The following is a 144,179-nucleotide window of genomic DNA, read 5'->3' as shown; positions in this document are numbered from 1 at the left end:
GATCTTGTCCCATACTCACACATCTAAGGAATATCACCTTCAAGAAATCTACACTCAATGATCCTGAGTGATTTCCTATTCCCTTCTACTTCTTGATGCAGCAGGCATTATCACTTTGTGGAGAAGAGTTAAAATGCAGGCCATTTCCAAGTTGAACATCCTCCAGAGTAAGGAAAGCCCACTAATTTTGCATTAACATTACTCCAAAAACAGTTATAGATTAATTATTCTCAAAGTGAAATGATAACATCTTGCTGATATCTCCAGATAGCTTTAATTTATAATAAATAATGCTGCCTGTTATTTTTCATCCCTGTGCCTTCCATTGGGCCCATCTACCCTCCACACTGAAATTGCTTCAGGAGAGAGGGGCCTGCTCCACATCAACTAACCCAGAACCTTTCTAAGAGAAGCACAGCACTTCATCTTTCTTAGGTTTTGATCCTTATGTATATAAATGTTGGAGAATGCCTATTATAAATTCCCTAATCTACTTTGAACCAGGTCACCAGGGAGTCCTAGGCTTCTGGTCCATCACATTGGCCCCACTAACTCTTCTTTCCCTTGATTGCACTTTGGCCAGATGCCAGGAGCCGATGCTGTGGCGCATTGCATGAAACTCCTCTATACAACTTGTGTCTGTGTTTACCATTGCGATGATGTTTGTGACATTATGTTACATGCTGTTTTTCCTACATAAAGACTTATGGGAGCAAATTCTGATCTCAGAATCAGATAGCATTGTTCATTTCTTGAGCAACTAGATAGTTTTAACATTATAAATAGTGTGAATCACCCACCTATAAAGTTTCCTTTTTCCTGGCCAGCACAAACTTAAAATCAAGTTGTTGGCACACCTCTAGCAAATATGCATGACTTCATAGTGTGATTTTTGCGTCCTGACTCATCCTTGCTTCCACTGGGCTACCCTGACTCATTTCTCTCATTTATTTATGATTTCAGATGGATCTTTATAAGTTGCTTTAAATCCTTTCTGGGACAAGGCTAGTATTAATAAACGTATTCCAATTATTAACAAGTAGACAGATCTTTGACAAAGCCAACAAATCAGTGAACTCTCTTAACAGCAAACAGTCTCTTCTGCCAATGTATTCTAAGTGCTTTTGCACAGATTGCTATGTGAAGTAATTCTAGTAATGTTGTAACCCATTAATTGGATAGAATTTCAACTTTTGACACCAAGAACTGGTCTAACAACGTTCTGTGACTTGGCACATCTGCGGGCATAGTAGAATATAATAGGCCCTGTGCATTCCCAAAGAATTATTGAGGAAAGAATTTAGAAAATGTCCTACAATTTCAAATCTCTTTGCTTTGCCCTTAATCTTGTTTGCTTATGCATGCTCAGGCATAAAAATAATATAAAGGTTACAGAACCCCAAGATTCGATTAAAATATTTCTGGCTCTCTGAGCACAGACACAGAGAGAATTCCCTCTTTTCACGTAGTTGGAATGCATGGGTTACACTTGACTGTAGGATGAGGAAATTCCTACGTAACGTTGGTCGCCATGATTGAGTTCACCTAAAAACAGTAAAAGTTAACAGAAAATATCTAGAAGCTTGTAGATAATACACTATAGATGAGTTTGCATTTCATGACAGGCATTAAGTATGAAAGTGCATTATAATTAGTGCTGAATGTTTCCTAGAAAAATGTATAATATCCAAGTGAACCAGAAATGAGCTCATACTTCTAATGACTTAGGAATTAATGAATGAATCATGAAACAGTCCCTCTTCCCCCACTTTTACTGAGGTGATCTTAGGGAAGATGGAACAGCACAGGCCTCTGCTTCTGATATGAGAAGTTCATGAGAAGGCAAAAGGGAGCCCTGGAAAATCTTTGGGGCTCTTAGAATCAGCCTCCCATAGCACTGGTGGGGGACATATCGCATTGCAGTTAAGCAGTCTCTCACATTAGGTTACTTAGAATTAAACCCTGGCCCTAATATACATTAATAGGCAACACTAGGAAATTCAGCTTGTCTCTCTGTGCCTCAGTCTCTCTCTTATAAAGTAGGGATAATAGTACTATTTTACATAGTTATTTTGAGGATTAAACGAGTTAATCTACAGAAAGCTCTTGGAGCTAGATAATAGTACAAGTTTAATAAATGTTAGCCTTGATTTTTTATTTACCTGAATTATTTATGAGATTTCACAGAATGTTCAACCTAGGAGTCATTATCACCATAATTGCCACTGAATCCATCCATAAAAGGTAAGATGCCAGGGGTCAGTATCGTGGACAAGGTCACAATGAATCAGTTTTATGCTTCATTAAGGATTTGGGACTTTATCCTAAAGACAAATAAGAATCAATGAAGGGTTGACATGGAAAGAAAGAAAATGATCAAATTTGTTTTTTAGAAAGGTTTTCTATGGCTAGAAATTGTTGAAGTGAGTTAGGAAAAAAAAAAAACCCACAAAGTAAGAGTGGCTTAAATAAGATAGAAGTGTGTGTGTGTGTGTGTGTGTATGTGTGTGTGTGTTTTGGAATGTGTGTACATTTCCTTCTCTTTTATCTTCTTCCTCTTTCTTCTTTTTCTGTAAAGGAAATACATTTATGCCCAGTCCCAGCCTGCAACTTGATAGGGCAAATTCCCAAATTTTTCCATGACTAAGACTCCTCCATCCCGCTGCTTCTCCATCCTCAAAAATGTGGATTCCACTTCAAGATCCAGGATGGCTCTTCAAGATGCAGGCATCATATCTCCATTCCAGACATCAGGAAAGAGAGAGGGAAAAAAAGGGAAAAAATGGAAAAAAAGGGCTGTTCATCCTTTCTTTAAGAATACACTCTGGAAGTCATACATGAGACTTCTGCTTGTCTCTCCTTATCTGAGTTTAGTAACACAGTTACTCCTAGCTGCAAATGAATCTGGAAAAATGTGGTCTTTATTCCAAGTAAACATGTTAATTAAAATGATCTAATTATTAAGTAAAAATGAGAAAGGTGATTTTAGAGGACAACCATTTGAAACCACTTGGAAATAGTTATTGGAGAGGCCAGAAAGCTAGATCTTACAGGACCAGCATCAGGCCAAGAGAAGAGTTAAGGAGTGCCCCAAATTTCTGGTTTTGATGAAAGGATAGAAAGTAGTTTCATTCACCAATCTAAAGAAAAACTAGTTTGTAAGGAAGGTCATGAGTTCATCCCTGAACATATTAAGCTTAAGATACTTGTGGAGTAACCAAGTGGAAAATGTATTTTAATATTTATTTATTTATTATTTTGTTTATTTATTCATAGAGACAAAGAGAGAGGCAGAGACACAGGCAGAGGGAGAAGCAGGCTCCATGCAGGGAGCCCGACGTGGGACTCGATTCCGGGTCTCCAGGATCACACCCTAGGCTGCAGGCGGCGCCAAACCGCTGTGCCACTGGGGCTGCCCCTTAACAGTTATATTTAAATGTATGGAGCTCAGAAGTTTCTAGCTAGTGATGCATACTCGAGAGTCACCTGTATAGTAACTGGTTAAAGACAAAAGAGTAAATGAATAGTGTCAGCTCTGCTTTTTTTTTTCTTTCTTTCTTTCTCTTTGTTATGGCCTAGAGATAATGCAGTAAAGGCAATATATATCCCAGACATGCTGGCTGTGATAATTCCCATGTGGCCACTCTGAGGGCTAAGGTTAGGGATAACTCTATATCCTCATAGAAGCTGGAAAGGGCCAGTATGGAAATAGGAAGCATATTAAAGGCAGAACTATAGAAGAGGACTTTTGTGGAGAGTCTGTGGATGAAGGAGAGTTTATTTACAATGGAATGAGGTTCCACAGAACACAACAGAAAGCTGAGGAGGAAGTCAGATGATTATGAAGGAAACACACCGTGAAAGTATATGAGAGGAGAGCTGACCTCCTTATTAAGGAGGTGCCCACCTTATTATGGATGGTGGATGTTGGACATATGAGTTGTCATGGTAGGATTCCCTGTCCCTGAGTCTCAGAAACTGCTAATATTTTAGGAAAAAGGTTTTCTCAAATGATTTGCTAGAGAAAGATGATTTTTTTGGTATAGGTAAACCAGTGTCCTAAATCCAAGTGGTAGCAGAGACCTGATAACCCCACAGACTATGGTCCTGGACTACAATCTTAAACCTATGCTCAGTGCCCCAGTGGGGAGCCCCGATGAGGAGTAATGCTGAGACTCCCAAAGATCTGGAACCACAGACTATTTTCAGAGGTAGACCCTACCTATCCAGGTGGTAGAGGTAAAGATTTTTCTCATTTTTTCCATTGCATTAGCAGCAAGCTCCAATGACCTAGAGGCATGTCCTTAGTAGGTAGCCATAAGTTATGAGAATTCATTTAGATCAAGGGTTGATGAATCAGAGCCCAAAGGACCAAATTAGGTTCAATGTCTGTCTTTGTTAATGAAGCTTCACTGAAACACAGCCATGACTTGGGGTACCGGGGTGGTGGGGTTTCTTGAGTGACTCTTGGTTTTGGCTCAGATTGTGATCTCAGGATTACAGGATTGAGCCTGCAGGATTCCATGCTCAGTGCTTAGTGCAGAGACTGCCTGAGATTCTCCTTCTCTCCCTCTGTCTTTCCCATTCATGCTCTCTCTTTCTCCCCCACTCTCTCTCTCAAACAAATCTAGAAAAGAAAGAAAGAAAGAAAGAAAGAAAGAAGAAAGAAAGAAAGAAAGAAAGAAAGAAAGAAAGAAAGAAAGAAAGAAAGAAAGAGCAAGCCACTACTATGTTCAGTATCATCTCTGGCTGATATAGTTATAGTTCAGTACTATAATGACAGAGCTGAGTAGTTGTGACAAAGACTGTATGACCCCTGCAGTCTAAGACCCTGTAGCCTTCCTTACAGAGGAAGTTTGCCAACTCCTGATTTGATAATCTGAATAAAGCACTCAATACAGTATCTAGCATATGGTACGTGCTAATAAATTATAGGTGTTTTTAGTTTTACCTTTAAAACCAAATCTTGATGCTAATGTCTTTGTTATTGGCAATTTGATATTAGATGCTCTGGAAAAGAGATCCATCCTTGCTAATTTACATGCCGTTGGTGGTAAAACTTTCATATCTCTCCATTTTATCTAAAATGTATATATAATTTCAGCCATATGGATCTTTATGAGTGTAGAGATCATGCCTAATTCAGCCATATGGAAATGATTTTTCAACTTAAAAGCATTTAAAACCAACAGATGATTTCATCTCTTCTATGTGCAATTATTAGGAGAGCTGAAATGTCCTATTTTTGGATGCCAGGACAAATGAATTCAAAGGATTTTTTTTAAATCACTAATACTGAGCATAAAAAGGGAAGTAAAAGTGAGATTCATTTAAAGTATAATATTAATGGTTGTCATATATGAAAATTAAGAATGTGCTAGAATGGCAAAACAAAACAAAATTAGATTCATGTATCCTATGACCCATTTTCCGTTTACTTTAAGCACATGATTAAAACATTTCAGCATTAAAACTAAAATGTTGTGACGTGGTGATACACCAAATGTTAATCCAAATGATGTTTGGTGGGAAAAAAAATTTCTTCTGGGATATATGAGAAATATACATATTTACTTTGATTGAATTTAGTGGGGATCAGTTGCAGAATATAAATCAAGAATAGGTGAACTGAATTGACACCTCATGAAGAAATACCAAAAAGTGACTTGTTAAATGAAAGGTAGTAATAACACAGCACCATAGCAAGGAGGCTATAGTGTTGAACTCAGGTAGTGATGGAAAAGCGAGTGACTAATCCTGGGAAGTCTGGCTATGTTGTGTTCAATCCCTAGTATCCTGAAGGGGCAGAGAAGTTTATGTCTTATAAAATCTCAGAGTTCAGCCAAGGTCACATCAGAAGTAGTCACAGGATGCTTTTGATGCCTCTTGTCTGGCACTTATTTGCTCCTTCATGAACTTCTTTCCTTTACCCACAATGCTGGTGCTGCATGATGGAAATGTTTTAGACCTGCACTACCTAGGTAGTAACCCCTGTGACCATACTGGAAATCACAGGTTCCAGACCCAATAGGTTTCAGTAGAGCAAAGGAAAATGCTGGGGATTTTTTCCCATAAATGTCATTGATGGATTATTGCTGTAGGTGTCTCCTAGCTATATGGAAGACCCACTAGATTTGACCCACTATACTCTGTACCTCCAACCACCTCCCATCCATCAAGATGTATTTATCTCATGTCCCAGTTCTAAAATGCTTTCCTTCCACTCATTTATCTGACTAATTAACTCAGTAAAAGGCAGCCAATGAAAGAGCAGAAAGTATCAAGAAATAGGGCCTTCCCACCAAAGACATTTTTAGTCAGTCTGGTTGAAGGGTAAATATCACAAGGGGTTTTTTTTTAATTAATTTTTTTTAAATTTTAATTCCAGTATAGTTAACATACAGTGTTATATTAGTTTCAGGTGTACAAAATAGTGATTCAACAACTCTATACATTACTCAGTGCTCATCAAAAGTGTTGTTTTTTTTGTTTTTGTTTGAGAGAGAGAGAGAGAGAGAATGCTAGGTTGGGGCACAACAGAGAGAGAGGAGAAAGAGAAAATTGAGCAGGCTCCATGCTCAGACTGGAGACTTCTATTGGGCTCAATCTCACACCACTGAGATCATCACCTGATCCAAAGTCAAGATTCAAACGCTTAACTGACTGAGCCACCCAGGCATCCCATGATAAGTGTATTCTTAATCCCCTTCACTTATTTCACCCATTCCCCCTCCTGCCTTCCCTCTGATAACCATAGTTTTGGTCTCTATAGTTAAGATTCTGTTTCTTGGTTTCTCTTTCCTTCTCTCTCCCTCTCTCTTTATTTTTCCTTTGCTCATTTGTATTGTTTCTTAAATTCCACATATAAATGAAATCATTATGGTATTTGTCTTTCTCTGACTAGTATCACAAGTTTTAAGAAAAAAAATAAATCATTCAGATTAAGATGGTAAAATTCATTTAGAAATTGTGAGAAATCCTCACAACATTCTGTTTGTAGGAACAAATAGATTCAGCAGGATTCCAACTTTGTTTATGTATGTATATAATCCTCAGGTATACCGATTTCTGGACGTGAAGAAAGTATTACAATTTTATAAAAGTAGACAAAAGAGCAGCAGGACAAAATAGATTCTCTAATGAAAGAAATTTTAGAAAATCTATAAAATGGAAAGATTTATATATATCCCTGGATTTATTTACTTTTCTGAAGTAGAGGCTTGTGTCTGTCTATCATGATAGTACAATAAAAATTGTATAACTCCATCTAGAATTATAGTGAATGTATCCCACAAATCTGCCACCAATATCTAATCTTTTCTTTGAGCTTTCTGACTAGCAGATGAGGAAATCATCTTCTTTATTTTCAGAGTTTCAGTTTCCTCTTCTCAAATGAAGATCAGACACCTGTGTGACCTCTCAATGATTTAGAACTCAGGGGACACACTGCCCACTGTCACAGGGCAATTGTGAGAGGGAAGGATGATTTTATCTTAAACATAGTTATAAAGACTAGAATGTACTGTCGACCACATGGCACTGATTTGTACCTAGTTATCTCATTTATAGTTTAGAGAAATTGCCATAGTTCCACAAGTCATTGGAAAGAACTAACCCAAATTCCTTGGCTCACTTCTTAGCCATGTCACCACTGCCCTTCCAGGTGGATCTTACAGAGCCATATCAATCCGACAGTGGAAAGTGATTTTTCCAGGCACCAAATGTGGCCTGAAGAGAGAAAATGCTTCGTGGTTTTGTAAAACAATAAGAATTTATTCTATTGGGTTTCTACAAAATCCGGCTTAATTCCCACTGATGGTTATCTCAGATATCTTGCCACTATTTGTTTGTGGTCATGTTATCCTTTTAGTTGTTGATATTCTAAATTCCTTTCAAATTTATGGGCTTAAAATTTTTAAATAAAATTCTTGGGGTTAATGGAAAATAAATTAATATTTGACATATATATATACACACATGAAAGGTATTTTAATTTTTTTTTAGGATTCAAGGGACACTAATAGTGATGATTAAAATGAAGGTGGTTTAAGAAAATGAAGGCAGGTTTTGATAAGCAATACTAACAGAGAAATAAATTTTGACCTAAGTTGCCGACTTAGTTATGTTGAGGTGACATAATAAGATCGAGTGCAATAAAATATTTCTAAACTGGCATCGCAAGAAAGATGAACAGGAAAAGTTACATAGGCAGGGTAAAATAGAAAATAATTATGTCAAAAAAGTAAAGTACTCAAAATATGGCAAATCATAGGCCAAAATTTTCCATTTTTAAAATTAAATTTGTTTATTCTGACCAGAACTTAACAGAACAATCTACCCTTCGGCCTTCCACCTCATTCTAAGGAAACTTAGAGAAACAACATGTTCGAGCCCAGAATTCAGGAGGAGATAGCCTGCTGGCACCCAAGTTAACCTGAGTTGTCCAAAGACGTTTCTCTTGTTTGAGGTGGGCCCTCGGCAGAGCAGGTGAGACTTATAAACCAGATATTTGTTTGCCCAATAATAAACCAAAAGATTTCTGCTAGTAAGAAGTGAAAAAGGCATTATTATGAGCTGAATGATGTCCCTGCAAATTTGTATGTTGAAGCCCTAGTCCCCAAAATCTCAGAATGTGACTGTATTTGGAATATGACTAGTGTCCTTATAAGAGGAGAGAATTAGGACATAGACACATAGAGGTAAGACCATGTGAAGACACAGAGAAGATGACCACCGATAAGCCCTGAGCCAAGGAAAGGGACCTCAGAGGAAACCAAACCTACCAACACCTTGATCTTGGACTTCCAGCCTCTAGACTATGAAAAAATAAATTTCTGCTTTTTAAACCAGCCAGTCTGTGGTACTTTGTTATGGCAGCCCTGGCAAACTAAAATAGGCACCTCTCCAATATTTCTAAATCCAGTTGGTCCCTAGATTAAATCACACATGGGAGACTGGTTACAATGTGCCCTCATTACCATGGAAAGAAGAAATATCATCAACTCATGATCTGACTTCTATAGGTCTCCTGGGGCTGATCACAAGACTTTCTCATTCCAGTTCTAAACACAAGACCTTACACAGCTCAGACCTGAAGCTGCTTTCTCACTTTTCTGTTTTTAAAATGCCTAGCAAATGGAACTACTAAGTAATTAATAACAGATGGTGAACAGAGACATAGAATAAAAGAAAAAGCTCCCTCCCGGTGGTGTGGTTATCAAGACTTTTTTCCCCAGATGGGTTTGTAGCAGAGGAACTACTCCAAAGAAGCAAGTGAGGAGAACTTGAAAATGTGAGCTCTATGAAACAATCAACCTCACTTCCCGGCACTGGTGTCTTTGTCAAGCAACAGGAACACCAGAATCGCCCTAATGGAACGGAACAATAACCTATTTATTCTGATATCCTGTCTCCTACTGAGATTTATGCCAGGTTCTTTTAAGGAAGGGCTAAACACCACATAAGCACCCTATTGTGTACCACTTGATGGAGTATGGAGTGGGGGCCCTTTGGAGAGTATGGGAAGGGTGGTTTTCTTCCTGAAGCATGTGGGATGTATAAACAATATCCAATCATTTGTCCTCTATTTGGAATTCTCGGGACCTTGATTAGCAGGATTTTCTGAGCTGAGAAAAATATGCTATAAACGGTGACAACTCACTACGTGCTTGACTCGTTTCAACCACCCTTTGGTTTCTCTGTGCCTTGCCTTCTCTACTCCCTAAGCCGATCACACTACCACCTTTCCTAAGCTTTTTATTTTGACCTTGGGTGAATGTTATGTATTCAATTTTCCATGCTTGCATGTGGAATACTAATAATTTCTAATAGTCTATATTGATTAAACCTATAAAAATTTATGATCTCTAAGTTTACCTGGAGAATCAAGAAGTTTCTTTTATTTATCTCTACTTGATATTTACTTTTCTGCACAACTGTTTAAAAAAAGCCGTTTTTACCCTGGAATGCTTTGAAAACCTCAAATGCAACCATGCATTTCCCACCACTTGCATTTTTCTGGTTAGAATCTAATGTTGACTCAATGAATTTTTTTATTACACAATATTTTATATCTATCCATGAGGTTTCTTTTTTTTATATATTTTTAAATTTTATTTATTTATGATAGAGAGAGAGAGAGAGAGAGACAGACACAGGCAGAGGGAGAAGCAGGCTCCATGCACCGGGAGCCCGACGTGGGATTCGATCCCGGGTCTCCAGGATCGCGCCCTGGGCCAAAGGCAGGCGCCAAACCCCTGCGCCACCCAGGGATCCCCTATCCATGAGGTTTCAAAACATACCAAGAATATCCATTTCTTAACCATTTCTTTCTAGCTTATAGAAAGAAATTTAAAAGTTTCACATGTTCTCATTGTATCTGGGTCCCTGGTTATCTCTATTGTTTGTAGCACTAGTGGTATGAGGCTCTTCAACTATAAAATTTGAAATCTTTTACATGGTTAAGAGCTACAAGAAGATGGATGAAAAAGCTCATGAAAAATTATTCCAAAGCAATTTTATCTGAAAGGAATGCCCTCACTGATGTGACAATAGAGTTCCCATGGAAAAATGTTCCATTAGAAGCACTTGGAAACTGGGGCATATTCACAGTGCTCTGTAGAGCAGCCTGCAGAAATTGGATAAAAATTAGAAGAGAATAAAGTAGTAAGAGCCATTCTTATTTCATTTCAGCTTTCACTGATTCTGGCCAATCTCCCATTGTTTGGTTCTGTAAATTTGTAAAAGAACAAACTTCTATTATTTTCATTTTATGGGAGTAGTTTTATTAAACTCAATGCATGCACTGATTACAAATGCATAAAACACGAAGCAGTATCTATAACCTGAATTTTAAAATTACTCAAACTACTAAGGGAAATATCTGGAAAAGGAAATAATATATGAGATAAACAAGAAAGGGAAAAGACCAATGGATAATCCTATTTGACTTAATCATTCATGCCAGAATCAGTAGTCCTGGCCCCGGCATACTTTGCAGAAATAAATGGTGAAATAGAGTTTGTATTTAGTGATGTCAGGGAAGAAAAACCTCTTCTCCTCTACTGGTGAGGAAAAGTTTTCCTCTGCCCTTCAGAGATTCTTCTGGCTGGCTGGAGTAAGAATTAAATTGACATGAGAGAAATTAACAGGAGAAAATCAAATTTGATTTCGTATGCGTTGGAACCCCATATGCCCAGAAGTTTCAAAGACAGAAAAGTATAAATAAGTATATATGCCACCTTGAGCTAAGGATTGGGCTAGGGCCCTGGGGTTTCAAATGGGAGGGAGGCAATTCCCAGAGCAATAAGAACAGATGTTGGGGAACCTGGGTGGCTCAGTGGCTGAGGGTCTGTCTTTGGCTCAGGTCATGATCCTGGGGTCCTGAGATCAAGTCCCACATCAGGCTTCCTTCAGGGAGCCTGCTTCTCCCTCTGCCTGTATCTGTGTCTCTGCCTCTCTCTCTCTCTCTCTCCCTCCCTCTCTCTCTCTCTCTCTGGCTCTCGTGAATGAATAAAATCAAATCTAAAAAAAAAAGTAGAAGAACAGATGTTTGCTCTGTCATGCAGATGGGGCACTCAGCTAAAACTGATTTCTGCTAATAACTCTAATTCTGGGAAAGACTCCTCCACTCAGATTGTTCTAGATAGTTAAGGCTAGAGGCAAAGTTCCTCTTGGCTCCACAGCATCTCAGTTGCCTTTAGCTCAAAACAGTCCACATGGCAATGTGGCACATTCTGGGGAGACTTGCCTTGAACCCCTTCATTTCTACCTTTCTAGGTTCAATGACTGGGGCCTGCAAATCAAACTAATAAAAGACAGATTAGCAAAAGAGAGAGATAAAAAATAATAATAAATAGTTGTAATTATGTACATATGCTCCAGACGTCACAAAGGAAAATGTGGCTCCAGGAGGCAGCCAGGAGACTAAGGCTTCCATTTCATATTAGGCTTCTGCGCAGGAGAGGCAAGTTCTGGGAAGAGGAGGGGAAGAAATATATGGTAAATAAGAGTTGTCTTGCTATGCAGATTAGAGGTGGTAAGAGTTGTCTCTCTTCCTGGTACAGACACATCTCTACAAATGGAAGTTTCCTTTAGAAATGTAAATTTCCTTGCAAAGGGGAAATTTATACTTTATTTTTAGGCAGTTAGTAGGAGGTAAAGAGCTTTTCCTGTGTCTGTTGGCTCTAAATTGCCTGTAGCTCAAAATACTGTTATGCCAAAGTGACCTAATTTCGAGTGGCATATTCTGGTACCTTCAGTGATGTGTGCCATAAATAATGAATAATAATGAATAATAGTTAACAAAAGTTAGATCCATCATTTCCCACTCTTCTTGTCCATTGGAGAATGAAAAGTCTTCATCTCATCCCAGGAAAACTAAATAATTTATGAATATAATCTGCTACAACGCCTTTTATTTTATAGCAGGGTTTATAAGAACTTTTTTATAGAGAGCCAGAGAGTAAATACAGAACCAGGATTAGGGTAAGGCAAGGGAGGTATCTAAGTTGCAAAATTTAAAGTTCTCTCAGAGTCATGTAGATACCCTGGAGCATGAGTGTCATGTAGATACCCTAAATTTGCACTGTAGATACTTCCCTCGTCTCACCCTAGTCCTGACCCTGAGTAAATCTGTTAGGGTTTGTAGATTAGAAGGTCTCCTGTAAGTACCCAAGTCTGCCATTGTAGCACCATACATTATAAACAAATGGGTGTGGCTACATTCCAGTTCAACTTTATTTATAAACACAGGCAATGGGTCAGATTTGGCCCAAGGATTATAGTTTGCTGACTCCAGTTTTATGGGAATACTTAAAATGAATATGTGTTACATTATTTGATCTGCCTATTAAGTTTCATCAGTATGCAGAAAATGTGTTATGCCAGCAAATGACACATCTATTAAAAAACAAATTTCTGGGACAATGCTTAGGCTTACATAATACTGGAAAGAAGATTTGATTTCTGGGTATATTTTCACACATTTTAAAATTTCTTGCTTAATTGTTTGCTTCTTCTTTTTTTCTTTCTTTTTTTTTTTTTTCCTTTTTTTGTTTTTTGGCTTTTACCCACCCACATCCTAGTCCACCTGTCAAAATGCTACTCATTTTTTAAAAGCTATATTTAAAAACTGCTTCCTCTATGAAACTGTCTCTCCTTGCCTCATCTCCCCAAATTCAAATTATTCATACCCTCTGTGATGATACAGCCTTTGTTTTGGAATTCTATACTAAAAAAGTCTTCAAACTTGGGTTATAATTAGCTATATATGTGTCTAACCTTCACTAAAGACAATCCATTTTGAATTCACCTATTTTCTTAACTATGAAAGCATATTGTATACTTGGTGGTCTTTAAATATATACTGAAGTAAAGTGAATTGATGTTTTGCATTAATTTGTTCTTAAGCTTTTATAAAGTGCCATTCTTCAAAATCTGTCTCATGCCAGTGCACTCCAAAAGGAAGTGCCCTGAAGCCATGTGGGAAGCATGTGTGGCAGTCTCTTGGCTCCAGACCATGATCACAGCCTACACTTTATATTTTAACAAGCTGATATGCCACCCACCAGCTAATTATTACATTCTAATTTTCTAATGCTACGTAACTCATAATGAGAATACTCTAAGAGTCCAAACATGCAATCTTTTATTAGAAAAAGATAATTGTAAATGATTTTTCAAAGTTATTCAACCAAATGCTATAACATCTGGGATTTGGCTTCATAATCTAGCGGGGCAGAGGGAGAGAAGGCCTAGATGAAACAAGAGTGATCTTTGTGGATGAATACTATACTTAGGAGCTAGATGCATGAGAGTTCTGTACATTTCTCTCTAGTTTTGTGTAGGATTCAAATTTTCCAATTTAACAAAATAGCAAATCAGCTAAAAATCAAAACCAGTTTAAAGTCTGCCTTTGTCTTTGGTAAATGCATTTTTTCTTTAGAGACCAATTCACAGAGAAACAGAAAGGAAGATAGATAGATGATAGATAGATAGACAGATAGATAGGACATTTTTCAATGGTTTTGATTTTCTGGCTTTCATTTGTTTTGCCCTAAATTTTTTCTAGATCTTTATCCATTGGTCAGTGCTCATGTTCACAGCTCTGGTAGTTTTCTTACTGTCTTAGTCAAAAGCAGAGTAAAGTGGCATAATGGAAAAAAGAAACCCACTCATACTAATAGTAGCTAACAATTGAGTACACAGTATAGACAAAACACTATTTGAAGTGCTAGTACATTTAATTTTCCTTGTATACAAACCAGTGAGTTAAATCCTGTTTATTACCCTATTTTAGAGAAAACATTATGTAACTTGACCAAGGGTACACAATTAGCAAATGGAAAATCTGGGATTCAAATACATGCAACTGGCTTCAGAGCCCCTGCTTATAACCGTTATGTCATATAATAAAAAAGGAAATGTTTGGCGGAATTTAGAGAATTTACTAAACTGAGCTAAAGTTCCCATTCTTCAGTGCCTGACCCCATTTTCCAGCTTCTAATCACAATCTCCTCCTTAAATTATAGCTTTTGCACTTTTGCAGGTACCTCCATGGATGGCTTCTTGTTAAAGACTTGAAGGTTCCTCTCAGTACTAGTCAACTTTGCTGCAGTGACAAAAACTCTAATCTTCACAGCTTACAATAGCAAATATCTATTCCTCATGTTATATCTCAACTGCAGTTTGACTGCAGTCAGGATGTACGTATGCTGTGTGTGTGTATGTGTGTTCGTGTGTTTTCATTCAGCATGCTAGAAAGGAATAGAAACTATTATGTGAGCCATGGCTATGTTCATAGCATAGAAGAGCAAGAACTCTGAAGAAAATGTATGGTGCCTCTGAAAGTTTGTTGTGAACATGAGATACATCAAATCTTCTCATATTCCACAGTCAAACCATATCATATGGCCAAGCCCAAAGTCAGTGAGACAACATGTTTATTCTTCTTCCAGGAAGCCCAGAGATATTTATGAGAATAGGCAGGAGTGATTATTCTCTCACAAAGGAAAGAAGTATAAGTAATTATGGAAAGTGATTAAATCTGCCTCCCTTCTCCCAATATCAATTTATTTCTCCCCTTATTTACTCTACCAATACTTTGTGATTACTGGGTACTGATTTAACATATCCCTAGATTCCATCATTTTCCATTTCCTGGTTCAAGGTTTTTCTTTAATTATACAAACAAGATCTTTCAGTGTTAAGTCCAACTCTCATCTTAGAGAAAATGGGCTTCTCTTCCAAATACCAATAGGTCATGAATAGGTTGCTACAAGAACACAGGACTCCTACACTGTTCTCCAGGGCATTTTTCTTTTCCTTTCTTTTTTAAAAAGATTTTATTTAGTCATTCATGAGAGACAGAGAGAGAGAGAGACATAGGCAAGAGGGAGAACCAGGCTCCCTGTGGGGAGCCTGATGCAGGACTCCATCCCAGGATCCCAGGATCATGACCTGAGCCAAAGGCAGATGCTCAACCACTGAGTCACCCACGTGCCCCTGTCCAAAGCATTTTTCAAAGTTCTCCTCAGGATGATGAAATAAAAGTCTATTGGCACCCAATTTGGTGACCATGGTTACATACAAAAAGAAGGTATTATTTAAGATTACATGCAACATCAAAAAACATAAAACAGTCTTAAACACAAAGGGCTATATTTTTCTCACATGATACAAAACCCCAAAGTAGGCTGTTCTGGGATAGTAGAGTCAAAGGAACCAAGTTCCTTCTAATTTTCTACTGTATCTACATATGCAAGCTTTCTGCTTCATACTTACATATCTAGCCCCATATGTGTGTTTTATGCAGGAAGAAGGATAAAAAAAAGGTGAAAATATAAGCAGTACTATGCCCCCCCCTTAAATATGATAAAATAGCCTACCCAGGACCACTATCTGTGTAATTCTGCTTTTTCTCATTGGTCAAAGTTGGGTCACTGGGTCATTCTTATTTGTAAAGAAGTCTCCATCAATAGCTTTATCTTTAAGTTTCTATTTGAAAATAACTATAGAACCATGAGAAGTTGCAGAAATACTGAGAGGTCCCAGTTAACCATGCTTCCTTCCATGGTAACATCTTCCATAACTGTAGCACATTATCAAAACTAAGAAATTGACAGATTACATTTGACTAAACACCCAACCCTATTAAGATTTCACCAGCTTTTTTCATGAACTCTGTTTTCATTTTTTTTTATGTCTGTGTATATGGTTCTGTGACATTTTATCACAGATTCATATAACTATGGTCAAAATCAAGACACAGAACAGATCCATAACACAAAGGAACTCTAGGAGATGGGTCTTTTTAACTACATACATTGCAGCCCTCCACAAAATCAGGGATCCTGCTAGGAAGGAAGAAGGGAAATGGATTTGGGGTAGGCAACAAGCGGTACCTGCCACAAAGGGTAGCTATTTTAAGGAGAGGGAGTTTTCCATGATCTTGGAGATATGAATAGATTCTATCCACCCCCATCCTTCCTCCCGACACATACACTCCTTTTGTTCTTTAGAAATCTTTCAAACAAATGCCATACAATTTGATTTATCTCATGCTAGAGAACTGTAATGATCCCATTGAGATGTGAAATTCATGGTTTCAAGAAACAGCAAATATATGTCTAAGTTCAATACCACTAAAACTACCCAAGAGACCACTGAAAGAACAAAGGGTTTTTGTTGTTATTGTTCTAATGAGAATAATTCCTTGACACAAGACCAAAAAGCAAGACGTATAGGAAAATGAAAAACTCAGAGGGTCTCAAATTGCATTGTGTTTGGACAGCGGGCTAAGAGTAAGGGTGACCTTTAAACTAGAGAGCCAACCATGATTTGTGGTTCAAGTCCAGAATTTCCTGAATGAAACACAGCAATTTGCTTACTCTGAGACCTGTGGAACATTCCAACTTGTTGGCTAACCTGAAAGTTCTTGAAGTGTCAGCAATGAGGAGAAATTAATATGAAGAAACATGTAGAGAATATGTATGTGCATAGTGGGAAAAATATATCTTCTAGAAAGTAAAAATATATATGACAAAATAGATTCATTTATTAAGTGCACTCTGAATTTGCTTTGTCAAAACAAGGGCAAGCTTGATCTGATGTGGTTGATTTGTGATTAATAAAGGCCATCTCATAACGTTCTAATGACTTGTCTAAGAGTTGTTCTCCCTACAAATATTAGATATTGAGAAATCTGCTGTAAGAGTTTGCTCAGACTCTGGGCAAAATGACCATAGCCCAAGTAATAAAATAACGATATGGAAAACAGTTTACCCTGCTGATAGTGTGAAGGACGAATTCAGTCTGGGATCCTCCACTAAGAGACTTCTACCAAGTAAACGACAAACATGAGACCAGTTGTCTTCTTCCAAAACTCTGCACTTTCTTTTATTATACAGCTTACTTAAGTCCAAATTTCTGTCTTTCTCATGGTTTCTTCTGTTTGTTGGCATTTTTTTCATTTGTAGGCATTTTTGCAATGGGTTCCACCATAATATTTTATTATAAGATTCTAACACAGGTGATACACTTTTCTCTTGACCTACAAAAGACTTGACCTACAAAGTCTGAAAACTGGCACACTGATTAGTATTGAATTTTGGATATTGAGCTGTGATCTCTGGTGGCATCAAATACCTTCATGTAGGTAATAGATGTCTAAGCGCTTAATTGCCAAGTTTTGAAAGCTTGAATTCTCTTGTGCCCCAGTCTATTGAAGAGAAAGTAGAGATAGCCAATCTTGAAATCAGGAAATCCTGGATTTGTTTGATGGTACAAATTAGGTTATATTGATACTCAGAAAATACTCAGTGATTAGTACTCAATGATTTCTTGGTCAAAGTCCTCAAATACAAATCTTCTCCTAAAAATGTTTAAGCTTATTAATTCATCCAGCAGCACTTGTGAACTAAAGAAGGAATGTGGTCACATGCAATGATGCAGTGGTACATATCCCAGACTGAACCAGAAGGGTGTATACTTGGTATGATCGATCAGAGATGACAGCAAGGATGTGAAGTCTGATCCCTTTCCCCTTGAAACTACACAGACCTCTGTGTTTGCTTGAACAATAGAATGCGGGGAAGTTATATTTTGGAACTTCTAAGGTTAGGTCTTAAGATATGACATCTGGCTGTTCCTGAGTTCTATTCTTTTAAAGTGAGCTGGTAATCTAGTAGGTAAATACTTCTCTGAGTTTTGTTAGCTGCTCTAGCAAATTAATTGAACCCAAGAAAGGGTCATAAGAACTTCCATCTATAGCTAACGGTCAGTCAGAGCAAAGGGAACAAACTGGACTTGGTGTCAGAAGCTGCTCTTATTGGGGGAGGGGGAGGAGTCAGGACTGTATCCTGAATCTGTAGGATCTGACATTACCTCCAGACAGTTGGTGTCAACATCGAGTTAATTTGTGGGACACCCAGGGATCCCTGGGTGGCGCAGAGGTTTGGCGCCTGCCTTTGGCCCAGGGCGCGATCCTGGAGACCCGGGATCAAATCCCACGTCGGGCTCCCGGTGCATGGAGCCTGCTTCTCCCTCTGCCTGTGTCTCTGCCTCTCTCTCTCTCTCTGTGTAACTATCATAAATAAATACATAAATAAATAAATAAATAAGTAAATAAATAATAATAAATAAATAAATAAATAATAAATAAAATTAGAAAAAAAATTTGTGGGACACCCAGCTGGTGCCCAAGAACTGCTTCATGTGCTCCCTTGTCCACATTGGAATTGGGTATAGAACATTTTACATGGGTTAGTTCAAAGCCTGAAATAGGGCAATAACTAATATTTGCATAGTATTTACTATTGCCAGGCACTGTAACACATGCATTTCTCCCAAAAATCTATGAACTAAGTATTAGTATTACCATCCTATAGAAAAATTATGTCACTAATAGGAAGAAAATCTAGGATTCAAAGCCAGGCAACACGGCTTCAGAGTCTATGCTCTTAACACACTAAAATCACAGCACTGTTTTTAAAAAGAACTAGATTCCCTTTCTTCATATTATGTCAGGGTTATCCTAGTATGCTCCATCAATATTTTTTAGGTAGTCTATTTAGGCGGATTATTTGCTCTCCTCTGCTTCACTTTGGGCCGTGCTGATGAACTTCGCAGAGGACCACACAGTCTGGTGGGATGCCATAGGTGAATGTTGAGGGATTCCACAACACATAACCTGATTAGATTACACAATGCTCTATTTATAAGGATCCCCAGAAAAAAATGCCCTTCCTGATATGAGGGTCAGGAATAGTTACAATTGTTCTGAACAATTGGTTGGCTTTGAATAACTACTATTTGGTTGAAAAACAAATGTATGGCCCTATTACAGAGGACCTGAGATTATACATTTTTCTATCTTCCCCTCTTCAGGCTTTATTTTAGGTCCTAATCTTTGTTCCCTTTTAGATTCTGTCCTAATTCCTTAATTTAATGTGCCTATAATTTGTGAATACTAGTATGTTTTCCTAAATACATTTTAGAGTGAGAGACAACTATCAATCAATTAATAAAATCATGAGTACAAAGACAGTTTTGAGTTCTTGTGCAAATTACAGAATTTAACCTTAAGTATACTGATCTTAATCTGAAGTATGTGTGTGTGTACAAATTATACCATCAGTCACCCCGTTGGAAATTCCAGAATATTACTAAAAGGCAGGACCTGGGAAAATATCCCACTAAGAGAAGAGGGTCCAGAAAAGAAGAAAGAGATTTGTTGGAGACATCAGTGAGAATGCTCTCAGGTAAAAGAAACAAAAATACTAAACCACAAGGAGACCTGTAATTTAAGCACAGAAGCCCAAAGGCGGTCCCATATAGCTCTGCTATAATGGTGTGGAGGACTGGGGTCTGACATCCTCTTGGACTCTGCCCTGGTGGTAAGGTGGCTGCTGCCACTTCCACTTCATGTGATGACTTCCAAAGGCAGAAAATGGAGGGTAGCCGGGATGGCAAGAAAGGTCTCCTTAGATACTCTTCTGCTTTCGTCAAGGAGGAAAAGTCCTTCTTAGAAGGACTCCAGAAGATTGTCCTTCCATCTCCTTGTTCAAAACTATGTGACGGGGCTATTCCTGGCTGCAGGGAAAGCTTAGAAAGGCAACTGTGACTTTTGAACCTTTATAGTAGAAAGCAGAAAAGCAAAATGAGGCTAGGAACAGTTGTTAAGCAGCTAGATATCGCTGCCTGCCACAAGAATTCAATAAAACAAAAAACACTGGGGATATGAAATATTTAACTGTGTTGATGGCCTGCGTAATAACCAATCAGAATAGAGGATGGCCTTGAACAGCTGGTTAGACTGTCGCCGGGGCTGCCTGGTACATATTAGTCTTGATTACATACAAATCCCCAAAAACATTAGTGAAATTCTCACAAGAATGTTCATGTCAACTTTGTACTTCTTCCCAGGAAGGAAGGAAATAAAAGAGCTTTGTTGAATCTGGCTTTGAGGAGAAAGGTGTACTGGTTCTCAACAGTCCATGGGGACACTTTCTGATTAACTTCTTCAGGTTGGAGGGCAGGTCAAGGCCACAGGTCCCTAGAATGACCATGTGCCCTTGCCAGAGCAACTCTGTATTTGTTCTCTTTCTATACTGAGTTTAAAAAGCAGTTAGCTGCTAGCAACATGTCTGATAAACATGGGTAATTTGTTGCAGCTGTAGTGTAGGGTTTCCCAAAATGTGATCTGCATCAGAATCGCCTAGGCATGCTTGTCCAAAATTCATTTTCCTAGATCTTATTCCAGACCCATAAATTAGATATTCTGATTCATTGATTTGGGGTAGGGCCCCCAGTTTCTGCATTTTAAGCAAGACCTAAAACTGGAAACCTACCCAGATCCTGTATAACCAATACTGCCCTAAAAAGACACCTACTTCAGTAATTAAGTATGTGAGCAAAGATTAAGTTACAAGGATGATTATCCCTGGTTGTCTTTAATGATGATTTTTTTTTTCTCTCCTAAATTCTTGTTTGACATTCAGCTCTGAAATGCTCATACAGGTTCTGAAATTACATTTCTAGTTTCTCTTGGCTTGTGTCTCTGTATGCAGTATTCATTGAAAGTGAAATATTCATTGAAAGTGTTATATATAAATCACTCCTTGGTCCCTGCCAGGAATGCTTTGTTCCTTTCATCAATGAGGCAATATTTTAGAATAATTGTTTCAAATGACTGATGTAAGCTTTCTTTTTTTTTCCAGGAGTTAAATAAAAACAGGCAAGTACAGACAAATGCAAGAATTACTTTGCAAATGGTTGAAATTCAGGTACTCTGGTATTAGATACAGCAGTGTGAGAGATTAAATTTCAAGCACAGAGACTTTCATTTCAGTATTGTTCCTGTGATTGCAAAGCATCCACAGGCATTCCTTTGCAGTAATAATTAGCCTTTCAATTCATGCAATTGTTCCTAAAACTTCAACAGAAAGGTCCCAAGAAAATTACAGTTTCTTTTTGTTTATCACAATACGAAAGGATAAACTGTAGATTAATTAAATGCTTTGCTTCTCTTTCTACGTGGCATTGATTTTTCAATTCAAAGTTAAAGCTTATGCCCTCGCACTAAAAAGCCTGTTTATGAGATCATTTTTAATCCTCTTCTGAAAAGGTTTAATTTGTAATTGAGTATGCTCTCTCTTCTCCTTTCATTGTTCACAACAAACAATGCAAATGAAAATGTCTTTTATGGCATGGAAAATTGGGGATGAGAGAATTCGCACACATTAACTTTCAATGTTTTTTATAATTTCTCCAGAAATGCTATTATATTTGAATAAGTCCCCTCTCCTGTTACAATGGAAACATTGAACAAAAGAATGAGAGCACAGGTTTCTGTGGCAGAGGTAAGCCCACCAGGACTCAACATGATAATACAGAGCAATGGTTTTGATTAATGACTACAATGAGTAATAATTCTGTTTAGGCTCTATTTCCCCTGCCTTGCTTTCTCTTGGTCCCCTGCTTCCCTTTCTTCCTTCTTAATTTCAGTGACTTCTTGTCTCTTTCAATCTTTAAGAGTCATCTGTAGAAATTCTTCAAAATAATATTTTGTATATTTTTAGAAAAATATCAAAGCAAGAAAAGAAGATGAAGAACGGAAACAGGCAATGAGCTGCAGTAAATTGTAAGTTAAAAAAAAAGAAAAAAGAAAGAAGATTCTCTAATAATGAGGTGTTCAAAGAATAAGCTGGAAATATTAGTGTGCATGCGCCCATGCACACAGACATGCACACAGAGTGCGTAAAAAGTAAACTGTAAAGATAGATCTTACTTAATTTACCTTTTCCAAAAGGGTATAACCTCACCTTTCACCACAAAAATAAAGAGGCTTCTTAGTATGAAAAGATTTTATACCTTCATTTTGTCTGTCTGGTTTGGGAGTTTCGATTTACTTCATTTCCATTTTGATTTGTATTTATATCTTAATAGAAAAAGTCAACCTGGTCCCCAATGGACCTCAAAGCCATGCTGTAGAATGGAGACCATTGATAAAAGGTAATCCCCTTTTCTCCCAGCCTGGTGGATGAGATCTGGATGGATTAAATAGATTTGGACCAAACCAACAATGCAGTCATTGATTTATGAAAGTCCCAGCTGTGAACTTGGCATCAGACCAGAAACCGCTTTTTGGATGCCCTACCCAGGAAAGACAGCCAAGCCTCTTCTTTTCCAGCAAGGTAGAATCACGAAAGAGTCCCAAGGATCTAAAAGCTCTCGAAGTTTGGAGTTCATAAACTGGCTTGCAGATAAATGTTGTTTGCTTCATTAAGGTTTTAAATGCTTTTAAGCAATTTCTAATATTAAAAATATGTGATTTAAGGGTGCCTGGGTGGCTCAATCGGTTAAATGTCTTCCTTGGGCTCAGGTTGGGATCCTGGGATGCTGAGAGCGAGCCCCTTCTCAGCAGGGAGTCTGCTTCTCCCTCTCCCCTGACCCCTCTTCCCCCCTGTTCTCACACAGACACTCCCTCTCAAAAAAATAAAATCTTAAAAATATATATGTGATCTAACATAGAAGAGCAAGATAACTAATCTTTTGGGGAAACTTTAAATATCCCATAACACTATACCTGCATGTGTCAGTGAATGGCAAGAACCAAGTAGGTGCTCCTCCCCTTTGAACAGAATGTGGGTGCTCTGGTTTGCACAGTGAGTGCCCTGCCGTCTTTACTCACACTCTTGCCTGCCTGGCCATCTAAGTGTGTGTCTCTGGATGCAGTCCAACATCTGCACACTTCCAGATGCGGACATGCAGTGGTAAGAATTAAAGGCCTTGACTGAACTTGCAAGCCGCCCATGGATGTCAGCATACCCCTCCGTGGGGTGACGATGAGCAGAACTCTGAGGGTCAGACTCCCCTGTGCTGAGAAGGTGATGTGGTGTCATTCCAGACACAGGTGAGGGAGAGTCCCAGAAGGCAGGATGTATGAGCAGGATTCCTTACCTGGCATGCCTCTGCTGTCTCCCAGTAAACTGTGAGTCTCATACCAGGGATTAGAGGCTTACTGTTACTGTTATTAACTACATGGTTAGTCTTACGGGAAAGTCCAGGCCCAATTCCCAGGGCCTGATTAGACATGCTACAGCTCTACCATCTAACAAAGTTTGCCCACGAGCAGTAGCATACCACAGGCAGGCCAGGGAGCAGCTGGCCCCTGTTGCAGTCAATAAAACGGATGCAGTGCCTGTAAACAATGCTAAGACAGTAATAAAATTGATTAAAAGTCAGCTTACGTTGTATTCATGCACATGCACTAGCAAATCTAAATAATGTCAGTTACCTAGAGATGTTCCTCTCTAAAAAATGTATGCTGTTAAGTTCTAAACAATTGCTGTGGTTGTAACTGAATTTTTAAAATAACATACGTAAGCAGAAATTTAGCGTATTTTTATTATTTCTACATGAATCTCACAGAGTCCTCAGTTAGACAGCCTGACCCAGAACACCTAGATCCAGGTATATATGAATTCACTTTGAGAATAAGTTAGTAACAGTTTGAAATCCTTTGAGCTGGTTTCGGGCTAAGTTCCTATGTCCAACTTCTGCTATACTATGTATTCTCATATTTAAACAGTAACTTGGAAATAAATAACGATGGTCTAGTGATTGCAAAGACAAGAAACAGAACTTGAGTGACTAGTTCTGTCATTTATTGGTGTTTTAGTTTCTGTTTATAATTCTTCAACTGCAGAGACATTTGTTTAAAGCCCCTAGAATCAGTCACATTATCTTGAAGAAATGAATATATGGCTAGTTGTATTTTGGGGGATTTATTATAAAATTGAATTTTTATAATTTCTGCAAAACTTATCCTTCCGTTTAAGGTATTTCATAATTATTTCCATGCCTATTGTTTAATGTAAAAACAACCTTTGGAAATTGAAATTAATGAAGTATGTATTGTAATCAACTGTGAATGAAATCGATCGAAAACTCTAAGTACACTCTTTTTTCCAGGAATGTGTGAAGATTAATTTTGATGAAGCCATGGACAAATTTTCAGAAATTAAGTCTCAAAAATGAACTGTAATGTTGTTATTCATAACTGTGAGTGAACGATATAATGGTATACATTATCTTCTTTGTTCAAAGAGTACATTAATGTGATTAAAAAGTATTAATCCATTACTCTGTGTTTCTTTTCAAACCATTGTTGTTATGAATCCTTTTCCTTCAGAATATACTGAAAATAATTTTATCTAGTAAAGAAAGGTTAAATAGGATAAAGCTCCAAATCCTGTTAAATTAGGATAAGCTCCAGGTGACAATTATGCTTGATCTTTCTTTCACCTTGTGAAGTACCATGTTCTGCCTTTATCCCAAACTAGATTCTCAGAATTTATCAGATATAGGTAGCAGATTTTCACCTGGCCCACATCTTGACAAATTTAGTGGCAACTTATTATTGATAATAGAATTCTCTGCACTGTGATATTTTCCCAGAGGTCCCACTCCTGGAGAGTTAGAGTTATTTGCTCCTCAGCTAATCCCATAGCACTTTGCCCACAAATAAATATGTCATAAATAAATGTTTACAGCACTGTCTCCCCCAATAGGCATGAGTTCCTATAATACAGGGAATGTTCATTACTATTAGTATATATTATATATATTATTTATATTATATTACATATTAGTATTCCTACTATATTTCAGGTGCCTATAAATACCACTGGATGGTTGGATGGTTGGATGGATGGATGGATGGATGGATGAGTGGATAGGTGAATGGACGGTGCTCTCATCTGAGAACAACGCTTTGTGATTACATGAGATATACATTTCTACTAAATTAAGCAGATATATTTTAAGGAAGCCATACATTTTCTTTAAGAGCATACTCTATCCTTAATATAAGATAGACTTTAAAACTACACCTCACTGTGTTAAGTATCAGTAGATCTGAATGAAATCCTTGGAATCCTTCAATAGACAATAGCCATCAATGATATCATGACAGTATAGTGTAATAGTTTCTCAAACTTCAACTTCACTACACACCACTTCATATTTTTGCCTAAGCCATTTTATTCATCTGATTATTTTCTAAATATTTTAATTTTATATGCTTTTTAAAATGTAAATAAATACCTTAACATTATAAGAAATAACATCTGTGAATATTCGAAGTTAATGTGTTTATATTATTTTTCTAATGTGCACTAAAATCAATACATAAATATTGCAATGTATTATGTCTATCCTAGAACTCTCTAAAATCATTTTGTAAATACCATAGGAAACACTGACACAGTGGCATTAACATAGACTTGGGGAGAAGATAAATGGGCACTCAAGCCAGAGCTTTGCCATTGTCAAGGTAACTTAACCTCCTTAAAAGTCAATTCTTCATGTAAATATAAAGATATGGAAACTGACTTCAGGGAATTGTATGAAATGAAATAACATATGCAAAGCCCCTAACTGGAGCCTTCCATAGATAATTTAGATACTCAATCATAGCTGTTCAATCACATGGCCCCACAGAACTAAAGTGGCCCAATTTTATGCAAAGTAAACATCAGTCATAACAATCCCATTGAATAAAAATAAATAGGAACAATATAAAAATAAAGCTGGTGACTCTTTGGGAGCAAGCATATGGAATAGAGAATTCACAGGCACTGCTTCTATTGGCTACCCACCATCTCAGCAACACCACATGGCTCTCTGGGCCCTTATTTAATAAAATTGAGGGAGTAAATTCTTTTTCCATCTAAAAAAATAGTAGATGAAATGCTCACGGTTTCACACACTATCCCTTTGCTTTCTTGTTCTCTCTCATAACTGTTTATATTCTTATTGTGGGACCCTATGTAGAGCAAAGTGCACTGTGAAAGTATAAAGACCTTCCACTGGGGTTTCAAGAACGCATTTTTCAAGTTCAAACAAGTTTTGACTTCAGGTCCCTTAACCCCTCTCCTATGGAACCATCAACCCAGGCCCTTATCAGGGCCTTCTTTTCTCCCCCTCCCTCTTTCACACTGGTACACCAACTTGCTTTTATTTATTCTTATCTTGTTGAGGGACTTGCACTCTTAGAGAGAAAGTAGGTTCAAATCAAGAGCAGAAATCAATAGCTTGAAGAGTGGACAGGAATTTTAGTTTACATTTTTTTTCCCAGGGAGAGAAAAGTGCTTAGAGTTTTGATTGTATGGTACAGGCTTCCAAAGCATTTAATTAAGATGTCTGAGGCAGATAATAACAAATGTGAGGGATTCAGCTCCCCAAATGAGCATCTTGCAGACAGCCTGGAAACAAATAAGCACTGAAGCAGGAGTACATGTTTCTCCTTCTGATGCTTCACCCTGTGGACTCAGCAGGCTGGCCACACACACATGTGCCCTCCCTCAGAGGTAAGCTTGGTGGTGGTTAGAAACAACAAAGGTTCTGTCTACCCTGAGTTCCAATCCTAGATCTACCATTATCAATGGTAGGACTAACATTTACTGATGTTCTTTCTTAGTTGCCATCTATAAAAAATGGGCTTATATATATAGTTATAGGAGTTCGTGGAAACCAAATGAGAAACTGTTCTGATTATCTGTTACTACATAACACACCACTCCAGAACGCAGTGGTGTATCAATGACTATGTTATTTTGCTTATGAATTGTATGATCAGGAAACAGGGTATGGCCAATATGGCTTGTCTGTGCTGCACTGTCTGGAACCTCAGCTGGGAAGGCTCAAATGGCTAGAGTTGACTTGAATGGATGGGACTGTAACTACCTAAAGAGCTCTTCACTTACATGTCTGGTGCCAGAGCTGAGATGACTCAAATGACTAGGCTCACTGGCATCCCTCTTGATGTAGCCTTGAAGCCTCTCCCTGTGATTTCTTCTCAAGACTTTACCATCATGGTAACCACAGGGTGATCAGATTTCTTACATGATAGCCCAGAATTCCAACAGCAAATGTCCCAGCAAACAAGGTGGAAGCTAAATGGAAGCTAAACCTAGCACACATAGGTCCTATATTTGGTACTTAAATGTCTACACTTAAAAGTATCAGGCTCAGTGCCTGAAACATTATTGGAGCCATAGAAATGTTCTAGAACAGAAGGCCGCCAAATCAATTTCCTATTGAAATAAAGAGATCATAAAATATGTGAGCATATTCTTCACAGGACTTTTATATTCATTAGTTCATTAAGTCATATTATCTCTATCTAAGGAGGAAAAATGTATACATATTTTTTATTATGGAAATAAAGTGAAATTCAGAGAAGTCAGTTCCCCAGGATCACACAACTAGTAAACAGGATAGGTGGGAACAAAACCCAAGATATCTAATTCATGTTGTAATCTGTTTTACTCTGTAGAGTGAATGGGAATAAATGTACTCAAACACATAAGTGTACAGTTATACAGTTTATTTACATGATAGAGATCTGGTAATCATTGACAATTTCAGTTCATCTACAGTTTAACTATAACTATATATATATTATATATATACACACACAGGTACATATATACATAATAATATATTAATATAATTACAATAATAATGTATAATATTACATTGTATAAGTTTTCCTTTCTATCTATTTCTTTTACTAACTTGTTAGGAACATAAGTTGCAATGGCTCCCATTTGTGCCATGTGACACTAAGTTCTGTGAAAATATTCTTGGTTGAATCCTCTCCTTTTTGTGTCATAAGAGAGAAATGTCCCTGAAAAGACCACTTTCCTAGAAGCCATTAACAGTTACTTACATTTTAACAGAAACCAATCTCTCAGGCTTTCTCTCAGAGGGAGTTGTATACCAGGAGGCTGCTGCACCATCATCTATCTATTCCACTTTTCCTTGGGTGGGCAGTGACCGCAGATCAGGTGTAAATCCGATTGGTCTCAATGTAATATTCCACTCTTTTTGCTAATGAAAGAGTCAGGAATGATCCTGTGATTATATTTTGGCCAATAAACAATAAGCGAAAATCGCTGGGTGCTTCTGGGACTCTTCCTAACTCCTTTGTGAGGTTCATACAGATTCTAGTGCTCTGACTCCTCAGGAATATGAATTGAAAAGTGGGTTTCCCCAGGAGTTGCTAGCAGCCATCATGAGACAATGAGACAAATACTGAAGACAAAATCCATACATAGAAGAGAATATAACCAAGAGAAGCAGAGAAAAATCAACCAGTTGTTGCTGTGGGTACCCTGCCCTTGCCCTGTACTTTACCCTACTGACATATGCCACTGCCAGGAGTGTTGGCTGCAAAGAGCTAACAGCTACTCTTTTCTCCTGAGAATTACTCTCTAGGGATGAGATGCCCAACTGTCCCCTCCCAAAAGTCATGCACCCCTTCCATCCTTAAAATAACCTACAGCAAATGACTGACTAGCACAGGGATACAAAAGGGTACCTTCTTAACTCACAGTAAGACTAGCTTTGTGGTACAATCCCTGCTCCGGAGAGAGCTCCCTTAACAACCAGGCAGAAGCCAATCCAGCTGATATCATGTCTCTGCTTAGCTCCTTTCCCTGCCTCTTTATTAACTCACCCCCTTTTCTCCTGGGAGTTCTTTCCATAAACCACATGGACTCAAATGGTTGTTTCACATTCTCTTCCCTTGGAATCCAACCCAAGACAGTGCCTGGAAGCATGATGAAACCATCCCAGGCACCTACCCTTTCTCTGTTCTTTCAATGGTGTGAACCAGTGTAAGTCCTTGTATTTGAAGATGGTATGAATAAGGTCTTTCTGCCACTTGTAGCTGAAACTTCCTGAGTTCTGACATGGAGGTGGATGGACTTTACTGGGAAATCTGGGTCAGGAAGACACACAGCAAGAGCTGCTACTTAAAGATCAGGTTTTAATGGCTGCTAGAAGACCTAGAGCAAAGTGGTCTTGGACTCAGGAAATGACAAGGATGTTTCTGGGATAATAGTTATTGAGGGTGTGCTGAATATATGAGGTCTTATTTGTATATGCTAGGAAGTTAAGCCAGATCTGTGAGATTCATTTCCACCAATGAAATTTTATGACCATTGAGACACATTGCGGGGGTAGGGGGAGCGGGAGAACAGTTGGGTCAAATAGCCAAATATCTTCACCACCACCTTACATTACAATAGAGAAACAACTTAATCCTAAAGGGGATTTTCTGAGAAATGTATCCTTGGAATTGACCTTGATTTTAGAAAACCACAAGACCCTTGTCCCCATCTCCAGGATATAACTAGGCATATATCTCCCAGATTATAGGCTTGTGCTGACCTATAGTAGCCATTTGTTACATGTGACTATTGAACACTTAACATGTGGTTTAAACTGACATGTATGATAAACGTAAAATACATAATTAAAATCAAAGACTTAGTGCAAAAAATATATAAAGTATCCCATTAATTTTTATTGTTATGTGTTGAAATTATAATAGTTTAGATCTATTAGGTTAAACAATGCATATTATTAAGATGAATCTTACCTGTTTCTTTTTATATTTATTATTGTGGCTACTAGAAATATTAAAGTACAAACATGGCTTATATCAAATCTCTGGTAGTACTTATCTGAACAGTTTAAGTCACAGGGCTATGTCATACTAACAACATAGAAGCTAGGCCTACAGCGACATGCCAAAAATTCCTTAAGGGAAGCAGCTTGAATTTATAGCTAATATTAGTATGAAAACATGACTAACAAGACAACTTAAAACTAAACATCCAGGATATCCAGTGAAGTTTAAGTCACCATATGCTCAAGCCAGGGTTTTACAAAATGTCATTCAACAATTATAACTGCTTAATTTTTCTTTCCAGAATAAAAATGGCTAAAATGACATTACAGCAAAATGTGGAACCAAACTAAAGGACTTTTGCTGACAAACTTACGGGAAATTCCCAGAAGACATTGATGGAGATGTGAAAGAGGCAAATTTACAACAAATGACAATGTGGGAAGATGTGTAGTTGCAGAAAAATACTTGTCTCCACTTACACTATTTAGTAAATTCTTCTGTGATACGGAGATTCATGAAAAGATACATTTTGGGAAACTGGTAAGGGACAGATGTACAACAGATGATGCATTATTTAAATATTTTAGAGAGGAACTGTGGCTGTTTTGACTAGAAAAAAATAAAATTCTAAATCCAATTGGCAGGAATAGGATTTTTTCCTTCTGTAGTATCTTTTGGTGTGGTAGTGTATACAGCTAAAGAACTACATTTCCCAGCCTCCTTTGCAACTACATATCTAGTGTAGGTCAAGGGCCTACACTCTGGATAATTAGATGAAGGTGTTGGATGGAACTTCTGAGAAGTTTCCTTGAAAGTGAGAACAGAATGCTAGAATACAACCCTTTTGAGCTTGTCCTTCCTTTTATTCCTTCTTTGGTTCCAATCTGGTGGCTAGAGCCCCAGTTGCCATCTTGTCACTATGAAGATAGAAGCCATAAAAGGGATATGGGAGCAGAAAGACAGAAAAAGCATAAGACACTGTAGAGCCACCTTGCTAGCCCTGGAAGGGCAGCCTTAGGGCATATTCTGTGTGAAAGAAAATTAGTTTTTTTTTTTTCACATTTTTTCTAACTGATAAAGGTAACTAAAATTTTTTAGAGGTTGTTGGCCTATGAAAGAAGATAGTATGTTCCAGATTGGTGGTGGGTAATGAATAGCAGATGGAAAGTAAACCAGGCCATGGAACGATAGGAGAGGGCTTGGGAGGAAGGAGGACTCTCTTTTAGAACTGCATCAATATCCATTAAGGGAATAATCAAATCTGACCACACAGAGGGGCTCTTCCTTATATAAGTTCCTTGGGGACACCCTAGAGCTGTCTTGATAAAATAAAACTCCTTCATCATAAGGCCAGGCTTTACCTCTCTGGTCTCATTACCTGCCATTCACTTTATTTATTTATTTATTTATTTATTTATTTATTTATTTATTATATATATTTCTCTATATATCTCTGTCGTTCCTTTTGAAGACTTGCTCAAACATTAATTCTTTTTTTTTAGATATTTATTTATTTATTTATTCATGAGAGACATACAGAGGGGAGAGAGAGAGAGAGAGAGAGAGGCAGAGACATAGGCAGAGGGAGAAGCAGGCTCTGTGCAGGGACCCTGACGAGGGACTCGATTCTGGGTGTCCAGGATCAGGCCCTGGGCTGAAGGCGGCACTAAACCACTGAGCCACCAGGGCTGTCCCTGAAACATTAATTCTTTATCGAGAGCAAAGTCAAGTGGAAGACTCAGAGAGATAAAAGCAGATAAAACTAGACAGTTGGCATTAAAGTCATTTAGCTACTTGTGAGCAAGACCAAGTAGTCATATTACTGGCCCATGGTTAAATTTTGATTGTGAAAGATTATGAAGCTCTCTTAAGAGGAGAGCCAAGTTTTCATAAAGACAAAGAGAAGAGTCCATTTGTTTCACAGCACTGTGCTGCTAACTTCAATAATAGTCCTATGGCTGTTGAACTCTTTCAACCTAACAGCCAAAGAGTGGATTTTGTCCCTTTTAAATAGCTATTCCCCGTCTGCAAGCTTTATATAGGGATTTCACTTTTAGAACAGAATATTCAAGTAGCATCTCCACTGCTTCTCCCAACAAATCTCTATAAATTTTTCCAAAGGCAGATTCCCCAAATAAACAGAATTTCAGGATTCTTAAACTCTTTATAAGCTCTTACCAGAAATTTTTACCAGGTTTCAGTAATTCCTTCAACAAATACAACATCAAGATCTTAAAACTTCAAATTTCTGCCTTCGTCAGGAAAAAAAACCCTCATAATTATAAATGCATGTTTGTGGATATGTTTGTGTGTGTATATACAAATGCGTAGAGGTAAAAGAATAGATTTCCTCACAAGTATTTTATTTCTGAGGAAAGGAATAGAGCTCCCAGGATTATTGGATTTAAGTTTCTGCCATAGGTAGGAGAGTCGTGATTTCTGGATCCCAGCCTTATCTGCAATGAAATGCTAATCTTGTTTCTCTTTATTATGAAGGATTTGTATTTATGCCCAAATCATGATTTGACGGTACCCAAAGGAGAATTAATTGTACAGAGATAAAATTTCATTTTTCTTTTTTTTAGGTTAATATTCACACTTCACTTCCCAAAATTCTTAAATGGTTTATAACTAAGCAATACAAAATTAGATATAGAATTATAATACTTCAATACTGTAACTGAAAAGGAGCACAAGTAATAAATGCTATTATTATAGCTGGGTAATGCAGACTAGAGTCTATATTTACACAATTTGCAATGTGATCTTTTATTTGGAATAAGTTTTAATTTAAAATGTAATTAAGATTATATCAGTAAGGACTCTTTATATTGTAGCAATAGAAAGCCCAACTCAAATATAATGAAAGAATGTATTGACTCACAAGATTGGGAAGTTCAGAATTAAGGCAGGTTTTACATTTGGTTTGACCCAAAGACTCACAGTATCATCAGCTCTCATTTTTTCTGCAATCATTTCAGCTTTTCCCTCCTTTGTGCTTATATCTCATCCTTAGGCTGGCTTCCCTCATGGTAAGAAGATGGCTGCCAGTGGTTTCCCAGAGGCTGCCAGAGCTCCCTCCTCACTTCTTCCCTCCCTTTAACCCCAAACCAAGAGTTAAAAGTGTTACGCTTCACATTGTGTCATCCTTTATCATATTATGATCTTAAAACTGTAAATGCCACAAGGAAGTTAGAATTATCTTGATTGACTGGGCCAATTGGAAGAAAGTTCAGGAAGGAAAAGTTATGTGGAGCTGGAGGTGGAGATGAGCATGGGCCAGATAGATTTGGGAAAACAACCAAAATGCCCACTAAACTAAATTTGGTTAGTGTATGAAAGGAGCTTAATACAGTGTGTAGTATGTGCAAAAGCTCAATAAATAGTTTTTAATGTTGCTATCTACAGAAGACTAGTGTGATTTGGAAAAATTCCCATAGGATGTGCTACTCTGAGTGTTGACGACAGAGGCAATTCAAAATTACCTAGAAGACAAATGACAAAGGAAGGAAAGAGGCCAGAGGTTGTGAGGCAGGAAATGGTAGACAATTAAGAAGATGCTAAGGACTTGGTTTCTAGTTGGATCAGGAGTCCAGAAAGACTGAAATTTCTGGTGTGATATAATCAATATCTGTGGATAGAAGTGTCATTTGCTAGGACAAGAATACAAGGGAAGTGTCTGGTTTGATTGCAGGGGCAGAGGTGCCAAGTTCAGGGATGGGAATTATGAGTTTAAGGGGTCTTCACAACATTCCAATATAGATTTAATTGTAGCATAGTCTGCTACTATTTTAGTAGTATGTCATTCATCTATTCAACAAATGTTTCTTATGCACCTACTGTAGACTTGGGATTAAGCTCCACTCATTAAAATCATTCTGTTATGTAATCTTCCAAACACTGCTGCAAGATAGTCGTCCAGTGATCTCCAGATCTCCAACCATTGTTTTTGAAGCCAATTTTGGAATCCATTCACTGGTGTATCACTGATAGTTAATTACGTAGTTGGCAACAGCATCCTCAAATGCAAAAGCCACATGGTGCATGTTAACTCAGGAGTGAGGTTTTCTCTCGTTATCGTTAGAATCAGACCTGCATACTCATTAACTATTTTTCATTTATATACACTAAAGAGCCTGAAAATTAAATGCTTGAAAATGCATTGAGTGCAATAGACTAAATATCACATTCAAATACCTGCAAAGAAAAGCTTAAAGTTGGTGCTGTTTTGATAATAAATTTTTCATATTTCATACACATCATTACACTTGATTCACAAGGAAACATAGAGAGTGAGACACGACTCTTAATTAAACTTTTATTTTAAGATAATTACAGATGCACATGCAGATATAAGAAATTATACAGAGAGATTCCATGTGTTCTAGATCCAGCTTTCTATCAATGGTAACATTGCAAAAGGATAGTACAATATTTCAATCATGATATTGACACTGATGCAGCCAAGATACAGAATATTTGTATCACTCCCTTCTTTATTAGCCACACCCACTCCCTACTGCCTTATACTCTCCTGAACACCTGGCAACAGCTTAGTCTGTTCTCCATTCTTCTATTTTTGTTATTTTAGGAATGTTCCATGGATGGAGGCATATAGTAGTATATAACTCTTTGCAACAAGCTTTACTTATTGGTGTAATTCTCTAGATATGCATCCTGGTTATTAAATGCACCAGTAGTTCATTCCTTTCTATTGCTGAGTACTAGTCCATGGTATTGATGTATCACAATTGAGTTATTCATTCACCTGTTGAAAGATATCTGTTATTTCCACTTTGGGGCTATTATAAGTAAATCTACTATAAACGTTCTTGTCCATTTTTCTTTGTGAACAAACATCTTCATTTTTATAGGATCAATGCCCAGAAGTGGCATTGCTCAGTGATCCAGTAGTTGCATATTTAGTTATTTAAGAAACTGCCAAATTGTTTTCCAAAGTGATCTTACCATTTCACATCCCCACTGGTAATGTAAGAGTGATCCAATTCCTCTATGTCCACACCAGCATGTGGTGGTGACCTTGTTTATTATTTTAGCTATAGTCATAGGTATATAATGATATCTTATTGTGGCTTTAATCTACAGTTCCCTGATGGCTACGGGTATTGACCATCTTTTTATGCACTTATTTGTCATCTGTAGGTCTTCCTTGGTGAAATGTCTTCTCATTTTGTTTGCCCATGTCCTAAATGCTTTGTACTGTTGAGTTTTGAGAATTCTTTATATATTATAGATAGTTGTTCTTTATCAGGTATGTGGATTGCAAATATTTTTACTCACCTGTAGCTTGTCTGTTCATTTTCTTAATGGGTCTTTCATAAAGTAGCCATTTTATTTATTTATTTATTTTTAATTTTTATTTATTTATGATAGTCACACACACACACACACACACAGAGAGAGAGAGAGAGAGAGAGGCAGAGACACAGGCAGAGGGAGAAGCAGGCTCCATGCCCTGGGAGCCCGACGTGGGATTCGATCCCGGGTATCCAGGATCGCGCCCTGGGCCAAAGGCAGGCGCTAAACCGCTGCGCCACCCAGGGATCCCTAGAGTAGCCATTTTAAATTTAATGAAGCCTAATTTATCCATTATTTTTTTTTATGGCTGTGTCTTTGTTCTCAAGACTAAGAACTCTAGACCAGAGCCAGATCTCAAAGATTTTTCCTCCTATGCTTACTTTTTTAAACTTCTTACAGTTTTAGTTTCTACATGTAAGTCTGTGATCCATTTTGAATTAGTTTTCTATAAGATAAGAGAGTTGGGTTGCAGTTTTTGTTATTTGGTTTGGTTTGTTTTTTTACAAATGGAAGTCTACTTGTTTTAGTATCAAATTTTAAAGTCTTTCTTCCCTCCATTGAATTGCTTTTGTATCTTTGCCAAGCATCACTTGAGCATATTTAATAGGGTTTATTTTGGTTTTGTTTCACTGATTTATGTGTCTCTCTGCCACCACCACACAGTCTTGATTACTTGCTGTAACTTGAACTCAGATAGACTGAGCCCTCTCACTTTATCCTTCTTTTTCAAAATTGGTTTATTTTTTTGTAAAGATTTCATTTATTTATTCATGAGAGATACAGAGAGAGAGGCAGAGACACGGGCAGAGGCAGAAATAGAAGCAGGATCCATTCAGGGAACCCCATGTGGGGCTTGATCCTGGGACTCCAGGATCACACCCTAGGCCGAAGGCAGGCACTAAGCCACTGAGCCACCCAGGCTGTCCCTCAAAATTGGTTTAGCTATTCAAGTTCCTTTGCCTTTCCATGTACATTTTAGAACAATTCTCTTCTTTTAAAATATTTTTCTTAAGTCAACAAAAATCATGTTAGTATTTTGATAGGAATTGATTGAGAATTGTATATCAATTTAAAGAGAATTGACATCTTTACTATTTGCAGTAGACTCAGTGGATCTGGTTATGTCTCTCCATGTATTTTAGGCTCTGCTGATTTTTTTCATTGATGTATGTTTTTCAGCATACAAGTTCTATACATGTTTTGTTAAATTTACACCTATGTGCTTCATTTTTGAGCTATGTAACTGGCATTGTAGTTTTCATTTCAGTGTCCAAATGTTCATTGCTAGTATATAGAAATACAAGTAATGATTATATGTTTACCTTATATCTTGTGATTTGCTGAACTTACTATTTCTAGGGAATATCTTTGTAGATTTGTTGGAATTTTCTTGGAATCATGTCATCTGAAAATAGGGACAGTAGTTTCTATTTTTCTATTCTAATCTACTGATACATTGCTCTGTCATCTTTAATCTGCTGAAGAGCCCATTGAATAAACTTTTTATTTCAGTTTTTATATTTTTGAGTTCTAAATTTCCATTTAATTCTTCTTTAATTTTCTCTTTCTTTGCTGAGTTTTTCTATGTTTTCATTTATTTTTAGGCATATCCCCAGTTGCTCATTAAAGCATTTTTATCATAGCTACTTTAAAATCTTTGATAGATAATTGTGATATTACTATTATTCTGGTATTGGCATTTATTGATTCTCTTTTTTCATTCAGTTTGGGATCTTCCTGGTTCTTGGTATGAGTGACATCCTATGGAAACCAGGACTTTTTAAATCATGTTTCGAAACTCTGGATCTTATTTAAATCTTCTGTTTAGGGTTTTTGGTGTGTGTGTGTGTGTGTGTGTGTGTGTGTGTGTGCACGCATGTACTTTGTTTTCAACACTGCTCCAGTAGCTTGAGGGGCACCATACTGTTACTGACAGCTAGAAGTCAGAGTCCACGCTGCTCAACTGACCTCCCCTGACACCCGATTCTGGGGTGGGGAGATTCTCATTGCTGGGGGCAGGTGGGAGTTCTAGCTCCCATGTGGTATCTATTGACACGATGGTAGAAGTGGCTGTTTTACTCTTGGGTGATAGTTAAAGTCCTGAATCTCCAGGAGTTCTCCTCTGGCACCACCCCAGGGGGGAGGTGTAGAGACACCTTATTACTGCAGGATAAGGTAGAAGCCGAGGCTCTCTATATGGTCTCCACTGACTGCACAGAAGCAGGAAGGAGCAGAATGGGGCTCTCTACACGATGAAGAGAGCCTTCTTGGCCTTCTCGAACACATCTTGGTGGGGGTATTAGGGTCCTTCATTCCAACTTCACAAGCATGGGAATCTAAGTTTCCCATTTGGTTTTTGCTAGCAAGAATGGAGGTGGAGCCATAATATTTTATGTGGTATTTTGCTGGAGTATAGCAGTTACTGTCTAAAATTATTCTGTTTTCATAGATTGCCTCTTTTCTAGTCTTTTGGCTAAAGAAAGGAGGCTTTGGTTGGAGATTTTTGTTTTATTTGTTGTTGTTGTTTGTCTTACCTATTAATGATTCCATGTTGTTGGCTTCTTTAAGCTCCAAGTATGAGCTTTAATGAGGGGGTGGGGTTAGGAGGAGGGGAGGCAGGAATTGTGAAATTCACCACCATGTGATTCCTCAGGTCCAAAATCCCTAGCTGGTCTTACTTCTCTCCACCTTTCATGGTCTTCCTATGTTTTCTTACATATAGTGTCCAAGGTTTTTAGTAGTACTTAGCAAGGAGGAATAGGGAAAAGTGGATCTGTGCCATCTTCTTCAAAGTGGAAGTCTGATGTGATTATCAACTTGACTTTAAACTTAAAATCAATCAGGCTCAGAAATGTTGGATAAACTGCTCAGAGTCTCCCAGTTAGGAGGTGAAAGATCAGCAAATGGGTCAAGAATAAGGACTTGAGAATGAGATGGGTTGGGTCCAGTTCCCATATCTATCACTCATTCTAAATATTATTAGTGCATTTTTTTAAAATCACAAATCCATTTGAAAGTCTGATGAAAGCTATGATCTCCCCTTTTGAAAAACACAATTATATAAATACATAAAAAATTTTGCACATCGTGGAAAATTCCGTGTATTCCAGATTAAGATTTCTGGTTTTGGAGAAAAGTATGCTGTAGGCTTACATATAGAGAAGAGAGAGGCCACATTTATGAAGCAGCAGCAAAAAAAAATCACATTCTAAAAGGTCATTCACTGGTTCAAGAACTGACCTCAGGATCCTAATGATCAGATGTCATGTAGTGAGGAGAGAGCAACCCTGAGGGCATGATGGGAATGCCATGAACAGGAGTTAAGCTGAATGGCATCCCCCTCCCCTCCTCTCACCAGGATTTTTCTGTCTACCCCATACTCCAACTCTTTCAGGGATGACTATTCTGAACAGGCAGTCCCACAGTATGTGTGAAGCTACTGTCCACTGATTTTCATTCACCCTGCTTCATGGGCTTTAGCCATGCTCCCAGGGCACTCTGGCTCCAGGGCACTTCTAGCCCCTTCTGGATAGGAAGCAAGTGACAGTGCTTGGACTTTGAGGGTGGACTTAGGCATATCAGTATATCCTCTACTAGGGGCAGAGGTGAGAGCCCAGTGTAGAGATGTGTAGGTCAGCAAAAAAGAGAGGTTTAAGAAGTCTCTGAGGAAGAGAAGAAAGAAGTCCGGTAGCCAATCTGTGTTTTGGCTTTTACTAGCTATGCAGCCTTGGGCTAGTCACTGATGACTTGGAATGTCACTTTCATCATCTGCAAAATGGAATTAATAATTCCTGCCCTGTCTACATCTCATGGTTTCCATGAGACGCAAATAAGATTGTGTGTGCAGAGACTCTTGTAAATTGGAAAATGCTTCACCAATATTATTTTTAGGTCTGACTAGAGATTGTACACTTCACCCAGAAGTAGAATTCTATGTGCAGAGTTGTTATTTTTCTGTAAAAGACATTTACATTAAGGATATGATTTGAAAACCCATAAAAGTTCTATGGTAAAACCATGATCTAGTTTTCTTTACTTAGAGAAAAATGTCCTAGGGAATATGGGTGTTCTCCATAAAAGAAGCAAATATATTTCATGAGAGCAGATGGCTGAGATGAAAAAAAAAAAAAAAAGTAGAACATAATAAAAGGTGTCTATAAAATCAGTCAAATAAAACATTAAGTGTTGGGAAAATAGCCCAATGTTTTAATTGTCTTTCAAGAGTTTATTTTGTGTAGGGAGGCAAAATGATAATGATAAATTTCAAAGGCAGCCGCTCTGAACTACTTCCTGTGGAATCCTAAAGAACTGGGAACATTCTGATAGCCTTTAGGTGAGGAATGACTGCACGCACGGAGCAGATGGTTTCATGTTATTATGACTTGGAGATAAGCATTTACTACGGCAATTCTAAACAAGAACCAGTACGTCTATTGTCAACTTCAGGAAGGAGGCAACCCTTTGAAAAGCCTGAAGGCACAAGTGGCACATGCTTTTCCAATGATTCAGTGAGTTAATAATTAATAACCTCTCGAGACTTTTGCAAATGATTATGCAAGAACACATATCGCACTGTGAATTCTTCACCCTTGATCCACTAAAGCATAAGTGTTTTGCTACCAAATATTCTTTACAATCATCCTTAGCAGTTAATCTAAAGCTTCTGCATTTATAGAACTGCTGTGAACAGACTCAAGTCATTTTGTCATTGCCAAATATTTGTTTGTGTTTGGTAGAAAGGAGAAGCCAGAGACGGATTGAGAACTTGAGGTCTCCCCAGTTCCTTGCTACCGGTAACAGTTAACAATGGAAGTAAGTCTCAGCTTGAATTCATCTACGCATACATATATTTGTTAAGCAAACCAATGTTGATCTCCTCGGAGGAAAGCTTAAGACTCTGCTCTGTGTCCTTTCACACACCCTGAAAGTATTTTGCAGGAAATAGTCACTCCAGGAAAATGTGACCATTTTTTTTTTAGCAGTAGGGTTCAATTAATCTGAGGTCAAGGGTCAGAATCTCTCCAAAGTGGCCAAATACAGGGTCCTGGGTTAGGCCTAGGGCTCCCTTCTTTCAGTTAATTTACATATGTTGAGCAGCAATCATTTCACCAGTGAAAATTCATTTCTAACCTCCATTATGACACTTAACAAACTTGGAATTGATCTAAGATGGGTGCTGTCTTTTGATAAGAGCTTCCTAGATGCTACCATTACTCTCAAGCTATTTATCTTTGACTAGGGTACAAAAGTTTCACTAGAAAATCTCAAATATTCATTGAATCTAATTAGCACACACGCATATTACATGTTCTAAGATGTGCAATACCACGGGATCAAAGTACAAATTAAATATAGCTCTTAATATGGCTATATCATTATTTTTCTGAAACCAACTAAATAAATCCACCTTAAGGTATAATTTCTTAAGTCAATGAACCAGTGTTGTTAAGTGATTTTGTACTTTTGTGAAATGAACAATTAAAACAGTTTGTTGTAATTAAATCAATAATTTATGTTTGATTAAGTGTCTAACTTTCAAGTCTTATAATTTGGTGAACAGCTACTTATTCAACTGAATGATTTTGGAGCTGAGAAAATAATGTTAAAACGAGACTGAAGTTATCCAGCATTTCTGCAATTTAATTGCGATTTTTTTTTTAAACTTAAAAATTAGCGATGAACACTTACCAGAATGAAACTGATTAATGTAACTATCAAAATAAATCTTCATAAATCTTCTCAGGGTGCCTGGGTGGCTCAGTTGGTTAAGCATCTGCCTTAGGCTCAGATCATGATCCTGGGGTCCTAGGATGGAACCCCCTGTCTGCCTCGCTGCTCAGCGAGGAGTCTGCTTCTCCCTCTCCCTCTGCCCCTCCTCCTGCTTGTGCTGTCTCTCTCTCAAATAAATACATAAATAAAATCTTTTTTTAAAAAATTTATCTTTGGAGATAAAAGTCTATTTTCATTTATTTGTAGCATTTTCACCTATAAGAAGCATTTCTCACTAAGATCTTTAATTTTAAGTTTATGCTGGAGTTTACATTCCATGGTGAGCATTTCTAAACTCCTTGGCTAGCCAGGCACTTAGTGGGTTACAGATTTTATTCTCCAGATCCTTAATCTGGAGCATTTTAGTTCTTGAATATTCTATATTATGGAGTTTATTCATTGAATCATCTTATCATTCGTAGGTATTTATTGAGCAACAAACATGGATCATGCGCAGGAAGCTAATGGTATGAAAAACATAGTCATCACCTCAAGAATGTCACAGTTCAGTTGGGGAAGCTGTAGTGTAGCAAGTGCAATGGCAGCAGATGACAAAGTGTTTTATTATTATTATTATTATTATTATTATTATTATAATAAATGCCTAAAGTCCTCACAGCACTCCTGTCAGGTAGGTAGTATTATCATACCCACTTTATAGGTGGGGATACTGAACCACAGAGAGATTAAGTAACAACAGAGTCAGAATTCCAGCCCAGTGGAGACCAGCTGCTGGATCTACATGCTACAAAGAAGCCACTTTGTGCTTGTAGCACATAATAATAGATGTGCAGGGCAACCCATGTTGGTTTCAGTTATTGAGCATAGATGCTTTAGGACCCCCCTTCTACAAGAATATCTCTCTGCTTCGTCCTATTTGAATTCAGACACCAGTTCCTGCCAAATGGAATTCTTTATTGTCTTTCTTTTCAATTGATTTCCCTCCATTCCCATATTCCTTTGGCTCAGATTTGTTATTTCATACTTGTTTTCCTGCCTTAGTCTTAAGCCCTCAGATGGATCCTTCAGACTTTCTCATTCCTATTTTGAAAATCTTATCTGAATAGCTCTGATCATCTCTCTCCCCTAATCAAAACCTCCTTCAATGTCTTTTATCACTTGAAGTATGAAATACAAACTCTTTAGCCTGACATGAAAAAGAATGGCTTCTCAAACTCAAGCTATCCTGGGCCACTCTTGGGTTCTGAGATTCCACGTTTATGTCTAAAAATGGATAACTACTAAAATAAAATCACAAAAGTTTGGTACATGTTTGCAATGTATAATCACATGTGAATACGTATTTCTTTATGAATACAAATGTAATTGAATGAGTCTCAAGATAGTTGGAGAAATCATGCAGTTCTTAATTCATAATTGACGTGATTCTGTATTTGGTACACAGATTGACAGCCATGTGGTGACTAGAACATCTTCTTCTTTCCAGTTCATTAGTGGACTTCTCCCTGTTAGTTAGAAATAATTTTGACTGGAACTAACGATTTGTATAATATCAGTTTGTGATGTCTCGTGATTCTGCAATCTGGACTGGGATCACCTTGCTGATTCTATTCCCTCTGGCATTTGCTAGGGCTGGAAAGTCCAAGATAGCTTCTTCACTCACATAATTTGGTGCCTCCACCAGGAAGACTGGAATCGTTGATGGTTGGCTAGGGATTTCATTCTCCACGTGGCCTCTCATGTGGCTAACTTGGGCTTCCTCACAGCATGACGGTTACAGGGTATTCAGACTTCTTACCTGGTAACTGATACCTGAGAGACGTCTCTCTTTGAGACTAGTTCTAGATAGAATAGGCACTATCATTTCTACCATGCTCTGTTGGTGAAAGCAAGTTACACAGCTAGACCAGATTCAAGGAGAGAGGAAAGAGAAAAATAAGCTCCATCTCACCTCTTGATGTGAAGAGGAACTGTAAGTCAGTGAAGGAAGGAAGGGAATCACAGCCATTTGTGAAGACTATCTTACCATACTCGGATAATGTCCAAGTTGAGGCGGTTATGTGAATTGGTTCAGTGGTTCTACTGGCCTCCTGTCGTTGTCGAAAGGCGATTATATCACCTCTAACTGTTTTACCCTCCCCCAATCATGTTCAAAGGTAGGAAGCAGGAGTGGGTAGAGTGCCTTTCCTTGGAAAGCAACCTTTCTCACAAGCCCCAGCTTGATTACTTCTTACATTTCTTTGCCCAGAATTGGATTACATACTCACCCTCAAACAAGGATGAGCTCTTTACCTAAGATATGGTTAAATCCACATCCTCAGCAAAATTAGACTTTGAGAGCAAAGTAGAAAGGAGAAAAATAAATTTTGTGCAAGCAAGCAATGGCCTTATTCTGTAACTGCATACATAAATTTGTGGATAATACTAAAAATCTAAATTAGAGCTGTATTGCCCTCCTCGTCTCCCACCCCATGACAAGTCCTGTGATAGTTTTTGCTGGTAAGAATCCTTTGCCTCTAGCAGAAGGAACTCCACACTAACAAGGCAAAATAGCATAAATTCAGCAAGGGGTACAGAATTGGGGCCAAAAAATATAATAAAAAATCCCTTCAAATCTATACCCTGGGCATTCTGAAGTCTTCGTATTTCCCTACCCACTCTATACTCATACTCCCCTTTATCTTTGCACTGCCAATCTGTATGTCTGCAACACCCTTCCTCATGTCTTCACCTGGCCATGTTTCAAGGTTCAGCTCAAAAGGCACATCTGGCAGGCAGCCTTCTCTCACCCTCAGGCCTCTTCATGGCCTCTAGTGCCTGCTCCTGAGGTACCCTGAGCTTATCACCATTGCGACAATCATATTATCAGATTTATTAATATTATTTGTCTCCTTATCTATGTTTCACGTTAGATCATAAGGACAGCCTAATACCCTTCAATTAAGGCCAGGATTACATTTTCATGTTTTCAATGCTTAACACAGTTTTTGGGTCATAGTAGAGGATCAAATGCTGGTGGAATGCATAAAAGTGGATGGATGGCAGGTTGAAATTCTATCCCGAAGGCAACGGGAAATAGTTGGATAATTTTAAATGTGATTGTTATTCTTGTGTTTTTGGAGGGGAATATTTGGTCACAGAGGAGGATGTAGTGGGATGTGGTAAAACTAGAAAGGCAAGCATATGAAGAAACTGAAGAAATCCTCTGTGAAGTACCAAGAGACAGAACTAAAACATGGTGGTGGGATGAGAACAGCACAGACTCAAGAGATATGTAGAAGGTAAACAGATCCCAATACCTACTGAGTTCAGGAAGGTAAAGTAGACGCAAACTCTAACCTGATTTTTAATGTTTCTGGATTGGATTACCCATTGGAGATACAGCTGTTTTTGATATGGGGAATGTACCAAGGGGACTTACATTTTGGAGTCCCAAGTTTAGAATAATGAGTGTTTGTACTGCCAGTGGACCATCCCATGAAGAGTCAAATAGGTGGAATAATGGTAGCTTAGGTGAGAAATTAGAGCTTGATGATTAGATTTGGAAATCATCATATATTAGCAAAGCCATAGAAAGAGATGTGCTACCAGGAGTAATGAGAGGTCCAGAGAACAGGATTGGTAGGGACTAGCATCTGACCCATGAGTAGAAGAAAATAAGCCTGTTAAGCTATTAAGAAGGAACAGCTAGACAAGCAGGAAATGGAGTGTACTAGTCTTCTAGCACTGCCATCACAAAATACCACAGACTGGATGGATTAAACAATGGAAATTTATTTCTCACAGTCCTAGATGCTGGAAGTCTAAGATCAAGGTGTTGGTGGTTTGGTTTCTTGGGAGGCCTCTCTTCTAGGCTTGCAGATAATTGCTTTCCACTGTGTTCATATAGTCTATTCTCTCTTCCTCCAGGTGTCTCTTTCTCTCTCTCTTTTTTTTTTTTAAGGATATCAGCCACCTTGAATTAGAGCCCTAGCCTTATGAGCTCATTTACCATTATTAGTACCTCCTTAAAGTTCCTATCTTCAAATACAGTCATATTGTAGGTTAGGGTTTCAACACATGAATTTTGGGGGGTATTATCCAGTCCCCCAAATGATCTAGGAATGCAAAAGCAACGTGAAAGTCAAAGAAGAGAGAATGCTAAGGAAGAGAGGTGAGCATGTTAGTAGTATCCAAGGCAATAGAGAAAGAAGTCAGGTAAGGGGATCCCTGGGTGGCGCAGCGGTTTGGCACCTGCCTTTGGCCCAGGGCGTGATCCTGGAGACCCGGGATCGAGTCCCACGTCGGGCTCCCGGTGCATGGAGCCTGGTTCTCCCTCTGCCTGTGTCTCTGCCTCTCTCTCTCTTTGTGACTATCATAAATAAATAAAAATTATAAAAAAAAAAAAAGAAGTCAGGTAAGCCACTGAGTGGAATGTGCCCACCAGTAGTACAAGTTGAAAACAAATGTGTGCCAAGCCAAAGAACTTTCCAATGGAGAGGTGACTGCCATGGGTTGATTAAGGAGTAAGAGATGAGGAAGTAATAATAGCAAAGGGGAGGCCCTAATCAGCTTTCAGTCACCCAAAATACTGTGATGATCAGGCTGGTCAAGTGGTTAGGATCAACTCCTTTGATCAATTTATTCTAGAGTGCAGACTCTGAAGCTAGACAGGCTTCTGTTTAAACCTGGGCTCTCTCCCTTACTAGCTATGTGACCTTTGCCAACTACTTAATCTCTGTAATCCTCAGTTTCTTCACCCGTAAAGTGAAGCTTAGAAAATACTGCAGCGAGGATGTGCTCCCAAATGTTAACAAGTGATTATCTTTGGGTGAGAGAGGGAAGGATCTTTATTTTCTGCCTTTGGCTTATCTTTATTTCAGATTTTTTTCTATCTGCAGTTACCATATATTATTTTTGTAATTTGAAACAAAGCTATGTTTTTTTTTTTTCAAAAAGCAACTATTCATGCTTTCTCTAAACGTGTGGTATATTTTCAGATTTTATTAATAACTGTGAAGAACTGCAAACAAAGGTTTGGATTAGAAAAACAGATACTCTCACTTTTTCCCCTTTATTGAAGACAGGAAACATACATTAAGTACTATAGGGCACCTAGTGTGGTTCCGAGTTGAAAAGGGAATAATCTATGCTTCCAAGGACTTCACAATTGGTGGGATGGGATTCTAGAAAACAATGGATAATTATAATGCACTCCATGTCAGAATGGGCTAAACATTTTAAAAATAGGTGAAATAAACTAAATGCTCCTCAGGTTTTCTTTGGGAGAGGAGGGATTAGTTTAAGCTGGAGGAGTCACAAACCACTTCCCTGAGGAACTAACCTGTGTATGACTCTGAAAGGGGGAGTGATCCTCACACTTATTACTATTGTCTCAGTGCTCACTGGTCTGCTTCACAATAGAAAGGAAATTGGTCAAGAGCTGAGAATGGAAAATGCTTGATTTATATGGAGAGGAGTCTCCCCATCAACTGCTTTGGTTGCCAGTAACCTCAACAGCTGCATGTCAAGAAGTTCAGGAGAGTAGAAAGTTCTTGCCTCATCACAACTGGAAAATACAGGGCTTAAATTAACTACATTTTGATTCAGTCCAATTGTTTTGTGTGTCTGTGTATGTGTTCAGATTTCGTAAAACTGGAAATATGGAGACGCTCAAGCTGTTTAACTTTGGTTCAACTTGGTTTTTATTGTTTTTCAACTTGGTAAGGGCCTAAAAATTACTCTCTTTGTTTTTTTAAGTCCCGAGTTGAGCTTTTAATTTTTGTTTCTGTCTGCAAATGGCCCAATTTTTGCATATGTATATTAGCTGCAAATTATATTGAGTCAAATATAGAACTCTCTGTGTGAAAACAGTGTTTCAATCCAGAGTACCAGGCTTCTCTTTCAGGGAGAATCCCAAAAGGAAGTTCATATTGACAAATTTTTAAGGTTGTCCAATTGCAATAGGTGTGTTTCCTCTGATTTTACCGTGACAGCTTCTAAAGGAGGAGTTGGCACTGAATGCTGAATTCAGACTCTCAATTTCACAGGAGACGGGGATTAAATCAGAAATGTTAAAGGCAAACAAAATTAAAATCAACATTTGTGATACATTGATGACAAAGACCACCAGTTAAATACTTCACCATGGGATTGAATATCTCACACCTGGCCTCTAGCAGTGTCAAACATCTGTCTTTGCAATAAGTGTAGGAAAGAACGCCTTTGGAATCCCTTGGGCTTTTTTATTTGGCTCTCAGTGTATTTGGGGGAGTAAGGAAGTATATGTGTGCTGCCCAGAGGAACTTGGGCAAATTTAGAAAAAAAGAAAAAAGCTCACACACTTCTCCTTTTTAAAGAAAAGGAAGTAATAGTGACATCACCCTCAGCTAAAATCTAACTTGTTTACATCTCAATTTAGTAGGTAATAGAATGCCTTCTCCAGAGTCGTGAAATAGCGAGGATGATTAAGTCCAACATTCTTCTGAATCTTTATTACCTCATTCTTTCCTTCATCCAACAGATATTTACTGAACACCTGTTATGTGCTAGGTACTAAGGCTGTAATAGTGAGTGGAGGGAAAATATTTAATCCCTGTCCTCAAAAAAAATTTGGACTTGAGTGGAAGAGAGGAATAGAAGTGAATGAATGACACAAAATAATCATAAAACCACAGCTGTAGTAAGGGCTAAAAGTGAGAAGCGAAAGGTGCCAAGAGGACCTATAATAAAAGATCTATTCAGGGAGGTCAGGGAAAGCTTGTCCATCAAGGAAGTCAGGATATACCAAAGCAAGACCAGGAGTTGTCTGCGTGAAGAAGAAAGGAGGGACAGAGAAAAGGAGGGGGTCCTTTTGTGGGGAAGGAAGGCTCTGTGCAGGAGGAATAGTGGGTATGCTGTATGAATTTGGAGAAGGCTATCAGCAGGAGAGGAAGAGAAGCCTAAAGAAAGGTTACCAGAGAGGGACAGCCATTGAGGGATCCGGTTTCTAACCTCCATCTCAAGAGCAGTGGGAAACCATTGAATGAATCTAATCAGAGGGCTGGTATAATTAGGTTTGCATTTTGAAAAATGGACTTTAGTTCTGAGTTGAGAAATTGGGGGACAGGGCCCAGGATGGCCTGGACTGGGGATGGGTGGTTGGGAGACTCCTGTCCGAGGGATGGCAGTGGCACAGGTCGGGTGGCAGTGGAGGAAATGGCAAGGAGGCAGATTCTGAACACAACTTTCCTCCATGGTTAACGTGGCTCCAGCTTTGCAAGGCTGTTTGGTCAACAAGAAGATGCCCAGTGCTTCCGATTCCACTGCACTTCCAGCATCTTGAGCACCAGAGCTGGGAAGTAGCGTTTTCCTAAAAGACATTAAGAGGCAGCCTCAGTGTTGGGGGGGGTGGTGGTGAATGGTGATAGGACGCAAGGTTTCAGGATCAAGGGAATGAACACATAGATCGACAGGGACGTTTTCTGGAGTTGGGTTTCTGGGGAGTGCTATTTGCTTTTCTTCCCAGCGAGCCTGGCCACCTGCCTCTGCAAATACTCTTTGTCTTAGATAAAGGAAGTTGGTTGTGTAACCTGCTGGAAGGTCTCCTGGTGGGCAAACTGTACAGAACCTGAGTCTTTGAGAGTTGGAAGTAAAAACGAGCCTACAATTCCTTGCCCAACCAAGCCCCACGGGAAAGAAGAGAGTGGGCCTATAATAATTAAACTTGAAAGGTGTCCCGCAGGATCTTTCTAGGGCAAAGCTGGTCACCCTCGCAAGAAGGGAGAGTGGAAAGTTGATCCCTGTTTCTCCTTGGGCAGAGGTGACTGAGGACGGTCTGTCTTCAGGGGCAGTGTTGGAATGCAAGCCCTGGCACTGAGCTGACTCCCAGGCCACTTTTCTACGTACATTTTCTACCATACTCGGGACATTCTAAACCTAAGTGCCCTCCCCCCCCCCCACACACACAGCATCACTCCGTGGGGACTGCTTATTCACACTTGACTCCCTGAAGCACCCCCAGGGGGAGGCAACTCAAAAGAGGGGGCAGCTCTCCAGAGGCCGTCAGGAACGCTGCGCACCTCGGGCGGACATCCCGGATCAAAACCCGCATTTTAAACGAGATACTCAGGTGGTGGAGACGCACAGTCAGGCGCGGGGTTGAAAACAAAATAAAACAAAACAAAACAAAACAAAACAAAACAAAACAAAACTTCCGGACTTCGACCTGCAGCTAAGGAGAACGCTCTGCGAAGTGCCGGTGTGTGTACACGCGTAACCGAAACCGAAGTCCGGTGAGGCGGCGCCTCGGCTGCTGGACCCCAAACAAACACACACAAAACGTGCTCACGACTCCGGTTTCAGAACGCACCCGCGAGTCGGGCACTCGGGGGTCTGCAACCGCGACCCCGGGGCACCCGGGGACACGGCGGAGCATGCTCCGTGGGGTGCCCGGAAAAGCGAGCCCCCCTGCGCCCCGCGGCTGTCCGGGGCGAGCCCTCGGAGCCGGGAACTCCCGAGCGCGGGGGTGGGGGTGGGGGGGGGCGGCCGCGAGCTGGCCGAGCCCCTCGGAGGGGCCGGTCTCGGGGACGTGATTGGCAGGCGGGAGAGAGGAGGGCTGGGGGCCGAGCCGCGCGAGCGGGCTGTCGGGCGGCGAGAGGTCCTCCCAGCAGTGGGCGAGGAGTTTCCTGTTTCCCCCGCGGCGCCCGGGGAAGCGGAGTGAGTCAGCCGCGCGCACCGAGCGCGGACACCGCCGCGCGCGCTCGCCGGGCCGGGCGCCCGCCTCCTGCGCAGCTCCCCTCGGCCGCCGGGGGCCTCCGCGCCTCGCCGCGCCCGCCTCAGGGCCCCCGCCCCCGCGCGGCTGCCGAGCGGCGCCACCTCTGGGCCGCGCATCTGCCCGCCCGGCCGCGCGGGGTCCCGCCGGGGCGCGGCGCGGAGGCGCAGCCGGGGCTCCGGGAGGCGCCGTGCGCTGCGCTCGGGGCTCGGTCTATGACGAGCGGCGGGGGCTGCCATGGGTCGGGGGCTGCTCCGGGGCCTGTGGCCGCTGCACATCGTCCTGTGGACGCGCATCGCCAGCACGATCCCGCCGCAGGTCCTGAAGTCGGGTGAGTGCCCCCGGGCGGGCTCGGCGGGGCGCCGGGGGGTCCCCGCTGCGCTTGACAGGCGGCGCCGGCGCCCCGCGCTCGGGCGGAAACGGAGGGTGCCCGCGGCCGACCCGCGCGGGCCGGGACCTTCTCTTTGCCCGGAGCAGGAAAGTCCGCGCGGGGCGCGGGGGCGCGGGGCGCGCGGGGCCCCCTTTGTGCGGCCGGGAACGGCGTCGTGCCGGCCGCGTCCGAGGCGGGCCCCCACCCCCGGAAAGGGAAGTTTGAGAAGTTGCTCGGGGATCCGAGGGAGGCAGGGGAGCCGCGGCCCGGACCCAGCCCGCCGAGGCCGCGGGGCAGCGGGCGCACCTGGGGTCTCCGCGGAGCCGCCCGGCCGCCCCCCGCCCCGCCCCCGCCCCCACCCCCGCCCCCGCCCCCGCCGCCGGGCCCCTGCAGCCCCGGGTCCCCCAGGCCGGCCTCTGGGCCCGGAGTCGCTGTCTGAAAGTTTCAGGGAACGAAGCGGTTTCCGAAGGAAAGTTCCCCGGCTGCTCCGTCGGCTGGGCGCTGGGCGCTGGGCGCTGGGCGCTGGGCGCGGGAGCGGGGCTGTCAGGTGGCGGCGGGGAATTGTGCACTCGGTGCCTGCTGGGTGCTGGGTGCTGGGTGCTCGGGGCTGGGGGCTGCACAGGCCGCCTGCGGCGAGACCGCCCTGCCGTCCCCTCCCGGAGGTGATGGCTCCCCCTCCCCGCAAGTGACCTTTGAGGGAAATGGGAAGCCTGAATCCTAACTGTCCTCCCCGATCTGGAGGGTTTCCAACGTGAAAAATGCAGGAATTGAGTTCTTGTGTGTCAGGGAAAGGACCGAACTCCCCACCCCCTTCCCCGACCTTAGAGGTTACTTATTTTTGATGCAGTGATCCACGTACGTGAGTACCTGCAAGGCCTCAGGCCCTCAGCTTCCTCATCTGTAAAATGGTTCCATCTGGATAAGTTGACATCCCCTTCATCTGTGGCTCTCCTTGCCGCTCTCTTCCCCCTTTGGTGACTTGGAAATGCCCTGTGTGAATTCGGGATGAAGTATAGAGGCTCTGACAGCCCACATCACCCCCAGGCACTCCTTCATCCACGAGGGCCACAGGCAGCCTTGCCTTTTGGGTTGTCTAGAAGAAATTAGCACCAAGTTCTAAATGGTAACCTTTCAGAGTATGGAAGTGGATTGAGATCTTTTTAAAAATGATGTTTCTTATGGAAGGTGGCACGGAGATGGGAGTTCTGAATGGAGTGAGAAAAAAAGGACTGTTGTGAACAAAAAATCCTAACACAAATTTGAATTTCATAAAGTCCTACTGTCTCAGTCTCCGATGTTCTACATTGCAGTACCAGACTGTCCAAGTGTCTCTGATCATACTCCAGGCACTTAAAAACTGACTTATATGTTGCTAATAAAGATTTTAAGTGGCACCCTTAATTTTCTGAGTATGTTACAGATCATTAAAACTTTTGTTTCAGGTTACGAAAGGAGGAAATCAACAGATCCTGATTTTGCTAGATTTTGTTTACAAGGATTAGATTTATGAATTTTCAAATTCCAGGCGCAGTAGTTCATGAGTCAGTTTCATTTCATCTGTATACTTTTTAAACAATTAACCTAAAAGCCCAGGGGCTTTTTATTTGGACTTTGATCAGTTTTTAAAAACCCACAGATTTCATATTTTGATGGAATTAAAGGTGCCAAATTTGAACTAAGGAAGCATTTTGGAATTTTACTCATTGGAAATTAAGTATTCAAAGATAGTTGAAGGTAGAAGGTAGCTATAATGAAAACGAGAAACTTACTTCCAGTTGCATTCTAATTTTCTGTGTAAGTAGGCGGTTTCAGGATTTTTCTAAAATAATTGGTAAACCGTCAAGACATTTTTCAAAGTATCTTACTGTGTGATGATAAGATATGAGATAATTAGATGGCTAACGGAGTCCTATTAGGCCACCTAAAAAAGTCCATCTTCTGTTTAGTGGATTTGATAAGAACAAACTTCACTGAGAAATATGCTTAATTCTTAAAAAAAATATATATATATATATATTTTTTAATTTTGTAGATCCACCCTTCCTAAATGCCCCAAATTAAGTAATTACTCTTTAGGGGAAAACCTTAAATGTCAGAAAACTCTTCAGATCTGAAAAATATGACTGTTACTTTTCAAATACCTAACAAGAAATTTCTGTTGAGGACTCAGTATTGGTAGAGTGTCTTACAGATAAACTTCTTTCCTAAAATTATGTTAATGATGTGCTTCTCTTCGTTAGGGTCAGAGACTAGAGATCTAGGTCCAGAATTTGATCTTTGGTCTATTGCATTTTAGAAAAAAACATTTTTCTGCCACTTCCTTTAATTTTCACCAGTTTTGATCTATACAAAATACTCATCATACTTTGGATTTACTGCCCCTTTTTTTCAAGGTAGCACCCCACCGTGATGAATCCTCATTCTTGTCTGGGGAGCTAGCATAACTGCTACATGGTTTCCATTTTAGTTTACCAACCCTTTGTTATCAACACAACTTTTAAAATTTTTCTTTATTTTTTAACCCCATTTTTCCAATTAAGAATTATGTCTCATTGGTGCCATTGTAATAAACGACCATTACTCATTTTTTCTTTTCAGCAGTATTTATAGAGCATCTCCTTATACCGGGCAGGAGGCTCAGACCTAGAGACACTATCCCAAATGAATAAGACAGTTTAACATATGGGAGGGTTTTAAAGGCAAAGATGAGGATGCGTAGTTTAACCCTATGTATTTGGAGACATTAATGAATACTGGTGGTTTATTTTCCAGGCCCTTTTTTTCAAAAGCCATTTGGTGCTGAATGCACTTGGAGGGGTGTAAACTAGATGTGCTAGGTGTTTTTGTTTTTTTCTCTCAGTCCCTTTGAATGTCTTTTCATTGATCTGTTCCTTTCTATGTCCACCATGTTGCAGGCCCCCACTTGGGTCACCCCAGTCCTCCATTCGGTAGCCACTGTGGTGGGTCCAATGTGCCCACCCAGTCTTTCTCTTGAGGAGTGACTTAGAGATACAGGCTCTTGAATAGAGGCCTCCTGGGTTCCAGACCCACTTTCCATTTACTGGCTGTGTAGCTTGATGGCCGTGTAGTCCCTTTCCCTCCGTAACCCCCCAACCCATTTGTAAAATGGGGATTATGGAGTTATAGTGAGGTTTAAATAAAATAATGCTTTGAAGTGCTTAGCTTAGTGCCTGCAGCATAGTAAGTGCTCAATAAATACCAGCTTTCATTATTATTATTAACTCCTTAATCAGGCCTCACAGGATCCTCCCTGACCTGGTTGCCATTTGATTCTGACACTTCACATCCCACCATGGCTCCTGCTTTCCCAGTATATCCTTGAGTCATCTTGCATACACAAACCCTAGGCAGTTTAGGCTTTTTAGTGCCTTTGCTCAAGCTGCTGCCTGGAACTCCTGCTACCTGAATAGTTTCCCCTAGCCTTTCAGACTTAATTCAAGTGTCATTTGCTTATGGAAATCTGTTTGCCCCAGGTTGAGCTAAACGTCCCTTCCTGGGGCCAGGCCTCTGTCTTAGCTCATAACAATAGCCAAAATTAGATCTTTATGTGACTCCTTTGCCAACCATACCTCTCAGAGGCAAGGGGTGTATCTTATTAATTTATCCATATTCAGGATCTCTGAAAGTACCTGACAAATCATGTAGCACCCAGGAAATGTTGAGCGGAGCTGCTAGTACAATCCAGGTCAAGTATTTTAATAACCAGGCAGGCTCTGTGTACTGGGAATTTACTCTGAATGGTAAAATCTTACTTTTAGGGGATCCCTGGATGGCTCAGCGGTTTAGCGCCTACCTTCGGCCCACAGCATAATCCTGAAGTCCTGGGATCGAGTCCCCACGTAGGGCTCCCTGCATGGAGCCTGCTGCTTTCTCTGCCTCTCTCTCTGAATAAATAAATAAAGTCTTAAAAAAAAAATCTTAGTTAAAATAGTTTTGGCTCTGATCTCAGTGACAGTTTGGCTATTTTTATTGTATGTAATTGTTTTTTGTTTTTTGTTTTAAATTCTGATGAGATATGGAAAAAAAATGCTTCAGCTTCTGACAAACATGATGCAAAGTCCTTATCCAGTCCCTTCAGCTGTACATTTGGAATTGCTGTAAGGCATTCTAAGCCACTCCTAAACTTTAGGGTTTCACCAAAGAAATTTTCCAGTAAATACTGAATTCTCTCTCTCTCTCTCTCTCTCTCTCTCTTTTTTTTCTAGAAGTTTGTCGAAAGGAGACTTTCATTAAAAAAGAAGTGCTGAAATCTAAATTTAGCTTTTAAGTTTCTTTTTTCATCAGGGTTTTATGTTTTGGTTTTTAAGCGGTGAAGCAGAGTTGATCTAAGGGAAGCGTGGGCCTGTAGCAGCTCCAGTATGCCGCAGAGCTGCGTGGATATTATTTAGGTCTGATGCAAACCACCAAAACAGTTTAAAATAGGGTGCAGAGGAAACATACTTCCTCGCTAGAGCATGGCATTATTTAGCCAACTTCCACATAAAAGCATAGCTCTGTCACCTTCTTAGTTTCTGCCCTCCAGCTCTGCAGGTATAGCTTTGGCAGATTTAACGCATGATTTTCAGTGGAAGTGACTTAGCAGATACGCATTAGTAGTGAGAATACTCACCTCTTATTTTGTGCTGCGTCTTTTCCATGTAATATTCTGCTCCCCAGGTACTTGTTGCTTCTGACTGAGGCGATGTGATGATTCCCCTTCCTTGCCTGGCATGTCAGAAGGGTTTAGAACGCTGAGCAGGCACATTGGCTCATCTCAGGGAGAAGTCAGGAGAAGAGAAACTAACATTTGGAAATCTGCTCTGAGCCAGCTGCCTGACATTACTTACCTAATTTCATCTGCAGAAGAAGTCTGCAAGATAAGTTTTATTATCTTTTTTTATAAATGGGGAAGATGGAGTCTGCTCCAGGTCAGTTGAGGTTTGCCTGTGTATGTGTGTGTGTGTGCATCGTTCTCAGCTTGCCCTGCTTGCATTCTGCTCGGCTCTTTTACTTAGTGTATCCATGGGTACATATGCTGAGATGGAAGTTAGGGAGGGGGTAAAGAGTCCACGTGTTTGAGAAAGGGAAAACTTACCATCTGATACCATCAATTCAGTGCTCCTGATTTCACAATTTGCTTTGCTTGCATGGTCGGCCTCCTTCCTATCTTTGCACCATAGAAAATCAACATAAGGCTGTCTCTTTACAAGGAAACTCTACTCTTCCTAGTCTGATCACAGAGTCCTGGTGGCGGGACTGAGTTCATGTGAACCATGGTTCGACCATTTACAGCAATTGGACAAGCACCATTTTCAAAGCTGTGTGTATTGTGCACCAGTTCTAGGCACGAAGCCTCAGCAACTGTTGGTGAGGGCAGAAAGAACAGAATTTATCCAACATAATGGTGGATGATTTGACTTTTGAGGTTCCACTAATTTGAAAACTTGTAGTTGGTTAACAGTCTTCTCCTCATGATAGGATCTGGCCTTTTACTTGCTATGATCAGCTTTTTAGGTCTTGGTACTCAGCATAAAGCACCTGCCTCCTTAGATATACTCAATTCAGGATCTCCCCCTTAGGCTTTTAAGGGTTCCCTAGCATCTTTGTTTTGTTTATAGGACTGAAGCTTAGATCATTAGAATGGGTTTAGCTGCAGAGTCAGTGCCTGTGACTCTTGAGGATGTAGGTGGGAAAGGCTATCTGCTATTAAGACGTGCAGTTTCCTTCCTTCCTTCCTTCCTTCCTTCCTTCCTTCCTTCCTTCCATCCTTCCTTCTTTGCTTCCTTCTTTTTTCTTGATTTTTTTTAAAATTTTTATTTATTTATGGTAGTCACAGAGAGAGAGAGAGAAAGAGGCAGAGACACAGGCAGAGGGAGAAGCAGGCTCCATGCACCGGGAGCCCGACGTGGGATTCGATCCCGGGTCTCCAGGATCGCGCCCTGGGCCAAAGGCAGGCGCCAAACCGCTGCGCCACCCAGGGATCCCTCTTTGCTTCCTTCTTTACTTCTTTCATTTTCTTCTTTTATGATGAGACTTCCCCACCAGTTTTTTTTTTTTCAGCGCAGTTAAAATATAGGCATAGTATATGGGCAAAAGGGGCCTCTGCCCTGACTCTTAGAGGGTACTGTCTTTAGTCTTCTCAAGTCAAACCCCTGTCCATGAGGTGAGAAGACTCTGAACCTCTAAATCCAAACTCCCTTTTTTAGATCACATTTCAAGTACTGGGAACCATAATTCACCTTTCAAATGGCCCTGGGTTTGCTTTTCAGACTATATGGACCTTTGGGTACCTCTTGGTGAGGGCCTTTATAGCCATTAGTCTTTGCACCTAAGGGGTGGCCAAGGGATAGCTGTGTATGTGTGGGGTGTGTGCAGGGATATGTTACAACTTGGGTGCCCATGCATATCTTACAAGGTACCTCTTGATCCAGTATGGAGCAGGCAGTGGAAAGAGGAAGGTATATTAGTGGCCAGACCTAGGACAGTATTTACCCAAAACACCCCATTCCAGAGAGGGACTTGAATAGTTCAAGACTTTTACAATTATACTGGTCTTCCAAAGTATTAGTAAGATATATTTGTTAGTCATGGTAGGACAAAACCTATTTTATTGAACCATTTCTCAGCTTGATTTATAACTTCTGATATTTTGGTCTATGGTATGTGGACCTCTGTTTGTCCTCACCCTGGGTCTTCCAAGGCCAGGGATGCATCTGACATCAATAACATTCCTTTACAGTGGTTTGGGTCACAAAGTTAGTTTTTGTTGATTGTATTATGTTTTCTCCAGAGAGATTGGTCACTAACGAAAAAGCCAAGACTCCATTCTTAATCATAATGTATTTTCATTTGCAAAATTCAGTTTTTCATAGTTTATATCTTCTTGAAGGAAAATACAAACCTTAACCTTAGTTCTATTAATTTGACTATTGTTCTATTTCACTTATGCATTTTTTTTAAAGATTTCCTAGTACTGTAGTTGCATTTCCTCCATGTACTAGGAACACTAGGGCAAGGTGAAGCTTATCTGGATGTTTTCTTCTACTATTGTAAATATTTGTTTGAGTGGTCCATGCCCTTCACAGTGTCTGTCAGGAAAACAAGAACAGTGTTAAGAAGTCAAAAGCCCTTCTAATACTATATAAGGTATAGGATTGTCAAAACTGTGCATTTTAGAGAGTCAGAGAATGGGCAGAGCAAACATGAATGTTTTGAAGGAAAAATATGGGGTCAGGTGCAAACTCTGAGCATATGTCATAGCATGTCTTATCTGTAAAAGCTGTAAATCATTAGAGAGGATTCATAAACTTTGGGGACAACTCACTGCTGCTTTGTGGATGACTACTGGTCATCCTAAACCTCTGTGAAACTTTTCTACATAGCGAAATCGAATTGACCTCATGCTCCCGTGAGTGGTGTCTCTCTCTTGAAGAAGCTTTATTTTATTTATTTATTTATTTATTTATTTATTTATTTATTTATTTATTTATTTATTTATTTTGAAGCTTTATTCATGAGCCTTCATGGACTGGTTTCCCAATAATGTATGTAACCCACTTATGGAGATCTTGCTACTGCCTGGATCATGCTGAGCACTACATTTCTATTATTTAACCTTCAAAACAACTCCATGAGGTAGATTTTATAATGTTCTTATAAGTCCTCTGGAGTTTAGGAAATTTAGCAAAGGCCACCCAGTTAGCAAATAATTATGCTGGGGTTTGAATCAAGATGGTCTGGTTTAGGGACCTGCCCTCTAGTTGTTATATACTATATTGAGACTAGGTCACCTCAGTTGACATAAACTGTTCTCTATTGTAGCATGGGTGGTGGGGAAACATAGGGGTTAAGAAAAAAAATGGTACTATCCAACATATTTCTAATGCTTTAGTGTTTTTCATTTATTATCCCATTTAATTTCTTTAGCTAAATAAAATCGCATTTGATTCATACACCAGGTAATCAAACATCATGACTGTCTTGTGACCTCAATGGGAAAATGAAAAAATATACATCAGTTGATGAATCATGGGATATTTATGCCATCAAGGAGTTTTTAGGTATTCTGAGCAAAACCAGCCCTTTATTTGGAAGGATTGGGGAATTCAATCAAGGGTGCATAAATATGTGGGGGATACATATGGTATGCCAAGGTGGATTCACCATGAGGTGAAAGGAATGTAACCTTCAAGGCTTATCTCTGATATAAGCCCATCTCCTGGCTCTGGAACAGAGACTGGCAGTACGGTTAGTATGTGTCATTCAAGAATATTTAAGAAATCTTGCTGTGCCTGAGTACTAGAGCTCATGCTTAAAAGAAACATGATAGAGGTTTCCCCAAATTTAGAGGCAATTCAGAACATTTACAGGATATCACTTAAAATGAATGATGAAGCTGTGAAACTTTTTCCAAGCTATTCAAACATAAATTATAAATTCTAATCAACAGTTCTAGTGGGAAGACTGAATTATTTTTCTATTCTCTTTATAGAGAATATTGCAAAATATCATTGGAAGAGGGAATCAAAGGGTATGTAATCAAAAAAGATGGTAAACATATTTCAGAGGTCTGTCAGAGAGTTAATAAAAATAAATTTTATATTTGTGGTATTTGTAGCATTTGAAAATTTGCACTTTGTAAGATGACATTTTGAATTCTAAACATTCACTTTCATACCTAAATTTCTATTCTTAATTTTTATATTCTTTTCTTAACGAATGCCCCTGAAATTTAAAAGCTTCAGCTTTCACAAGACCCAACTCTATGATTAGTGGTAGGATTTGCTTGTTGGCCGAGAAAATAATTAAAAATTCCTCTTCCTCCACTCCCCACCCCCATACAGAGACTGAAGTCTGCATCATTACATCACCAAACCCAAACATTTTTTCCCAGGTTTAGCTAAACCCTTCATTATTTTCCTAGTTTAGAGGCTCCATGTCAAGTATAGAAGAAGCTGTAAATATGTAATTATCACAGAACCTTGATTTTGAATGAAACCTAGATCTGACCCTTAGTTTGCGATCAAGACTGCCTAGGAGACAGCTGATGAGGACTAAAGCATGTTATACTGGCAACCAAGGTGTCCAGGTGATCTGTCCAAGTCCCTTGGCCCCACTAGGTGTCATTTTCTTCTAAGTACAGTGGGAAGAATTGGACTAGATGAAATTTTCAGTTTTTTTCTGAAATTTTTCATTTTGCAGTTTAGTGGAGGAAACCATTGAAGTTGACTCAAAAACCTAATCCTTAACTAATTGAAGTAGAAAACTCAAAAGTCATAATAGGTCGTAACAGATACCACAAACATCCACTTGGAGTTTGTTGGAGATGACCACTATTGAAAAAAGAAAAAGAAACCATAGTTATTTTGAAAATTTTCTGGTACAGGTGCCTGAGCATACACCCTGACTAAATAGCATGTTTACTTGAGCTAGTGCTTCTTCCTTGCTGAAGAAAAGTCTTACTTGGTTTTGGTGGTAATACCATTTCTCTTTTGTAATTATGGTGTTCTCATTCTCCCCTTCCTCTGAATGGGTTGAAGTGTCTGTGAAGGTATTTTCTGAGGAAAAGAATTATGAAACACTTTGCTATGTCTAGGAAAAGAAAGTCCTAAAGGAGCTTCTGTGTTTTTTGGGAAGAGGAAGGAAATTCGTCTGAATATAATTAGTCTTCTCTTGCCTTTCAAAGATTTCTCCACCACTTTTCTTAAAATATTCTCAGAAAAGACAGAATTTGCTACAGATTGGCAGGTTGCAGACTGCTTTTTTAGGCAGGGAGTAGCTATGAGCCCCATAATTGCATTCCTGTATGGTCTGCATACAACAGCACAGAGGAGGAATCTTCTAACTATTGCTTTGAATGACTGTCTTGTTACTTCATATCACTTTTATGTTTTGTTCTCTAAAACCCGTTGTATTGGGGGAAAACTATGATAAAATTTTACCTGAAATGTTTTTAAAGGGAAAACAACAACAACCAGTGGTCACATTTTGCATTCACTATTCTGAAATCCCTAAAATTACATTGTTGTACGATAGGTTTCCAACAATCTCAGCCCTTCCTGGGCACTCTTTTATTCTTATAATTTCTATTATAATTATATGATTTGTATTGCCTCTCTTATCACCTATTTATTTTTTTCCAATGAGTCCCAGACCAGCCAGTCTTCTCTTTGTTGTTTTTTTGTTTCCCATCACCTCCATCAAGTCCTGCTAGTTCTACTTTCTCACTCCTTCAGAAACCTTATTTAACATCTAGCTGTCTTGGGTTCTAATATGCATTGAAGTTCAAATCTTGAACTCAAGCATTCTGACCCCAAAACGATGCTTTTTCAGATCATCCCCTGAAGATGTTCTACTACCTTACTACTCAAAGGGCAGTCCAGTGACCAGCAGCATCAGATTAATGAGAAATTTACTGGAAATGCAGAATGTTGATCCCCTCTCCAGACCAAATGCTCAAAACCAGCATTTTAACAAAATCCCCAGGTGATTCATGTACATATGCATTGAAGTTTGAGAAGTACTGCTCCAGTAGCATTAAAACATTTCCCACAGAGGAATCAAAAGATCTGCAGCAATGTTGGTGGATCAGATCAGACTTGTTTCTGTCACTGAAGAAGAGAAGGATTGCAGGAAGAGTAGCTTCTAGTTTTATGAGGGTGTTTTGATTCCTTCCTAGCTACAAGGCCCCTTTTGAACTGTATGTAGCTAACACACTGAGGCTAACTGAAGCAAATGCTCTGACAGCAAGTCAAGTCAATTAGTGAGGCAGTTTTACCCTGTTTACCCAAAACATCTTCCAGGGCTCTCTCCCTTGACCAACAACTGTAGATCCTGAGATCCATTTCTCTGCTGAACTCACAGCATTTATCACGTTTACTCATTAGGCATTTAATCATAGACCACCTTCACATTTGTAGGCCTTAATTAAGAGCTATTATACCTTGGCATTTCTTAAAGTATATAGCACTGTGCTGTATACAAAGTATGTACCCAATAAATTAATGAGTTAATGTCAGGTTTTTCAGGACATGGTTCTACTCTTCAACATTAAAAAAAAAAAATCTTTTGCCTTAAGAAACTTACTTGGTTGTTGCTGAGTGAGAACTCACTAAATTTTTCTTGAATCCATCAGTATTTGCTTTAGACTGTTCTGAGAGTGCCACTATTGGCTTTTTCAGTGAGTGATATCTATATTTTATTCACCATTAGGCCATTTTTTTGCACCTCAATTACTTTTGTCTTTAAGAATCATGGGTCTCTAGGAGTTACAACATTCAGTTCTCACAGCTCTTTCAGATTTTTTTAAACAGTTTTATTTTCCGACTTTTCCACCCCCCCCTTATGATACTGTAACTATACTCAGCAAAAACCAAAACAAATAAAAAAACAGGAAAAAAACCCTTTCCATTAAAACTTGCCTTTTGCCTCAAATATCAACTTATTCATCAGAATAACTGTAAATTTTAATACCCAGAATCGCTCAATCAGACATTTATTTACAACAGGAACTTCGTTACATGAAATGCATAACCATTTGGTTTCAGTTTTACTCTTAAATCATGCTACGACCACGCAAGTCTGAACTCATGTTTTCTGTCCTAAGAAGCTCATTGGTTTCTGCCCATGGACACCCTTTATCCCTTTTCTCTTGAATACCTATACATGGCCATCAGTTAAATCTCCCCAGATGTCATTTTGAATAGGTGGCTCCTGATAGCCTTCCATGGATTTTCTCTGTGGATCCTAGGAGATTGATTACATGGCCCTTACTTTCTCTTTGAGCTCAGGGGCTGTATTAGTATCCTTGGTTCCTAAGACCCATCAATGAGTCACAAGATTGGTTTGATGATTGCATGCAAGAATGAGGCCAGTCCATCCCCCATTTCCCTTTCTGCTCCTGCGCATGCCTCAGGCCCTGGTTCCATTCGACCTGGGGTCCTCACACATACTTTTGCTTTTAGATTTTCTAACTTGTGACTGTTCTGCTCCCTTCAGTTTTCCCATTCTCTGCCCATGCCCTACAATACCTTCCCCATGCTGAAATAATGCCTGATCCAAATCCATTTCCTCTCCTGGGCCTTCAGGTAGTCAACCCAGGCAGATTTCCCATCTTTTTTCTCTTCACAGCCTCACTAACAGGCTGTTACACACTCAGTGTTCCACACTCAGGTGGCTTTGGTCACCAGGCTACCTGCGACTGTATGTGTGCGTCCCTTATTAGAATGAAGATTCTTTGAGGGAGAATCTTCTCTCTTATTCTTCTCTAGCACTCACCATACATTCTCACTGAATGATTGCTGTTGTTTAGAATTCATTACTTTTAGGGATGCCTGGGTAGCTCAGTGGTTGAGCGTCTGCCTTTGGCTTAGGTTGTGATCCTGGGGTCCTAAGGTCCCCCACAGGGAGACTGCTTCTCCCTCTGCCTATGTCTCTGCCTCTGTGTGTCTCTCATGAATAAGTAAATAAAATCTTAAAAAAAAAAAAAAAAGAATTCATTACTTTTAAAGGCCAGGAAAACTGTTTACAAATCCAAGACAGAATGACATTTTATATATATATATATATATATATACACACACACACACACACACACACAGTGTATATGTATGTATATATATAGTATATATATACACACACACTTATATATACTTATATATAACATATTTATATATTTATAGGTGTATATATTAAATTTATACATATTTATGTATTTATTTATATATAAATTTGTATATACTTTTTTCTAGACTGTTTACATTCTCACCACCAAGTGTGTCATCAGTGGGCTTGTCATTTTTAGCCACCTTGAGGGAACCGTGGGCTTGTGGGAAATTTCAAACCATCTAATGTGTGTAAGTTGCTCTTTGCCATGGGGGTTCCATCTGCCTTCAGTCTTTAGTTTCCGTGAATTTGGGGAAGTTGCAGCCTGTGGGTGTTGAAGCCTGTTGCTTTTCCATCTTCACAGACTGCTTTTGTTTCATTTATCCTCTTGTATGTGAATCTTTTGTAGAGGCCCCAACGTGTCACGGCTATAGATGCCAGAAAAAGTCATAAAGTAAATCGTATTATCTGACCCAGAGTAATTTTTTGCCACTCCCGCCTTTCATTTTTTGTGAATTGTAGGTTTTCTCTTATCATTGGGATAGTGGGAGAAGGGACAGTTGAATGAAGGGGTCTTGGTGCAATGGAGAGCATCTGAAGACGCCTTCCAACTGACTGAGGGAAGATAGCCCATATTGCAAAGATGAGTCCTGGCTTTAACAGCACAGCTTCCAGATACAGCTCCTGCCTCTCTTCCAGCTGGATTTGTCACCCATAGAGCCCCTCCTCTGGGGAAATCCAGGAGCTACCCCTGACTTCATAACATTACTTAGGCATGGACTAGCAATACCCTACCTGCTCTATCTAGGGGAAGAAGGAGACAAAATAAGCATTTTATGTCTTTCTTGTTTAAAGATTTTATTTGTTTATATGATAGAGACCAGAGAGCAGGAGCAGAGGGAGTGACAGAGGGATAGGGAGAAGCTGACTTCCCCCACTGAGCAGAGAGCCTGACGTGAGGCTGGATCCTAGGACGTCTGGATCATGACCACCCAAGCCAAAGGCAGATACTTAACTGACTGAGCCACCCAGGCACTCAAAATTTTGTCTTAATGTTCTGTGGCACTAATGGGAAGTGGTTGAGATAAGATACTTTTAATTTGATGTACTCTTGGTTAGCTTTCAAAAGAGAAAACATTTCTCTTTCAAGATTTTGATGGTGATGTAGGTGAGGATGTTTGTGTCCGTTATATAATCACTTAGGCTGACCTGTGCAAAGCATTTTGTCAAACTCAAGAGAGTCTCCTGTTACCAGTGTGTTAATGAAATACTGATGGTACCTTTGGGGACAAGGCAAGAATCTAGTTTCTTAATAGTTCCTTTTTGCTTCATGCATAACTGTTGGAACTCCAGTTAACTCTGCTCCAAGCTTACTGGCCTTGTTCCTCCTCAAGGTGTAACTCCTTTTTGAAAGTAATTGACTGTATGTTAGATGTCTGCGTTACTCGTGTTCTGCTAGTCAAAACAGTTTTGTTCTTATCTCTTTATTTTTTTTCAGATGTTCATCTTTAAGTTCTGGGAAAGGGGTCTTAACCTTGACCTCTGATACCATGTACTGTTTTTTTTTTTTCTCCCCAAGTACTGTTTTTATTACAATCAGGACTTTAATAAAATTTATGTTAAAGCAAGTCATGGTGAGCATTTTATAATGGACATCATTGTCAAATCGCTATGTTGTACACCTGAAACCAATAGACTATTGTATGACAAGTATATTTCAATTAATAATAATAGTGATGATAGAATCTTTAGAGGGAGCCCCTGAAAATCCTGGGAAAATCTGAGTGATCCAGTGTCACTTTCTTAAAACATCTTCCCGTGTTACACAAAGTGACCAGGGAGCCCAGCTTGGTGCTCGTGCTCTCTGAATGGAAATGCCTTGAGGTTAGGAGAAAATGAAAGGGTTGGGGTTGGAGTTGGTAGCTGATGGTTGTGTTGGTTGAAAGCAGCCACTTGTGTGCTCTTTATCAGCAGTGACCAGGGCTGCAGTGGAAGGGCCTGATTTTAGTTGAACATATCTGCCCACAGCCCTCTCTGGCACATATCTCTTGGGAACATATAAAATGTCCTTTGTTGTTAAAATAGCTGTTAAATGAATATGAAAAGCACAACAAACATCATAAAAAGAGTCATTTGCAAACTTGTCCAGGCAGATAAAAAAAACTAATGTCAGGAAAACAGAAAAGAGCAGTGATTTGAATAACTTTATTATTTTTTTGAGGCTTATGGGGGAAAGAACACTAGTGGGAAAAAAATCTACTTTGAAGAAAATATGTTGACCCTGTCTGAATTGTAATAGTTTTTCATAATCCCTTATGGTAATAGAGTGCTTTATGTAAACCTGTTTCACCTGAATGTTGTATTTAATTTTGGAAACAGCCCTCTGAGTGGATATAATTATGCTGTTTTATGGATAATATGGCAAAGGCAGCCCAGGAAGATGAAACCGTCTGAGGCATTATGAAGCATCACACATTTGTGTTTCTGTCATTTTACCTTTTTGGTCCTCGTGCTCTCTTGCCGCTTAATTCTCCATGTAAATACAAAACGAACACTATGGAACAGACATCATGTTTGTATATTTCCGAGTTAACTTGTCGTAGAGGGGATTGTAGGGTTGATGTCAGAAGCCCTGTTCTTGGCTTCAAAAATCAGAAACCATATTTAGGATGAGAGAATTCAGGACAGGACTTCTCTGAGGGTTTTGTCCTCCGGTCTTACTAGAGTTCAAGCGATGTAATGGGTCATTTTTTTCTTTTTTTTTTTTTTCCTTTTCTCTTGAGGCAGTTTTTCTTTTAAACACGAAGCAGTCTGCCTTCTTGAGGCTTATGTCTCTCCTGCTGGTAAACACAGGTTGCCATTTATAACAGGCGGTGGTGGGGCGCCTGAGTGGCTCAGTGGTTGAGCGCCTGCCTTTGGCTCAGATCATGATCCTGGGGTCCTGGGATCGAGTCCTGCATTGGGCTCCCCACAGGGAGCCTGCTTCTTCCTCTGCTTATGTGTCTGCCTCTCTCTGTGCATCTTTCATGAATGAATGAATAAAATCTTAAAAATAAATAAATACATACATACATACATACCATGGCAGTTGCCAAAGTCTTGTAGTTTTGCTCTTCTCCAGAACTTCAGAGTGCCTGGCATAATCAAGAATATTGACATCTTTCCATAGGAAGGGTGTTTCTTCATCATATAGGGCCTAGAGGCCCTAGTCAAGTATTGTCTTTGACTTCCTTCCCTAGAACTTCTTAAAGATGAATGTCTGCATAAAGAAAGATAGGGAGAAGAACAAGATGGTTTTGACGGGCAGAACACAAGAAACACAGACATCTAGTATTTATTTAGATTACTTTTCTGTAAAAGAACTTCTGTCTTGAGGACTAGTAGCAAAGCCTACTTACTCGACTGACATTTTCAAAGGCTATGGTAAAGAATCACCTGTATTAGCAGAAACTGCATTCGATTTGCTAGCCACAAAAGCTCAATGATACTCCCACTGTCCTGCAGTTTGTTCTATAAAATGTCATTTTCCCCAAAACATAAAAAGAGAAGTTGAATCACGTTGTTTTACTTAACTTTGGTGAAAGAAACCCCTTTATATCAGCTCCCACACTATAGTATGGACTTTTTCTTTTCTTTTCCACCATTATTCATCAGGATGATTTTTCCAGAGGACTTGGGACTGAGGATTATTCTGATCCTTCCTCCTCTGTGAAAATTTCCTAGAAGAGATCGACTTCTTTAAGTTATGACTGGGTTCATGAATTTATATTAGAAGTGGAGAGATTGTCTTCATTTTTTTTTTAATTTTTTTATTTATTTATGATAGTCACAGAGAGAGAGAGAGAGGCAGAGACACAGGCAGAGGGAGAAGCAGGCTCCATGCACCGGGAGCCCGATATGGGATTCGATCCCGGGTCTCCAGGATCGCGCCCTGGGCCAAAGGCAGGCACCAAACTGCTGCGCCACCCAGGGATCCCGAGAGATTGTCTTCAAATTAGACTTCAATGTTACCTTTTTGTGTACTTCTTGTGGAAAAGAGATGCCATAGTAAATCTTCTAGAAGACTACCATTTATATAATCCTTTAAAAATGGTAATTTGTACATACTGTTTCCTGTTAAGGCAGATGTAATTATATTTAAGAAAAATATTCAAATTTTGAACATTTCAGAGATGGTCCTTCTTCAGATCTGGTACATAGGTGGTACTCAATATATATCTGTTAAATAGAATAAAAAAAATCACAGAGACTAGGAAGAGAAATTAAATTGTAGGAGTATATTGACTTAAAAGTTAGTTTTTTGCATTATATCTGTTTAGCTACATGATTTTCTGAAGGAAAAGCTTATCTACAGCTGTTAATTCTGATCTAAGGAACTATTTATCTTACTAATTTCATTAGTAGTTTATCTAAAGGGAGATACACTTTCTCACGTTGGACTTTCTGAAGTCATTATTTATTTTGCTTTATGAAATTCAGCTTTCTCAGGAAACCTGCCCCTTAGGTCTTCAAACAGATCTTCCTTCAAACTCACTGTGCCCTTGGTTATTGGCAAAGGATTTCCACCCTTTAAAAAGATAGGAAATTGTAAAACTCCTACTAAAAAAAATCTAAAAATAACCTTCCGGGGAGAATTTGTACAATAGCAACCAAATGCCTTGGCACCAATTATGTTTATGACCCTTGCCTTATCCCAAAACATTAATAGAGTTTGAGTCACATAAGAAAATCACTTGGGTTGGACTTGACCCTACCTGTCTACATGGATAAAAACATTTTGTTAGAATGCCCTTTGTGACTTTCCCAGCAGCCAGGCCAAGTTGAGAAACATGGCTTGTAGGCCTGCGCTCCTCTCTTCTGTACTGCCCCCTATCTCTAACCCCTGAGTCTGTTCCTGTTTGGTTCTTTGCTCCATACAGAATAAATCCTTTCCTGGACTGTATGTATGTATGTATGTATGTATGTATGTATTTATTTATTTATTTTTCACTTCTGGCTGCACCTCTGGGGAGCTTTTAAAGTAACCCCAGTGCCCGAGCCAAGCCCCTGACATTCTGATTCATTTGCCCTGATATAGGGCCCTGGAATCAATATTGTTTTATTTTATTTTTTAAAAATATTTTATTTATTTATTCATGAGAGAGACAGAGAGAAAGGCAGAGACATAGACAGAGGGAGAAGCAGGCTTTCCGTAGAGAACCTGATGCGGGACTCGATCCCAGGATCCTGGGATCATGACCTGAGCCAAAGGCAGACACTCAACCACTGAGCCACTCAGGCGCCCATCAATATTGTTTTAAAAGATCCCCAGAGGATTCTGTTGTGGAACCCACGGTGAGAAACGCTGATTGCTACAAATGGAAAATTTGAACAGAGAAGTCAGGGTATTCACTTAATGTCCTGTAGCAAAGCAGTACCATTTATTAGGTTCAGAACTTCCCATCTTCGGACTCTAAATCCAGTGTCACAAATCAGAGCAAGACTTTATTATAGAACTATGGGAGAATCAAAATCCCTATCCTTCTGGAAACTCATCAGTAGAGTGGGGTTAGATACTCGTCTAAAAGCCTGTCTCATAGCACAGGTGATTAAAAATCAAAACCAGAGGAATTGGAGCACTGTAGGGTGGGTTGCAGGTGGATGACTTTACAAAGGAGCAAACAGTTGACCTGGCTGGGCCCACCTCCATGGTACCATTGTCCACTGGTGCACCTCAAAAGATATATGGGGAAGCTCTTAAGCATGCCAGAACTTCTAATATCTCCACCTACTCTTTAGGTTCTATGTAGATCTCACTGCATGGAAAGTAGTCTGCTGACTCCTCTCGAATGAGATGTGAATGGACTGAACACGGGCATGAATTCATGAATTCCAAGGAGGTGCTTTCTTTTGCCAGGCCTCACTCATAGATGTTTTCTTGACATGTTCACATTCCACGTATGTCCAACATATGCTTCATACTTTTAGAAATCTGAAGAATTTAGAGTTTCATTTGGGTAGAGCCTCAATGGAATATTTTTATTCTATCTAATGCCCTTTTAATGGGCTTGAGACTAGGGAGGCTGGAGTGATTGGACAAATATATAAACCATTGCAAGGAATTTACTAGAGTGGAGAAAGATACGAAGGCCCAGAAATGTTGTATTTAGGGAGCTTTTAACTTCATACTCACCATGACAACATTGGGACAAATTGTGTAACTGTTTTAGAGAGCTGCACTGTTTACTAGAACTTTCTGCAATGGTGACAGTATCTTATATCTGTGCTCTCCACCGTGCTAACCACTAGCCACATGTGGCTTGAAATGTGGCAGGTGCAACTAAGGAAGTGAGTTTTAAATATTATTTTATTTCAGTTACACTTGAGTGTTAACGGCCACATGTGGCTGGTGGCTACCATAATGCACAGAACAATTATAGAAGATCTGTAAAATCCTCATTTTCTTCGAGTCCTCTAAAGGAACACTATCAGGTAATTTCTTAGCACCTATAATCATAGTGGGGCCGATTACCTTACTTATACCTTTCCATCCCTATACTTGGGAATTGTAGGCTGTCTCTGTCCTGAATGTGTGCTGTTCTGATGTTTATGAAAATACTCTTCAGTAGTATACTTTAATTATAATACTTTGTTCTGAGAGGATCCAGCCAGGTCTCTTTTATCATCTGCGTTTTTAGTTTGAATTTTAAAAAGGCTGTACAAATAGTATTGTCTTGCAAGAAAAAAAAATAGGTTTAAAGCCGATGCCCATGGAGCTGTAGAGATTATAAGACATTCAAACTTCTCCTGGAAATATTGGATAAAGAGAAGTTAAAGAGGCAGATAGAAGTCTCCAAGGAGAAAACTTGCACTGGAGGAATGCTTTTAATTAGATTTAGCTTCCCTCAGAAGAGTCTAGCAAAGTGGCTTTCCCTGAGGGCATCAGGATTTTCCCCCGTGAATAAATTCTCTCCTCCATTGGCCACCTCTCTACTGTGTTCTTCTAGAAACTCACCCTTCCTTGACATGCCGTGACTTGGAAAAAAAAGCCAGTATTTTTTTCTAAAATGTTAATTTCCTTGCTTTAGGCTTATGTAGGCTTTGACTGGAAACTTAATCTATGTGCCTCATCACTGCATTATGTTTCAGTCACTGAAATGGGGCTTAATAAGAATTACTTGATACCTTAGGAGTCAGATGAGCCTCACTTTTTTTTTTTTTAACAGTCTTTTATCTTAGGCACAGGGATTTGCATTTTGAGAGGTCATGCCAGCTGACTTGAGCCTCTCACAGGTTTCAGCTTGTTGCACACCAAGTTTGGTCCATTTTTCTTACTTCTGGGTCCTTCTGTTGCTGCCACTCATGGCTCATGGGTTTACTGGGGAACTCTAGTCCTTGTCCCTAACTGTCTTCTGTCCTTATCTCAGCAGTAATACTGTAGACAGCCAGTCATTTCACACATAACATATCCTTTAAGAAATTGGGATGAAACATTAATTGCAAAAGACATCCAAGCCAGTGGGCAAGTCCGTTCCCTGGGGGACTTCTTTTCTGGCTCTGCCCTACTTCTCCTCTGTATCCCTTCTAGCTTCTGATTTCAGAGCTCCCTTCCAGCTTCCAGCTGAGGAGTCCAGTCAGGTCTTTTAGGATTTCTTCAGATCAGTGTTGTCCAATAGAACTTTCCACAGTCACAAAAATGTTCTTAGTCTTTTCTGGTGACATGTGGCTACTAAGCACTTGAAAATGGCCAGTGCTGGGCAGCCCGGGTGGCTCAGCGGTTTGGTGCCGCCTTCAGCCCAGAGCGTGATCCCTGGGTCCCGGGATCGAGTCCCACGTCGGGCTCCCTGCATGGAGCCTGCTTCTCCCTCTGCCTGTGCCTCTGCCTCTCTCTCTGTGTGTGTCTCTTTCTCTCTGTGTCTCTCATGAGTAAATAAATAAAACCTTTTAAAAAATTATAAAACAAAAGAAAATGGCCAGTGCTACTTGAAACTGAATATGTGATTGCCTTAGCTTTAGTTATTTATGTTTATTAATTTAGTCAACTTAAATTTAGAAAGCCATGTGCACTCCTGGCTACCCTGTTACACAGGACAGCACTGGACTGAGCCGTTGGCTTCAGAACTATGTGCCTTGACAGAAGCATCTTCTCTTGGGTGCCACATGGTCCTCTCCCTTTGTGAACCAGCTCTTCCCAGGAAAGAAACTCTCCCAACTTCTGAACTGACGTCTTTGAACTGCTAATTTTGATTAAGGAAAACTTGAGATTTTTATTTTTATTTTGTTAGACGTGCCGCTCAGACTGTTCACATTCTCCACACCTGGGTTCAACGTGCCTTTTTTCTTCTATTGTCCTATTTCCTCTGTGAGCATATCTTTATTCCTTGTCCAACAACTGCAGATATGCTTTTTTTTTTTTTTTTTTGACAAATAAGAGGAATTTGTCAGAAAGGTAGACATTTTCTCTCAGAACCCAAGGGAGGGATATGAAACTTGGCATTGCCAGACAGAGGGAAATGGAAAACCAGAAACAAGTGTTTATTGCATACTAACTACCATGTGCCAGGCAATGTTGAAAATTCTAGAGTACAGCAGTGACCTAAACAAAGTCCAGTATGCTCAAGCTAGCAAACAGGATTCTACTAATATGTTGGGGGGTAAGTGCAGAGAGGGGCAAAAACTGATGGTTAGTGTAATTTTAGAAAGGGTTGTCATATCCCTATCTGAAGAAGGCATCTATCTGGGATAAGAACATTCTAGTTGGAGGGAATAGCAAGTCCAGATGTCCTAAAACCAGCGTGTGCTTACCTCTTGATACCCTCTCTGCATCCGCATGGTCTTTCAACTTTTCTTCTCTTTCTTTTCACATTTATAGATACATGGTTTTACATTGCACTCCTTAAGAAATGGAGCCAGGCTCATCCGCAACCCCATTGGGTTGGTAAAAAGATTAGATTAAAATGGATGAGAGACCATGAAATGTAGTCCACATGTGCTTTCTCAGTCACCACTAGGGCCATGCAGCACTCTATACCTCTCAGCTCTCATTCCAGCAGTAGATAGTTTCCAGCACCAGGTAGGTTTAACGGATAAGATTATTTGAGTGGGGGGCAAATCCAAGGGGCAGAAGTTACCTGCATACAAGAGTTTGTGCAAGAAGTCTTCTGAAGATATAGAAGGTATTGTCATTTAACCTCCCAAAGACAATTCAGAACATTTCAAAGGTTAAGTTACTTATTGCACTTAGCCCCAGTAATAAATGATATTTTAATATGCACATGTGGCTTTTCCCAGAGATGGAAGGAGCCCACAGTACTCCAGTATTCAGTGGCGAAAACAGCGCACCTCAACAGCACTGTGGGTGTGGCTCTCATTTTCTGTATTGAAATGACTACTGGAAGTCTGTCTTGACTCTGCCACAGCCTGTTGACAAGGAAAGCAAAATCCTCATGTACATTCTCTCTTCTCACCAACTTCAGTCGGATTGTTACGGTGTGGAGGGCAGTTGACTTTTTACTCAGTGGAGTATAGCATCATACAAATCACAGCTCCTTTACCTTAGGAGAGCCCGTTATGCTGTTTACTGCAAATAACATTGAGGTCATGACAGCGATGAGTAATGCCCAGGAAAGGCATAAATCCACCTCACACTTTCTCGTCCAACTGCACTGTGAGAAAACAAGCAAAGTTGCCCAGCTTAAGGGCAGATTCTCAGATTTCATTTCAAATTTCCTACCCTTTGTTGTCTCTTCTTGAAGGCTTCACAATGCTTAAAACGTGTTTCTTTTTTATTTCACTTCCTCTGCTTGAAAAACATGAAGGGGAGGTTTCAGAATATTTGGTGTTATCTTAGAAACCAAAGTGAATCTGAATGTGCCTTTTAGTTCTGTCAACTAGTCAAGGGTAGTTTGGCTGCTACTAGTCAATTAGGAGCCTTCTCAAATTCTTTTAGAAGTAGATCACAGTTTTAATATAATGCTAAAACTGTACCAGGAGTGGTTTTTACTTTTATTTTCTTAAAATTGACTGTATTTCTTTGCCTTAATTTTTATTTTAGGGAAAATTAACCTTCAATTGATGGCATTATAGAAGGAGCTTGATTGAATTTTTGGCATTTATTTATTTATTTATTTATTTATTTATTTATTTAGATTTTAATTTATTTATTCATTAGAGACACAGAGAAAGAGGCAGAGACACAAGCAGAGGGAGAGGCAGGTTCCCCAGGGGGAGCCTGATGTGGGACTCCATCCCAGGACCCCAGGATCATGACCTGAGGGAAAGGCAGATGCTCAACCACTGAGCCACCCAGGTGCCCCAAATTTTTGGCTTTTAATTCAACATTTGTTGAACTCCTATTTTGTGATACACCCTGGGCCGAGCCTATACACCTTGAAATAAGACAGATGATGGTCCCTGACCTCATGAAGCTTAAAACCTGCTGTCTGCCAACCTTAGCAAGTTACTTTAAAGATTTCCCTCTTCTGTAAAATGGAAGCAATAATGCTAATCTTCCATAGTCACTTGTCAAACATAAAGTATAGATCAAGTAATAGGATGTTTTTGTACAATCATACATGTTATTGCTTATCATTCCAGCTGAGCCCAGAAATGGATTCAGATTAAACAGACATGTTTCAAATGCTAGAGCTTGTTTTTTTTTAAACTGCTAGAGTGAATGTCTGTGCTCCAAACCAGAATTTCCTCCACATCCCCCATAAAATTAGAGGAAATGCCTACAAGGGCTGAGTGGAAAGTGATCCTTTGTCATTTGACATAATTTTCCTTCCTTCCAACCTCACGATGCACGAATATTTGTTCTTGCAAGATGGATCAGCTGCAGTGATTAGGTTTAAGCCTGAGTGTTAACAGGAGAGGTGGACCTCCCAAAGTTGCAGAGAGTGGGTTTCTCAATGAGCAGAGAAAACAGAGCTTAAATCACACTGTTTGGTAGTCCTGAAGCCCTTTATCTTGTAAGCTGAAACATAGCATCTCATTCTATTTAACCAGGGCTGCCAGGTCAACGCTGGGACATGTTTGAAATATTCAACTTTCTGGATTTTTGGGGGGTTGAACTGTGAATATTTTCCACAATGAAAGGGACTCGAAGATTATCATATTCAGCCCACCTATTTGACTGGTCAAAGGATGGGCACAGAGAGTGGTTGAGTAGTTTCTCAGAGAACTCAAAGCCAGCTCACAGTTTGTCCAGGGCCTTCTCTGATGCAACCTGCTTCTATTCCCAGCATGAATTCTCTGGTAGAAACTGCATAGCAATATGACATAATTAATTTTTACATGAGTAAATGACTTCAAGGAGAAGAGATTGAGGAATATTGCTTTCCACATATCTGAATGGCATAGAACACTTCTTGACCAGGTACTTAACAATCTAGTCAAATTGTTGCTCATACTCTCCTCCAATTTTCTCATCAGCTGCGCATCAAATTGTACTGGTTTTATTTCCTTGAGAAAGGAGGCCAAACATAACTCTATTTCAGCATTTTAGAATCCCGCAACCTTCAAGGCGCCTCGATGCCTCCCCATCTCTGCATGTCAAACTCACTAATTTTATTAGCATGTTGCCAAACAACACACGAAGTGCCTCGAAGTCAAGGCGGATCAGCTCCCCCTGTTGAGTGCTGTGCAAGAGTCAGCAGAGGATTTGAAAATCGAACTTGATGCTCAAGTTACTGCCTATTTGCCAGACCTATGCGGGCTATGAACAATATTTTAAAGCCAGATGATTTGGCTCTAGAAGGGTGTTTAAAAATCTGAGCACTCTTGGGAACTTTATTACAGCAGTGGTTGATTCCATTAGATCTCTTTGAAAGCTTTGAAGCGCGGTGGTCACAGAATGTTACTATATTTCAGTTTGCCTATTCCTTCAAATTTCCTGAAATATTTCGTAGAAGTCATCAAACTGCTGCCTTCTGTTGATGACTAGGAATAGGTTTACCAAACTCTTAATTATCTTGTCATGCCTTTCCCATAATTTTCTCTTGTGAGAGTGTTGCATGCTGTGTTACTTTTCTAACCAGAGTGCTTGTATGGCACTTTTTATTGTCCGGATGATTTTCACATGTACTTGAAGCATATTTTCTCTCCATCCTGACCCCAGAAAGTACTATTTCGTAGATTCAGAAATGGGGGGGTTCCAAGAAGTTAAGTGTTTTGCCTTGGGTCCTGCGGCTCTAGTTAACAGAACCTCAACTCTGAAGTCTTTGACTTGAAAAGTATTGGACTTCACCAAGCTGCCTGTATTATATATGTCTTCTAAAATAAGTAATTACAAAGAATCAAAGCTATTTTATAAGAAATGTACTGCTTCTCTGTCCCTACTCCCACCCCCACCCCCTTCCACCACCCACAACCCCTTCTGGCCCCACTCAGTGCCTTTGCCTTCGGCTGGAAGGAGTATAAAGTTCTGCTCGGGAACCTTTCCACAGGAATAGCTATCACACTGCTAGTATTAGGAGGGCTGAGAGTTTTCTTGTGACCTGTGGCTTTGTTTCTCTTTAGCTATCTCTCATTGACTTTGGATAGTTATTTCACCTCTTTGACCCTTAATTTCCCCCATCCATAAAATAGCGATGACAAAAACACATGAAATAATCATCACAACACTTAGTATTGGACTAGGCATTTGGTCTGCATTCAATAAATGGTGTAGGGATGCCTGGGTGGCTCAGGGCCTGATCATGAGGGGATCCTGCTTCTCCCTCTGCCTATGTCTCTGCCTCTGTGTCTCTCATGAATAAATAAATAAAATATTTAAAATAAATGTGTAGAAATAACTATTATTATTATTATTTATTATTATTATCTAACAGATCCATCTTCTAAAGTAGAAAATGTTCCTTTTCCTTAAACTGAAATGTGAATGTCCATATTAGTGAATCACATACATATTGGAAAATATCTATATTGAAGAATTAGACATGAAATTATGTGTTCCAGTTAAACCTCTAATACTGGAAGAAATGAATGGACATGTTAAAAAAATCATTAAAGTGAAATAAATCAATCAGAGAAAGACAAATATATGATTTCACTCATGCGTAATTTAAGGGAAAAAAACAGGCACATAGCAGAAGGGGGTAAATAAGATGAAATCAGAGAGGGAGATAAACCATCAGAGATCCTTATTTTATTTTATTTTTTTTAGATTTTATTTATTTACTTATGAGAGACACACACACGGAGAGAGAGGGGCAGAGACACAGGCAGAAGGAGAAGCAGGCTCCATGCCGGGAGCCTTGATGTGGGACTCAATCCCAGGTCTCCAAGATCAGGCCCTGGGCTGAAGGTGGCGCTAAACCGCTGAGCCACCCGTGCTGCCCAGAGATTCTTAACCATGGGAAACAAACTGACGGTTGCTGGTGGGAGGATGGGACAACTGGGTGATGGGCATTAAGGAGGGCACTTGAGTAATGAGCCCTGGGTGTTATATAAGACTGATAAATCACTGAACTCTACCTCTGTAACTAAGTAATACACTGTATGTTAATTGAGTTTAAATGAAAAAAGTCATTAATGGTAAAAATTCAGATATAGCCCCAGGGGCCAGACAAGCAGTAGGAGACATGAGCAAGCACCAGGGGTGGCCAACATACGGGTAACTGTGCCACTTCAGGGGGCTATCGCCCCTTCCCAGCTGACTGCTGACTGTTGTCAGGGGAGGGGACCCTGTAGGCCCAATGCTGCCACATCTTTTAATTTTCTTAATTGGAGTTGGAAATCTGGCTTTTCAAGTGAAATATCCTCATTTTAAAACTTGGTTCACATTTTCTTTTCTTTTCTTTTTTTTTTTTTAAGATTTTATTTATTTATTTGAGAGAGACAGAGAGCCTGACCAAGGAGGAAAGGCAGAGGCAGAGAGAGGGAGAGGAGAAGCAGATTCCCCACTGAGAGAGGGGAGCCCAACACGGAGCTCGATCCCAGGACCCTGAGATCATGACCTGAGCGGAAGGCAGATGCTTACCCGACTGAGCCACCCAGGCGCCTCTGGTTCACATTTTCAAAGGAAAAGAGTTTAGGCCGAACAGAGCACATCTGTGGACTGTACGGGGCTCATGCAGTCCCTGCTCCAGTGTCTCCCAGCCTGGTCTGCTCCCAGGTTACTTGGTTGTCAGAAACCAAGCATCTGGGACCTCACCCCTTAAAAAAGTACTTGACCTGAATGCTATCGTATTTCCTGTCCTTTACAGAGCACGAGTATGGGGATCATCTGCTTTGACCAGTATTTTCACATATGTATACAACTGTAATAGAAAAATCTCTCAGGCACCAGGCATGCACCAGGATGCTGCTGCACATGTTAAAGAGAAGGGGAGAAAGCCTCTACAGAGAAATTCTCTAAATGAAAAGTGCGATCTCAGAGGAAATTGATACGCAGGTCAAATTCCTTGCTTAGTTGAAACAAATGGCTCAACTGCCTATTTTTTCTGATTCTCTAATAGTTCCTACCTTAAAAAAAAAAAAAAACTCAGATTTTCTATTAGGTTTTGAATTTGGCATTAGGTTGTATCAGTGCTTCGAGATAAAATATTGTTTAAATCTTAAATGAATAACTTCATTAAGAAGCACATCTCCATGTAGAGTCTTCCCATCTCCAAAGTTCTTTTGATAAAAATCATTTATTTACTTTTTTTTTTTTTTTGGTTCCCTGTAAGAGTGCAAGTATCTTGTCTTGTACTATCATACATCCTTGCTGTAAGGGTTTAAGATGAGAGGGCTCACTGAGCAGATACATAACGCATGTTGGTTTTATGTTGGCTAATTTTTCTAGTAACATATTATTTGAGCTGAATTGGAATGCTGTAGCACTCCATAAATTGTGTGCTCATTTTCTTGCCTCTATCGGGCTATCTACCAATAGTGTTTGTCACCAAGAGAGTTAAGTTAATCACATTTACTTGCAATAATCTCTGGAGCCTTTTGCTTGTTGCCTCAGTATACCATCCAAGCTGTATCAACTCAGGAAGAATTGTCTTTTCAGTTACTATTACTTTACATAAAGTATCAACTTTAAAACATTTCCCAGGGGAAGGCACAGTTACAGTGTTGACAGTTTGTGAAATAGTACCAAATTGTACTCCTTCACTTGGTATAGTATCCATTTGCATCAATGTGGCTTAATTTTTTCATCTGGTTTCCTCTTTTTCTCAGCCCCAGCCCTTGCATGCTCCTGGTATTGGCTAATCTCAAAGTCTCCATAGTTAGGATTTGCCAGATAAAACACACTGTGAAAATCAGCTTTCTCAATGATAAACTAAAATTGCCACGTATGGATGGTGCTATTTGTGGCCAACTACTCACCCCTGCCCAGCTTTTTGAGGGCTGTTTTTCTACTAGATCCCTATTAAAGATGAAGGAAGATGATTGAGAGAGCTAAAAGTTTTTCAGCTCTTTGAATATGGCAAAAATGCAAGGGTTCTGAAATACTGCCTTTGGCAATAATATAGATATTTCCATCTGCAAGAGTCATTTTAAGTGTTTGGGTTTTGTCACCTGATATGTGACCTGATTCTGGGACATATATCCAAAAAAAAAGAAAGCAGATTCAGCAAGTGCTGGGAGAACTCAAGCTGCACATCATCCTCAGCGATCCAAGAAATTCAGGGCTAAGCAAGAAAACAGAGTGTGCATATTGGGAGCTATTTGGAGCGATAGGAGCTGGGGAGTGTTCAATTGAGAAGTTTGCAATTGAAACTCCAGCTCAGTTATTTTATGTTTGTCACTAGAAAATGCCAATTACTTTTTCCATTCAGCTACAGCTTGTTTTATTCTATATATGGCTTTAAAATTTTTCCTTGTAAATCAAATTTTAAAAATCCTCTTTTAAAGACACAGTCAAGTTTTCAACTTAAAGTACCCTATTGGATTAATCCCTTTGAAACATTCCTTTATCCCTTAATTCACTTGTTGGGTGAATACAAATCTCTCTGTTTATGCAGTTTTCCTTAAAGCAACCCATAGTGAACAATTCAACTCATTTTACCAAAAAGGCTAAAAAGTAAAGCAAGAAAAAAAGAAAAAGGAAAGAAAAGAAACCCAAACCTTCAAAGCCAAATTCCTCAGTTGAATTAGTCAAAGAGGGAGGGAACATACACATTCACATACACACATATCCCTCCTCTCTAATTCATTCACAGTTACCTATACTTTTTTTTTTTTTTTTAAGATTTTATATATTCACTCATAAGAGACACACAGAGGAAGGTAGAGACATAGGCAGAGGGAGAAGCAGGCTTCCTGCAAGGGAGCCTGTTGCAGAACTCCATCCCAGGACCCCGGACTGTGATCTGAGCCAAAAGCAGATGCACAACCACTGAGCCACCCAAGTGCCCCGACAGTTACCGGGGTTTTAGTGAAGTTTTATTAGGATGGTTGACAACTGTCCAGATCCATTAGTTTACTTGCCAGCCCCTGACTTCTAAGTCTTTAAACCAGGCCTTGAGTTTATTCAGTTCATGTCTAGCATAGAATGTTTCTATTATGAGAGTAGGTGGACAAAGTCTGAGATTCTGTTTTTGGTCCTGTGCTTCTGCTGGGCCTTTTTCTCTACCTCCTCAACTCTCCTTGCCTTTTCTAAATCTCATTTGGGTCTGGCCAGTTGTATGAACAGCGTACACACCAGAACATACATGTGCCTCTCTGTCTTCCCATCTGTAAAATGCAGGATGCGTATTTGTTGAATGATTCTCTGTCTTCAGAGATCTCATCTCTAGATTGTCTGCATCCCTCATTTTGCTCAACCTTTCCTGGTTTGAGCTATGTTCTCAGCCCAGGGTGCCTTTTTGTCCTCCTACTTCACAAAACCACCCATTCTTCAAAGACAGACTCTAGCAGCTCTTTCTTCTTTTCTGGCATCCTGCTTAAATTTAAAGGCAAGTAGGTTGCATTTGATAATTCTGCTTCTGCCTCTATTTCTCTCCTATCCATACCGTGGTCTCCAAGGTAACTACATGGTGGTTTCTCTCCTACTGATCCTAGTGCTCCAGAGACCAAGTAGGACCATCACTTGAAGGAAAGCCCACCTCCCCTGCTCTCAAGATAGTTATAATAACTTAGAGAGTGAGGGTTCAAGCACTTTTGAAACTAAAAACAGAAGGTATTGCATTGTGTTAGACTTTCCAGGTATGCCGTAGAGAAGAAAAAATATTCCTTGACTTAAAATATCTTTGACTTAATCACAAGGTGTTTTTTGCTTGTTTATAGTAATGGGCCAAAGTATTTTATTCACTTGGAAATGTCTTTCTTTCATGAAGAATCATGAAGGGACTCCTCTGAGGCTGCTTGACTTGCTGCTTTGTTCTAGAGAGGAGGACGTGTGTGACGGACCAATACACTTGTCCCACCTGGTCTCGGGGGCCGTGGGGTGTTTGTTGCCAGCATCACAGACCATGGCGGCTGCCTGCCAGATGGTTGCCTCAGTGTCTGACTCTGAAATGCCAACTGCAATTAAAAACCTTCTTTCAGAGAACAAGTCTTTCAATTCTGGGCCCATATGGTGATCAGAGCCTCTGGGCCTGTGATCGTTTAAGAGGCCAGACTCAAGAGAAAAGCAGATGGAAAGAACTGTAAGATGAGACATGCCTGTAAAAAAAGGTGAGGAATAGTATTTAATTTTGCTGGATCCGGCATGAGTGGAGAAAGGGAAATAATGGCCAGTCAAAAACCCAGTTCACCCTTGCCTTCCCATTCAACATACGAACCAGCAGCATGGGCCTAACCTGAGAACGGTCTCAGCTCCTACCTGTAATGCTCAGTGTGATGAGGGCTTGGTCAGGTTACGGGGCCCAGTTCTTCCATCACACATTAACCTGGGTGTTGCTGTGAAGGTACTTTGCAGATGTGATTAACAACTGCAGTCCCTAGACTTTAAATAAAGGAGATTAACCCCGGCAATGTGACTGAGCCTCTTTCAATACATTAGAAGGCCTTGGGAGCAGAAAAGTTTTCCCAGAGAAGAAATTCTGTTTCAACACTGCCACTTTCATTCCTGCCTGAATTTCCAGCCTGCTGGCCTGCCCTATAAATTTCAGACTTGCTAGCCCCTGAGCCAATACACTACCCCACACCTGTGGGTTAAATGTATTCCCAAAAGCTTTGTGTCCCTCTTAACATCTGAGAAGCACTGCTCAGAAGCATACTAAGTTCTGTTCGCCAGTTGCCATGGATTATTCTTTGAGGTGCTGCAGGTAGTTGTATTAATTTTCGTGGTCCTGCTCTGAAATATATAGCACTTAGCAAGACAGTCACAAGCATTTGTAGAATAAATTAATTCTTAAGTGTCCTACCCCCCAAACACACCACTAAACAATAGGAGATAGATGCATGAATTTAAAGACACATGAATAGTGTTTAAGATTATTTGTGGAGTCTTGATATTTTACCTAATTGTTTAGTTAATAGTTGACACCATTCCCAAGATATGGACTAAGAATTTATATCCAAAATTCCCTATATTTATCTGGAGTAAATCTAAGCCTTATTAGGCTGCTTATGTCTGATCTTCAAAGATAACAGTACTTTTCCAGAAATAGACACAGCTAAGCATTTACTTAATTCATATTCTCAAGACTTGTAACTTGTGTCTCCAGGCAATGAGTTTGGGGAAAATATGCCCCAAAATGAGGAAGGCAGCATGACCCAGACTGAAGATCTTGATATTACTCATGGGTTTGTTTGAAGAGAAGTGAAATATCATGTGCCATGTGACCCCATCATATGCTGAAAGAAGCTGCCCATGCTCACTTCCTTTAGTGAATGACTTTCTAGGTGAGAAATACTCTTAGTGGAACCTCTTTCGGGGGACATTATGAATAACAAATTTGCCTGTTATGGGTTGAAAATTCCCTGAGGATGGTCAGCTGCATGCAGAGGGCCTATAGACCCTAAAATACACTGCCTTCACATGAGAACATATTAACTAAGGACACAGGAGAGTAATTTAACCTGTATTGGAAGTAATTTTGAAGTTGGTTAGGGTTTATTTTGGGGTTTATCAGTTGTGTTTTGTTGTGCTGTTTAGGGTACTATCTTTGTCCCTGGCTATTGACATATATACATTTATTCTCCATTACTTAGGCTTCACAAACATTATTGAACATAAAATGGTTAATATTTGCAATCGCAATTGTAACTTCTTTTCCCTATGATTGGAACGTACAGATGTATTTATGTCTACAGTGAATAAGCCATTGCCTCCTTTCCTGCCCCCAGGAGCCCTCCACCCCACTCCGATGAATGGTGTACTACTTAGGGTGCTATTAGTGACCCTTGAGGACACTGGGCCAGTCCTTGGATTCTTCAGGAGGGGTTTATGGGTCTTCAGGATACCTGTTAGTCAGCCCTCTGCAATGATGAGCAAAACTGTGTGTATGTCTCACCCTTCTCCCCAGACTGACTTTACTAAAGTTTTTAATCAAAATTCGGTGACCTCCAACAAAGCTTAAGGGTAGCTTTACCCTTTATAATTCACCCTATCCCATCAACACATAATTCATAAGGCTTAAAGCAGAGACTGACAGTTATTGACTGGCTGGGGTTGTCAAGGTGGGAGCCTCCTGAAGTCAGTTAGTAGGGAGTGGCTGGCTGGGGAATGGGGAGAAGACGTTATGCATTATAGTGAATATGCCCCTGGTAAAGGCTTTCAAATTAAAAAAAAAAAAAAGAAAAAAAAAGCTGATCAAACTAAAAAGTCTGTTCACCTTAGCCGTGGTCGGCTTTTACAATAATAAATAGAAAAATGAGGCCTCCTCACTGGGTACTTATGACATGATATGTGATAACTTACGTACTTTAAGTGGCACACAGTAGGTACTTCATGTATGAGTTCCCATTGTACGCCATCCCCTCCCCCATAGGCCTGTGTCTCTGAGAACAGAGTGAAATTGGCTGTTTGCATTTTTCCCAGAGTTCATTGCAAAGGTCTTCCCTTCCTGGGTCTTACAGTAGGCAGTGTGCATCATACACCTGTATGTCTCCAGGGGCCCCGTTTGCAGACTGCGGTCTGAGTAACACCTCCAGAGCTATGAAGCTTGGTGACCCTTCTCTTTTCTTTCTTTCTTTCTTTCTTTCTTTCTTTCTTTCTTTCTTTCTTTCTTTCTTTCTTTCTTTCTTTCTTCTCTTTCTTCCTTCCTTCCTTCCTTCCTTCCTTCCTTCCTTCCTTCTTTCTTTCTTTCTTTCTTTCTTTCTTTCTTTCTTTCTTTCTTTCTTCTTTCTTTTTTTTTGATGGCCCTCTTTTGTGTTTTGTGTTTTCACTGTTGATTGTGTTTTGTAGGCATCAGATCTAAACCACTTATACTTGTCAACACGTCTGTGGCCGCCTCTGTGGCTTCCAACAGCAGACTCACTGTTTGCACTTCCCTCCTTTCACTCCTGCCTCCTCTAGCTTTTCTCACACTTCTTAGCTTGTGTTAGAAAATCATTGGCCAGCCCAGCAAAGGACTCCTTTCCATGTGAGGTGTAAAAGAGTTCATCACATAGCTTTAAGAACCTGTTTTTCACAAGAAAACTCCTTCCAGATTATTGAAGGACTGCTCCTTCACTGTCACAGAAGTTGTGTGTGAATGTGTGCATGTGTGTGTGTACGTGTGGTGGTGTGGTGCCTTTTTGTTTTGTGCCAGTCGTGTTGTTTTCAGCTCATTCTAGGTCAGTGTTCTCTGCCTAGGGTGCACATTAGAATATCTAGGCAGCTTCGAAAAATCCTGATGTTCAGGCCACCTTCTAGAATAATTAAATCAGCAAATCTGGAAGTGGGACTCAGGACTTATTATTTTTGAAATTTCCTAGGTGATTGATTCTAACATGCCCTTAAAGTTGATAACTACTAACTAGTACAAGCTGAAATCCTAAAATGCAAAAAGGCTGAATTCCATTTCATGGAGGTTTGATTTTATATTTAAAAACAACAAAGCTAGGGGATCCCTGGGTGGCACAGTGGTTTGGCGCCTGCCTTTGGCCCAGGGCGCGATCCTGGAGACCCGGGATTGAATCCCACGTCGGGCTCCCGGTGCATGGAGCCTGCTTCTCCCTCTGCCTGTGTCTCTGCCTCTCTCTCTCTCTCTCTCTCTCTCTCACTGTATGACTATCATAAATAAATAAAAAGTTAAAAAAAAACAACAACAAAGCTTCCTAACCAGCAAAGACATGTTTGTTTGTGTAAAATATACCCTATACCAAAAACACAAAATCTCATAAACAAAATATGACCCAGGCTTTTGTTGTTTTACCTATTCTTATAGGGAAACCTAGAGGGATAAATTAGTTGTTTCACAGAAAGATCCAAATCTAACTGTTGTAGGAAAATATATATATTTATTGTTGTCTTAATACCAAGTTGAACACAAAGTTCAGAAAGCATTTTGGCCTGTATTTTTAGCTTAGCATACGGCTCTTGGTCTGGGAGACAAATTTCAAAATAGTTTGTTGCCTAAAAATATACTTCCTGAAATGAACTTGAGGCCTGAGAGGGATGAATGAGGTTTTTTTTTTCTTCTATATTTAATGTTACCACAAGAAAGCAAATCTTAAATTTATATATGTTTGTATTTTTAGACACCTAGGAAACAGGTGCTATGCTCAAGTGACAAAAAGGGTTTCGTGGCAAAGTGTGGATGACAGAAATCTAAAATTCACAGGACAAAGAGATACCATGGGAGGACATTGAAGTTGTTTGCCTGGCATTAGGCAGGAGCATGCTTGACAGAGGAAGGAGATGAGGAGGCTCACCTCAGGCCATTCCAACAGAGATCCCTGGGAGAAGCACACCTCCCAGCTTCCTAGTGGCCAGTGCTACAGGTGGTCTAGGCACATAACATTTCTTAGCCTAGCTTGGAAGTGTCTCTAAGTCATGTTTGTTGACCAAATGCCTCATAGCCTTGTCCTACTTCACTTGACTCTCCAAACTTATCCCTTTAACTTCCATTTTTGCCAATAGATAGATCTCTTGGATGAAAAAGATGGGGGCAGCAGTGTTATACCTTTTTTAATGGCCTTTCAACATGTAGCATGGGTTTTTCTCAAAACAGTCTATCTGTAATGTGTTATGGATGACTATGAATGAATATTGCATTTATAATCACAACCCTCCCCATCTGAGTGAAGAATTTCTGTATCCTTTTCTACTTGGTTTATTTTTTTTTTAAAGATTTTATTTATTTATTCATGAGAGACAGACTGAGAGAGAGAGGCAGAGACACAGGCAGAGGGAGAAGCAGGCTCCACGCAGGGAGCCCGATGTGGGGCTCGATCCTGGGACCCCAGGATCACGCCCTGGGTCAAAGGCAGGCACTAAACCGCTGAGCCACCCAGGGATCCCTCTACTTGGTTTAAAGAGCCAAATGTGAACTTGTTATATTCATCCCTTTGTGTATTCACTATTCAGTCACTCATTCAACAGATACTTTTGGATATCTTCTATGTAGCAGGTCCTCCTCTTGGCACTGGAGACCCAGTATGTAAACAAGGCAGACAAAAGCTTGTGGAGCTTGCATTTTAGTGAATAGATGATAAACAAGTAAGTGTGTGAGGTAGTTGTGCAGGACATAAAACAGACTATTGAGGTAGAACTCAGCTTGTCCTCACCTGCAGGACTCCAGTGCTTTGAGCCTCACCAATGTTTGGGATTCTGTCTCAGAGACAGTGTTGATTAATCACCTGATTTCCCTCAAGGCGATGGGGAGAAATTAGAACTAGTCTCTTGCAAGGAAGGCCCTTAGTGCTCTTCCTATGCAGGTCAAGAGAACGAGGGCAGTCTCCTACCTCACCTCCACTGTCTCCTCTGAGTAGGCCAACACCCCTTTGCACCAGCTCTGCTCCATTGTGATCTGTTTCTGCCCATCTGAATGGTGACACATGTCAGGATCCCTTATCCTCCATGCTTCTCTCTAGTTTGGGTTACCCTACCCTCATCTGTTTCCTTGTCTGTCTACTCAACTAAATGATAACTGCCTTTAGGTAGTATTGTCTGTGCTCCTAGCACCCATAACTATGCAGTGGACCAATCAGATCTATGTTTCTTGATTGAATGATTGTGTTTGGAGCTAGAGTGCCTTATGGTAATCACTAACAAAAGCAAGAAGTTACTCGTACCTCCCCTTCTATCCCAGCCACAACACCCTACAATGACTTTCATTACAAAGTGCGTATGTGAAGGAAATTCTAATTGGATGTGAAGGCATTATTTTGGTTCATTTGAAATTGCATAACATCATCAGGAATTCATTGGCAGGCTGCCTAGCAGTGAGATATTCATTTAACATGTCTTTCTTTTCTCTCCCCAGTTAATAATGACATGATGGTCACTGACAGCAATGGTGTCATCAAATTTCCACAATTGTGTAAATTTTGTGATGTGAGATCTTCCACCTGTGACAACCAGAAATCCTGCATGAGCAACTGCAGCATTACATCCATCTGTGAGAAGCCATATGAAGTCTGTCTGGCTGTCTGGTAAGGTGGCCTTTAAAAATCTTCCTTTCCCCCATTTTGTGAGTGATGCACACCGTGGTGCATAGAGTTGAGGGTGTCTCCATGCCTCACATGTGCCTTTCTTTCAGGCCATTTGTCTTTCAAATATTAAATGGAATTTCCAGAGATATTCTGCACATTCTCAGATACGTACACATCTGTGTGTGTGTGTGTGTGTGTGTGTGTGTGTGTGTGTATATATATATATATATATGCACATGCCTGTGACAGTATATAAGATGACCTTTAATATTCACAATAAAATCCAGGGCCCCTTCCTTGTATGAAGGAGAGACATTTGCCACTTGTCATTTTAACTGTCACCCCCTTGGTACCCCAGAGTGACACCAGGAGCTTTGTTCTTCTGAGGCCATTTCAGTCTTGTTCTGGGGAAGGAGAGATGATGAAAGGAGGGCTATTGGAAGAGGAAAGGCTTTGTCAAAAAAAGGGAAGCTTTTTGGAGCACCAGAAAAACAACTCATTCTTTAGTCAGAAACACTGGCCATGTCACTCACAGCACCACCGGCTACATACTACATCTGCCTCTTGGATCGGCACTGTGCATTTATCTTAGATCACATTTCCGCCATAGTTGGTCTCTCTCTCCCCCTCCTCTTTCATTCCCCCCATCTTAATACACACATACACACACATACACAATTCTCACAAATCCTTTGATTCCTTCATAGTTATGGATTGGGAGTATGAGCAAGAGATAAAAGGAGAATAGAGATTAAAAGAGCCCTCATTTTATAAAAAGGTAAAAATTCATTAGTGAAATATAACATTTGCAGGGCACCTGGGTGACTCAGTGGTTGAGTGTCTGCCTTCAGCTCAGGATGTGATTGATCCCAGGGTCCTGGGATCGAGTCCCACATCCAGATCCCCAAGGGAAGCCTGCTTCTCCCTTTACCTATGTTTCTGCCTCTTTCTCTTGTCTCTAATGAACAAATAAATAAAATATTTTTTAAAAAGAAAAAGAAATAAAACATTTGCAGACTTATCCTGATGTTTTTAATTTATTAGCCAAGTTTTTCTTAAGTAACCTAGGCATCTCCCTGCCAGTTGATAAATGAGGATATAAACCCAAATATCTTCCCACCCCCTAGTTTGGGGAACAAGTCTTCTGACCACATACAGTTAGCCTTGATGGTAGATCTGAATAGCTTGCAAATTTCTGTACATGCTGAGGATGAACTAGTTTCTTAAGAACTAAAGGAATGTTAAGAGCAAAGAGCTGTCCTGACAGCTTGCTGTACCTGCCAACTTCATTCAGGTCTGGTTTTGAACAATGTTTTTGCAAAAAGGATTTTGACAAAGATCATGTTGAGACAAAAAGGGACCAGTATGACTGCAGGCTTAGGAAGTTTGCCACGTGAGGAATGCCTGATGAAATCAGACACAGCAAGTCCAGTAGAGAGAAGACATGAATTCTGTTGAGAGATGTGCTGGGTGGGTTCTCAAGTAGAAAATATAATAAACTTGTTCTGGGTAATTCTGAAGGGCAAAAAGAAGATCCATAAAATTTATAAGAGGGCAGGCTTCAGTATAAGTTTAAACATTTTCACAATCGTGGTTTCTTAACAGCAAAACAGGCTTCCTCCTCTGAGGAGTCAAAGTTCAGGAGATGCTGAGGGACCACCCATCAAGTCTAGTGCAGGAAAGATTGGGTGGCTTCAGTGGTTCCTTCTTTGCTTCTGTTCTCAGCTGATCATCCTTACTTACATATGCACTGTGGCAAGACAGCTTACTTCTACTACTCCAGACAGGCTCATCTAATAAAGACATTTTTTTATTGACCCATGGTACAAGACCCAGTGACTGAATGGGAATCAAGTCTCTCTGGGATTCCAATAACTAGAATTGAGGCATTACTTGCTGTCTCAGAAAATATGACCATGTAGAAGAGAGGAAACCTTCCTGTCTCCTCACTGTTCCCACCATCAAGAGTTAATACAGTGAATATTGTTTTTTACCTGTCTAAGCAAAGACAAATACTCCTTGGGGAGTGGAGCTGTCCTTCAGGACAGCTCTGACCCACCATCTGAGCTTCACAGCTTCCAAGGGATCAGAGTCAGTTGCTAAGATCTGCGTTGTGGTTCAGTCCCCACTGTGTGCAGTGCTGCTTCCCTTACAGGTTCCTCTCCAAAAACTCTCTGCACAGAAATCTCACAGCCTTAAGGTCTGTTTCTAGGGAACCCAAACTAACAGCCAGATGTGGAAACTGAAAGGCTCTATCCTGGTAGTATGTTGCAGTGCCTCGATTCATCTTGGTGTTTCTTTCATTCATTCATGGATTCGCTTGTTCATTTAACTGAAGTCAGTTGTGCACCCATACCATGTCAAATGTGTAAGTTCTTTCCAAGATAAAAATCCCCTGGAACTGAAATTAGTTTTATTTTCGTGGTTCTTTTGTGAGTGGATCATGAAAAACCTCTTCAGTGGCTCAGAGCTAATGTTTCAGGACAAGGAAGTCTGTATTTATTTCATTGTATTTTCCCCTCCTATGCTCAGCTGTATCCAAAGATATTTTGCAAAGTTGACTTTGCGTGCCCAGGAGCACTGTTAGAGGAATGAGTGGAGAAAGCAGTTAAGGACTTTCCCCAGGCTCAAGTAGTCTAATTGAATTTCCTCTCTGTGATTTTAATTCTCTAAGCAGCGAGGGAGTGTAAGGCAAGATTCTCTTGAAGAACTGCCCAGTGGTTATAGAGCAGCTTTCCTTCAGGACTCCCAGTTCCTTCCTCATTCCATTCCTTGGCTCTAGAAGCTTCCTAAGGAAAAGACACCATTCTTTTACCTGGGGGCATGGAAGACTGAGCATGCCTTCATTTTGTTACCCAAACCAGGAAACAACCCTCATTGGGCATGCACATGCGCACATACACATACATCTACTCCACTATACTATAAGTATTTGGAGTATACTATAAGTAAATATAGTACAGTATACTATAAGTATTATAAGGTACTATAGTTTCATGGCTGCCATTTTTGCCAAGACTTCCCAGTAGCTTTGGGGTGAAGGATAAATGGATTTAAAAAAAAATATTTTATTTATTTATTCGTGAGAGACAGAGAGAGAGGCAGAGACATAGGCAGAAGGATCCTAGGACCCTGGGATCATGACCTGAGCCAAAGGCAGATGCTCATCCACTGAGCCACCCGGGTGCTCCAGGATAAGAGGATTTTTAAATATACACAGTTCGCTGTGTGATCATGCCAAGTTAAGTTTCACATAGTTCCCTGCTAGCTGCCCTAGAAAAAGGAATCCGATCATGGCCCTTCCTTTACCAGTAGGGACCTACTTAGCAAGGGCTTGCTCCTTTTGTGCCTGCTAGAGTGTTAGTTCCAGAACCAGAACCCTTGAGCTCCTTCACCAAGGCCACGTATGCCTCTGCAGGAGCCACCTCTGGGTTGCATGAATGTCAGACACTTTGGCTCCCATTCCTAGTTAGACTCTTCCAGCTGCATCTTATCCCCTTGTTCACATATTGGTGTTGCACTCTCAGAGGTGGTACCGTCCAGTTCCTCTTTCCCTGTGGAGATGGCCCCACCTGTTCTTCAGGAAAAGGCTGTACTTTAGCTGCTTCTTGCCTCGGCCTGGCTTCTATTGTCCTTGCTGTGAGCAGTGAGCTTGTAGAGGGGAGGCTGGTGCGTGTGAGCAGGCATGTGGGCATGTATAGGCACTCACCTGCACAACTCACAGTCCTTTCCAGGGAAGATTATATCTGCAAAACTGATAGTCATTTGGGCCTGATTGGTGCCCTCCCCTAGACTCCCCCTCTAGATATAGACACTACCATTCAAGACAACAGGTACATTGCATCTGAAAAGGTCAGGGATTGGAGGAAAGAGGTCAGACCAACCTCTGTGTTAGATGTGTTGGATGGAGTCATCCAAATGGCAAGTTAATGAGAGAAGCAGATTGGAGGAGGCAGAGAATAATGTACTTTTCCAAGGATACTGGAGTTTTATTTTGGTTTTGCAATTATACTAGTGGGCATTAGTCATGTCGTTTTTAAATATAATGTACTCATAGAGCCAACTGAGCACTCTCTAGGGCCTCAGCAAAATGCCACATGAGAGATTCTCTGAGCCCTTAGCTGAGTTAGGCTTCAGCTACGTGATGTGAAGGGCTAGTAAACGTAGAAGCAGTTCGTTCATGACAGCATAAAATATTTTACTGAACTGCAAATGAAGAACACCTTGCAGTTCTTTCCCATGTGTTTTCATTTTTTCCCTCTTCTGTTCCTTTCTGTGAGTCAAAGAAACTTCCAGTGCTTCATCGAGGAAGTGTGTTCTGCTCTGTCCACACAGCCAGCTGCTGATACGGAATATGCCCTCACACAGAGCATGCTGGGGCCCAGCAAACAGACCCGGGGAACTGCAACTACTTTCCCAGAATGCTTCTTGAGAACAATTCAGCTGGATGTGACCCCCATTTTGTCAGATAAACTGGGGAGGCAGCATGAGCCTGGCAGTGCTTTCAGGACAGAAGGTTTAACTCCGAGGACCTTGTGGTCTTCAGTTTACCATGCTTTCCTTTCTACTGATGTCCTTAGGACTTAACATGTAGTAAAGTGCCCTAGTCAGACAGCCCCCAAGAAAGGTCTTCATGTTTCCAATCCTAGATGGGTTTCGAGAATACGCAGTAGAGAAACTGAAATGAGTAGAAAAGCACAGGAGGTTGGAGGCCAGCGTGTTACCATTGGAGAACAGGAATCAGCTGCCACTGTTGGAACGACTTTGTGCAGGAAATACAGTGCAGATTGGTCTTCTGTCCAGGCTTTATTCATTCATTCTATCTCTTTTCTCTCCCTGCCATGAACCTCTGCACCCTAGGAGAAAGAATGATGAGAACATAACACTAGAGACACTCTGCCATGACCCCAAGGATACCTACCATGGAATTGTTCTCGAAGATGCTGCCTCTTCGAAGTGCATTATGAAGGAAAAGAAGGTGCTGGGGGAGACTTTCTTTATGTGTTCCTGTAGCTCCGACGAGTGCAACGACTACATCATCTTCTCCGAAGGTGAGTTTTCTTCCTTTGAGAGTCTGGAGCCCAGCTTCTCTGTGTTCATGTCTTGTGTCCCTCGTCCATGGTCTCTGGTCTTCAACTCCGTCTTCTGGGCCCGGAGAGGGAGCTTATACTCTGTGGTTTAGGAACCTAGTCACCGGGCAGGACAAGATGCTTAAGGAGTATGGGGTTGGTCCTGGCCCATAGCCCCTCTTCCTTATAGAGCCCACATTATTGCTCACCTTCAACCTGCAGCGGTGGTTCTTCACCCCTGGAGCAGCAGTAGCAGAATCACCTGAGAAATTGCCAGCAACGTAGAATCTGGGGGCCCTACACCAGACTATGGAAGCAGAAACTCTGGGTGTGGGTGCCACAGTCTGTGTTTGAGCAAGCCCTCCAGGTGATTCTGATGCCACTCAAATGTGAAAACTACTTGTCTGGAGATTGGAGGAAGCTGTTGGATACTGGGGGGAGACTTACCTTGAATTAACTCAAGTGGTTTTGTGTACATGTTCTTAGGATTTGGCTGAAGGATACTTTCTGAGAGAAGAACTGAAATGCAGAGGGCACGTAAGGGATACCCAGGGAGGCAGGGTTTACCCAGGGAGGCAGGGAAAGGCAAGGTTAGATTCGATCCTCCATCTTTGAAGTTCAGGATTCGCTCAGCTTAAAAGGAGAGCACACACAGCTCCTTCGATTTAAGACACTATTCAGTGATTTTAGCTACAAAATAGCGTATGCTCCTTGTCAAAAATTGAAACAGTCCAACAGTATATAAGAATTTTTAAATGGAGGTACATGAACCTCATCCCATATCCTGACCTGACATAATTAGCATGGATAGTCTGTTGGATGCATACTTGCGTCTGTCATTCATTTATATTATCCTTCCTCACCTCCTCTCTTTCCCTATTTCTTCCCTGTCTTCTTCCTCCTGACTCTTCCTCAATCCACGTATCTGTCCATCCACTCATCTATCCATCCATCCATTTTTCCCTCCATCCATCCATCTCATATATTCATCTACTTTTCAATGCAAATAGTTGAGCATACAGTAAATATTATTTGACAATATTTTTTCACCCAACCACTTTTGCTTCTCCTTTTAAACAAAACAATATATATGGATATACCATATGCCTTTTAACTATTTTCTAGAAATTCCATAATATGGATTATCTTCTCTGATTGATTCAGCTATTCCCCTGTTGGTAGATTATTTAGGTGTCTCTGCTTTTCCACTTCACGCTACATTGAATATCTTTGTAAAAATGTCTTGTACATTTGTGCTAATATTTCTGTAAGATAGATTTCTAGAAATGAAATTTTGGGTCAGAAGTTAAACACATTTTAAATCTGGATAACCACTATTAAATTGTTCTCCCCACAAACATATCTAGGTATGCGGATATCCATGTCTCTTTAACACTGGAGATATAAGCCTTTTAATTTTGCCAGTCTGATAATGAAAATAATATTCTCTTGGTTTTAGGAATGTAAATTCAGAGTGGGGAAGGATTATTTTAGCCCCAAATAGGTCTGATTCAATAAAAAAGTTCTAAAGTATTAGAACACAAGTTCTAGGTTTACACACTATCCCTGCTACTATGTATATCCCAACTATGAAAACGATGTCTCATGCTTTGTGTGTGGTACTCAATAGCACTGCTCACCCACCTTTTTCTCTCTCTGTGTCCTTCACCTATTGCCATTTCCCTGCTTTTTTAGTCCAACCCCTTACCGATGCCAACTATTCAGTGTACAAAGTAAGACATAGTCATCTTGTCGGCACCACATTTTCTAAAATCACTTCTCCCTCCTATCTTGTCATCCTGTAAATACTCCTTTTCTTTCATTTCTCTTATGTTTTTGAGTTAGGAGGGAAGATGTAACTGTATTTAATCACACTAAAACATGGTAACACTGGATATCCTGACATAGCATCTTCTTTCCCCAAGTAGTTCACCTTTTCAAAGAACTCCCAGCTTAAGCCAAAGGAATTAATCTCTAATAGCAGAATATCCAAACAAGTTTATTAGCATTCATAAAACTTTTCTGTCCTTTTGTGTACTGGGTTATCTACAATGTAAGAGTTTATTTTGCCCAAAAGGAACAAAAGTTAATAAATGGCCTACAAGTTGGAGATAATAGATATTAGTATAGCTATTAGTATTATAAGCTCTTAAGATATACATGACTTCAGTTTTCAGTGCATTTCAACTCAGGTGATAATCACGGGCCCATGTCTATATTTTCCCTCTTCCTCATTATCAGACTATTTCTTTCCTTATGATGCAAGATAATCAGCATAAAGGCATTTCTCCTTGTACAGCTCAGGAAATCCAGCAGAGCTGATGACTTGGTTGCTTGGATGATTTCAGAGTCTCCTAAAATGCTCCAGGGAATGCTTGCTTTTTAGACATTTCCCATTTCTGCAGTGGGATAGTTCCCCTACCTAAAATACCACATAATTAGCAATATTTAAGGACCCACTTCCACTCTTATTGCCACCATCTCTCCCTTACACTGAGGAATGAAATCTCTTGAAGCAATCTTTATTTCTCCACTCCAAGTCAAATAAAATGTTAAACACAAACACTCTAAAGTGTTTTATGCTCTATTTTTATTATATAGTGCTCTATTCTCATTGCCAGATTTCTGATCTGCAAACACAGTGAATAATAATTACTTACATCTTCCATTTTTTCTTAAACATTCAAGGGAAGGGGCCCCTGGGTGGCTCAGTTGGTTGAGCATGACTCTTGATTTCAGCTCAGGTCATGGTCTCAGGGTCCTGGGGTCGAGCCCTGAATAGAGCTCTGTGCCCAGAAGTGGGGACTCTACTTGAGATTGTCTCTCTCTCTTTCTTCCTCCTCTGCCCCTGCCTCCTACAATCTCAATCTCTCTATATAATAATAAATAATATTAAAAAAAACTTAAGGGAAAAAGATGAGCCACAAGATTTTCTTTTTAAATGTAGTCTTTATTTTCAGTGCTCTTATTCATGATAGCTGACATTCGAGAGAATGGATCCTGTCTCTCTCTGAAAGACCCTTGGCCAAAAGGTGCTATGTAGAATTCTGAGAAGTCAGGGAATGCCCCTTGGACTCACCCAGACCTCAAATTCCAGTGAGAATCCTTATTGATGGGCTTGTGACAGCTGTTAGAGGAGATCTGTCAGGCTTCTAGACTGAGCATAGAATGTGGGAGGAGGGGAATCTGGAGTAAGCAGCTGCTCTATTGACTTGCAGATACCCACTTTGCAAAGACAGTGTGGGTGTGCGGTTATTCAGCTCCCACTGAACCTTTAAGAATCCAACACAACCACTCCGTTTTATTCATTCCATAAACAGTTTCCCAGGGCAGCAAAGATCCTTAATTTGCAGGGCCCTGAGCACGGGGGTGATTTTTGCTGTTTTATGAAAGAGAGAAACCGTGTAGTGTGATTGGTCAAGAGTGAGAGCCTGAGATGGGTTTGCTGGCATTGAAGGCCTATTCAGCTGCTTGCTAGCTTTGCCACCTTGGGCCAGTTCCCTGATATCTCTATGTTGCAGTCCTCTTGTGTGTGAGATGGGAATGAAAGGGCGGGGTGGGAGTGTGGTGGCATTGGCAGAGTTGAATAGATGGGTGCACGCAGAGCATTTACATCTGTGCCCAGTACGGTGGGAGGAGTCACTCTTGGCTGCTAATATTATTTAGGGCTTTGTACAGGATTTGGGACTTTTGCTTGAGATGAGGAGTAGGACCGTGTAGCGTCTAGGTCCTAGGTCTGCACCAGCACTGAGGTTGTAGAGTTGTGGGTTGACCATGGCATGCCAGCAGAGTGTTCAGACCCCTCTGGGTATCACACAGAGGGCGTGTTTTGTCTCATCCTCCACACGCCTTCATGGAGGCAAGGGGAACATGTTGAGTCTAGGATTTCTAATCAAAGCGAACCATATCCCTGACATGGCCGGATGATATTACAAATTAGGCACCTTGTTCCTGTTTTGACTCAGAATCACAGCAGGAGGCAGTTAAATAAAAGTCACAAGTACCTCTCAGATCAGTGACCAGGGCAGTCACACTGTCCTTGCTGAAGGAATCCACTCCCGATTCTTGATCTCAGCAGAAGGCTTGCTTTGGGCCATGTGCCTTCTCATGGAGTGGCTGTGCCACCATTGACCTCCTCGTGCTGAGAGTGGGACCTCTGGCCTGGCATGGCTGGGGCAGGGGTGGTGGCCACAGGAGGTGGGTGATGCTGGGAGATCCCAGCACACTAGCCAGTACAGAGTCTGGCTTACTCTTTCCTTGCTGGAGAAGGGGAACACTGTGCCCACGAGAACAACTCTTCCAAATGGGAGAACCTTTCATACACAAAGTCTTAGTGCACCAGCAGGGGCAGCCTTACCAGGGAGCTCGTCAGACGTACACAGCCTCCTGGACCTCTTGCACCAGCATCTGCTCTATAACAATGTCCTTGGTGATTTATTTGCACACCGAAGTGAAAAGCACTGGTGTGAACTCACCCAGCTGAACATGGTACCAGAGCTGGGCCTTGTGAAGTTCATGCTTGGTAACTTGCTGAGCTAATCAGCCCAAGAGAAATACATTTGGCCTTAAACCTGGTCATTTGGGAATGAGCTAAAGTCATTGTATTCAGTCCATTCATGTATCATGTAGCAGAACTCCCCAGTGAATTGTGGGTGTCTTTCAACAGTGATAGTAAAGGTCATTTTTTTTTTTTTTATAAATACTCCACAAAGTTGGTGCTAACAGCTGCATGTAGATATCAGACACCCTTTAGGTAACATTTCTTTGGTTTCCATGATAGTGTTTATGTTCATCTGTCTGGGGGATTGTCCCCTGATATATCTCAAAGCAGGATGTTTGGGAACACTTTTCGGATGTGGTTCTGAATTGGGTCTACTGAGGAGGGGATTTTGGTAGCCCTGGGGAGCTCTGGCCAAGTAATATAGTAACGTTAAGAAGAATTTGCCTAAATCGGTTTGTTCTTCAGTTGTCTGTTACGATCACTTGCTAGAGTTGGATATGTGGAAAACAAGAAGGTGACTTATAGGAGCTTCCAGCTCCCAGATGACTAGACCCCTGGCCATCCCACCTTTTCCTCTGACTTGTGATCTTCTCATTCTGGAAATTGAGAGACACTACTATGGCTCTGCAAGAAAGGGAATTAGCATTAAACTCAAGTCCTGAATTTTAAAAAGTCTAGTTTCAAGGCCAGAGACCCAGCCCCTTCCTTAACTGAAGAGCTAGCAAGCTGATGCCTTGTTAACACCCACGCTGTGGAAATTCATAGAATAATTAGAACATTAGCAGCAATGATCACTGCGCTTGGTTGGAATGGTCACCTGTGCTAACCACTCTCAGGTATGCTGTCTTGTTTCCTAGAGATACATATATATTTGAATATTCACTTATTTATTTTAGAGGGGTAAAGGGCAGAGGAAGAGAATGAGTGAGAGAGAGAGAGAGAGAGAGAGAGAGAGAAGAGAAAATCCCAAGCAGATTCCCCACCTAGTGTGGAGCCCCACACAGGGCTTGATCCTGTGACCCTGAGATATGACCTGAACTGAAATCAAGATTTGCATGCTCAACCAACTGAGCCACCAAGGCACCCCTAGTGTTTTTTTTCTGACATGTTCAGCATTGTTTCCAGCTTTACTAATGTATAATAGGCAAATAGAATTGTAAGATGTTAAATGTTTACACATTCATTATGAAATCATGAAGGGATTCCTTTCATCCAGTTAATAACCGCCATCACCTCACATATTTATGTGTGTGTGTGAGACATTAGATTCTACTCTTTTAACAAATTTCGATGATACGAGACAGCATTACCAACTATATTCACCATGTTTTACATTAGATCTTCTGATCGTATTCACCTTCTAGCTGAAAGGCTCTACCTTTTTATCAACCTCTATTTCTCTTTCTCTCCAGCCTGTGAAGGCTTTCTACTTTCTGTGAGTTTGACTTTTTTTTTTAAGAGTCCACATAAAAGCGATACCATGCAGTAATTATCTTTCTCTGTCTAGCTTATTTTACTCAGTTAATGCCCTTGGAGGTCCATCCATGTTGTTGTGAATTGCCTTCTTCCCAGGGCTGAATATTACTCCATCGTGTTTGTGTGTGTATATAGTCTACATCTCTAGCCAGTCACCAAATAATGGGCACTTAGGTTGTTTCTGTTTCTCAACCATTGCAGGTAATGCTGCAGTGAATATGGGAGTGCAGATATATATTTAAGATCCTGTTTTCATTTCTTATGGTTTGGTTATTTAATCTGAAGTGGGATTGCTGGATCATACGGTATTTCTACTTTAATTTTTTGAGGAACCACCATATTGTTCCATGGCTGTGCCAATGTACATTCCCACCAACAGTGCAAACAAGTTTCCTTCTCTCCACTTCCTGACATTTGTTATCTCCTGCCTCTTTTGGGGTCATAATCTTTTACACTGAAGCGAGTCCTTTGAAATAAGCTCATCTGAACTTCTCATTTTACTTATTACAAAGAAGTGTGTCTCCAGAGAGTGGCATGAATTTCCCAAGATCTCACAGTTGGTTCTTCACCTTTTGTCCACAGAGAATCAGAGAATCTTGTCTCTTCCTCAGGGAATTCCCTCACTCTTCCACAGTCAGGCCGGGTGTGTAGGGGTGTATGCTTTTTTGTCAGGTGTACCGCCGTGGCAGTTTGCACCCCTCACATAAGAGGCCGCCTCTTCTGTGGATACAGGACCAGTCACTGAACTGCAGTACAGACTCACTATTCAACAAATCCTTGGCAAGATGTACCATCTCAGGCTTACACTGTTCGTGAATCTGTGAGAAATGATGTTTATAATGTAACGGATGGCCAGCAGGATGCTCACCTTTTGAGAAGCTCATGGTTCCCCCCCTTCCCCCAGTAAGATGATGAGTGCAGATGCCCACTACACCACTTATAAACTCTCCCTGAGTGAACTACTTCACCTCTGCTTTCCCCTCTGAAAAATAGGGATAGAAATAACGCTTCTTTGGACAGGATTCTTGTGAAGATAAATGACTTCGTCCATGTAGGGGACTTAGAGTTGTACCTGGCAGAGACAAGTCTTCAATAAAACTTTGACTGTTTGGTGACTACTGCTCCCCTAGATTCAGATATCTTATCGTTGGATGTAGCCAGATGAGCAAGGAGCTTTGAGAAGGGAAATCAGGACTGTATGTTTACTGTAAGGAATACTGCTGGGGAAACTGTTGCATTGCATTGTTCTGTTCAGGAAGAAGCCAGGAGAAATTTCTCTCAGCTGCCCCCCTTAGAAAGAGTGTTTCCCTCATGGGGTCCTGTTTGTTTCTGATCTTAAGGACACTTTGAAGCATATAGAGTAGAGGTCAGCAGACTCCTTTGCTTAAAGGACCACTTAATAAATAGTTTCTAGCTTTGTGGGCCCTCGAGTCTCTCTGTTCCAGCTACGCCGCTCTGCTGTGGAAGCTGCCAGAGACAGCATATAAACAATTGGATGCAGCTGTGTTCCAATAACACTTCATTTACAAAAACAGACCTCAGCTCCTGACGTAGATTGTGGTTTTTTTTTTTTTTTTTCGTATATCCCCGTTCAATACCAACTAAGTTGGGCTTCTAGCAAGTATGTGTCTACTGATAACACCCCTGCTTGCCTGTGTTCCGCATTTGTCTTCTCATTGTCTTCATTCCATCACCCTACTTTTACTTTTCTTGTCTTCCTTCCCTACTCTACCTGAGCTTTTTTTTTGTTAAACAGGATGGAACTGTCAGTGAATACATCAATTATATGCAGTCAATTTAGACACGAGGACTCTAGAAACCACTTCTGACTCAAAGTTCAACCGATGTGGTTAAAAGAGAAGCAGACCATCCGATGTCGCCTGCCACCCAATGTGTGTTCACTGCTGATGTGGCAGCTCCATGCAGACTTTTGCAGTTAGCATGCCCTTGAACTTGAGAGGCTGAGAGAAGAGAGGGGCTCCCAGTAGCAACAGGGTTTCATTCCTTCCTCTCTCATTGTAGAATTTCTTTTACATGAAAACAGCCTCTTTGGTTTGCAGGCCTAACTCTGGCAGGAAGACAAATGATTTTTTTACAGTATCAGACACGCGGTTTCCTGTCTATGTTTAACTTGCCAGCAGAACATCTCAGCCAGCTGGTTCCCCTTAGACCTATTGTGACCTTAATAACATGGCCTCACGCCATCCAGTAAACCCACTCTGTGTATTGATCACATGCCTCATGCACTTTATTGACTCGTATTGGTTCGTGAGTCAGAGAAGACCTGGGAGTGCCGCCCCCTTCATCTTAAATTCCATTTTGTGTCTGTTCTGACCCAGCATCATGGAGCTGGCTTCTTGGAGGAAACTCTTAGTTCTTGCATGGAAGAAATGAGAAGACTAAATGGTGCTTTGGCAGCTCTGGGACTTCTGGGTGTGCTGCCTTTGAACTGTGCAGTCGCTACTCGAAATAGCTGGCTTGCCAGCTGTGCGTTTTTGTTTTAGGAGAAACAAACCAGATTTACTTTCCGGTCTAAATGCAGAAGAAAAAAGTAAGTGTGGAAATATAGTTGTGAAGAGTTGTTAGAAGAGGAAGAAAATTATGGATGAAAGTCACTGGTTTCATTCCTGGGAAGAGAAATCAGTTATTTGAGGTGATGACTCAGTGCTGAAGGAGCCTTTGGTTGTGAATGAGCTAGGTTAGAAAGCATCCTCTGAATCTGTGAATATGGCCCATGTCTCGCCAAGAAAATAATAAAGATCATACATGCCAGAGGGCATTGTGACTCAGTCAAGTGAAGCTTAGAACATATTTGTAGCTTCTCTAGGCAAAGCAACTCGTTTCTGTAGATTCCCCCCCAACCCCCAAACCCCCACCCCCAGCAGCAGAGTAAACAAAGATGCTCTGAGGCTACATGTGGTTGCCAGTTGTGACTATTTCTGCCCTGGAACCTCATTTTGATATGAATCATGGCAGAGTGGAATCCAGTAAGGACACAATCTGTCTCAAATCCCAGCCACTGGGTGTGAGTGACCAGTTAAACAGTTGTTGGTGGTACATCTGCAGTCTCTCATCACCCCAGGACCACCCCCTTGTGTTCTACAAATGACACACGGATGGGTGACAGCAAAAAGGGTCCACGGAAACCCCTTTCTTAATGATTTTATTTATTTATTCATGAGAGACCCAGAGAGAGAGAGAGGCAGAGACACAGACAGAGGGAGAAGCAGGCTCCACGCAGGGAGCCTGATGTGGGACTCGATCCTGGGACTCCAGGATCATGCCCTGGGCTGAAGGCAGGTGCTAAACTGCTGAGCCACCCAGGCGTCCCCACGGAGACCCTTTTGCTGCTGTCCCACCAGTGGAAAAACACTAGCAAGCTAGCTAACCACCATGAAATTGACTTTCATTTCCACTCACCTAAACTCCAGTGGCTGTACTTACCACCAGTTGGACATCTGGCTGACATGCTTTTGTAAAACCTTTTCTGATCCTGAAATCACTCCTGCATGGTGCTAAATACGCAAAATATCAAATTTGCCAGCAATCATTGTACAGTCATTAAGAAGGAACCATTTTGTCTTATCTTTTGCTTTAGTGAACAGCATGAAAACCAGTAAGTGGATGTACAGAAAGGCCACTTTGACTTAAGGTAAAGAATGAATTTTTGAATATCCTAGCATTTAGACCTTATCCTCATAGGTCTAATGCATAGCTAGATGCATAGCTAGATCTTTTGGGAATAGATTATGGGATTATTTACAGAGGAGTAGGCTCTCTCTGTTGTAACATTTCATCATTTCAAGGACCAAATTCATATTTTACTTTAAAAAAATATATACCTTACATTGCTCATTAGGATATAGCTGGTTCCAGTGTCATGAACAATTGGTCCTAAAAGTAGGCATTAAAATTCCTTCCATTCTGGGCAGCCCCGGTGGCCCAGCTGTTTAGTGCCGCCTTCGGCCCAGGGCATGATCCAGGAGACCCAGGATCAAGTCCTGTGTCGGGTTGCCTGCATGGAGCCTGCTTCTCTCCCTCTGCCTGTGTCTCTGCCTCTCTCTCTCTCTCTATCTCTCTCTGTCTCTGTCTGTCATGAATAAATAAATAAAATCTTAAAAAACAAATAGTGCTTAGGAACTGCCATGCTCAAAATTTATTAAAAAAAAAAAATTCCTTCCATTCCTTCTTTCTCCAGGCCCCATCCTATTCAGGATGCCTATTTCTCCCACTCAGTTGAAGTCATTGTTCTCTGCTTTGGCTGCACTTTGGAAACACCTGAGAATCTTTAAAAACTACTCATTAACCGGGTCTTAGCCCTGCAAATTCAGACTTGATTGGTCTGAGGTCTGGTGTCAGGATTAAAAAAATAATAACTCCCCAAGATATTCTAATATGCAGCCAGTTTTGGGAACCACTTAACTCAACACAGTTTGTTCTGCCAAATATTTTTATATTTTTTCAGGTTCCTCATATAACCTAGAAAGGGATGGTAACAATTAGAGAATGATAAGCACCACACAAAGTAGCTGAAATTCAGCCTTCTAGGTTAGAGGAGGAGAAAAACAACCAAACAAAATACCTATATTACCACCTACCTGAGGAATAATAGAAGGTGGAGGCACCTGAGGTTTTAGAACCAATGAAATTATACATTAAGAGCAGACGATATTTTAAACTTCAAAGTGTAACTGGAAGGTTGGATGGCAAATTTTGGGTGCCACTGCCTCGGCGGAGACAAGGCAGCGATGGGAGGTGGTATGCATAGTTGTAGGAGGTGAAGACCATCAGGTAGAAGGAAGTGCAACAAGTGGTGTTTTCCGTGGAAGGCCAGAAGAGAAGCAAGGATTTGTTTCAAGTGGCCAAAGAGGGGTTGCTAGTGTGCAAAACTAATGTGCTCTTCTAAAGTCGTCTGGTCTCCCTGTTGGAGAAGATACTGGAATAACTTACTGTCTCTCTGCTTTCAGGTTTTCTGACTGCATGAAGGGACCCTAGACAGGTTACGAGATGCCCTTCAGACAGGCAATCCCAAAAAAGGATAGAAGAATTAGGGCAGGTGGGGGAGCCTAACAAAACCCAGGCTAAGTGGTCAGAAGATTAACATGAAGAAAAATGCAGCTCCAAAGAACATATGTCAGGCTGCATCTCTGTCAGTGGGGAAATAGGCATTCATAAGACATGTGATCATTTCTTGGGCAAAGCCTGGCATGATTTAGGTTCTCTATTAATGTTGGTTGCCCTCCTAAAGTCACAGCAACAAAAGTAGCAAGAATCTATACCCCAAGGAGGACCATGAAAGATGGTAAGCGCAATGGAAAGAATGCCCACTACAGCAGAAACAGAATTAGGGCTTCAATTGCCTGGAATGCCCAGTCATATGAAACTTAACGGATTCATGTAAAGTCAGGCGTATAGGCTTAAGTGATTGATGGCAGAAGAGAGCTCATCAAAAGCTGGCTTAGCATCTGTTGATGTGATAAAGACCCAGGGGTTTACACGTGAGTTAAGGTCATTTTGAATTCAGGGTGATCTGACCGAGTGTATCGAAACAAAACAATAGAACCAACCAACCAACAGTAGTCTTCAACCGTGCTCATTGGAAGGGGCGCCAAGAGTCCCAATGTAATCTTTGTTACACAGATTACATTCCAAGTATTGTGGCTGGCTCTAGCGAAACATGGAGAATCTGGAGTAGCAAGAATGATTTCAGAGAATTGATCATTTTACACTTCCAAAAGGGACCTGGCATTTAGTGGGTGCCTCAGGCAGACTTGAGAGTCTGACCCATAAATCTTTTGAAGAGTGATTGAAGGAAACAGAGATGTGAAACCTGAAAAAATAAACAGTTTGGGGAAACAGGTGAAATGCTCACCAAGTGTTTAAAAGCTGTCATCCATCCCATAAAAGAAGAATACATTTTGTTGTCTTTTGCTTTAGAGAACAGCATGAAAACCAGTACGTAGATGAGCAGGAGGGCTACGTTTGACTTAATATAAAGAATAAATTCTTAAATATCCCAGTGTTTAGGCTTTATCCTAATAGATCCATAGCTAGATCTATTGAGATTAGATTATGGGATGATTTACAGAGAAGTGTGGTCCTTCTGTCATAACATTCCGAACAAAGGTTTGATCTCTGCATCTCAGGAATATTCCAGAAAAGGTTGTCATGCCAGACTACCTGTAAGGTACTTTTGTTGATAGAGATGGGAAGGAAATAATGTAAGGAAGACAATGGAATATGATTCAAAGCTAGGGAATGGCTTAATTTTGAAATATGTATAATTGGAATAAGACAATCACAAGGGTAGGAGGGAAGACATCTTCCGTTATCCTGGGAAAAATTATCCTCAAAATCTGTCCAGACTGTCAAGCAGTCCTGTCAATATTCTGGAAGCTAAATTTGATCGTATATGCTCAATGAGCTCACTGTCATTCTGTTGTTTAATTAAAATGATTTCTTGTTGTTTGCCTGTATGTAGTTGTTTGCTTTTTGTTGAAATGATGGAGGAGGAATCCTATCTCATTCTGCCCTCCTGCAGCACTGATCTCTCTAGGAAATTCTCACAATCTTCTCACTGGCTAACATTGAATACAATTCTATAGGGCTTCGCAAACAGGTCCACTATTTTTTTTTTTAAAGATTGTATTTATTTTTTCATGAGAGACAGAGAGGCAGAGGCAGAGGGAGAAGCAGGCTCCCCACATAGCAGGGGGCCCGATGTGGAACTGGATCCCAGGACCCCAGGATCACAACCTGAGCTGAAGGCAGACACTTAACTGACTGAGCCATCCAGGCGTCCCAAAGCTACAGATTTTCTAAGTGAAAGGTAAACAACTCTATGGCAGAGTACCAAGGAGCTTGTTTCATGTTTGCCAAAGCCCAGCTTCTCAGACTCTACTATGTAAATTAAGTAACTAGGGATCTTTGTAAAATGCAGATTCTGATTCAGGAATTTAGGACAGGGGTCAGATAGTGCATTTCAAATAAGTGCCCAAGTGATGCCTACTGATGCTGTTAGTCTGGGGAACACATTTTGTTTTTTTTGTGTGTGTGTGTTTTAAAATGTTTCATCTGAGTATAGTTGACCCACAATGTTGTATTAGTTACAGGTGTACAACTGGGGAACACACTTTGAGCAGCAGGGTGTCAAGAGATTCCTTCTGTATCATGCTACCAAAGTTTTTTACAAGACAGTGCTCTAACCCACTGAGGTATGGAGCCTAATCACCACCAATTTTTTTTTAAAATGCGGAAAATGTTGGTAAGATATTAGAACCCCTAAGTTAGGAAGAGTGTGTGTGTGTGTGTGTGTGTGTGTGTGTGTGTGTGTAAAATATGGTGATTTGAGCAAGAACAAAGGAAAGATGATAAGGATATGGGATGTAACAGAATCAAGAGAGACAATTTGTTTTGCTTCTTATAAAATCCTTTATCTTGCTCTCCGGGGATCCCTGCATGTGTGTGCCTGAAGAAGGCTGTGGCTTCATAATACCTTCTTTGCATCTTGAGTGAATACTGAACACATTCAGTAAATGTATAGGAGTTATCAGTATCTTTTGTTCTCTTCTGCCACTTTCTTCATTGTAACGGGGTCCAACTTTGTTAGGCATATGGTTCAACTGAGTTATGTCCCTGGGAGGACAACAACCAAACCAAAAAGTGCATGCTGTCATTTTTCCAATATAGCCAGACTACCTCCTGACTTCCCTAAATAAGCCTTCTACCTTACTGTTGCTATTTCACTTCAAACTCTACAATATACACTATCTTAAACTTATTTCCGACTAGGTGATATTGCTTCACTTTTTCAAGAAAGAGAATGTTGCAGCTCATGTAGTCACAGGGAAAATGGGTTCTCTAAAAGCAGCATTATCATCAGACATGATACAAAAAGAAGCCAAGCAAAACTGCAATCAAATCACATACCTAGTGATATTTTAATGCTTCTTTACCAAAACAGGATTTTTTTTCTGGTTGAAAATCTGTGAAATATGTTATTATTGAGAACTATTTTTTGTTTGGATTTATCACAGAATAATACAAACATATTTATTAAATATTTCCTGCCTTAAAGAGCTTGAGAAATACTTAAGAGCCTGACACACATCTCTTGTAAGTCTTCTAAGAACCCAGTGGGGTTGGTCCTGGGTTGTCTTCATTATGCAAATAAGGAAGGAGAAAGAAACAAAGTTGGATCTAAAATCAGATTCCAAAGTTTTTGAAAACCAAGTTATACTGCTTCTAAATATACAGAATGACTTCTGTAATTTTTTCAATCTCAGGATTTACTTTGGTTTTGAGGCTTCCTATTACCTGATGAAATGTTACTAGTTTGAATCTAGAGCTGTCTTTTTTCTTTCCTCCCTGCAAATTGCCAAAAATTCAGCTTTTCAGTGTGCATTGAAAAAGTCATGGAACTGGATCTTAGCTCAATGTGGTGTCTAGAAATACTGCAGTTGGGGGGTGAAGTAGCATGAAGGATACTTTGTCACTTATTCCTGGAAGAATCAAGAGAACTCTGTCTCCAAGAGTGGCAGGAGCTTCGGGTTTTTATTATTTTTTTAAGATTTTATTTATTCATGAGACACACACATACACACACAGAGAGAGAGAGAGAGAGGCAGAGACACAGGCAGAGGGAGAAGCAGGCTCCATGCAGGGAGCCTGATGTGGGACTCGATCCCTGGACTCCAGGATCATGCCCTGGGCTGAAGGCAGGCACTAAACCGCTAAGCCACCCAGGGATCCCACTTCAGGGTTTTAAATGTAGTGACTGCTACAGAATATACTGCTAAATAGTTTAAGGATAGTAAAGGGACCTTAAATCCCAGGCAGCCAAACAGCATGGCAAAGAAAGATGATTCTGGGTTATATTGAGCGACTTGGGATAAAAATCCTCAAATGAGCTGTTTCAACAAAATGTTCTCCGTGCTAGTTTATTTGCAAATAATAGTTCCTTGGCTGAAAATAAGAGTGCATTTAATAACGTGAACTTCTTGTCCTTCCTGATAACCTATATCATAGTTTACAAATAGATTATTTCATTAGAAAAGAAGCCACGTGTCAGTGAATCTGGTTATATAGCGGGTGAGCTAGCACGGGGATACCTGGAGACCGATAGTCACTGAGACCAGGTACTAAAGCTAGACAAAGCTGTAGATTTATAAAAATTATTTATATTGTAACACAGATTCCTCCATTTCATTTCACTATGCTGGTGTTAAGATCTCCAATTCATGTTCAGCAGAGATAGCTATGGTTGGCATCCTGTTCCTGTTTTTAAAAGAAATGCACCTAGGGGCACCTGGGTGGCTCTGTCAGTTAAGCGTTGAACTCTTGATTTCAGCTCGGGTCATAAGATCGAGCCCCGTGTCAGGCTCCACACTTGGTGTGGAGTGTGCTTCAGATTCTCTCTTTGCCCCTACCATTTCCCCTGTTCATTCTCTCTCTCTCTCCCCCAAATAAATACATCTTTAGGGAAAAAAAAAAAAAGAAATGCATCTAACATTTCTGCATTAAGATTTGTTGAAGGTCATTAGTGTATATTCCTTATCAAGGTGTTTAGAGTCCTCATCTACTTTCTCTGGGTCCACTGAACTGATCATATAGTTTTTTCTCCTTTAATTTATTAATATGGTAAACAATAGTGGGTTGTTCTGTTTGTTTTTAGTGCTAAGACATGCCTCTCTGGTAACCTGGTCTTATCTTTGTTTTGTATCCTCTAATGGATTTGATTTGCCATTTAGTTAGAATTAAGTTTTTTAATCGCTGACAGAGTGAGATTATTCTATAATGTTCTTTTCTCATACTCTTCTTGTCTGCTCTGATTGTATTTATTTACATAAGAGGAATTGAGCCATGGTACACTTCTTTCTATTCTCTGAAAGACTGTGTGAAATTGAAATGACCTGTTTCTTGCAAGTTTGGTAGCACTCAACTTCATCTGGGACTGGTATGTGTTTGGGACTTTGGTGGGGAACACTGTTGCTCAAATGTCTTGTGTTACCTTCTCCCCCACTCTTTATTTTAAAAAAATAGGAGTGCCTTGGTGGCTCAGTTCGTTAAGTGTCTGCCTTCAGCTCAAATCATGATGTTAGGATCCCAGGATCGAGCCCCATACTGGGCTCCCTGCTCAGCGGGGGAGTCTGCTTCTCCCTCTCCTTCGGTCCCTTCCCTTGCTTGTGCTTAAGTGCTCCCTCTATCTCTCAAATAAATAAATAAGATCTTTAAAAAAATTTTAAACTCGTAGAAAAGTTGAAAGGATCATCATGCTGTTTACCCTGTACACTCCATCCCTTTCTCAGTATTTACCCCATTTTACTACATTCTGCTACATCCTCATTTCTCTCTATGTGCCTGCATGTGTGTGCACATGTCTGTGTATATTATTGTCAATATTCATATTTTCCCAAAGCTGTGAGGTTGCTGTTGTTTAAATTCAGGAACCAGTCAAGGACTACCTTTTGCATTTGGTTTTTTGCCTCATGTGTGTGTTTCTTGTTTTTCGTGATGTTGACTTTAAACAGACTAGCTCATTTATTTAATTCTGGAATTGTCTGATGGCCCCTGTTTAATGAGATTCTTTTTGTTTATTGAGATATAATTGACATATAACATTATTTTAGTTTCAGGTGTATAGCATAATGATTCATCGTATGTATAGCAATCACCACAATAAGTCTAGTTAACATTTATCTACATGGTTACAAACATTTTTTTCTTGTGATGAGAACTTCAAGATTTACTCTCTTAGCAACTTTCAAATATGCAATACGGTATTTTTAACTAGGGTCACCAGGCTGTACATTACATCCTCCAGACATGTTTTATTACTGGAAGTTTGTACTTTTGACCACCTTCATGCCCTTCTCCCACCTACCCCCACCTCTAGCAACCACCAATCTGTTCTCTGTATCTATGAGTTTAGTTTTGTTTTTCGTTCTTTTAGATCCCACAAATAACTTAGATGATAAAGTATTAGTCTTTCTCTGTCTGACTTATTTCACCTAGCAATACTGCGCTCGTACGTCTATCCATGTTGTCATAAGTGGTAGGACTTCCTTCTTTTTATGGCTTAATAGTATCCTATTATGTCTGTATTTATATATTTTTATGTATACATTGTATTTTCTTGTCCTTTCATCCATCCATGGACACTTAGGTTGTTTCCATGTCTTGGCTATAGTAAATAATGCTGGAATGAACATAGGGGTGCATCTATCTCTTTGGGATAATGATTTCATTTCCTTCAGATTGATTAGATTCAGACTAAATGTTTCTTTAAAGGATCCCACTCATATTTTTTGGTTTTTTTGTGGGAAAATTTGGGGTGGAAGGTTGACAGTCCTGCAAAAATAAAATTCTGAGATGTATATTCAGACATATTAATACCAAAGACACTAATTTGATGGTAAAAGGGTTAAAAAGAGAGAGAGAGAAAATTATGAAATTAGGAAAATTTTTACTCATTCAATTTCTTTAATATTTATGAGATTATTCAAGTTTCATAGCTTTTCTTGGGTCAGTTTTGGTAAGTTACACATAGAGTATATATTTAGAACTTTAGCCATTATCTAAATTTTTACAGTTATTAGCAAAAAGTTTTCATGGTTCTTTGAATCTTTGCTATACCTGTAATTATGCCTCCTTTATGACTTTGCTTTATTGCCTTAGCAATTTCACAGAAGCTTATATATTGCATTAGTCAGTATGCACAACCAATTTGGGGTGTCGTGTCTTTGTTTCCTGTTTCACCAATTTCAACTTTTATCTTTACTATCTCTTTCATTCTACTCTTCTGTGGCTCTCTAGTCTTGTCCTCTTTCTAGTGCTCTTGTTCTCTTCTTTGTCCTCTTTTCTCTGTTGAACCAATCCCATGCTGGCTGAAGGACCCCATAGCTATCAGAAACATCCCTCTTCAGTGAAATTCCACTCCTTTGTGTGTGCCACTACCTACCACGCAAGGTTCCCCCACTTTGCTCTCAGCTCACTTGGTGTACATTTTCCCAGTTACCATTTCTAGGACATGGGAATAAAGAATACGTATCTAGCAGTGTGGCTACAAAAGCTCAAAATAACCCATGCAAAACAGTGTTTGGCATGAAGTAGGTGCTCAATAAATGAGTACTGTGCTTTTTAGCATTATATGAACAGCATGACTTGAGACAGGAAGTTCTCCCTCCCTGCCCCCCAGCCTATCTCTCTTTAGCACAGTTTCCTTCTTTGGATCTCAGCCAGTTGCATATATATCCTGTTGCTTTAGATGGTATTGGTGGGTAAAGGTTAGTGATTAGATTGTCACTGCCATCTTCAAGAATCTCTGGGCTGGCATGTGGTGTTCATTAGTATACCCACACACCAAAGCTTGCAGAAAACAATCATCCCTACCCCTTTCTATTGCTTGGATAAATCAATATCTTGGTAAATTTGTGCCCAAAACTCCTTCATGAAGTAGAGGAATTGCCGAAACAATTTCAAATACTAAAAGTAGGAGTCCATCTCTCAAATTCACCTGTGGTGATTTGGCTTTTATCAATATGCCTGTGGCTTTTTTACTATGTTGGCCTTCACTTACTATCTTTTTTACTGTCTGATTTTTTTTTTTTTTTGAAACTGTGAATTAGAGAGGTTCAATTTTAAGTTCCTTTTAGCAACCAGTGTTGGATTTGGGCATTAAGAAAGGACTTAGAAGAGGCTGGGAAGAGCCTGTCTTCATGGTCATTTGCATGTGTGTACGTGTGTGTGTGTGTGTGTGTGTGTGTGTGTGTGTTTGTTGTACGGCAATTTGTGTATATATGCGTTACTCGGCAACTTGTTTACTTTAAAATCTCTCAAAAGGCATGTATACCATGAAATTTCCCCTTGAGATTTTTTTGCCAGTTTGTATTTTTTTATGGCATACTAACATTTATCTTTGACGTTTGTCTTTAAAAAAAATATTTATCAAGGCTATGGCATTTGCAAATGGTTCCTTATTTGCAACTAGGTCTGGCTTCTGTATGTGGGGCACATTGGGTTGGAGATTTTCATAATTATTAAATAGAACTCTGAGTTCCTTGCTAGGGAGACAGTTTGATGGCATTGAAAGAACAAAGGCTTTGGAGTCACTCACACGGGGAAACAGGCTCCCCTATTTGCCTAGGAGTAATTCATCTTAAGTCTCAATTTCTCTTCCTTCCTCTCTCCTTCCCTCCCTGCCTCTCTTCCTTCTTTCCCTCCAGATTGCAAGAGTGTTTCTTGCAGCATCAGTCGTACCTTGAAAGGACCAATAGTGGTCCATATATGTTGAAACAGAAACTAATTTCTTAATCCCTAAAATGGGGTGAATACTTGAAGGGGTATTATGAATATCAAATGAGATTACATATTTGAAATTCCTGGTGCTCGCTTCGGCAGCACATATACTAAAATTGGAAATTCCTGGTATATAGTGGGTGCACCAAAATAAAATTAGTTTTGTCTCCCCTTTCTTTTCCCCTCAAGAGCATCCAAAATAACATACTTAGTGCAGGAGCAAGGCATGGCTTCCATAATTATTTTTCTGATTTCTCTCTTTCGAAAAAAAATAGTTTCATTCCAAAATAAAATACAAATAGAGAAAAATCACATAAATAAATGTCCTGCTTAGTGAATAATGCTAACATTCTTATAACCTCTTCCCAGGCCTCAAAAATACAACTTTGCCAGACATCCAGGTTCTTGCATGTTCCTCAACTCAACACAAAACCCTCCTTCCCTCCAAAGTTACTACTATTCTTCTTTTATAATGATCACTTTCTGTATTTTCTTAAATGGCTTTATCATCCAAGTTTGCCTCTGTAGACACTAGCTTAGTCCTATTATTATTATTATTATTATTATTACTATTATTATTATTATGTTGGTAATTTGATAAACCTACAGTTTCTGTTAATCACTGTCTTCCCCAATTCCTTCTTTTTTCCTTTATAGCATATCTGTTGAAGAACCCCTTTAACCTGTACTACTTTACAGTCTGGATGTTGCTAATGCATTCATGGTGCAGTTTGCTGGGTTTCTCTGCCTCCTGTATTGTTTGCAAATTGGCAGTTGGATCTGGAGGCTTTATCAGGCTCCATTTAGATCTTTTTGCCAAGTCTATAAGTCAGGTTATGATGTCTGTCTAGCTCTTGTTTTGTAATATTAGTTGGCATGGATGCTTGCTGCCTAGATCCATTTAATAAATTAAGGGTTAAAAAAGGATAATCTATTTCTATCAATTCATTTTCATTTATTAGCTAGAATAATTTAATAAGGAGTTGCTTTCTTCAACTCTTTGATTACCCAGTACTATGGTTCAGATGAAAAAGGCAGGATGCATGCTTGATGTTTCTTTTCATTTTCTAGTTTTCAATATAATGAGCTGACATCCTGTTATCTTCAGCAGTTGATAAATCTGTTTTTTAATCATTCTGATATCATAAGCTTAAGCATACTTAATGTATCCTAGTGTGTTGCTTTTTAAAAAATCTTCATTAAATTTCTACGTGTGGTATCTTGCAAGGCCAGCAAGAGTCTCTTCAAGGTGGCTCCTGGATTCTTTTGTCATGACCTTAGTAGTCTTTGATTACTTTCTGTTATTCGGTATAACAAAATCTTCCAAACTCATTATTTCCAGCCCCAGACCTAGAATTGGCCATCTTGCCAAGAAACTCTGGTTTCTTCTATTGGAAGCATTCTGTTGATGAGGCTCTTTTTTTTTTTCTTCTCAAGTGGGAACCAAGAACCAGAAGCTTTTATAGGAATTGGAGTCCTACTGAAGTTAAATGACTTGCCTCAGATTTCATGGTGATTATGATAGATTCAGGAATAGGATCTCAGATTCCTGATTTCCAATCTAACGCTCCTTCCTTCACCACATCCCAAGTACTCATGCTTACAGTCCCCACATGCTATATGCAAACTACAGAGGAGACGGAGTGTGATATGAAGCAGGCACTTAAACAGGAGAGCTTGGCTTATCCCTGGAATTTGGCCTTTGGAGGAGAGGGGGTCAATTCTGCAGAATTATTCCTAATCAGATTGATTCATCAAATCTATTCTATTCATCCACTCAACAAATTTGACTTGTCTCCTTAGTTGTGTGCCAAGCTGTGAGCATTATGTTGGTGAGCAAAAACCTATCTCTTTAACCACTATAATTCTACTTTGGCTGTGCCAGAGAAAATTGGCAGGAAAATTGATACAAGGTACAGCTTTTATTTTGTTTCCTAAGTAAACTAAGTAAAGGAGAATGTTGTAGAATCCACCGAGGCTCAGTATCCTTCTCTATAAAACAGGGCTATTCACAGAACCTGACTTAGTGGTTGGAGAAATAAAGTGAGATGATGCTTATAAAGTGAATTGCTCAGTGCCTAGTTCAATAAAGCACATTTTATGTTATCTTTATTGTTTTGAGGATTTCAAAGAAGGGCTTCCCAGCATTTTCCATTGCAGCCCTCTCTTTATGCAGGATAGAAGGGACAGAAGGTCTAACAGAATTCAGAGTTGCCCCTGGGGGACAGAACACGTTATGCCAGGAGGATCTGTCATTGGCACCAGCTTGCTCCCTTAGTAACTTCCCAGAGAAACAGCCAAATCTCAAAATCTCTGCTCTAGGAAATCCTGGCAGAGCCTGGAGCTACAGTGCTTTCCCTCTGCCAAGGGTTCTTCACTTACTCTGTGCATGTGCCATGGACTTCTTGGAAGTCTGGTGAACCCTGTGGACCCCTTCTCAAAGGGATGTTTTGAAATGCATGAAATACAATACACGGGATTTCAAAGAAAATTACTGATACTGAAATATAATTAACAGATATTTTTAAAAAATAAACTTGAGATATAGTAATATGTGCTTCTGTAGTCATGCTTTAAATGACAAGATCCAGCATCAGATCTAAGATATTAAAATATCTAAATGATGACTATAAATGATACACCAAGACACCTGCAGCAAATGTAACATGGTATGGAAATATCTGTGGTTTCCATTAGTGACAGCTGCTAATAGGAAATGTTAAATTTTACCTAATGATTGGAGGAAAATAAAAAGATTTAAGTTTTGCCCATTCACATTCAAAGATCTACTGAATTCTACCCATGGAACTCAGGTTAACTTTTGTTCTTACACTATAGAGCTTTACTTTTTATGAATCTTTAGAGAAATTCTATTCTTATCTTTAATCCTCCCCTCCCAGCATTTTACAGGTGTCTCTTGCTATCCAAAAGTAGAGCGTTCCTACGGAGCTTTTTCACAAGAGGCACCTGGGTGGCTCAGTCAGTTAAGCATCTGCCTTCGGCTCAGGTGATCATCTCAGAGCCCTGGGATGGAGCCCTGCATCAAGCCCCACTTTGGGCTCCCTGCTCAATGGGGTGTCTGTTTCTCCCTCTTCCCCTCACGCCACTTGTGCTCTCTCTCACACACAAATAAATAAATAAAGTTTAAATAAGAAGAAACCTTTTGCCAACCTAAATGGTATGAAGCAAAAAAGCAATTACCATTAATTTATTTGGAAACATTTTTGAGCATTCCCAGACACCCCCCGAAATTACCACTTTCAGGCTTTTCTGATACTTTGGGACACATCTTGCTAACAGATGCACAAAATAAATTGAGATAAAGCACAGATGTTCACAGAGTTCAAAGCTATGGCAGCTGGATGCTGAGATGCTGAGTATGGTTGGTTCTCAAGGAAGGAGGTTGGTGGGGTCACTCTTGCTACTGGGATGTGTGTCACCTCTGTAGCAGCTCACTGCAACACAAACAGTGACTGCTGTTTTCTCTTTTTGCCTTCTTTCATGGAACTGAAAGTCCTCTTTGAATTTCTTGCAATTAGCAAAAACAGGTACTAATATAGGTCTTTTATAAAAGCGAGTGGCTTAATAGGAACTTTTAAAAAGTGGAGAATACCGATGTCTGACTCGATGTTACATAACAAGGGAACATGATGTAAATGTCAAATTCTTAAGGACTAGTTACTGGACATCTAAGATACAGTTTATATAAAAATTTCAGTGGTTCGGGAATTATATATTGAGCATCCTATGTTATAGGCCCTAGGTTAAACTCTGACAAACGAGATTTTAAGAGTCTTTCTTCCTCATGTAAGACTTTTTCTTCCTCAGCAGGGAAAAATATATATATATGCAGAGATACTATTCAACTGTGGTTCTTAGTTAGGAACCAAAGAAAATGGTGTGCACACCTAGAATATGCCCTTTGGAATGCATTATCTAAGAATTACCAGGATTACTTAATTGATGGCTGTAAAACCACTTAGCCTATCCCCCAATGAAGGCAACCAGTTTATCAAGTCAAGAAGTTTTATAGTCAATCTCAATCGACTCTCACCAATGTGAAGTGTAGAGACAACATGACATGGGATTAAGAGCAGGATTAATTGTCTTGTCTCCAAACAGACAGTTCATTTCAAATATTAGCTTTGCCGTTGTCTAAATGTATGATCTTGGGAAATCATTTAATCCATACAACCCTTAGCTTTCCTATCTGTGAAATGGGGCTTACCATAATAGTGATACCTACCTCATAGGGTTTTTCTGTCGATTGATACAAATATTATATAAAACCCTTAGCACATAACCAGGCTCATACTAAATATTTGATTTCTGAGTTTTCGTGTAATTGTGGTTTGGCCCAAAGAAATACCTCCTGCTAGTCTCTGAGTAAAGGAGGTGCCAGCTTGTGCTTATACATAAAGCTGTTGGTTTTCTAGTAGCAGCCCAAGGGTTAATATTAGAAGAGGGTGTGGGTGGCTCCTGTTTAGATAAAACCACATCCCAAAGCTCCCTTTTAACCTGGTTTGCTATTGTTAGGGTTTTTCACCACCTCTTTGAAGTTTCAAGATTGACAGATGTTATTCAGTAATTCCCGCCCCACCAAATTTTTACATGTAGGTTTTCAAAAAGAAATCACAGGAAGTTTGAGGGGAAAGTAAAACTTTGGTGTCTGATACTGAACGGGGGATTTCTAGAATCTTCTTCACACATAAATTTCAGGGGATTTCTGTTTTTATGTCTTCTTTAGCCTGAAAAAGAATAGAAGTTAGCAAGGAATTATAAAATTTCATCTATGGCCAGGAATTATAAAATAAAATTATCAGTGATAAGTGAACAGTTCATTTGAACATTTTGCACTCTTTAGCCAATTGAAGACATAGTCAAGTTATTATGCAATTAGTATCTTATTTTCTAGTTGTGTTGTTGCCCCATATGTGAAAGAGAATATTCACATTGGACCAAAGTGAACTCTCCCCAAATTTTGCCAATGCCTTAGAGATTGTGAAACAAATAACATCTATACAAGAGGGGCCAGTTAGTAAATATTTTAGGCTTTCCAGGCCGGATACCATCTCTGCTGCATGAACTTCTTAGTTTCTTTCTTTTTCTAAACAACTCCTTAAAACACAAACATTTGTAGCCTATGGGGCTATACCAAATAGGCCTTGGGGCCATGGTTTGCCAGCCTTGCTATAGAACATGAAAAGGTGTGAGGGTCACTGTCTCATGTGAATCATCATTCATTCGGCTTCTATAACCAACATTTGCTGACTACTGTAGGTACCCTAACCTGAGCCAGCTGCTGGGTATAGCGTCATGATCAATGAGTAGATTTACCCTGTAGAGCTCACTTTCTCTTGAGGGAAAAAAAGCAACATGGGAATCAAACAGATTTATGATTATAAGGCATCTTCTGTGTTAGAGATGAGTGGGTGCTTCAAGCAGACACATTCATGAGATATTTCAAATAATAGAGGCAGAGTTACTGGGAGGGAACGTTGTTTTCTGCTCTGACACCTCTTTCATCCGCCCCCTTAACCTTGTTCTCCAGGCTTGTACTTTGCTGAACATGGGGACAGTCTATACTTGTCCACTTTTCTTTACTTTTTTTCTTTTGTGACTCCACTGCCCTCTGTCATTGCTTTGTCCCATTGTCAATTCCCCCCTAGTCTCACTCCCTGTTCTGTTGCATTCATGCCTCCCAGCGTGAGAAAAAATTTGGGTTTCCAAGAGTCAATTACCCTATTGTTTCCCATTTCCTTTTTTTTTTTTTTTTAATGCACTGATATATCTTTCCCAAAAATAGTGACTATTTTTCCTCTTGGTTGCTGAAATTCAGATGTTTTGGGGTTACTTTTCCAGTTTTTCAGTCATCAAATAAATTTAAAAGCTAAGGTTTTCCATTAGAACATATAGGCAGTAGAAGTTAGCATTTCCACTTAGAACTGACCTTAGGACAGTTAAACCTGAATACCTCCTCAAAATAAAAACCTGAACACCCCAAACTGGCATAATACAAGCTTCATTTCTTACCGTGCTTTTTTAGGCGATGGTATCAAACATAATTTAGGTAATGGGTTCTCTTCGAGAGGTTCTGGTTCTCTCCCTTGCACCTGAACTATATTCTTATCACCGTATTCTCATCCAACACCCACAGTAGCTGAAAACTGCCAAGGGAACAATTATAGTTACTTTCTCCTCTGGCATGATGTCCACTTTCATGTCACCCACCCAACCTTTTCTTTTCCTTTCTATTCCCTTGTGTGGAGATGTTGGTTTGGGAAAATTGCCCTTCCTCAAATAGATCATATATTCGTATTTTTTAACTTAACATTCCTTCTAGCCAGCATTGACTTTTTCCCATCTTCCATTGACCAACTCAAAGATAGTCCTTGCGATGTGGTTCCCTGTTTCTCTAAGCTTTTCTACATTCCACCAATGTGTCGATTGCAATACCCATTCAGCCCCTGCCCTGGATTGCCCTATGTCAGTATGCATCTGTGTATACACCCTAATCCTCTCCTGGGTTATAACCTTTTTGAGGACAGTGCCATACCCGTAGGAGGCACCCAGCAGTGCTGTGTTTAATGAGTGAATCTAACATCCGATCATGAGGACTGCTTGTTGCCTTTGAGGGAAAATGAATGACATATAAAAGGAATAGAATTCTGGCATTCTTGCACAAAGCTCTCATTGAACCGTAACTGCCTTTCACTATCTCCTGCCACTGACTGTTTCCATCCATGTTTTTCTTCCTAAAAGGAAAACTGTTTAACCAGAGCCGGCCAAGGCTAGCACATGAACCAAAGTTTGACATGTAAGACTTTATATACTGTCAGTTAGCTGATTCTAAGGACTCTCCTCCATTACCCCACGGGTCCAAATTAGAAAACTGGCTGCATTTCCTTCTTTTTACCCTTCTTTTTTTGACCCCTCTTTGTAGTAATATCCCCACTGTTGTTAGTAAGATTTCCTGTTCTAGAAAACTGCAAGTCACATGCACATTGAAAAGAGGGATGTTGAGTGTATATAAGGTAACTGACTTCCAAAGAGACCCTTTTGCATAGACTTGTCTCCCCACCACCTATGTTAAGTGCGGCCTGGGTATTGATCAGAAGAAGACAAGCTGGAGTTTAGAAAAGAACAAAGATGATGCTAGAACTATGACAGTCTCTTCATTTTTACTTAATACATCCACACAAGCTTTTTGGAGGCAGGAGCTATATCATTCTTTCTATATTCCCAAAGCCTCCTGTCATGCCTTGGGCTTAGTCAACACTCAGTAAATGCCTTGTCCATTTATCCAACACTTACTGCAGACCTGATGTGTGTGCTTGGCTCTGTTTACGGTAGTGAAGAAAAAAGACATGCATGGAGTTCTCAATCCATTGAGGGTGGCAACATGAAACCCATAACTGGAGTCATAAGGATATGATTCAAAGCGTGCCAAGTTGTCACATATGAAAAATGGAGAGTGTTATGAGAATATATAAAATAAAACATTTCCCCATGGTTTCCTGGATCATCTTTTTTTTTTTTTTTTAAGATTTTATTTATTCATGAGAGACACAGAGAGAGAGGCAGAGGGAGGAGCAGGCTCACTGTGGGGAGCCTGATATGGGACTTGATCCCAGCACCCCGGGATCAAACCTGAACCAAAGGCAGACACTCAACCACTTAGCCACCCAGGCATCCCTCCTGGATCTCCTTTAGAGAGTGACATTTAAGCTGAACTTTGAGAGAAGAATAGGAGATCTTGAATAGGTGGCCAGAGATAGAGAGGTCTGGACAGGTGCATCCATCCCCAGAATAAAGAGTCAAAATTTATTACCCAAAAAACTATACAGATGTTAAAACCTCCAGATGTCTGTGGTGTGGCCCCACTCCCTGACTGAACCCAACTGAACCCAACTTCTCTCCCTCGTTTTGTTTCCACATCAGAATATGCCACCAACAACCCTGACTTGTTGTTAGTCATATTCCAAGTGACAGGCGTCAGCCTCCTGCCGCCCCTGGGAATCGCCATAGCTGTCATTGTCACCTTCTACTGCTACCGCGTTCATCGGCAGCAGAAGCTGAGCCCGTCATGGGAGACCAGCAAGCCACGGAAGCTCATGGAGTTCAGCGAGCACCTGGCCATCATTCTGGAAGACGACCGGTCTGACATCAGCTCTACCTGCGCCAACAACATCAACCACAACACGGAGCTGCTGCCCATTGAGCTGGACACCCTGGTGGGGAAAGGTCGCTTTGCTGAGGTCTATAAGGCCAAGCTGAAGCAGAACACTTCAGAGCAGTTCGAGACAGTGGCAGTCAAGATCTTCCCTTACGAGGAGTATGCCTCCTGGAAGACGGAGAAGGACATCTTCTCAGACATCAATCTGAAGCACGAGAACATACTGCAGTTCCTGACAGCCGAGGAGCGGAAGACGGAGCTGGGAAAGCAGTATTGGCTGATCACAGCCTTCCATGCCAAGGGCAACCTGCAGGAGTACCTCACTCGGCATGTCATCAGCTGGGAGGACCTGCGAAAGCTGGGCAGCTCCCTCGCCCGGGGCATTGCTCACCTGCACAGTGACCACACCCTGTGTGGGAGGCCCAAGATGCCTATTGTGCACAGGGACCTCAAGAGCTCCAATATCCTGGTGAAGAACGACCTGACCTGCTGCCTGTGTGACTTTGGCCTTTCCCTGCGCCTGGACCCAACTCTGTCTGTGGATGACCTGGCCAACAGTGGGCAAGTAAGTTAGACCTTGATCCCTTACTTGTAGGGAGACTATGCTACCCCTCCATCCATCTCTCAATGTCTTTTGTCCTAAACAGCCTTATACTCTGGATACTTGTCTAGGGAATCTAGCTGAAGTCAGGTGTTGACACTCGTCCCGGCATGCCCCACTCTTTTCTGTCAAGGTGCTTTTCTAGTGAAGGCTATTTCTCCTCTTTCTGCCAACCCCACCTAATTCAGGACAGACGTTCTTCTCCTTGAGCCCATCTTCATTTCTTCTCTCTCATTTGCAAATTACTTTTCATTGCTTCCAACACGCTTCATGCTTTGTCTCTCTTTTTCCTCTTGTATGCTTATGCCAGTTGGAGTTTCCCCACTCTATGTAAGTGGCAAAGAGCATGGACTCTGAGGTCACACTTAGGTTGGCCGGTCCTCCACTGGCAAGTTCTAAGGTCTTGCAGTCGGTTACTTCTCTTCTCTACACCTCCACTTTCCTACTCATAAAATGGAGCCCTTCCTACTCTGAACTATTGGTGGCTACCTTGTTTTCTTTTTACGTTTCTAGAAGGCAGCCTCTTTGTAGCCCAAATCCACATCCATTTGGTCACGTCTAGCACAATGCCTTGAATGAGCGAGAGTGACCAATAAATATTGATTGAGTGAGTTGACGGACGGAGTGAATATATAATTCTACAGTTCTTTTGAAGCATCTCGCAAATGAAAATAGAAACCTTTGTTGGGTAAGGAGATATTGGAAGGTCACTAGAAATTACCAAGCCATCCTTTATGAATGATGGTGCCCCATGTTTTCACACACTGAAATGTTGATGTGGATTACAGTGGAGTCTGGAAAGCACCATTGTTTCCTCTAAGCAGGTGAGGATATGTGCTGCTGAAGCATTTGGTTACTGCTCCGTCTGACCTCTTGGGTCTTTGGCTGCACAGCCAATGTCCAGATAAACATATTGAGTGAAATATGAACAGACTAATATGGCAGCATAATGAGTCATGCAGTGACCTCTTAAGAAGAAAAATTTCTCCTGATACATACCATTAAGAAACATTCCTTAGGATAATAATATCAACTCACCTGAGCTTAGCTTCCTTCCTTAGCTTCTCGAAAAGGTAGGACTTCATTGTTACTGAGTCAAGCTATACATGCTACAAAATCAAACATTTAAAAGTGATTCCTTCCCTTTGAAATATCTTTCTCTTTTTTCCTGTGTATACCAGTGTTTTCACATTATCCGTCATTTTCCAAACAAAACTACATAGCATATCCATCAAAATTATAAAATGATCTAGATTTGGTCTTTTACTGTCGAAATACTTCCGTGCAGTTTAGTTTAATAGAGATTTTATGAAATGATACTACATTCTTGGTACACTAGAATGTACCATGGAGTAAACAAAGAAGATTGAGACAGTCCTTAAGTGACTGAAACAAATGGCAATAATTCTTATTTGCCCCACAAATCTTGGTGTTTTGGGAATGAGAAAGTAGTTAATTTGCAAAAGCAAAAATAAAGACCTAAAGTGTCACAGAGGTTGTCTCCCCAGTTATCTGTGAGGATGTTATTGTATAATATGATGACATATATCATGAAGCTAGATAAAGCAGCTCTGGGGTTTGGCATTTCCTTATTTTGGTATACTTTGTTTAAATATTCTAAAGTGTTTTCAGGGAGAAAAAACCTATTTTTAAAAATAATTTCATAAGCTGTACCTTTCTTTGCCAGTCTCATTATTTAAAAGAGCATTGTGCTTTTCAAAGATCATTTGCATGTGTAGAGAACACTTATCAGTTATATTTTTAAAATAAAAATGCAGCTGGAATTAAATGATGGGCCTCTGTGTCTCTTATTGCTTTAGGTGGGAACTGCAAGATACATGGCTCCCGAAGTCCTAGAGTCCAGGATGAATTTGGAGAACGTTGAATCCTTTAAGCAGACTGATGTCTACTCCATGGCCCTGGTACTCTGGGAAATGACATCTCGCTGTAATGCAGTGGGAGGTATGTATGGACTGCCATCATGGTGCAGGGGTTGATGTGTCTTCAAAATGATGTCATGTTGTTTGCTTCCATCATAATTCCAGGGTACCGAAGAGTGAGCCCCACAGTGAGAGCTAGTTGAGATCTGTTAGTATGTACCCATTCCAGAATGATTGGGAATTGCACTAAAAAAGCCTAGATTTTTAAGCTGAAAGCCATGTTTGGAGCATAAAGTTATTTTTTTTCCCTCAAGGATTTGTATTTTTTAATTTATTTAATCATGAAAGACAGAGAGAGAGAGAGAGAGAGAGAGAGAGATCAGCAGAGACACAGGCAGAGGGAGAAGCAGGCTCCATGAAGGGAGCCCAATGTGGTACTCTATCCTGGGTCTCCAGGATCACACCCTGGGCTGAAAGCAGCACTAAACTGCTGAGCCACCGGGGCTGCCCAACATAATGCTTTTTAATCCCCCTTTTGAAGTATAATTGCTTTTCTCTTACATCTTTCCACAGATATTTAAATATCTGGCAGGAGATGAACACTGATAATATTTATAAGAATTAGTTCTATTTATCAAATGGAAAATATTTTTCAGGAAAATGTCTGATTTTTATTGGTTTTTCTATTTTAAGGTTTTTAAGCCTTAAAAATTATAAGGTCCAGGTGGTGGATTTGGCTCAAAACTTATTTTTATGGAGATGACTTTCCTTTGTTGGAGAAAACAAGCAGCATGATTTGATATATACTTGTTTAGCTTTTTAAAAATCTAACAGAGAGGTGATTAAGGAATGCAGTATTCTTCAAGGATGGGAGGGTGGATGCCCCACCCACCTCCTGCTCCCCGGACATGAGAATGGCTCAGGTCTACATTTTTACCCTTTTCTGATTCTTTTCAGTAGTTTCTATAATGGTCTTAGCTCTCACCTTAAAATGTATGCATCTCAACTTGATCCTGGCTAGCTGCTAAATGAAGCCAAGCCAACTCCAATTTTATTTTTAACTCTTTGTTTTGTAATATTTCTAGACTCTCAGAACAGTTACAGAAATAGTATAGGAAGTTCCCATATACTCTGCACCCAGTTTCCCCTACTGTTAACATCTTAGCTAAACCACAGCACAGCTTTTGAAGACAGGTAAACATTGGCATAGTACTCTTAATTCATCTGTAGAAGTTATTCGTTTTTCCAAGTTCCAGTAATGTCCTTTTCTGGAGCAGAGTCCAGTTCAGGATCCAGTATTACAGTTAACATCCATGCCTCCTTAGTGTCCTCCAACTTGTCACAGCTCTTCAGTCTGTGTCTTTTGTCTTTCGTGACCTTGCAACTCATGAAGAAGTTAGACTAGCTATTTCATAGACGGTCTCTCACTTGGGGTTTTTCCAGTATTTCTCATGGTTGAGTTGAGATTGTGTATTTGGGGAAAGAAGAGCATAGAAATGGCTCTGTGCCCTCCTCGGCAGCTCATAGACGGGGGCACAGGATGTTGAGGTTCAGTTAGGTCCTGGTGTCTGCCAGGTTTCAACCCTGTAAAGATACTATTTTTTTCCATTTGTTATTAATACATATCTTATAAGAAGGTGCCTTGACCTGTTTCTAAAGATAATCAACACCTGTTTTGTAAGGATGCTAGACCTGTTTCATGTCACAACTTTACCTACTGTCAGTCACTCTTTCTGACAACAAATACGATTGCCATGTTTGCCTAACAGTGATTTTCTATTTTTTTTTATTCCTTCTACATGTATTAGTAGATCTTCTACTGTAAGGAAGATCTGTCCTTTCTCTTACCACCCCTGGTATTTATTCTTTTTCTTAAGCATTTATACCAGTATGGAGTTGTGACTATGTATTTTATTCTATGAGTGTCCAATATCAGCAATATTTATTCTGTTGCTCAGATTGCCACAGCTTGGTCACTGGAGCACACTACCCAACATTTTACTCATGGTGGATCTGCTTGACACCACGCTGGCTCTGAGTCTTCATCCTGTTAGAACTTTCTTAGCTGACTTTCCAGGATGGGTCCAGGTCACTCTTTTCCACTGGAAACCTTACCATCCCATCACCTATTTGTCTGGGTCCCTGCAAGGGGCTGGCACTTCCTATCTGGCTGTCTTGCCTGAGTTTCCTCCCACACAGCACTTCCAAAACTAACTTGGTTTTTCCTTGCACAGTGAAATTTGTTTAACCAAGTTTCAGCCACTGAGAATAATTTTCTGCTTGAAAGCTTTGACAGTTCCAAAATGAATCCTCAGACCGGTATGAGTTGTGTAAGAGACAATGCTGTTGTCACTGTCAGAATAAATTTACCTAGATTTCAGTATTTTTTCTCTCCTTTCAAACCCGTTATTCTATAAACATGAGCTAGAGATTGTGTCTCTGTCTTTCCCTCTGTCAGCGCAGCCGCCTTATTAAGGCCCAATGTGAGCTCCCTGCTTTCATTGTTATCAATGACTGAAGCCTTTTCCTGTTGATATTTGCTGAGTGGGGAAGAATTCGGGCTAATGGGGGAAGAAGTGAGTTCACCAACTTTTACAAGGTCTAAAAATGGATACAGTATAAACAAGTTTTCCCAAGGAAGGAACAGGATCTCATTTGCTCAGCTAGTCTCCAAAAACCTTTCATAACCTTTAGGATAAGAACAGACGGCTTTTGGGGAACCGGAAGAAGGCCATCCCGGTTCTCATGTTGTTTGATCTTAAGCCCACAGTCCTGTTTCTCCCATCTCTTCTCAGGCTGCAGAAACCCAAGTTATTTATCTGTGCTCACGTTGGTCCAACTGAAAGCATTTCAGTTGATTTACTGTGTGAACTCACATATTAAGCCCTTTTGTTAACCTTCTTTTGAAAGTATTGTTTTTTGGTTTAGGATTTTTTTTTTTTTTTTGAGGGGGGATGTATCTTAAAAACATGAAAGACAGATTCCTAGCCTTGTCTTAGTTTCAGAGACTTTTCTTCTATATTTCAGGAGTCCCGTGGAAATAGCACAAAGCCCACAGGTCAATGCCTTCCCTCCCAGCTGTTGTAGATACGTGGTAGAAGGACAGGTCTTGCCCTCAGGAAGTTTGTAGCCTACTGATAGAGAGACTTTTATTTTTTATTCTTTACTTTTTAAAAATTTACACATGTGGACACATTTCTTAGAAATAAAATGTCTAATAATTCCCTCCAGTTGATATGTTAGGCTTTAATTTTGAAGGGGTAAGAAAGAGGACAGGATATAAAAAAGCTTTCCTTTTAAGCTTAAACCTTTTCTGTAACCTGAAATACAATGTATGTAATTACTGTTTTTCGAGGACAGTCCCATTTCAAAAAGAAATGTGGAATAGGAAGCTTAACTTCGTATGATGTCGATTGTAGATCGAGATTTTATTTTGCCCCACAGGTCAACTAATATTCCATCTGGTTTTATTCTGGGCAGCAAAGCATCTAGCTGAACTGTGGTAGGATACTAACCATCAGGGGACAGTCTTGCAAGGAATAAGACACCCTAGCTTTCCCACCTTTTTAAAAAATACTTTATTTATTTATTCATAAGAAACACAGAGGCAGAGACATAGGCAGAGGGAGAAGCAGGCTCCTTCGGGGAGCCTGATGCGGTACTCGATCCCAGGACCCCAGGATCAGAACCTGAGCCAAAGACCGATGCTCAACTACTGAGCCACCCAGGTACCCCAGCTTTTCTGCCTTTAAGTGACTTGATTCTGTTCTTGTGGTTGAGCCCAGACTCTTCCCTGGACTCTGAACCTCACCCTTGCTCACCTTTTAGGCTCGTCTCCCCAAGTACTGTTGTTCCCCACTGCACGTCTTCTATGAATGTGAATGTCTTTTAGGTCTCAACACTAGGCTTTGTCTCATGCCATTAGCTGGAACTTAAATAGACTTTTAAACAGGCAAGTGTGGTTCAGTTGTGACCAGCACTGCAGGAAGGTAAGGCAAGGGCATGAGAGGCTGAAAGCCCATGTCAACCGAAGGGAGTGAGACAGTAGGATCAGGCAGGGAGGGTTAGGTCAGCTCTGGAAGGAAGGGAAAGACTCAGGAGTGTCATCTTGAGTTACTTTTTTAGATTTTATTTATTTATTCATGAGAGACACACACACACAGAGAGAGAGAGAGAGAGAGAGAGAGAGAGAGAGAGAGAGAGAGACGAGACAGAGATAGAGACACAGGCAGAGGGAGAAGCAGGCTTCAAGCAGGGAGCCTGATGTGGGACTCGATCCCAGGGGTCCGGGATCATGCTCTGAGCCAAAGGCAGGTGCTCCACCGCTGAGCACCCAGGCATCCCCCTCTTGAGTTACTTCTTCATCAGCCTCTCCTCTGTGCAGAGCGGCTGAGGGGGGGGGACAGAGAAAGAGAGGACACTACGCTGGAGAAGTCTCTTACCAGATGAGAAAATGCAAACAGATGATAATAATCCTCTTTGGAAACCAACTGGTACAGCTCCGTTTGCACCAAAGAGCTCAAGAAATGGTCTGTAATCATCGAAATTGGTGGTCAAAAGGGAAAGGTTTCCTAGTGGAAGCAGGTTTGATCATGAACAAAGCCATGAAGGATGAGTAGTGGCAGTTGCTTCAAGTTGCTGCATCCTGTCTACCAAGGACCACTGTGCTGTGATTGGCTGCATTTCACAGATGGAAAAAGTGAAGTGTCAGGAGGTGGGCAAGCTGTGCAGCCAGGAATCAGAGCCTTGCTGTCTGACTCTAGCCTGCTGGCCCCAACCTTCCTAGGACACCGCTGGCCTGACCAGAGAAGGACATCTTCAAGGACAGCTGCCATCACTATTATTATCATTATGGATCAAGCACCCGGTGCTACTTTGTGCATCCTGGCTTTTAATTAGATGCCTTCCTGGAAGTAGCTGGCAAGATAGTCACACACTTGAGGAAATGTTCAGTGATGGTCTTACTCGTGAAAGTCTCCAAGGGTTGATGTGCCTGTCTCCTCTGGGTGCATCTCTGTTAACAGAATCACAGAGCTGTTCATTTCTGAGCATGTTATAGGCTCAGTGCCTTAAAGTTGGAGTTAATTTTCTTGTCCTTTTTTTCTCTGAAGATCTATTTATTCATTCCTTCCTTCCCTCAGATATTTATTGAGTACCAGTTACATGGCAGGCATGTTCAAAATGCTAAGGACACAGCAGTGAAAAATTAAAAAAAACAGTCTCTGTCCTCAAGGGACAAGGATTCTTTGAAGAGCTAATATTCTAGAAAGATAAACAGTGAACAAATAGATACGTGATACAACACTAGGGGTGGAAGGAGGCAGATATGACGATTTTAGAAAGAAAAATAAAGAGTTAGGGACAGAATGTGACAGAGGGCATTATTTCAGACAGTTGGATCATCTGAAAGAATACAAAAGTCAAGAAAACAGGTCTCTCAGAGCTGTTCGAAGAAGAAGGTGATTGGTCTATTACTGTCTTATAAAGAGGAAGGAAAGTCATGAAATCGTCATTCAGCAAAGACAGACGCAGAGACTGGCTCTGTTTTACAAAGAAATCTCTGTCCGGCTTTCGGTTTGTTTGGTGTTCATGCAAGTGTTTGTGGTGTGTGGGAGGCGGATGGAGGCGGGGACCCTTTCAGGGCCCCTGTTGGCGAGCACAGCAGGCACAACATTCACATCATCCCCAGCCAAAACCCCAGCCAAAACAGGCCCACAAGCAAACCGACTTCCAAATCCCTGGCCATTTAGTCCTTTGAATAGAAGCTGACACACAGCAGCCAGCCGAGCAAGCGTTTAACAAGAGGAGAAACATAGCTCCTGAGCAGACTGTCAGCTTGCCACAGCCTTGTACAACAGACAGAAAGTGCACATGCATCAGAAGGAAGGAAAGACAGAGAAAACAACAACAACAAGGAGCAATAAGGGAGAAGGGCTGAAGGGAGACAGGATAAAAGCGCTTTGTTTTCCTGGGTTTCAGGGGAGAATAATCTGAAAGCAGATATAAAATAATCTGAAAGCAGGGGTGCTGCTTTGGGGAAAACTGTCAACAGTGTTGCTGCTCTGTTAAGTTGGAACTGCATCAAAACAACAGCTGTGTTCCAGATGCTGACTTCCAGAGGAACAGCACTGTGTCCCAGAGACTTGCCCTCTACGTGCACAGAACTGGGGTGAGGGGCAGGAGTGGAAGGGAGAGGCAGGCGTGGTTTTTCTTCAGAGTCTTCGGAGAGAAATTAGAAGAAGCTGCAAGGATCTGGGAGCACAGGGTGGCTTCCATTAGTGAGAAGCCTTGGGGGAAAGGCTGGGGAAGGGGAGCTGGAAAGAAGAGCAAGTTGTTCCCAATAAAGAAGTTTCTTAGAAAAGGTATAATTTGAGGTCGTCAGGGAGATAGTGAGGTGTTGGGTCTTGCTGTGTCTGGCAATGGAGACAGCCCAATGGTGGAAAAGAGACTTGGTTTGACTGAGTGATCCTGTTGTATGGGCACTTGGGTTGGGTGCCTCAGAGCCTGGACCAAGAATTGAGCCTAAGTGATTTATTTGAGAAACGATCTCAGGAATTGCCAGTTAGGGATTGGGGAAGTGAGTTAGGAAGGAGAAGGTAGCCAGGAAGTGGTGTGTTATTGAGCAGGGCACCACTGTGGACAGCTGGAGCCCAGTCCTGCCGGGAACCCTGGATGCAGAATCCAGCACACACCACTTAACTTGCAAGGAAGCTGGATGTCTGCCTTCCAGCCCCCATCCGTATTGAGTCAAAGGTTGCTCCTGAGGCTGTTTGGAGGGGGAACCCAAGCTGCCCAGCCTGTTCCACATGGAGTTGGGCCAGTGGGCCTGGAAAGTTGTGCAGCCAGCTGTCTTCCAGGAGGATACTGAGTAATGGTGCAGGAAGCCCTCTCATCCCTTAACTTGCTTGCTCTGCAGTTCTTCATAGAAGGGAGACCTGAGCCTGGGCCTTGTTGGATCAAATGCTCAAAGAGGAACTCTAGAAAACTAGAAAATCATGCATTAACTCCACTCCCAACCCTTCCCTGATCTAGTGCTCGCAACTTCAGTGGTGACAGGCTCATTTTCCCCACATCCACCACCACCGGTCTCACTTGTTTCACTAAACCCCAAATGGACGAATGTTTGGGTTGAATGTCAGTAAATAATAGTAGGTAAGGAGAGGGCTGCTCTTCGTAATCAGTGACTTTTTGCATAACTTGTTCAGAAATTACAAACTATCCCCATTTGAGAGGCTCCATAAGGTTCCCTTTCTCAGAGTCATGCGGTGCAGAGGGGCCAGCCAAGGCAGGGAGGAACACATTCGTCACATTTGTGACAGGCATGTTCCCACCTGGGGCTGCCCCAGCTGGGCTTGTTCTGGTTGGGGGGAGAAAGAGCTCCCTGAGATGCTTGGTAGAGAGGACAAAGCATGCAGGCTTCCTAAAAAGGCAAAGCCATTTTCAGAGTAACGGTAATATAGTATGCAATTCTGAGTGTTTTTCCTGGAATCCAGCGCACTCTCTGGCCTCTCTTTTCTCAACTGTGAAATGAAGTGTTGGATCATGTCTTTGAAGACTCTTCTTCAACATTCTCTGTCTGACTCATCTGAAATGCTTAAAGTATGTTTAATAACTCGTATTCACTTCCTCTGTCAAGATGCAACTTCTGTGCCTTGCCAAACATTTGCAGCAGTGCTACTCCAAGTGTGGTCTGTGGACGGTGCTGGTCCTCAGATGGGTTGTCCCTTATTTGTGCTATGATGAGGACAGAGTGGGTATTCGGTGACTTTAATAGCGATTTGTTGTTGCCCACAACACCCAAGTAGCGTTCATTTCTCTTGTGATTTGTTTCTGCGGTGTTTTACTCAGGCCTCAGTCCCCAGTGATGGGGGAGGGGGGATGGCAAAGCACCTCATCTTTTATAAAAATATATATATGATTTAGAAGTGCTCCTTGTAAACAATAAAGGGGAAATTTAAATCACCTCTCACCCAGCATTCGATCTAAGCCACTTTGGTGCAATTAATGATGAGGAGTGAGAGAAAGATTTGCTTTTGCCTATATCCATTTGTTTACTAATTTGGAGTTTTCATCACATGCATTTTTCTAAAATAAAAATAATTTAAGCACCAGCATGAAAAATAAATAGATAAGGATAAAAGATAAACAGATCGGGATAAAAGATATGTGATTCGAACTCAGCAGTTTTTCCAGAGTGGATGAAGTGTCTCGGCCTCCAGATGCCGGAAACCACGAGAGACAGTTGGAGCTAACACTAGCCTCTGGTTTGGCCGGTCACGCCCGCTGCTCCATTTCCCAGGACCATCCAGGTGTCAGTACTTGACAATCTGTCCCAGGGAGGACCATTGGTACCCACCTGGCTGACAGAGGCCTCCTGCCCTCAACCACCTGCCCTGGAGTTAAGGCCTCCACCCTGGTGTCTGTGGCCTCCTCCTTCTGTTGAGGCAGAGCAGATGTGCTTCACATCCCGAGGGCCCCTGGGCAGACCTGAGGAGCAGTTAGCACAAGGCCTCCGGGAGGAAAAGGCCTCCAGCATAGTGTCTGGCAGCGGTTATCTTCTGCATCCTGATAGAGGCCTGAGAATGGCCTTGCCGTAACAGTCACAAGAGGAAAAAAAAAAAAGAAAGAAAGAAAGAAAGAAATACCCCAAATAAAGGAAGGCTGCCTGACAGTGGTTTTCATGACGGCCACAATCAGATATTAAAGCTGGTGGCTGGAGAAGTGTTTCCAAGCCTCGGTCATCTTTACATACGTTCTAGGGTATGACTAAAAAAATGGGTGGGAGTAGCATGTTTAAACTGAGGCAAAGAGCAAAGAAAGAGGAATCACGAAAATCTGCAATAAGACAAAAAGCCCACTTAGCTATTTTGGAAAATATTGTCTTATATAAATATGACATCTGCCAGGAGGTGAAGTAAAGGCCAGCTTAAAACGTGCATACTTTATTTTTTATTTTCATTTATTTTTATTTTTATTTTTATTTTTATTTTTATTTTTATTTTTATTTTTTTTTATTTATTTATTTATTTATTTATTTATTTATTTATTTATTTATTTATTTATTTTAGAGAGAAAGCACAAGCAAGGCAGGGGCAGAGGGAGAGAGGAAGAGAGAAAATCTTTAGCAACCACCACCCTCAGCACAGGATCTGGTGCAGGGCTCACTCTCACGACCCTGATATCATGACCTTAGCCGAAATCAGGAGTCAGACTCTTAATCAGCTAAGCCACCCAGGCATCCTTCTTTTTATTTTTATTTTTTTAAGCATTCATGCACTTTAAATCTCCATCACTTGAAAGACTACTTCAGTGTTAAGGGATTAGGGTGTGCCTGTTTGAGTCACATGATGGTTACCCAGACTTGTCTAATTTAGACTTTGAAGGAGATTCATAGATTCACACTCTCCCAGTTCAGCTTTCAGGCTATGCTTGATCTCCTTTCCCTGTAAAATCTCCCACAAGTCACAGACTGGTACCAGGCCTCATATCCCTCAGGGATACTAGAGAATCTCACATCTTCCCAAGGATTTAGGAAGCATAGGAAATAATCCAGTTACAATCCTCCTTGCTCTGGGAAAGGACCATTGCCTTTGTCTTCTTTTCTAAAGGAGCGTTCATTACTTTTTCTTTAAGCAGAAAACAAGTCCGGTGTCCTATGCCATCCTCTCTGACCTCTCCTCCATTCCCCATGAAAACCTGCTTTGGCCCCCACAGAATGTACAAAATTAGACACTGTGGTTTATGCGACTTTGAAGATTAGGACTAGAAATGAAATAAACTGACTGGGTTATGACCTCAACTACGGAGACTTTTTCTTTGTCGTGTAGGAATCTCAGCCATGAGATCGACACTTGGGATTGATGCTGATCTCACCATTTTCCTTCGCTGACCTTGGCCATTCCCTGCCCCTTTCTGAGACCCATGCTGTGAGAATTATTGATGCATTAGTACATTCATTTTTTTTAAGAAGATGTCCTCTCAAGGCTTCCTCGGGGTGGCTTTGTAACCGGGGTCAGATGGGGCAGTTTAACTTAGAGGTTGACCTCAAGAGAAAGCACTTCGTTGGCAGCTATCTTAGGCCAGCTTTACTAGAAGTAGTCTGACACAAAGATTTTTGTGCAATGGTTTATTGAGGATGGGTTTCAGGGGAAGGGACTAAGAGAAGCAGGATGGGGAAGAGCTCAGCAAACTTGTAGTTTCAAGAGAGGTCTAGCCTCAGCCTGATCTCATGGGAAACTGTAGAGAGTGAATTGCACCACAGTGATCTCCCTGCAGAGGCAAGAGGGTTAGACAATTAAAACTACCACTTTAATTTATCATTGGCTGCAGGCTTGCCTCTTGGGGGTGAGGTTTTCTGGAAACCTCCAGGCCAGGCAGCTCTCTCATCAGCCAAGGACAGTCCTCCAGGGAAGGGCAAAGGTATGAGCCCTCAGGACTCAACACCTGTGGCAGCTGGGTCTGGTGCTCCTGGCTTAGTAAAGAGATCCAGGCAGGGAGCCAGTGACACCAGTTATGGCAGCCAAAACAGTTGGAAATGGAAATGGGGTGGACTGGTAGATTAACTAAGGAACGTTTTATATCACATATAAATCCTGTCACATTATGTTGTATTTGAAGATACATACCTCAAGGCATGGTACCCAGAGAGCATCATATTGTTCGATTACATTGGAGTACAAGATAAGTCTGGAGGGGAACATGGAGGTCATCCAATTCAGCCCCTTCCTTTTATAGAAGAGAAGAGATAGGTTAGAGGAAACTGTACTGAGAACCAGCTCTGGTTACCAGTCCTCTGCTTTTGTCTGAATTCAACCCAACTCCTATCTATTGAATGCCTCCAGTGTGTGTGGCACGATCTTAAGCACTAGGCAGAGAATTGGAAGACTCTAGACTCAGCTTCTGCCTTGGACCTTAGGAATTTACAGTCTATAAAAGATCAGGGAATAGAAGAAAGAAATAGGAATATTACACTGATCAGAATCCAGATCTCACCCCTAGAACAGTAAGGATTAAGTGCTATGGCACCTGAGGGCAAAATGGATACACAGAAGGCTATTTTGTGCTTGTCTCCATGTGATGGGAGGCCTTAATCACAAATCTCCAAAAAAAAAAAAAAAAAAAAGATGATATCTTGGCTGCTCTTCTATTTGGGGGGTGGAGGTGGGGATATCACAGAAGATGAATATTCAAATAGGGTTCTGGGAAAGGGAAGAAAATAAATAAACAAGAATAGGCCAGCTTTTTTCAAAATGTACCTTGAAAGCTCCTTCAACTCTAGACCTGGAAGGGCAAATTATTGAAAGTTTTACTCATTAAACAAGATTCTTTTGTTAAAGGTCAAAGGTCTTACTTTCTGTGGAGAAGAATGTTAGATACAGCCCATCCTCCCTTCCCAGTGCAGACATGCAACGACATGTATGTTGATCCACCCACTTAAATTAGTGTGTTGTTTTAGTATTCACCTAGAGTTTAAGCATTGCCACTTTGGACAGGACCTAAGATTCATTCATTCATTCATTCATTCCTCAACAAAGAAGGTGTCGAGAACCTCTTGTATATTTGTGGCCCTGTCAGGGGTGCTAGGAATACAAGAATGACAAAAGGGAGTTGGAACCTGCCCTCAGATGCTCGCAGTCTTGTTAGATGACAAATAAACATGTGATTATATCAAAATATGATACAGGCTAAAATAGAGCTCTGCCCAGGACACCTAGCCAGGAATGCCTTGGGGGATATTCAAGGAAGTTTCTGTAAAGAGATTGACCTTAGTTGAAATCTGAACCCCTAGGGAAGAGGTATTTCACCCTCTCTTATCTCCTTTGTATCACTAAAGGAGAATTACCTTTCTAAATTTTGTTTGTTGGTGTGTTATTAATCTCTTTCCGTCATCCTAGTAAACAGCATTGCTCAACATTTGTGTCATCAGTGCTATGGCAAGGAGCCTTTATAGACATTGTTTTCCGTCTGATTTTTGTTTGTTTGTTTGTTTGTTTGTTTGTTTGTTAAGTAGTCTCCACACCCAATGTGGGGCTTGAACTCACAACCCTGAGTCACATGCTTTACTTACTGAGCTAGCCAGGTGCCCCAACATTTTTTATCTTCATTGACACTCAACATCAATGTTTTTCCTTCATGGAAAAATATACATAGTCTAAAATTCACCTTTTCAACCAATTTTAAGTATTGAATTCACTAGCATTAAGTACATTCACAGTGTTGCCTAACCATCACCATTACCTATTTCCAGAACCTTCTCATCCCCCGCAACTGAAACTCTATTGTACTCATTAAACAATAACTCTCCCTCTCTTCTCCCCCCAGTCCCTGGCAGCCACTGTTCTTTCTGTCTCTATGAATTAGACTATTTTAGGTACCTCATAAATGGTATCATTCAATATTTGCCTCTTGTGACTACCTTATTTCACTTAATATTCTTAAGGTTCATCCTTGTTGAACCATGTCAGAATTTCATTCCTTTCGAGGCTGGATATCCCATGAGGTTTTTCCACCACATATTAAACATGCTTGTGTAGTGGGGACCTTAAGAACTATCTCCCAAGAACCATCACCCCATTGAGAATGCTTGCATTAAAATGTAAGCTCAGAGGGCACCTGCATGGCTCAGGTGGTTGAGCATCTGAATCTTGATTTCAGCTCAGATGGTGATCTCAGGGTTGTGAGATGGAGCCCCAAGTGGGCTCTGAGCTCAGTGCAGAGTCAGCTTGTCCCTCTCCCTCTGCTCCTCCCCCTGCTCATGCACTGACACGCGCTCTCTCTCTCCAAAATAATTAACTAATTAATTAATTTTAAAAATAAATAAAATGTAAGCTCTGACCTTGTTGGTCTTGTTTTCACTGTCCCCAACTGTTAGCACAGTACCTAGCACATAGCGAACCCTCAACAGTTATCTGTTGCATATTTCTCAAGCTCTTTCCACAACCACTCCTTCCTTATTTTAATCCACTGTTCTTAAAAATTGCTCTCAGAGTAATCACAGGTATATCCTGATGCTCGGTGCTTCTAGCTCCTCAGCCAGTCCTCTCAAATTGTTCATATCCACTCTCAATGGCCTTGTGTTCCCCTGCTCTCTTTGACAGAAGTGAAAGATTATGAGCCCCCGTTTGGTTCCAAGGTGCGAGAGCATCCCTGTGTTGAGAGCATGAAGGACAATGTGCTGAGAGACCGAGGACGACCAGAAATTCCCAGCTCCTGGCTCAACCACCAGGTAAGGAGTGGCTGCTCTGAGGGGAGAAGATTTACCTGAAGTAGCTCCTAAGATGGGAGAGAATTTTAGGCTATTGGGCTTCAGCTTAAGGGCAGGTCTCTTTGTGTTCTAAGATCCTCTTACTTTTAGTTTAGTTTAGTTTTTTAAGATTTTATTTATTTATTCAGGAGAGACACAGAGGAAGAGGCAGAGACACAGGCAGAGGGAGAAGCCGGTTCCCTGCAGGGAGCCCAATGTGGGACTCGATCCCAGGACTCCGGGATCACGCCCTGAGCCAAAGGCAGGCGCTCAACCACTGAGCCACCCAGGCGTCCCTGTTACATTTTGTTTATTAAGAACATTTCAATAAAGCGGCATGGACCTATTGTTCTAAGTTCCAAGCAGGTAGACATAACCATTCAGAGAAGGCTCTCACGGGCACTTGTCCCACTGTGCTAGTCCGTTCGTTTCTGGGTGAAAATATATTGTTCACAGCCTCTGCCCCTCACCCCTAAGCCTTCACCTAGAGTTCTTGTGTTGTGTTGCCTTCTGGGTTCCAAATATGTTCTCCTGGGAATCTTCAGCTCTAGGAGGGAAGTACTTAGCAGAGTGAGAAGTAAGCAGAGTTTGGCAGCCAGCTGGCTTTTGGGGGTGATGGCCGCGTGCTCAGGGCCATGTGTGGGCCACGAATACAGTTTGCAAAGAGGAAGCCAGTTGGGGAATAAAAGAAAGCCAAGAGAAATAGGACAGTGCAAGTGAACAAATAGGAAATGTGTCTGTGGGGAACATCTTCGTGGCTGCAGTCTTTCCTTTCATGAGATGGTAGGCAAGGCCATCTGTGCAAGGGCAATAGTTCTGGACTTACAGGGTAAGGGAGAACTATCCAGATTCTTTGTCTGGGGGCCTTTTGACGAGGGCAATGGTCAGAGAAAAGAGAAGAGGCAGGTTGCGAGGCCGAGGGGGCCGTGGGATATACCCAGGAGAGAGTGTGAAGGAAGAATGTGAGAGAATAGTGTCCTCTCTCACCGACAGAACTGATCTTTCTACTGAGGAAAACATTTTATTGCCTCCTTTGAAAGAATTCCCTTATCCAGTGAGGGCTGGGGCTAAGTCATAGGTTTTCCTCGGGGCAAGGCAAATGGAGATAAGAAACAGAAACAACAAATCACGCACAATCAGGAAGACAGATGGAGCAGGAAGCAGGGTCTGTGCCAGTCCTGGCCTGGAGCCACTGCAGCAGACAGACCCTAATAAAGTCTGCGGAGACAGCGAGAACCAGGCCACGGTAGCCCAGGGCTTCCCCAGGGTTTCGGGCAAAGCCTCTTTGACTGAAAACACAAGACTGTTTGGTGTTACATCTGAAATCAGGAGGCACTGGTGTTATTTCTTGAAGACTCTGTTGCCTCCTCCGCTGTACAGTTCTTGTAATGAAGCCATTATTCATGATGATAAAATTCTGGAAAGAATTTGCATAATACATTTTTTTCTCTTAATGAGATTTGTTGCCCTATTGATTTCAAGTTAATGCTTAATATTTAATTTAATTTACTGCCTGTAATTACAGTGCCAAAATAAAATAAATGTTACTTGTGTACCAACAATACCACTACACTCTTAACAGGCCATCAATCAATACCGTCAATTAGGTGAATTATACAATTAATTCAACATCATGAATTCGCTCACAGGTCGGGAAAGAGGGAGAGGCGCCTAGGTGTGTTGGGAAAGTTACTGGTAGTAGATGTTGAACTGGAAAGTGCTGGGATATATCCATCCCACCTGGACCACTTGTGTGAAGGATCACCAATGACCATGCAAGCCTCTAACTGCCAGGAGCACACTCTGTTTCTGCCCGTCCATTTATTGCCCACTTTATTGCCAAAAAAAGCGCTTGAAATGATAAAAATATTTGCAGTGCAAAATAAAAATTACTGTGAGTGTAGACCCATGCCACCATACTGGGCAGCATTTCCTGGATGGGCCTTTTGAATGAGCCCTTTATGGGGTTGGACTAAACCCTCTGATGTCACCTGGAGTCTGGCACAGGTGACCTACCAGACAGCTGCTTCTAGAGTGCAGCCAGATGTTGCTGGGGGGCAGTGGGGTATAAGAAGCCATCCTCAGCAGCTGTTGGAAGCTGTCCACAGAACAGGTGACTTTACAAGTTGAAACCAGGCTAAAGCCTAGACTTCACTCTGATTGGGGTATTCAGTGCTGTTTAAATAGAAATGCATGTATAATTCCAACTATAAAGATACTCTAGAAAGGCAAAACCCCAGGGACGTTAAGATCTGGAGTCTCCAGGGGCTCAGGGAGGAAAGAAGAAGGGGTGGAGGGGCACAGATGATTTGGGGGGATAGGAAACTTATTCCATGGGATACTATAATGGTGCATACATGTCACGGTATGTTTGTCAGAGCCCCTACCATGTACCCCGATATGAACTGTGGACTTTGGTTGGTAGTGATGTATCAGTATTGGTGCATTGATTGGAAAAAATACAACACACTGAAGCAAGATGTCGATGGTGGGGGAGGAGGTATGTGGCAATCCTCTGGGCCTTCCACTCAGTTTTGCTATGAACATAAAACCACTCTAAACAATAAAGCCAAAAAGTGCCCCCCCCCAAAAAAAAAACAACAAAGAAATGGTGACAGAGCATTAGGGGCCACTTCATGGGAATTTTCTGGTATTGGGGTTGCTACTGTACCCCTGAGGCCTACTGTACCCAAGAGGCCTACTGGGGAGTCCTTGTGATCTCTCCATTTCACAGCCTGTTGTGATCAAATGGTGCAGGGGAGCAAATGGGCACAGAAGGCTTCCGGGACAGTGCACTCCCCCTTTGTTCCACAGACAGGCGGCTGGCCCCATCTTGTGGGCGCTCAGTCAGGACGTGGGAATGCACGGGCTCTTTGGCACCAGGCCTGTGCTGCAGAGGCAAGGTCAGTGGGCCACCCCGCCCTCCGAGGAGCCCCGCAGACCAGCAGCTCAGGGTGCCTGTGCCTTCTCTCCCACTGCAGGGCATCCAGATGGTGTGCGAGACGCTGACCGAGTGCTGGGACCATGACCCAGAGGCCCGGCTCACGGCCCAGTGCGTGGCGGAGCGCTTCAGCGAACTGGAGCACCTGGACAGGCTCTCAGGGAGGAGCTGCTCTGAGGAGAAGATTCCCGAAGATGGCTCGCTGAACACTACCAAATAGCTCTTCCGGGGCAGGATGGCCTAAGTCTAAACAGGCTGCCCCTGTCACCAAAGAACAGAGGCAGCAGGAGGCTGCCCCTGAACCTGAACCAATGCTTCCTGGAAGCCCAGGGGGGTCACTCCCCTCCCTGTAAGCTGTGGGCATTGAGCAGAACCCCTGGCAGCAGGGAGTGGGTGACATGAAGCATTCTATGCCTTTGACATTGTCATAGGATAAGCTGTGTTAGCACTTCCTCAGGAAATGAGAATGATTTTTACATTAGCCAATAACATTTGCACTTTATTAATGCCTGTATATAAATACGGAATAGCTCTGTTTTATATATATCTATATATGTCTATATCTATATATATATACAGCCATACTCTGGAAAGAGACAAGGAAAATAAAATCAAATATCCCAGGATATTGGTTTGTTTGGAGAGCTCCGGAGCCAGGCGCAGAAGGAAGGGATCCGTGACAGCATTAGCACTTGACAATCACACGTGCGCTGGTTTCCTGACTACATGAAGTGGGGGCTCCATGTCTCAGAGCCTGCTGTGGCCACGCTGCACTTGCTTTTGCAAGATAATAATTCCCCGCGGGGGGGGGGGTGCTTTTCTGGCCATGGAGCCAATTATAGTCGCACTGTTTGGGGACCAGATCCTGGGAGTCCCCAGGTGCCACTGTGTCTCCTGGACTTTTCACTTGAGCTTCAAGCCCACATCTGGTTTGTGAGCCACCTTCCTCAACCAGCTCAGATGCCTTGTCCCATTTCTAAGAGCTTAAAAGTTCTTTGAGCTCCATTTTTTACCTTTGCAGGCTCTACAGGCATGAAAAGCAGGACAAATTTCCCCACTGACAAAATTGACACATATTCTACTAAGGAGAGATCATTCTTTCTTTTTCTTTAATTCCCACCCCCTGCCCCCATATCTATGCTACTATACTCTCGGCCAGTGTCCCTATCCTTTAAAGGGAACAAATGTCCCGTCCAGGGTTCAGTGTGTTTGATTTTTTGTGAGGCTTGGCTTGAGCCTGTAGCTTTCTATGCGAACACCAGTGGGTTCCATCTTTCTGGGCTCCTGAATGCTCAAGTATATCTTGGGCTAGTCAGTAGGATTTGAGCTGTGCAGCACTGCCATGATCAGAACTGTTTCCTCAGGCACTCTGAACATGTGTTTTGCTTGGCCAGCATGGCATTTAACAAAATTGAGCCACTTTTTAAATATTTGGAGGTTTTGAAAAAAAAAAAAATCTGGATCCCGCAAATGAGGATAGATAGCAGATGGTTTCCACTTTTTCCCAGTCCGCATTATTCACAAAACAAAGGTGTGGACACACTTATAAAGCTGCTTTAACTTCTCAACGTAAATATTTGAGTTTTCCACTGCCCACCCCACCCCAGTCTGGGAATTAAACCTGCCCTTAACCAAGGCACCTCAGAAGAAATGTGCCTTCCATCAGTCACTCCCTGGCACTATACTATGAATTTGATTCCCTCCCTCTTCTTGGTCTGGTGTTAAGATTTGAAGTTGGTCTTTTCTTGGACTGAAGGGGACCCCCTCTAAGGGGTCCCAGGTAAGCCAAATCCATTTTGTCTATATATTAAGAGCTTTCGCCCCTGCATTAGGGGAGAGGAGCTCTTACCTAGAAGCTTTTACCACGGTAATCAGCCTCTCCACCATGCCAGCCTTCCCGCCCTTTGCAGGATTTGCTAGCCAGGACTTGAATGTGGGACATCACGAGAGTCCCATTTGCAGTAAAGATGTCTGTGACCACGTGAGCAAGAACAAAGAATGAGCTTTAATACTCCATAGAAACTTGTTAATCCACGAACAAATGTTAAATGCTGCAAATAATCTCTTTTTAAAAAATGTTTTTGAACCTACCTATTTTCAGCCAAATAGGAATATTGGAGAGGGCTGGCAGGGAGTAGATGAGTTCCATTTGGATTTTTGGAAGATCTCATCTCATTGAGGTTTTAGCAGATGTGCTGCGATTTGGGATTAGGTGAACCTCATAGGCACCCTGCTCCTGGGGTTGGGCTGAGAGAATTTGGGACAGTTTGCCTGCAGTACCATGGAAGCGCCCAGAAATTCCATGTACCTTAGGATTTGTCGGTGCTGTCCCAATAGCTGTTGCTCATCGACCTCTAGTGGTGAATTTCTAGAATGCTGGTCCATTAATGGGATTTTCCAAGATCCAAAAGAGCTTTATCACGTCTGGGTGGTCATCAGCATAAACTGGAATGTAGTATCAGATGATACTGTGGCTTGTTTTATTATTTTTTTTCTTTGTCAAGAAGAAGACCAAGGAATAACATTCTGTAGTTCCTAAAAATACTGATTCTTTTGATTTACTACTATACATAAAGGGAAAATTTTATTCTTTTATGGAACAATTCAGCAGTACTCATGTATTAAAATAGGAATGTGAATGCTATATACTCTTCTTATATCAAATGTCTCAAGCACCTATTTTAATTCTATGCATTGTTTGTCTTTTATATAAATAAAATGTTTATTAGATGGAATAAAGCAAAAATACTCAGGTCAGCTTCCTGCCTCCTGATTCTGTTCATCATAAGTAAGCCATTTAACCTGACTTGGTTATTCTGTGGTTTATGCAGGAAAAGGCACAAGACACATTCTCTCCAAATTTCCAGTAGCCATCGTCTCCTTCAACTGACAGTCTCGAGTCCTTTTCTTTAAAAAAAAAGCAATCGCAAAAGTTCCATAATATGAGATGTACCAGATGCCACTGGTGGCCTGGGCATGAAGTCTCTAGGTCTCCCAGCCACCACCTTGCCTGTTCCAGGAACTACCTCCAACCACATGACTGCTTGCTTCTTCCAGGTTTTGGCACAGCCAACTCTGCTGCTAAGAGCTCTCTTCTGTTTCTTATATTTTCCTCTTCCCTCACATTGCAAGCTGTTGACTATCTATTTGACCTCTGTCATGTGTCATGCTTCTTCCCTCTTCCTTCCTACTTAGCCACAGCAACCTACTTGGGGATTTTAATCAGGGTTCTCTGCATCATCAGATGAATGTGCCTTAGGCATTCGGTTCCAGGTCATGGCTTAAAGAGCTTCTGGTAACTATATGACTACTGCCCAAATTTTGTGTTACCTGTTTTGGAATCTGAGAGATTCTATGGCTTCTTCTAAGTTACCAACTGAGTTCTAAATAGTTAAGATTCTAAATATTTAATGTGATAATGCCTTTCTATATCTCAGCACTGCTGATGTTCTGCATTGTATAATTCTTTGTTTGGGGAGTGGGCCCATCCTGTGAATTGCAGGCAGCATTCCTGGCACCCACCCCACAGCTGTGACAGCCAAAAATGTGGCCAAACATTGCCAGATGTCCCCTAGGGGACAAAATCACTCTCAGCTGAGAATCATTGAACTGGATAATGTGGTCCCATACTACTGTGAGCATGAGTTACAGTGCTATCTTAACTAGCAGCTCGGCAATTTTAGTGGGAACCTCTTCCTCCATTTACCAGCTATGTGACCTGGATAAATTACTTAACCTCTCCATGTCTCAGTTTAAATATGGTAAGCTAGGCCTCATCCTATACAAGATACCATTGTGATAGGAATACATGCAAAGGTTTTTGGAATTGTGTCTTGAACTTGGAAAGCCTGCAAACCATATAGGCCAACATTAAGTTGGTTTAGTATGCCAACGGCTGCTTTCACAAAGAGGTAGATTTTGAAGTAGGCCCTAGAAAGCATTAACAACCTAGAAGAGATCTGGGCACATGCTACAGATCTGTAGAACAGAAAGGTTTCTGTCCTGTGTATTATAATCTGAGGAGAACTCTCATTCACTAAGTACCTGCTGTGTCATCAAATTTAAACCCACTACCTCCCTGAGGTAGATATTATGCCAATTTTAATATAAGAAGTCATGCTGAGAGAACTCAAGAAGCCTAAGGTTTCCCAGAAGTAGAATCTGGGTACCAGGCCAAGTTGTCCTAGAATTTAGGACAATTTGGAATAATAATTTGGAATAATGCTTGGTTCTTTTTTCCACCTTGAATTGTTTCCTGAGGAAACTGGCCTGCCCAGTGGAATGAGAGGTCACACTGTGATGGCATGTTCTACTCCATTGACAGTGTGATCATTGTTCTCATCTCCCCACCATGGATCTGTTTGCTCAGCGCAGGCAGGGAAGGTGCTTCTTCATCTCTATTGTCCACTTGCTCTCCACTCATATGATCAATGGTGTCTAAAGCCTTAAGAACGATTGAAGATGAATGAATCTGTGTGGATAGTGTTGTCTAACGTGTGAAACGTACACAGGTCCTTCAGATGACTTCAGATTGTGCCAACCCTTAAATACATGGTTTTAGTGGGTCTGATTTTATTTTAACATGCAATGAAAAAAATTAAATAAACACCTTAAGCCTGGGGTTTCACAAATATTACTCTGTATTAAGCACTAATATGGACTGAGTATTCAGAAGCACCAAATACTGTTCTCCTTTTTGCCTTCTTTATCTGCTGTAATCTTCACCACAAACCTGCAAGGTAGCCTTACCTCCATGTTTGCAATGAGTTTGTTGAGGCAGAGTGAGCTATTACTAAGAGTCCCATGGTTAGCCATCTTTAGGCTGGGATTTGAATGGAAGCAATGAGATTCCAAAGCCCACACTAGACACAAGATAAAGCTGGTGTAAAAGGCCATGGGGGAGCCTCTGGCATGCTCCAGAGTCTGATTCGCTAGCTTCGAATATGGAAGAGGAAAATGCAGTTTGCACTGAAGGGGAGGGAGTTGCCCATAAGGGAGCCCAGGGAGAGAAAGTCATTCCTCAAAGGCACACGGACTCTGGGCTCCAGCCCAAAAGCTTCAGCCAAAACAGGAGCCAAGGTCTTCTGACCCCCTTTTCAGGCTCCGTTTTGCTGGGGTTATTTCAGTGCTGGCTGCTGCAAGGTCAGGAGCATTCCCAGTTGGCAGTGCCCTCAGCAAGGATGCGGTCTCTTGCACCACTCACCAGCTTTTGAATGCAGGCGCGCTCAGTGTGCCCAGGAGGTTCTGTTTAGGGGCGGCAGTTTTTGTGGTAAGCTCTCTTTGCGCTGACATGCTAATGGTGCAGTCCTGAGGGAAGTCCCTTCCTGAGGTGACAGACAGGAAACTTTTCATTTCAACTACTATGTCCGTCCTTGTCCTTGTCCACAAAAGTCGCCGCAATTGGCATCTGCTCATTCTGTTCATTTTCTTCCTGACATAGGCCTTCTAATCGTCACTTATCACATTTCCAATTACTTTTTTTTTTTACTTGAATAATTATCGCTCCAGACTATGGGTTTGGGGCCACAGTTTTCAGGCATTTTGCAAACTGTGCTGATAAGGACAAGATTGTGAACTTTCCCACATGACATGGCCTGCCAATCAGCCTCACGCAGCGTAATTTCATTCTAGTACCTCTCCTGATCTTTGCTGCATTTAAAAATAACTTGCTAATAGTCTTCCCATTCTAATTAAGCTGAAATTGCACACACTGCAAAATGCTTGCTCTCTTTCACTCTAGTAATGTGCGTTCATGCACAAGTGGTCCTTAAAAATCACTTCTGTATGCAGCTACATGGTAAACGACAGAATAAACCCACAATGGCAAACGACAGGAAAACTGTGGCCCACATGCCTTCAGGTCATCAAAAAAGATAAAATGCCTTTGAATTTTGTTTCGTCTGAATATTCATAACAAAATCATTAAAATCGGGACCTCTAGAGCCAGAACCCCTTGGTTCAAATCCCAGCTCTGCCACCAACTAGCTATGTGACTTTGTGCAAGCCTGTTAACCATTTTGTTCCTCTGTCTTCTAAATGTGTACAATGGGAGAAGCGATAGGACCTACGTGGGAGAGTAGTATGAACTGCTATAAGAATAGAGTTCCTATTTTAAGAGCGGTTAGCAGAGAGATTGGTGCACATAAGCACTAGTTGTTAGGATGATAATGATCATTTTTTCCATTCTACTCTAAGATGAAGCTACTGTAATATTTTACAGACATACTGTTCCCCAAATTTGAGGGCAAAATGGACTCTTGAGGAAAATGAACCATATTTCACTGTAACTGTGAGCAGAACACCCCATACCCTTGAAGGGAGTATTCTACTCAACGTGCCTGGCATGGCTGTGGTGGTAAATGCAGGACTCTGGGGGACCAGCAATCTTGGGGTTTAGTATAGCTTCACCATCTACCACCCCATTCTTCCATGACTTTGGTTTCTTGCTCTAGTGCCTCACCTGAGACCCCTCCCTATCCTGACGACATTAGAAAGTTGGAGAAAAATCAAATGACCTACTAAGTAAAAGTACATGGGAAAAGTATTTGTAGTGTTGATGCAAGATAGGATGTATTACCATTTTTGGACATGGATATATACACTGAAGCTTTGCTGGGACATCAGATTCTCACTCATGTATATCATTATATATGTGTATGGTAATCATCCTAGCAACCCTATGAGGTAGGGATGATTTTCCCCCTTTTGCAGTTAAGGAAATTGAGAGAAGTATCTCATGTAAGTTTACAGTTTGTACCCAGTCTCTCTCGGAACAAACTGTCCACATGTCCAAGCTGTTCTGTCCATATTTTTTTCTC

General features: G+C 40.9%; 1 protein-coding gene across 1 annotated transcript; it reads left to right on the top strand.

The window, feature by feature from the left end:
• The first annotated feature begins 49,886 nt into the window (after nt 1-49,886).
• On the top strand, nt 49,887-140,118 carry TGFBR2 (transforming growth factor beta receptor 2). The gene is made up of 7 exons (XM_055321518.1): nt 49,887-50,097; nt 86,010-86,178; nt 91,039-91,229; nt 118,462-119,261; nt 121,118-121,259; nt 134,275-134,402; nt 137,402-140,118. The coding sequence occupies exons 1-7, from the start codon at nt 50,004-50,006 to the stop codon at nt 137,579-137,581; spliced, it is 1,704 nt and encodes a 567-aa protein (XP_055177493.1). The 5' UTR covers nt 49,887-50,003; the 3' UTR covers nt 137,582-140,118.
• Nucleotides 140,119-144,179: the final 4,061 nt, after the last annotated feature.

The sequence above is a fragment of the Nyctereutes procyonoides genome, unplaced genomic scaffold (assembly GCF_905146905.1).
Source record: "Nyctereutes procyonoides isolate TBG_1078 unplaced genomic scaffold, NYPRO_anot_genome, whole genome shotgun sequence".
NCBI lineage: Eukaryota > Metazoa > Chordata > Mammalia > Carnivora > Canidae > Nyctereutes > Nyctereutes procyonoides.
The sequence above is the reverse complement of the archived record's forward strand: the minus strand, read 5'-3'. Positions and strand labels throughout refer to the sequence as shown.

Excerpts from the sequence above, each read along its gene's own strand:
- TGFBR2 (XM_055321518.1), top strand. The coding sequence starts at position 50,004 with ATGGGTCGGGGGCTGCTCCGGGGCCTGTGGCCGCTGCACATCGTCCTG. Across the intron at positions 91,230-118,461 it reads CTACATCATCTTCTCCGAAG|AATATGCCACCAACAACCCT; the intron begins GTGAGTTTTCTT and ends TTTCCACATCAG. Across the intron at positions 134,403-137,401 it reads GCTCCTGGCTCAACCACCAG|GGCATCCAGATGGTGTGCGA; the intron begins GTAAGGAGTGGC and ends CTCCCACTGCAG.